Here is a 120,335-nt window from a genome sequence, read left to right as displayed (position 1 = left end):
CAGCTCTTCCTGGAAGTGTCTGGATACAGATCCAGTGCCCCCAAGGGGGTGAGGGACCCCCGGCACCGCCTTCCTGCCTGAGATGCCCTCTGGGCTCATCTCTTGGGCTGCCTTGCCAGATGACCACACACTGGGGGCTCAAATAACAGAAACTCACTCTCACATTCTGGAGGTCACATGTCCAAGATCAAGGTGTCAGCCGGGCTGGTTCCTTCCTGGCGCTCTGGGTTCTGTTCCAGGCTGTCTCCCAGATTCTGGTGGTGCTGGCATTCTTGGGGTTCCTTGGCTTGTGGACACATCATCCCAATCCCAGCTCTGTCCTCCACGACCTTCTCCTCTGGGTGTCTGTGTCCACATTTCCATCTTTTTTTTTTTTCTGGCCACGTCTCTCAGCTTGTGGGAGCTCAGTTCCCTGACCAGGGATTGAACCCAGGCCCCCTGTATTGGGAGCGCGGAATCTTAGCTACTGGACCACCAAAGAAGTCCCCATCAAACTCCCTATTTTTTAAATATTCTTTTTCATATTCTTTTCTATTATGGCTTATCACAGGATATTGAATATAATTCCCTGTGCTGTATGGGAGGACCTTGTTTATCCACCCTATATATAATAGTTTGCATCTGCTAATCCCAAACTCCCAATCCTTCTCTCTCCCACATTCCCTCCCCCTTGGTAACCACACATCTGTTCTCTATGTCTCTGAGTCTATTTCTGTTTCGTAGATAAGTTCATTTGTGTCATATTTTAAATTCCACATATAAGTGATATCATATGGTATTTGTCTTTCTCTTTCTGACTTACTTCACTTAGTATGATAATCTCTAGGTCCATCCATGTTGCTGCAAATGGCATTATTTCGTTCCTTTTCACGACTGAGTAATATTCCATTGTGTATATATACCACATCTTCTTTATCCATTCCTCTGTCGATGGACATTTAAGCTGTTTCCAGGGTTTGGCTGTTGTAAATAGTGCTGATATGAACATTGGGCTGCATGGATCTATTTGAAATTTGGTTTTCTCTGGATGTATGCCCAGGAGTGGGATTACAGGATCATATAGTAACTCTATTTTTAGTTGTTTAAGGAACCTCCACACTGTTCTCCACAGTGGCTGCACCAACTTACATTCCCACCAACAGTGTGGGAGGGTTCCCTTTTCTTCACACCCTCTCCAGCATTTGTTATTTGTAGACTTTTTTTTTTGAAAGGCAGACTGCCACATGCAGTGCTTCATTTGCATGTGTCTGGAGTCTTGGAAACTTGACTACCCTACATTCTCCTACAAATGGACCTTGAGAGCTTGTTTGGAGGTTCCAGCAGGGGAGCGCAGCTACCCTTGACCGAAGAACTGTCCTCCTCTATCAGGGAAGGTCATCCTCTTCCACCGGGCTCACAGCTTCCGGAGGGACACACGTGGAGTGGAAGGGGATACCCGCCTAGCTGGCCACATTGGCCTCACATCCTTTGTAGACTTTTTAATGATGGCCATTCTGACCGGTGTGAGGTGGTACCTCATTGTGGTTTTGATTTGCAGTTCTCTAATAATTAGCAATGTTGAGCATCTTTTCATGTGCCTGTTGGCCACCTGTATGTCTTCTTTAGAGAAATGTCTCTTTAGGTCTTCTGCCCATTTTTCGATTGGGTTGTTAGGTTTTTTGTTATTGAGTTGTATGAGCTGTTTGTACATTTTCGAAATTAAGCCTTTGTCTGTCGCATCATTGGCAAATACTTACTCCCAGTCCACAGGTTGTCTTTTCGTCTTGTTTATGGTTAAACTCGCTGTTTTCAAATTAGATCCCATTCACAGGAGCTGGGAGTTGGGACTTGAACCTGTCAGTCTGGGTGACACAATTCAACCACAACCCTTCTGGTCCTTGGCTGCCGGTGAAATCGGATTCTGAGCCCACTTAGACCTGCAGAGTCAAGTCTCTGGGGGTCCAGATGCTGCATTTTGGATACTGTTTTCATAACATTTAATTTTGATATAATTTCAGACTTACAGAAAATTTCAAGATTAGTGCCAGAAACTCCTATAGGCTCTGCCCAGATTCACCAATTGGTTCCATTTCGCCCCATTTGATTTGTCACATTCTGTGTCTGTAACTATCTGTACCTGTGTCTACATCTATTATCTGTATACATATATAGATATTTATACGCATTTTTCTGAACCACTTACGACTACGTTAGAAGTGTGATGCCCCTTCACCCATAAACACATCACTGTATATTTTCTAAAACCCAGGATTCTCTTTTATAACCCGGTGCAGTTCTCAAGATGGGGAAATTTCACATCGATACAATACTCATATCCAGCCCACTGTCCGTATTCAGATGTCGCCAGCTGCTCCAATGATGCCCCACTGGGGAGGGTCTTGGTACCCGAGCAGGTTGCCATGGCAGCCAGGTCAGCAGGTGACAGCTCAGAGGAGCCTGGGCTGAACCTCCTAGGGAGCCAACCTTGGGGGAGAGGGAAAGGGGAGAGCACCCCCTTCCCCAAGCTTGGAGATGGTACTGGCCCTGGGGTCAGAGTTTATAGAGCCTTGGGGACCACACAGAGCGAGGTTCCTCTTGGTCCTCTCAGATCACTGGGCGGTGTCAGGACTTGAATACGTCTTTTTGGGGAGACACAATTCAGTAGGACAAGGAGAGCCTACATTCCTGGGGGCATGGGCTTTAGAGGTTAGGCATTGCTGGGCAAGGCGGTGGGCATCTCCCTGGCCCTGCAGGTCCCCCGCTATTGCCCCGTGCACACGATGTCTCCCCCTCGTGCCAGCCCCTCATGCTCCCGGGGCAGACACTGCCTGCCAGACTCTTGCTTCCTTGTGGAGGAGCCTGGCTACTGTTTGCTGCCCACTCCCCACCCTGCCTGGGTGCTGGCATGAATCCTCATGGTGCCCCACCCCTTTGCTGGGGATTGGCTTGTGTGTGGACGTGTGACCCCCTTCTGGCCAATGAGATGTGAGGGAGGTGAGGGGGGCAGCTTGTGGAGTCACCACATTCCTCAGTTCGTGACCCCCCAGCGACATGGACTGATCCCTCCTGCTGCCCTCTCTCCGGTTCTCTCTCTTCTGCCTCTTTCTTCCACTTAGAAGGGCCCTTTTGATTACTCTGGGCCCACGAAGACAATCCAGGATAACCTCCCTGCTTCAAAGCCAGCTGTTTAGAAGCTTAATTCCATCTGCAACCTTGATTCCCCCTTGTCGGGCAACATGACATAGTCACAGGCTCTGGGGACGTGGACGTGGACATTTGTGAGGGGTGTTATTCTGCTGACCACAGAAGGTTTCCTTGCTCCTAAGAGGGAGGCCCGGGAAAATGGTCCCTTTCTGCCTGTGGCCACTGCAGCTTCATGATGAGATGTCTGGAGCAGCTGCAGCCCTGGTGCCATCTGATGACGAATACAATGCAAAAGGAGGCAGAGCCAAGGGAACCACAGAGCAGCAGAGCCGGGAGGCTATGAGGAGGGAGTCCTGCTGGGAGGAGTCCAGGAGCCTCTTTTTGGAGGAGAGAACAGGTTGCCACATTGCTCAAGCCCATCTAGGTGTGTGTCTCAAAAAGACTACATTTCCCAGCTGCCCTTGCAGCCAGGTGTGGCCATGTGACTAAGTTCCACCAATGAGATATGAGCGGAGGGTGGGGAGGGGAGTAGGAAAGAGGGAAGAGATGGGGGGCGGTTCTAGGGGGTCCTGGGGGCTGTCACTCGGGTGTGGCCTGTTGTGAAAGTTCGTCAAGCTGCACACTTAGGAGAGATGCTCTTCAACACTAAAAAGTAGAAAAAGTACCAAGAGGGAGGGGCACAGCCTCATCTCGAGCTGGGCATGGACTGCGCAAACCCAGATGTCTGTGGGAAGAAACGATCTACAATTTTAATTAGCCCGCACCTTCTGGGTCGTGCCTGCACCCGTGAAACCAAACTCCAAACGTTGTCTGCTGAGGCCTGGCTTTCTCCCTGCCGATGCCAGCACCCTTTCCAGGTGCTCAGGAAGCATGCCTCTCACCCTGTCACCAGCTGCTGTGCGAGGGATCTGTGGGCCCTGGCTTGAGCTCTCTGCCTAGACCCTCTGCCAGACCTCCTTTCTGGGGTCTTCCACTGTGGGAGAAAAATAGACTGTCCTCATCAGGGCCAGAGAAGCCAAGGCCAAGAGCAGTATCCTTTTCAGGAAGGACGAAGCTTCTTAAATACGAGTGGAGGACGTTTGCTATTTGAGGCAAGAGCAGATGGCAAGCATCCCAACCTCCTGTCCTGCCACATGGACATACCACACCGGGCCTCACCTACACGTCAGCCATTCTCTCCCGGGGGTGGTCCTGCCCCCAGGGGAGGCTGGGCCGTGTCTGGGGACATCTGTGGTCGTCACGACTCGGGGGGTGGGTGCTCCTGGCATCGAGGCGGTGGGGGCCAGGGAGGCTGTTCAACACCCACAGAGCCCAGGATGGTCCCACGGAGGATGATCCAATGTCCACAGCGCTGAGGGGAGACGCTATTATGTGTGAATAGAACACGCAGCGGATGGGGAGGCCCCACGCCCCATTCTTGGGCTCTTCTCAGATGCCGGTCACCGTCTGGGCCACCCTCAGACCCCCCAGCCTCGCCGGGTCCCCCTGTCCTCTTCACTGCCTGAGTGCGGGTAGGTGGGCCGGGCTGCCTTTCCCAGGACCCCCAGGATGGACTGTTGCCTAGCTTAGGGACCTTCCAACTCAGGAGGAACTAATTTAGTCTTAGTGGAGGGGGGCGTGCAGGGAGCTTTGCTGGTCTTATGATTTTCCCTCCCTGCGTCTCCATAGGAACTGGAGCGCGCTTTGAAATCCAGAGACAGAGGGTTTGGGACCCTGAAGCCTCGTTTCTGCTTCCTCTGGCTCATCCTTTGCCCGAGGTGATGGACATTGCACGGGCGAACCACCCAGAGGTGGGAAGGGCAGCGGGTCCCTTGGCTTCTGTCACAAAACTGCACGAGGCAAACAGCCCCCGTCCCTGGGGTGTTGCCTTCAGAACCGGCACCCATGACTCAGCTTCACCTGGGCTGGGCCGGGCTGGGCTGGGCCCGGGCCACATGCCTGGGCCTGGCCGGCTGCCTGTCTCGCCGTGGTCCTCGTCTCATCCTCCAGCAGCCTCAGCAGACACGTTTCCGCGGCGATGGCAAAGGAAACACACCAGGCAGGGCTGTCCCTTCCACCTCATTCTGTTTGTCCGAGCTCGTCCTGGGCTGGAGAATTGTATTCTGCTTTAGAGAAAGACCCCAAAGTCATGTGACAGAGGGCATGGGGACAGGGAAGGGTGAAGAACTGGGGCCTTTGTGCCGCCCATCTCCCGCGGTCATAAAGTTTTGTAAAAGATGCCACGGTGGTAGATTTAATTATTACAGCAAAATGCAATCTTGCCACATGCAAAAGGGTTGAGGGTTTTAATGCAGCTCAGATTTTCCTTCAGCTTCTCCCTCTCCCTTTCTCCTTGCTTTAGACGGCGTCACCGTGCGGCTCCAGCTCCCACCAGGTGGCCCCTGCTCCAGCCCTTTCAGCACCACTCCCGGTGGTCGTGCTTCTGGATGAGGCTAATCTCTGAGCTGTCTGCTCATCCCATTTCACTTCTCAGATCTATGGGAACGGCTTCTCCCTTGCATCCTCCTGAGGGAAGCAACACTGCCCACACCCCGGCTTTAGCCCAGTGAGACCCGAGTCAGACCTGTAAGAGAACGAATGTGTCTGGTTTGAAACCACTACATTCGGGGCGATTTTTTTTACAGCAGCCGCAGGAGGCTTATACAATGCCACCAAGTGCCAGGCTCTGTGGGGACGCCGGGCCCCAGTGGGGACCCATCACTCCCCTCACGCAGCTCAAATCTCCAAACCCAGCAAGGGAACTGCTGCCGGGAGGCCCACGTCTGGGGAGAGATGTCACCACTGATCAGGAGGAATGTCTGGAGAGGGGAACACACAGCCTTTGACTTATGAATCCCTGTCACCATTTTGGCCATATTCACCTGTACTCTTATGGCCTGACGTATTTCTTCAAATCAAAACATCGACCCGGGCTTCTCTGGTGGCGCAGTGATTGGGAGTCCACCTGGCGATGCAGGGGACACGGGTTCGTGCCCCGGTCCGGGAAGATTCCACATGCAGTGGAGCAGCTGGGCCCATGATCCATGGCCGCTGAGCCTGCGCGTCCGGAGCCTGTGCTCTGCAACGGGAGAGACCACAACAGTGAGAGGCCCGCGTACCGCAAAAAAACAACAAAAAAAACCATCGACCCATTTCTTTTAACTGAATACATGTGAGCAAAAAGAGGTGTATTGTCTCTGTAAATGGAAAACCAATACAGCTTGCCATAAAGAAAGGAAAACATTAAAAAAAGAAAGAAAGAAAAAGAAAAGAAAGAAGGTGTAAAAACTAGTGGATGAAATTTGATGAGGGAAAACAGAGGGTTTGCCTGGTATCAAAGTAGCTCCCTCAAGATGACTTATTAATTTCAAGGGGAACACCTTTACTTGACTGTGGAGGAGCCCGGAGTGATGCCCTGAGTCAGAGGATGGAGGTCACGTCACCAGCAACGGGACACCTGTGCTCTGGACACCACCCTCCCAGGAGGGCACAGCACCACAGCTGCAGGATTCCTGCCAACACATACAGCCTCTCACTGCTCACGAGACAATAGGAAAGAAGCCCAGGATGAAGGATGTCCTATAAAATAACTGACCAGAACTCCTCAAAATCATTCAGGTCATGAAAGACAGAGTGAAGCGTTGTTAGATTAGAGGAGACAAAGGAGACAAACACCCTGCTGCACTGGGACTGGCTCCCGGGCCAGGAAAAAAGAAGCTGTAAAGGACATTACTGGGACAACCTGTGAAATCTGAACAAGAATTCTTGATTAGATAAGGTATTGTATCAGTGCTACTTTTTTCTGATTTTGACAATCATGCTGAGGTGACAGAAGGGAATATCCTGTTCTTAGAAACACACTGGGGTATTTAGGGGTAAAGGGGTGTGCCGCCCCCAGCTTGTCCTCAAACGTGCAGGAGAGAGTGCAGACGGAAGATGAAGCTACCTGCAAAATGTCACAGCTGGCAGGTCTGGGTGAAGGTCCCTGGGAATTCTCAGGAAACTCTTGCAAATTTCTAGGAAGTTTGCAATTATTTCAAGACAACTACAGAACAACCAGAAAGGAGGTGTGCAAACAAACACCAACGAGAACAAAATGAGGTTATTAAATTCTAGCTTTCGCGACCTGTCCCGGGCTTGGGCCTGCTCTCCCTTGGTTAAAAGGGATGAACAAAACTGGGGGAGGTTAAACTTTTGCTGAGACTTTCTTCTTGAGGTTCCCAGAAGGACTGTAGAAGGGAGAGGGGAGTAACGTCTCATCCCCGTATTTGATGTTATTTATCGTGGGACTGTATCCAACTTAATGGCACTGTGAAGACACCAATCTGTGTGTCCTTGCTTTGGGAAACATTCTTGTAGAAGGTGGGAGCCACGGAAGGCTGCTGAGTGAGGGAAGAGTTGTGGCTGATCTCCAGGGAGAACAATTTAGGCTCAGGAAGGCCGCGTGCATCCTTGATCTTTGGTCAAGGGCATTTCCCATCACCACTGAAGTTTGCAAATGCAGCCCCACCTGGAGGCACCACCGCAGGCAGCTTAGCACTGTATGCTGTGGGTACGAGTCCTGTGCAATCTTGGGCAACGACTGCCTCTTTGAGCCTGTTTCCTCCTGGGTGAAAGCGAAACGGGGATGATGATGAAAAAGTCCACCTCGCAGAAGGGACTGTGTGTGTTTTCGGGGGGCGCGGGGGCGGGGGTGCTGGCGGGGCTTTAAGGAGATGCTGCGCGAAGACCTTGGTCCAATATTAACGCCCCGGCGGAGGGACCAACATGCCCTTGAGAGCAGCGGCATCTTGTGTCCGCCACTGGTACTGCAGCCTCTTCCCTGTGCCCGCGGAGCTCTGTTCCAGGTGCCGGGAGTCCAGGCAGCTTCCCGCTGCAGCAGAGCCCGTATTCTAATGGGCTAACAAGACAACAGATATGTTAAAAATGCAATACGTGAGGTCGTGATAAAAGCTATGCAACAGGGCTTCCCTGGTGGCGCAGTGGTTGAGAGTCCGCCTGCCGATGCAGGGGACACGGGTCCGTGCCCCGGTCCGGGAGGATCCCACGTGCCGCGGAGCGGCTGGGCCCGTGAGCCATGGCCGCTGAGCCTGCGCGTCCGGAGCCTGTGCTCCGCAACGGGAGAGGCCACAAGTGTGAGATGCCCGTGTACCGCAAAAACAAAATAAAACAAAAAGCTATGCAACAGCAACAAAATTCCCGTAGATCTAGGTAGGAAAACAAGGAAGCTCTACTTCCGATGGGTGGGTGGTCAGGGAAGGCTTCTTGGAGGAGGTGAAATTTAAGGTGCCTCTTGGAGAACTCATTCACATGAAAGTCAAGGGAAGGGTAAGTGCACAGGTTGGCGTAATAGGGAAGAAACCTTGTATTCTATCACAAGCTAGTCCCTACGGGGATGTTGCCTATCAGCTTAAATTAAACACAATGGCCCATCTCTGGGAACCCTGCCTCCCAGGTAATAAGCATGAAACTAAAACACCTCTGTTCAGCTCCCAGGAAACCTCCCGACCCGGCCCACCTGAGAACGGTGCAGGAGGAAGACATTAACACCTGTCCTCTGGAGGCTGACGGGAACCAGGAAGTGCTTGGCTTTAGTCCCGCCCCTTTCAGTATGGAAGAAGCGTGCACGCTCTCTCAGGGAAGATGGTTCTTTGGGACGCAAGTCCACCGTCTTCTCCAGATCAAGTCGCTATTCCTTGTCCCAACGACTCGATTTATTAGCTTGTCGTGCGGGGAGCAGTAGAAGCTTGGACTCGGCAACGGGGCAGCAAGGAGGCAGCTCCCCTGAAGGGTGATGGAGTAGGGCCAGGGCAGTGGACGGCGGGGACCCTGCAGACCCACCTGGGCCACTTGGACAAACTCACTCAGGACTCAGGAAGGGATGGAGAAGGTGGGTTTCAGTGACGCGTTGTCGCGTAGCAGACAGCCCCAAGTTAGCGACCTAAAACCGCAGTTTGTTACTTGCCGGGAGTCTGCATCCTGGGCTGGTCCCAGTGGGACAGCTGTCTGGTCCACGCAGTGTCTGTTGGGGCTGGAGTCCCCTCACTGTCGGGGTCTAGCTGGGCACCGACCCAGACTTTGGTGTGGCTGCTTGGGCTTCCTTCCAGCGTGGGGGACGCAGAGTGGTCAGCCTACCTCCCTGGTGACCCCTGCAGTGGGCAGAAGCAGAAGCTGCAGGCCCGGGACCTCACGCCTGCCCCATTCTGCTGGCCAGAGCGTCCCCACCCAGATTCAAGGGGGGTTTGACTCCACGGGGGAGCTGCCAGATGGCACTGCCGGCTCTGGAGACAAGCCGCCCACCGCACTGAGAGAGAGCCTGAGTGTCGGGCAGCATCCCTGGGTTCCGGCCCATATTCTGCCTCTGGACGCCCAGTTTCCTTAGTTTGAAATGAATGGATGTATTTCGTGCTTCGCAAAATCAGGGGTGACTTTCTCTGTGGGGCCTGCTGAATTTGGAGTTGTTTAAAAAGAAATTGAGTGGAGGTAAATTGTGAGACAGGTGACTGGTGACCCAGCTGTTCATGTCTCTCCTCCTTCCCCTTTTCTCATGTGACCCTCTCTTTCTCTTTATTGAGGGAGATTTAAAGCAACTGCTGCTTTTCAAAATTTTATTTTATTGAAGTATAGTTGATTTACAATGTTGTGTTAGTTTCTGCTGTGCAGCAAAGTGACTCAGTTATACACAGATATTCTTTTTTATAGTCTTCTCCATTATGGTTTATCAAAAGATATTGAACATGGTTCCCTGTGCTATACTGTAGGACCTTGTTGTTTATCCAGCCTATATATAATAGTTTACATCTGCTAATCCCAAACTACCAATTCATCCCTCCCCCACCCCCTCCCCCTTGGCAACCGCAAGTCTGTTCTCTATGCCTGTGAGTCTGTTTCTGTTTCGTAGACAAGTTCCTTTGTGGATATGTGACCGTCTCTTATTCCATCCACTCATTCATACTGTAAAGAACACCCACGAATGAGAACATCATCAGTAACTTCCCCATCTACAATCCCCACAGGCAACACTGTCCTGACTCCTTTACACGGTCGCTGTTCTCTCCCTCTTAAGAGCCCGTCACGTGCACATGCGCGTACGTGGACGTGCTCTTTCCCCTCAGCTTTGCTCCTGAGCTGTGTCTGTGCTGCTCTGTGGCCATGGCTCATTCATGGTCCCTGCTGTACAGGATCCCGCTTCTCAGGCCACCAGTCTCCCATCCGCTCGCCTGTGAGCGGGGTCCTGGGCTGTTTTCCACTCTTTCCCACTACGAACGGGGCTGGTCTGAGCAGCCTTGCTCGGGTCTCCCGATGGATGTGCTGGGATCAATCCAGGAGTGAAATTGCTGGGCGTTAGGGCAAACCAGTGTTCAACCTGATGAGATGATGCCAAAGTGGTTTCCAAAGCTGGACCAAATCACTCATTGATCCACATCCTCTCCAACATTTGAATGGTTGGCCTTTAACATTTCTGCCAGTTGAATGGATGTGAAATGTGACCTTACTAGTCTCTGTCTTCACTTCCCTGACACCAGGCACCTGCTCCTTTTTAAAAAATAAATAAATAAATAAATAAATAAATAAATAATTTTTGGCTGTGTTGGGTCTTCGTTGCTGCGCACGGGCTTTCTCTAGCTGTGGCGAGTAGGGGCTACTCTTCGTTGCAGTGTGCGGGCTTCTCATTGCGGTGGTTTCTCTTGTTGCGGAGCACGGGCTCTAGGCGCGCGGGCTTCAGTGGTTGTGGCTCGTGGGCTCTAGAGCGCAGGCTCAGTAGTTGTGGCTCACGGGCTTAGTTGCTCCGCAGCATGTGGGATCTTCCCGGGCCAGGGCTCGAACCCCTGTCCCCTGCATTGGCAGGTGGACCCCCAACCATTGCGCCACCAGGGAAGTCCCTGTTGTAGTTTTTCGATTCCACCTACAAGTGTTATATGGTATTTGTCTTTCTTTGTCTGACTTACTTCACTTAGCATAATACCCTCCACGTCCATCCACGTTGTTGAAAATGGCAAGATTTCATTCTTTTTAAATGACTGGGTAGTATTTCGTAGTACATATGTACCACATCTTCTTTATCCATTCGTATGTTGATGGACGCTTAGGTTGCTTCCATGTCTTGGCTATTGTAAATAGTGCTGCTGTGAACATTGGGGTGCATGTATCTTGTTTTTTTCTCTTTTCCAACATTATATTGTGCACAATTTCAAACACATACAAAAGTAAAAGGAAACCATATTGCGTTGTAAACATCAATCTTGTTTCCTCTGTACTTGTAGCCTTCTCTTACCCATGTATCCTCCACTGCTTTTGAAGCACATTCTAGGCTTTCTCTTGACGAGATCTTTCATTGGATCCAGTGATAACTTAAAGAAACTGTTATTCATTGAGCACGTACTGTGTGCCAGGTGCTTTGCACCTGTGGCCTCATGCACACCTGAAGACTCTGGGGGAGGGGCTGGGGCTCAGAGCAGCAGTGGGAGAAAGGGGGTTGGTTGTGATCCAAAAGGCCGGGCCCTGGGAGGGCCAACCCTCCCCGCTTCATGAGGGGCTGGTCTTCTCGCCTGTTCTTCCTGGGCTGAGCTCTGAGAAGCCTGTGTCCATCCCCCTGTCCCATGCCAAGCGGTCAGTGGGGCTGAGGCCAGCAAGCTGGGGCGGGAGTGCTGATGGGTCGGCAGAGTCGGGGTCGCGGCTCACTTGTGTTGCCCCCTCGTCACGGCAGGCGGAAGCCCCAGCTGCAGGAGCCGCTGAAGCTGCCCGCCTTCACGCGGGTAACCTCCACGGGCACCGTGCTGAGCCACGTGGGCTGCACCATCCTGGGCATGAACACGGCGCAGCTGTACATGAAGGTCCCAGGCAGCCAAACCTATCTTTGTGAATTAGTGATTTTTTCTGGATATATACCCAGGAGTGGGATTGCTGGATCATATGGTAACTCTATATTTAGTTTTTTAAGGAACCTCCATACTGTTCTCCACAGTGGCTGCACCAATTTAAATTCTCACCAACAGTGTAGGAGGCTTCCCTTTTCTCCACACCCTCTCCAGAATTTGTTATTTGTAGACTTTTTGATGATGGGAATTCTGACAGGTGTGAGGTGATACCTCATTGTAGTTTTCATTTGCATTTCCCTGATGATTAATGATGTTGAGTGTCTTTTCATGTGTCTGTTGGCCATCGGTATGTCTTCTTTGGAAAAAATGTCTATTCAGGTCTTCTGCCCATTTTTTAATCAAAAAATTTTTTTTTTTTTTTTTTTTTTTTTTGCGGTACGCAGGCCTCTCACCGTTGTGGCCTCTCCCATTGCGGAGCACAGGCTCCGGACGCACAGGCTCAGCGGCCATGGCTCACGGGCCCAGCCGCTCCGCGGCATGTGGAATCTTCCCGGACCGGGGCACGAATCCGCGTCCCCTGCATCGGCAGGCGGACTCTCAACCACTGCGCCACCAGGGAAGCCCCCCACCCAATTATTTTCTTGACGTTGAGGTTTTTGTTAGTTTGCTTTGTCTTAGTTCCTTGATTTCCTTTTTTTTAATTGAATTATACTTGATTTACAATGTTGTGTTAGTTTCAGGTGTGTAGTAAAGTGATTCAGTTCTATATGTATTTTTATATATATATATATATATATATATATATATATATATATATACCCTTTTTCAGATTCTTTTTCATTGTAGGTTATTAGAGGATAATGAATATAGTTCCCTGTGCTATACACTAGGCACTTGTTGTTCATCTGTTTTATATATAGTAGTTTGTATCTGCTAATCCCAAGTTCCTAATTTATCCCTCCTCCACCCCATTTCTCCTTTGGCCATAAGTTTGTTTTCTATGTCTGGGAGTCTATTTCGGTTTTGTAAATAAGTTCATTTGTGTCACATTTAGATTCCACATATCAGTGATATCATATGGTATTTGTATTTCTCTGACTTACTTAGTATGATAATCTCTAGGTCCATCCATGTTGCTGCAAATGGCATTATTTCATTCTTTTTTATGGCTGAGTAATACTCCATTGTATATATGTGCCACATCTTCTTTATCCATTCATCTGTTGATGGACACTAAGGTTGCTTCCACGTATTGGCTACTGTAAACAGTGCTGCTAGATGTTGACTTGTATGAGCTGTTTATATATGTTGGATATTAACCCCTTATCGGTCATATCATTTGCAAATATTTTCTCTCATTCGGTAGTCTGCGTTTTAATTTTGTGGATGGTTTCCTTTGCTATGCAAAAGATTTTAAGTTGAATTAGGTTCCACTTGTTTGTTTTTGCTTTTGTTTCCTTTGCTTTAGGAGACAAATCCAAACAAATATTGTTGAGGTTATGTCAAAGAGTGTCCTGCCTGTGTTTTCTGGTTTCTCCTCTTACATTTAGGTCTTAAAGGTCTTAAACTCCCTTTTGAGTTTGTTTTAGTGTATGGTGTTAGAGAATCTTCCAATTTCCTTCTTTGACATGTACCACTCCGTGAAGAGACCGTCTTTTCTCCTTTGTATGTTCTTGCCTCCTTTGTTGTAGATTAATTGACCGGTTAATTAATTGCGTGGGTTTATTTCTGGGCTTTCTGTGCTGTTCCCTTGATCTGTGTGTCTGTTTTTGTGCCACGTGTCTAGATTTTTCGTTTTATTGTCTTTTGATGATCAGAAGAAGTAAAATTTAGCACGGTCATTTATGATTAGCATTTTTTTTTTTTTTTTTTTGCGGTGCGCGGGCCCGTTGCGGAGCACAGGCTCCGGACGCGCAGGCTCAGCGGCCATGGCTCACGGGCCCAGCCCCTCCGCGGCATGTGTGATCCTCCCGGACCGGGGCACGAACCCGCGTTCCCTGCGTCAGCAAGAGGACTCTCAACCAGTGCGCCACCAGGGAAGCCCTGATTAGCATTTTTGTGTCTTGTTCAATAAAAACCCTTTCCTACCCCAAGGGCAGAAAGATGGCTACCTTAATTTCTTTTCATAAGTTTTAAAGTTTCGTTTTGGCCTTTAAATCCTGAATTGATTTAGAGTTGCTTTGGAGTGTGGTGTGAGGTAAGTGTGGTGGAAAGAATAGCGGTCCCCAAAGAAGCACCCATCTTAATATCTAGCCCCTGGGAACCTGTCACCTTCTATGGCCGAAGGGATGCAGACGGTGAGGCGGGCAGACTAGCCTGGTGGGCAGAACTTAATCCTGTGGGTCCTTAAAAGCTGAGACCCTCTCCCGGCTGTGGTCAGAGAAGTGAGAAGAGAGTCTAAACATGAAGAGACAGGCCTTGTCTTGAATATGGAGGAAGGGGTCTGGGCTGAGACATGAGGGGGAGTCTAGATGCCGTGAGCAGCCCTCCGTTGACAGCCAGGAGGAAACAGGGACCCAGTCCCGGTACTGCGAGGAACCGAACTCTGCCGACCCCCAAAGGGGCAGGGGACTGGTCCTCTGGAGCCTCAGGAAGGAGCCAGCCCCATCCAGTGAGACCCATCTTGGACATCTGACCTCCAGAACTGTCAGATGTTACATCCCTCCCGTTTGAGCCTCTAAGTTTGTGGTGATTCGTAGGCAGCAGTAGAAGAGGAATTCAGAGGGATCCCGTCTTATTTTCTGCTGTCTGCGTGCCCCGGGCCCAGCACCTGCAGTGAGATGTCTCCCAGCTGCTGCCCCTGTTCTCTTTCCATCCAAGTTCCAAATGCCCGTCAGCCTGTGCTAGTGCCCCTTCATTTTCTGCCCGGTGACTCTCAGCTCCTGGACTGTGATCTTCCTTGCTTCTTTACTTGTCTGAGCAGCAGAGATGGACCCTGGCTCTCCTTCAAGGGCTGGCAGAGCTCTGGCCCCTGGAACGCCCTCTCCTGACCCCATATGAGGGCCTGGCTGGAAAGAGGGATGTGGGGCTACGGTGAAGCCACACCCTGCCCCTCCTATGTGACTGTGGGTGGGGGAGGCCACGTCTCAGCCTCCCTGGAGCCCGGTGCCCAGTCTGCACCCCGGGCTGTGACCAGTCCCCTCTCCTGGGGTTGTCATGGGGACAAATGCACTGCCTGATGGGCTCCCTCGTGCAGGATGGCAGACGTGGTCGCAGCTCGTCGGACGTGGGTCTAGTGAGCCATCTCGTAGCTAAGTGGCCTTGATTGTTTTAGTGTCTTCTTAAAAAGATTTTTATCGGAGTCTAGTTGATTTACAGTGTTGTGTTAGTTTCTGCTGTACAGCAAAGTGACTCAGTTATACATATACACATATCCACTCTTTTTTTAGATTCTTTTCCCGTATAGCTTATTACAGAGTGTTGAGTGCAGTTCCCCCTGTGCTATATATTAGGTCCTTCCTAGTTATCTATTTTATATATAGGACCTTGTTTTTTATAAGCAGGCCTCACTTTTGAACAAAGATTTTGTATGGGACTTTGCAGTGATGACGGATCTCTCTGGTGGCAACAACGTGGAACTTATCTTTTTGTGAGTCACTGCGTGCCAGGTGAGGGTTTAGGACACTTCACAACGATGGGATTTCTCGAGGATCTCCCAGATTGGACCAGACGCTCTGTAAGGCCTTCCTGTCTGGGACCCGCACAGAGGTGATGGCAAGGCCACACCCAGGGGCAAAGCATCAGGGGCACGGGGGGCCTTAAATGATGCATAGGGCACACCCACACAGAGGGTTTGGGGGATGTGGTCCTGTGATGCCCTGAGGGGGTTTCCCAAAGGCTAGATCCCGGGATGGGGGGGCGGGAGTTGGGGCGGTGAGGACCAAGCAACTATCCTAACAATCACTTTCTCACTTTTTTTTTCTTCTTTTTTTTGGCCGCATGGCTTGCAGGACCTTAGCTCCCTGACTAAGGATCGAACCCAGGCCCTGACAGTGAAAGCGCTGAGTCCTAACCACTGGACCACCAGGGAATTCCCATGATCACCTTCTTCTGACCATGCGAGACAGCCTGTTTTGGACACCAGCTATGGCTGAAGTTACCTCTCACGAGATGCTGGGGCTGGAAGGGTATGTATCAGGGCGCTTGTGGCTGCGGGGAACAGAAAGCCCAGCTACAGCTACTCAGCCTTCAGAGAACGATTTGTGTCAAGGAACAGGAAGCCCAGACACAGAAGGCTCCGGGGTCGCCAAGTCGATGCTCTTTCAGCTCACGTCCTTAGACTAGCAGGTCTCATGGTCCCGATGGAACAGGGAAGAACAAATCTGACTCCACGTTAGAGCTGTTTCTTTTGCTTTAACCTTTGTGCCCTGTTGCCTGTGCTTAGTCATGCTGGCTCTGCACCTTTTGTACAAGAATGTTGCCTGTAGCCTGAAATATACAGGACAGCCCTTGTCTCAGGGCTCTGACCTTTAAGAGCCCATTCATAGGGAGATAAAAAGTGCAGGACAGAGAATAACATTTGTCTTGCTGGAGGTTTACAGGAACATCATGACCAGCTTCAAGAACAAAGGATTCCAGCACCACAAAGCCTGCAACAACCTACCACGCCCCTCCCACACCTTGCCTTCAAAAAGGCTTTGCTGAAACCCTTCGGGAAGTTCAGCGTTTTGGAGGCACTAGCACCCGTCTCCTTGCTCGGCCCTCTGTGAAACCTTTCTCTGCTCCAAACTCTGATGTGACGGTTTGCTTGGCCTCCCTGTGCGTCGGCCACACGGACTTGTGTCTGGTAGCAAGATGACTGCCTGTGCTCTAGACATCACACACAGTCCCAGCAATAACCAAGAAGAAGACACAGGGTCTCTTCTTCCTGTCTCGAGAGAGGACACCATCCCTCAAAGCCCCTGCAGACCTCCTCTCAGGTCCCATTCCTGAGCCAGTCCCGGGGCAGAGGTGGGACCCCTGGTGAACTGTCACACCCAGCACTGACTCCCCCATGTGAACACAAACAAGTCCTTTACTAAGAAGAAACGTAGGGTGGAGCTGGGTGTGTGCCCCAGCACCGAGCCCTGTTCTCAGGGTAACTGCTCACTCAGCAGCCCTTCCCCGAGAGCCCTCCCAGGCCCCGGGACACCAGTGAATGGGGCACTCACGGCCCCTGGCCTGGGAAGGCGACTTGCTCCAAGGCTGTGCCAAACACCATGGAGAAGTCAAATCAGTGCCGAGATGCAGGGAGACCCAGGAATGGGGCTGCCTTCCCGAGGAGGAGCCCCCAGGATGTGTGCGGGCAGAGGCACGGACAAGTGCAAAGGCCCTGAGGTAGGTTCATGTTTAGGGAGCAGGAAAGCAGAGCGGCAGGAGGGGAGCGGGCAGGCTGAGGTTGGAGGGGTGGGCGGGCCCACGAGGGGTGCCCACCGCCTCAGATGCGTGGGCATGGAATGTAGGCTGAGAATGTGGGCGGGCCGTGCTCCTGTTGCCAGGTGACCACAGACAACAAGAGCAAAGCTGCAGGGCTGGGAAGGGCCCAGCACATGGGGGACCACCAGTAAAGCTCGCTCTACAGCCACTGCATGTCAGAGGCCAAGGACCAGCCAGAAAGGGGGCAGGATGACGGCACCCTGGGCCTCCAGGGCCCCACGTATGAGAACCGAGGGTCCAGGGACCCCAAATACCGGGGTCTGGACGATGGGGACCTGGGATTGGAAGACCAAGAGGAGGAAACTCCCCCTGAGGAGGTGACTGGGGAAGAATTCGTGGACGCCCAGAACCCGGAGGAGGCCCTCGCGGAGCTGGAGAGGGTTCTGGAGAAAGACGCGGAGGAGGGCGTGCCTGAGATGAGGTGGGCAGGAGAAGCGGGCGCCCAGGCTGGGGTGGGCGGGGGTGGCCCTGGGCGTGGCTGCACTGGCCTGGGTGCTCACTCTAGGGGTGAAGTTGTCAGCACCTTGCTGCTCTGAGGAGGAAGGCGGCAAACGGCCCCTGTCCAGGTGGCAGGGGAGTCGTCGTGGAAAACCCTACGCAAACGCCAGCTTTGGAGGTGGCAGAGTTGAGAGGTCGTGAGCCCTCCATCCGACAGAAAGAAAAAGAAATGGGGGAGCGTCTCCCAACCCCCAAAGCTGAAACCATTGCAAGTACCATACATTGCCAGAAACGCTTTCGGTGGCCGGGAGGACACCCGGAAAACCGCGGGTGCTCCCTCTAGGGAGGGACCCCGTGCCCTAGTGTGTGCATGGGTTCCTCGGCTGGAACCCCTCGCCTCCTGGTCCTGGGTAAGCACGCGTCCCCTCAGGCACTGCAGAGGGGCCTTTGCCCTCCCGGCACAGTGACGGAGCTCGTGTGATGAGCGCACAGGGTGCTGTGTGATGTGGCCGGTGGGGCAGGGGATGTGTGCCGCGTAGAGGGCGGCGCTGCGCATAGGCGGGGCTCGGGGAGGGGTCCAAGCCGGGACAGGAGACTGGATGTCTTGGTGCTCTGGGGGCTTCCTGGGGGCACTGTCCATGGCTCAGCATCCCCTCTGTGGCCCTGCAGGCGGGAGCAGGTCTCTGTTACATTTCACAAAGGAGGGAACCGAGGGCACTGGCTGGTGGCAAAGCTAGGATTTCAGATCAGGTCTTCATGGTGCCAGGGCTCTCCTCCAGAGGGCGGGGCGAGAGCACAAGGATGGTTCTACCCCGCCGGGGGAGCAAGGGCTCTGGCCTCAGCGTCCACCTTCCCTCAGCCGGCTGTCCACCTCCCAGAGGACCCCTGGCACCTCCGTGGGCTGGGAGAGGAGGAAGAAGAGGCGGCTGTTGGAGTTGGTGAAACCCAAGACCAACTGGCAAGTCTTGAAAGACAGGTGAGGTGTTGGGCGGCCTGGATGGGGGGGTCTGAGAGGGGCACGGTGCCCTCGGCAGCCTCTGGGTACCGGCCGAACCAGCGGGTCCCTGCGCAGAGGCGGGCGGGGCCCTGTCTCTCGCAGGATGGGGTGCTGCTGCAGGGGCTACGCCTAGATCTCCCCCCACATGAGGAACCTGCAGTTCTGTGTCTACTGGTGAGTCCCGCCCCCCCGCTGCCCACATCGTTGGGAAGGGGGGCCTTCACCGGAACCACCCTTCCTCTCCTGGGATAGGGCTGGGGGAAGGACTCTGCACTGGGGGCCCCGCCCCAGGATTCCCAGCTCTACCTGGAGCTCTGGACCCAGCCCCCGGCTTGAGATGGGTCTGCTCCTAGACACCTGGCCGCTTCTCAGTTGCGCCTGTTTTTTTCCAGCTCCCTCCTTCTCTGAGCACCAGCGTTGCTCAGAATAACCTACACTCTCTGTGCTTCTAAGACTTTTCTCCCGCGTCCGTGTGTCCCTCTCTGACCTGCCTCTGCTGCCCATCTACTTACTCTCTCCTTTCTTCCCCCTGGAAGCTCTCCCTCCCTCGCCCTCCAGCTGCCCCTCTCCCCGCTGTCTGTGTTATGGGGTGCCCTGAGTTCTGCTGCTGAATGGGGCGCAGACCGCTGGGACCCTGGCTTCCCTCACGCTGAGCCCCACTGGGTGTGTTCCAGGCCATCTGTGTACTGGACAGAGAGGTTTCTTGAGGATACCACCCTCACCATCACGGTGCCCAGTAGGTTGACCTCCCTAACCCTAACTCTAACCCTAACTCCTTCTCTGCGGCGGGGGGGCATCAGGGGGAGGGGGGCTGGCCAGGCGCCTGCGGCCGGGTCACCCCCATCTCACCGTGACCTGCACCTGGCTCTGTTTGGGGAGACCGAGGGGCCTCCCAGCCCAACCCTCCCAGGGGTCCCTGCGGGACTGCCCCTCCCCCATCTCCCAGGAGCGCCTCCACCCCCAGTCTTCCAGGGGTCTCCTCTCTGGAGTCTGTCCCCAAGCTGGAGGCTGGTCCTGGTGGGGGAGGGGTGGGGGGCAAGCTCTCCAGGGGAAATCACAGTTTGCATTTCAGTCAAAGTGGGGTCAGTACTAGAAAACTCATTTCTGGAGAGCCGCTCAGGGCGAGTTCTCTCTTGGGTTTAGAATCCCCTGCAGTGAGCACGGAGGCCCCTGGAGCCCAGGCCCGTCCTGCAGAGGAGCCTGAGCCCCCGTTCCCCCCGACCCCTGTGTGCCCCGCGGTCCCCTGGTGAGGGTGTCTGCTGTGAGCTGTCCCTTGTGTGAAGCTGGATTCAGGAGGAGGGAAGCCCTCGGGGAGGGGCAGGTTTCCAGGGAGCTGTTTCCCCTTTTGTGCAGAGGTGTCCCGCCGGTTGGCGGAGCTGGCCCGACCTAAGAGGTTCTACTCAGAGTATTACAACAACAACAGGTAGGGGGCGGCCGGGCAGGGACCCCTTTTCCTCGGGGCTTGCAGGGGAGGGTCCAGGTCCTGGGACCAGGAGACCCATTCACGCCGGCCAGGCAGTGAGCCTTTGAAGCTCAGCTACCCAGACAGGACGCAGGAGGCTCTCAGGGCTGCAGGGCAGGTGCTGGTGTCGCTCTGGGCAGCTGGCGGTTGTGAGACTGATGGTTTTAGGCGCCTGCCTCCTGGCACGATTCTGTCTCAGTTCTTGCGCCTTCCGCCCTGCTGATGTGGGATCTGGTGCTATTAGACACAGACTGGTTTCCTATCTCACGCATGTGTGGAAAGGAAAACATGCCCGAGAGCCCCACTCACCCATGTTGACAGGCTCCAGCCACCGTTTCTGTGGCCGTCATTGTGACCACAGCTTCTCACCTTAATGCTGGTTGGAGCGTAATCTGGAGGCACTTCTGTGTGACCTGTAATCTGGGGTGGCCTCTGTGATCTGTAATCTGGAATGACCTCTGTGTGATCTGTAATCTGGAATGACCTCTGTGTGACCTGTAATCTGGGGTGGCCTCTGTGATCTGTAATCTGGAATGACCTCTGTGTGACCTGTAATCTGGGGTGACCTCTGTGTGACCTGTAATCTGGGGTGGCCTCTGTGATCTGTAATCTGGAATGACCTCTGTGTGACCTGTAATCTGGGGTGGCCTCTGTGATCTGTAATCTGGAATGACCTCTGTGTGACCTGTAATCTGGGGTGGCCTCTGTGATCTGTAATCTGGAATGACCTCTGTGTGACCTGTAATCTGGGGTGACCTCTGTGATCTGTAATCTGGGGTGGCCTCTGTGATCTGTAATCTGCAGGGTGACCTCTGTGTGATCTGTAATCTGGGGTGACCTCTGTGTGATCTGTAATCTGGGGTGACCTCTGTGCGGCCTGTAATCTGGGGGGTGACTTCTGTGATCTGTAATCTGGGGTGACCTCTGTGTGATCTGTAATCTGGGGTGACCTCTGTGTGATCTGTAATCTGGGGTGGCCTCTGTGCGGCCTGTAATCTGGGGTGACCTCTGTGTAAACCGCCTCATGGAGCACAGCCAGTCATGGATGGCCCCGGGCCTTCTGGTCGGGCTGACAGCATTTATCCACTGCATTCCAGCCTCAGAGATGTGAAAATAAGAGTCTGCCTTGGCTCAGTGAAATACGGCTGTTTCTGGGGCGGAGGCGGAGCCGAGACCCGATTTTAGGAGGTGGGGTGGTGGCAGGGCTGACTTTCATCCCTTCGATCCACCTCCTGACCCCAGCCTGATGGTGGGAGTAGGGGAGACGGCTGGGAGGGGACTACCAGGGAGAGGGTCGCTCCATCCTTGAGAATAGGGGGCTCTGTTAGGGATTCTTTTAGGAACCCCTCTTGGAGGTATTTTGAAAACCCTGCACTGCACCAGGCTCTCCCTGAGCCCCAGAGTCAGAGAGGAATCGTATATACACAAGCACACAGACATGGCCCCGGGCGGTGGGTTAGGGTCTCAGGCCTGACTCTCCCTTAGGACCAGCCCCATCTGGCCCATTCCCCGGTCCACCTTGGAGTACCAAGCGTCCGACCGCCTGCGGGAACTTGCCACCCCGAAGGTCCGGAGTAACATCTGGAGTATACACATGTCTGAGGTGGGTGCCCTTCTCCCCCTGGAGCTCCCCAGCTCCCCGCCGGGGGCTCAGCGGCTCCGGAAGGACAAGAGGCAACAGACGTGTGACTGCTTCCCTGAACCATCGGGAGTCACCGGGCTTTGTTCAAGAAAAGGCGTTACTTTCCTGCCCCGGGCCTTGAAGGCAGTGCAGGGACCACCCTCCGCTGCCTGTCAGCTCGGAGGGGAGCCGGAGCAGGGCGGCCGGACAACGGCGGTTCAGAGGTGACAGCAGAGTTCAGTCCATTCTCAATCTGGTCCTTTGCGCTCCTCCAGTTGAGGCTCCCGCCCCGGCTCAGGCCCGACTCCGCCCCGGCGGCCCGCAGCTACCCTCCGGCACCTGCGCGCCGCCCCGCCCTGGGCCAGCAGCACAGAGTCCCGCTCCCCTGGGAGGGGCCGCCGTGGGGGCGTCTCGCACCCACCGAAGGACACGTGCTTGTTTCTGGGTTTTGGTTCCCGCACACACGGCTGCCGTGAGAATCTGGGTTTCTGTGGGATACGTTGCCGTATCTCCAGGGTCAACACCCAGAAGTGGGGTCCTGGCCAGGAGGCCTGTCCGACTTTATCAGAGACTGACCACCTGCTCCCACAGTGGCCGCCCCGTCTGGCACCGTGTGTCCATTTGCTGGTTTGTCCGTTTATTCCTTTACGGCCGGCCGCCCCGTCAGGTGTGCGGTGGGACGGCCTTGTGGTTTAATGTGCGTTGGATCCGTGTCTTTTCATGTGGTTGTTTGACAGAACCCCAACTTGGACACTTTTACAACTAAATGCAGACAACACACTGCTTCTCCCAGAAACTCTTCGTGTGGATTTCTAACAGGCGAGGGTAGTTTAAAACCCCTAACAACAAAGATCCCACTGAAAGAATTTAACAATAATACCTTAGTGTCCAAATACCCAGTCCATGTTCCGTTTCCCCAGTTGTCTCAAAAAAAGGCTTCAGGGCTTCCCTGGTGGCGCAGTGGTTGGGAGTCCGCCTGCCGTTGCAGGGGACACGGGTTCGTGCCCCGGTCTGGGAAGATCCCACATGCCGCGGAGCGGCTGGGCCCGTGAGCCATGGCCGCTGAGCCTGTGCGTCCGGAGCCTGTGCTCCACAACGGGAGAGGCCACAACAGTGAGAGGCCCGCGTACCGCAAAAAAAAAAAAAAAAAGCTTCAGCAGTCAGTTTGGTTGGATCGGCATCCAGGGGAGGGTCTGGCCCCACCTCTTACCTGGAGACGTACCTGCTGTTTTCCCGGACCATGCCTTGCCTTTGCCAGTTTAGCCTTCGAGTCCTTCTGTGCTCCAACACCCTCTGTGGCTCCCCAGTGCCCCGTGAAAACCAGCAGGATGGGGCCTTCTCCATCCCTACTACCCCATGTGCCCCCTGTTGGACTAAATGCAGGTCCCTCAACAAGCCCCTGGGCTTTGGCATGTGCAGCTGGGCATGTTCCTGCCCAGGCTGGTGGGGCCCCCATCCGACACCCCTTCTTCCTCCTTCCCAGCCCCTTTCATATGTGCTCTGGATGGGCTGTCATCCTTCCCTTAAACGTGAGCTCCCTGAGGACATGTGTCCGTGTCTGCTGTGGCCTTACTGCAGAGCTGGCCTTGCCCCGAGCAGGGCACGAAGCAGTCGTCGATATTCTTCGAATGCATGGATAAGTGACTGTTTCCCTGCCTGTCACCCCTGCAGACGGGGGGCCCCTTGAGGACAGGACCGCAGGCTGACTCAACCGCCTCATCTGGTGACCTGAGCTGTGGGGGCCGTCCGGGTGGGCAGAGGAGGAGGGGAAGAAAGGAGAGGGGACAGAGGGGGTGGTTGAGAGGGGCGTGAAATTGTAAGCGCCAGGACGTCTTTGACAAGAGTAGTGTCTGTGATTTCTCAGCAGGACACTTTCAGGAGGAAAGGGACTCATCTTTCAGTCTCCCTAGAGAACATTACAGCCAATCCTCTGCCTCTGGGCAGTCTCCTACCCAAAGTGCACCCAGCAGAGAGCTTTTGTAAAACATTAAATGTTACACACACACCAAGTGCTTGTACAATTCACCCTCCTACCAACCACGTATCGGGATCTCTCTCCTCCCACCTTCCTGCCAGGGCTTGATAACGCCAGACTTTTTCACTTTTGCCAAATTTGTTGGCATGGAGTGATAGTTGGCTGTTTTAATTTACATTTCCCTGGCACACAGAGAGGATTATTGATCCTTTGGGTTTACTTTCCTGCACGATTAACTCAGTTTCCTATTGATTTTTCATGTTATTGATTTAGAGAAGCTCTTTATTTATGATGGCTACTACTAATCCTTTGCTGAACACACTGCAAACTAACTTCTTCCCAGTCAGTCTTTTGTCTTTCAGTGTTGCCTTCAGGGTCTTTCTGAACCAGGGGCCATGAGGAATCATGAGCTGCTTTACTCCTTCCCCTCTAATTCTGTTTCTAGGTGTCCCAAGTGTCCAGGGCAGCCCGGATGGCCACCCCCAGTCTGAGGATCATCCAGCTGGCAAAGCCCAGGGCTCCAGCCGCCCTGCGGGAAGAGTGGGACCCCATGCCAAAACCCAAGCCACACGTGTCAGACTATAACCGTCTCCTTCACCTGGCCAGTAAGCAGGTCCCCGGGGATTCGGCATCTTATGAAGCAGCCTTCCCCACTGGACGCGGGCGGGGGCAGCCAGTCAACTTGGACCTGCTTCTGCCAGATTTGTGCTTCCCTAGCTCCACCTGCACTGCAGACCAGCTGTCCAGATCCCTGTGGGCAGTTCATCTGTGGCCTGCATGGCCTCCCTGGGGGCTGGCAGAGGGAATCGCTCCCTCTGGGTGGGGGGGGGCGGTTTGTGGGTCTCCCAGCACAGCAAGTGGGTGCAGAAGGGAAACTTGGGGTGCAGGGCCAGGGCCAAAAGAACCAAGCTGGGGCACAAGGGCTCTTTACATGGTGTTGGCCTGACTCTCTTCCTGTCCTTTATTTAATTTATTTTTTTATACAGCAGGTTCTTATTAGTCATCCATTTTAGACACATCAGTGTATACATGTCAATCCTGATCGTCCAATTCAGCACACACACACCCCCCGCGGCTTTCCCCTTTGGTGTCCGTACGTTTGTTCTCTACATCTGTGTCTCAACTCCTGCCCTGCAAAACGGTTCATCTGTACCATTTTTCTAGGTTCCACATACCTGCATTAATATACGATATTTGTTTTTCTCTTTCTGACCTACTTCACTCTGTATGACAGTCTCTAGATCCATCCACGTCTCTACAAATGACCCAATTTCATTCCTTTTTATGGCTGAGTAATATTCCATTGTATATATGTACCACAACTTCTTTATCCATTAGTCTGTCGATGGGCATTTAGGTTGCTTCCATGACCTGGCTATTGTAAATAGTGCTGCAGTGAACATCGGGTTGCAGGCATCTTTTTTTTTTTTTTTTTTTTTTGTGGTACGCGGGCCTCTCACTGTTGTGGCCTCTCCCGTTGTGGAGCACAGGCTCCGGACGCGCAAGCTTAGCGGCCCCATGGCTCACGGGCCTAGCCGCTCCGCGGCATGTGGTATCTTCCCGGACCGGGGCACGAACCCGCGTCCCCTGCATCAGCAGGTGGACTCTCCACTGCGACACCAGGGAAGCCCGCGTGCGTCTTTTTTGTGTGTGTGTGTGGTACGCGGGCCTCTCACTGTTGTGGCCTCTCCCGTTGTGGAGCACAGGCTCCAGACACACAGGCTCAGCGGCCATGGCTCACGGGCCCAGCCGCTCCGTGGCATGTGGGATCTTCCCAGACCAGGGCTCGAACCCGTGTCCCCTGCATTGGCAGGCAGATTCTCAACCACTGTGCCACCAGGGAAGTGCCCTGTTGGTATCATCTTTAATTTCTTTCATCAGTGTCTTATAGTTTTCTGCATACAGGTCTTTTGTCTCCCTAGGTAGGTTTATTCCTAGGTATTTTATTCTTTTTGTTGCAATGGTAAATGGGAGTGTTTCCTTAATTTCTCTTTCAGAGTTTTCATCATTAGTGTATAGGAATGCAAGAGATTTCTGTGCATTAATTTTGTATCCTGTAACTTTACCAAATTCATTGATTAGCTCTAGTAGTTTTCTGGTAGCATCTTTAGGATTCTCTAGGTATAGTGTCATGTCATCTGCAAACAGGGAGTTTTACTTCTTTTCCAATTTGTATTCCTTTTATTTCTTTTTCTTCTCTGACTGCCTTGGCTAGGACTTCCAAAACTATGTTGAATAATAGTGGTGAGAGTGGACATCCTTGTCTTGTTCCTGATCTTAGAGGAAATGCTTTTCACCATTGAGAACGATGTTGGCTGTGGGTTTGTCATATATGGCCTTTATTGTGTTGAGGTAGGTTCCCTCTATGCCCACTTTCTGGAGAGTTTTTATCATAAATGGGTGTTGAATTTTGTCAACAGCTTTTTCTCTATCTATTGAGATGATCATATGGTTTTTCTTCTTCAATTTGTTAATGTGGTGTATCACAGTGATTGATTTGCATATATTGAAGAATCCTTGCACCCCTGGGATAAATCCCACTTGATCATGGTGTATGGTCCTTTTAAAGTGTTGTCGGATTCTGTTTGCTTGTATTTTGTTGAGGATTTTTGCATCTATATTCATCAGTGATATTGGTCTGTAATTTTCTTTTTTTGTAGTATCTTTGGTTTTGATATCATGGTGATGGTGGCCTCATAGAATGAGTTTGGGAGTGTTCCTTCCTCTGCAATTTTTTGGAAGAGTTTGAGAAGGATGGGTGTTAGCTCTTCTCTAAATGTTTGATACTCTTCACCTGTGAAGCCATCTGGTCCTGGGCTTTTGTTTGTTGGCAGATTTTTAATCACAGTTTCAATTTCATTCCTTGTGATTGGTCAGTTCATATTTTCTATTTTTTCCTGGTTCAGTCTTGGAAGGTTATACCTTTCTAAGAATTTGTCCATTTCTTCCAGGTTGTCCATTTTATAGGCATAGCGTTGCTTGTAGTAGTCTCTTAGGATGCTTTGTATTTCTGTGGTGTCCGTTGTAACTTCTTTTTCATTTCTAATTTTATTGATTTGAGTCTTCTCCCTCTTTTTCTTGTTGAGTCTGGCTAGTGGTTTATCAATTTTGTTTATCTTCTCAAAGAACCAGCTTTTAGTTTTATTGATCTTTGCTATTGTTTTCTTTGTTTCTATTTCATTTATTTCTGCTCTGATCTTTATGACTTCTTTCCTTCTGCTAACTTTGGGTTTTGTTTGTTCTTCTTTCTCTAGTTCCTTTAGGTTTAAGGTTAGATTGTTTATTTGAGATTTTTCTTGTTTCTTGAGGTAGGCTTCTATAACTATAAACTTCCCTCTTAGAACTGCTTTTGCTGCATTCCATAGGTTTTGGATCATCGTGTTTTCATTGTCATTTGTCTCTAGGTATTTTTTGATTTCCTCTTTGATTTCTTCAGTGATGTCTTGGTTATTTAGTAACGTACTGTTTAGCTTCCATGTGTTTGTGTTTTTTACGTTTTTTTCCCCTGTAATTGATTTCTAATGTCATAGCGTTGTGATCAGAAAAGATGCTTGATATGATTTCAATTTTCTTAAATTTACTGAGGCTTGGTTTGTGACCCAAGATGTGATCTATCCTGGAGAATGTTCCATGTGCACTTGAGAAGAAAGTGTAATCTGCTGTTTTTGGATGGAATGTCCTATAAATATCAATTAAATCTATCTGGTCTATTGTATCATTTAAAGCTTCTGTTTCCTTATTTATTTTCATTTTGGATGATCTGTCCATTGGTGTAAGTGAGGTGTTAAAGTCCCCCACTATTAGTGTGTTACTGTCGATTTCCTCTTTTAGAGCTGTTAGCAGTTGCCTTATGTATTGAGGTGCTCCTATGTTGGGTGCATATATATTTATAATTGTTATATCTTCTTGGATTGATCCCTTGATCATTATGTAGTGTCCTTCCTTGTCTCTTGTAACATTCTTTATTTTAAAGTCTATTTTATCTGATGTGAGTATTGCTACTCCAACTTTCTTTTGATTTCCATTTGCATGGAATATCTTTTTCCATCCCCTTGCTTTCAGTCTGTATGTGTCCCTAGGTCTGAAGTGGGTCTGTTGTAGACGGCATATGTATGGGTTATGTTTTTGTATCTATTCAGCGAGCCTGTGTCTTTTGGTTGGAGCATTTAATCCATTCACGTTTAAGGTAATTATCGATATGTATGTTCCTATGACCATTTTCTTAATTGTTTTGGGTTTGTTTGTGGAGGTCCTTTGCTTCTCTTGTGTTTCCCACTTAGAGAAGTTCCTTTAGCATTTGTTGTAAAGCTGGTTTGGTGGTGCTGGATTCTCTTAGCTTTTGCTTGTCTGTAAAGCTTTTGATTTCTCCATCGAATCTGAATGAGATCCTTGCCAGGTAGAGTAATCTTGGTTGTAGGTTCTTCCCTTTCATCACTTTAAGTATATCATGCCACTCCCTCTGTCTTGTAGAGTTTCTGCTGAGAAATGAGCTGTTAACCTTATGGGAGTTCCCTTGTATGTTATTTGTCATTTTTCCCTTGCTGCCTTCAATAATTTTTCTGTGTCTTTAATTTTTGCCAATTTGATTACTATGTGTCTCGGTGTGTTTCTCCTTGGCTTTCTCCTGTATCGGACTCGCTGCACTTCCTGGACTTGGGTGGCTATTTCCTTTCCCATGTTAGGGAAGTTTTCGACTATAATCTCTTCAAATATTTTCTTGGGTCCTTTCTCTCTCTATTCTCCTTCTGGGACCCCTATAATGAGAATGTTGTTGCGTTTCATGTTGTCCCAGAGGTCTCTTAGGCTGTCTTCATTTCTTTTCATTCTTTTTTCTTTATTCTGTTCCGCGGCAGTGAATTCCACCAATCTGTCTTCCAGGTCACTTATCCGTTCTTCTGCCTCAGTTATTCTGCTATTGATTCCTTCTAGTGTAGTTTTCATTTCAGTTATTGTATTGTTCATCTCTGTTTGTTTGTTCTTTAATTCTTCCAGGTCTTTGTTAAACATTTCTTGCGTCTTCTCAATCTTTGCCTCCATTCTTTTTCTGAGGTCCTGGATCATCTTCACTATCATTATTCTGAATTCTTTTTCTGGAAGGTTGTCTATCTCTACTCCATTTAGTTGTTGTTCTGGGGTTTTATCTTGTTCCTTCATCTGGTACATAGCCCTCTGCCTTTTCATCTTGTCTATCTTTCTGTGAATGTGGTTTTTGTTCCACAGGCTGCAGGATTGTAGTTCTTCTTGCTTCTGCTGTCTGCCCTCTGGTCCGGCCCACAGTCCCCAGGACTGTCGCGGCTTCGGCTACTGGGGGCCCTCCAGAGCCAGCAACCTCAGTGAGGCTGCTCTCCCCTCGGCTCTGGGGCAGTTCAGTGACGGTGGAGGGAACAGACCCCGAGCCAGGAGTTCCAGCTCTGTGGAAATGCGGGCTGCATTCTGGGCCTCTTCCTGTCCTTTAAAACAAAGGACATACCTGGTTCCCCCACAACAAAAGTAAAATGCACTAATTGTAGAGAGTTTGAAAAATGCAGAAGAGCATGAAGAAAGGAATCTTGCCACCCAAAGGTAGTCAGAGGCTTAGGAAAATTCGCTGTGTATCCCCGGCTCCTGGCACGTGGTCACCAGAGAGCTTGATTGGCTGTTTTGGTATAATCTGCTGTGTCCTATTTTCTCCGTTTCCTGTTTCCTTTTTTTTTTGTGGGGGAGGTGGTTATTGATTTGCAGCAGCTCTTTATATAAGATGATCACTCACCCTATGTCGAGCACATTGCAAAATAACTTCTTCCCAGTCTTTTTTCTTTCGAGCTTGCTTGTGGGATCTTTTGTTTGTTTGTTTATTCATTCATTCATCTGTTCCCTTAATATTTGTTAAAGTATTTGTTGAATTTGTTATGACTGGTTAAATGAACAGAAACACAAATACACACGCACTTCTCTCTCAAACCATCTTGTCTCACACACATATGCATGAACACACATGTCTGGAATATAATAAGCCCGTGTACATTTGTACCTACACCCGCGTGTATATTCATCCAGGCTTCAGGAGCACATATCAATGCACATCCGTGTGTGTATGGATAAAACTGGTGTAGGGCTGTGTTTTTCAAACCGCAGACTTCCACCCACTGATGGTTGTGACCAGCATTTAAGAAGTGAAGTGAGGATACATGCAGTGCAGGGGCCACGTGGGGTGGGCACTGGTCCGTGCCATTTTGCATTTGTGGGTACTGTGTGGCCGTGGACCAGTCACACTCTCAGGCTGTGACCAGAAGATTTTCGGAGCCCAGATGTTACAACAAAGGGAAAGCCCCTGAGTCTCCCTGAGGACTCCCAGAAAGGTGGACTCTGGGCAGGTCCTCCCGAGGTCCCCCAGCCCCTCCCTTTTGGGGGCCCCCGCACATGTCACCTGCCCAGGAGTTGTAGTCCAGCCTGAGGCTGGTGGAAGGGCCACCCTTCTTTGCACCGAGGGCCTCTCCCCCGAGCTGTGGGTTGTCTGCTGACTAGGGGGAGGGCCCTTTTGCGATTGCAGGGTGTTGGAGCAAAGAGGAGTTTGGAAAGGCAGCCCTCAAAACCGAGGGGCCCAAAGTTAAGGCAGTGGTCACCGGTGGCCACCAGCGGTCACCTCTCTCCTGGTCCTCATGCAGGCCATGCCCCGTGGCTCCCACCATGGAGGAAGGGGTGGCGGAGAGGTGGCGAAGGGGGCTGAGCAGGAGAAGGGCCGGGGGTCCTGGCAGGTGAACGGAGGGGGCTGGCTGAGCCACAGGTCTGCTCTGAGAGCTGTCTGTCCACGACTAAAGTGGAATGAAAGCCAATCCGTCCATTGATTTAAGTCAATGAACAGATTTTATTAAAATTAAACAACGATAAAAGTCCAGCCCATATCGGTTACTGATCCCATGTGGCTGGTGGGGCCCTGTGGAGAGGGCCCAGCTGGGGCTGCCTGAGCCCCTTCCGCACCCCCAGCCCCCAGGGTACCTTTTTCTGCTCCCTCTGAGTCCCCCATCTGGGACCCATGGCCATTTGAAATATTTTTTCTTTACAGTTCACCCTTTCACAGTGCACAATTCAATATTTTCCAGTATGTTCACAGGGCTGTGCACCCACCACCACAATCAATTTTATTTTATATTATTTATGTCATTTAAAAAATCGTATATATTTTTTTAAATTTATTTTTTATTCAAGTATAGCTGATTTACAGTGTTGTTAATTTCTGCTGTACACCAAATGACTCAGTTATACACATATATATATTCGTTTTCATATTCTTTTCCATTATGGTTTATCACAGGATATTGAATATAGTTCCCTGTGCTCTATAGTAAGACCTTGTTGTTTATCCATCCTATATATAATAGTTTGCATCTGCTAATCCCAAACTTCCAATCCATCCCTCCCCCTCTCCACCTCCCCCTTGGCAACGACAAGTCTGTTCTCTTATGTCCCACACAGTCGATTTTAGAACACTCCATCCCCCCAAAAGTGAAGCCCCGTCCCCATGAGCAGTCACCCCCATCCCCTCCCCAAGCCCCTGACAACCAGGAACCCACTCTCTGTCTGTGGACTGGCCTGTTCTGGACGTTTCCCATCAATGGAATCACACACCGTGTGTCCTTCTGTGTCTGGTTTCTCCCACTGCATCGTGTCCTCAAGGTCCATCCATGTGGTAGCGAGTGTCGGGGCTTCACCCCTTTTCATGGCTGAGTGATGCCCCCATGTGTGGAGGGACATGTTTGTTTATCCATCATCTGTTGACAGACAGGCCATTAAACTTGGGAGCTCTGACCCAGAAGGCTGATCTCTGCGGGGCGAGGCGGGGGTGGTGGTGGCTGCATGCCCCAGGCTCCGGCTTCTGACACCACCCCCTTCTCCCGCCCTCTCCAGTGCCCAAGCCCCAGTCGGACAAGTGTGTTTCTGACCGAGACCCACGCTGGGAGGTGCTGGAGGCCACCAAGAAGGCGGTGGCCAGTCCCCGCATCGTCTCCCTGGCCAAACCCAAAGTGCGGAGGGACCTGAGCGAGGACTGCGACCCCTACCGCGTCTCTCCAGCCTCCCTGGTGGCTCGTGCGTCCCCTCGCCTGCACGAGCTTGCCACCCCCAAGAGCATCACCAAAAAAGCATGAGCAGCCCAGGTCTGGCCCCTCAGCCCGTTCCCAGTAAACAGTCAAGTGCAGCCTGACCCTGTGTGTGGCTCTGATCACTTTGGCCTGGAGCCGGGAGGGCAGCGGGGGCCCGGAGGAGACAGTAATAATAATGTTTATGTTTGCATCTAACCTGCAATCCTGCAGCCCTTTTTCCCCAGTCACGTTCCCCTGGCGTCGCCAGCCCCTCGAGTGGCAGACTCCACGCTCTCCCACGTCAGAATTTTCCCTCTGAACCACTTCTGTCCCAACTTGCTTATCCAGCCACATCCTGGGCGTCCACAGCCCCTCAAACTCAGTGACCTCTGTAAGAAACCAGCTGATGCCTGCTGCGTGATGATGATCTTTGCAGTGACCCGACGGGGGGACTGTCAGTGTCACCCCTGTGCTGAGGTGGAGGCTGAGGGTCACAGAGTTTGTGAAAGACCCACCAGAGTTTCCCACGGCAGCTGGGACAACTCACCATGAACCGGGGGCTGAAAACCACACAGATGGGTTCTCTGACAGTCCTGGAGGTCAGGAGTCCGGCTCGGGTCTCACGGGGCTAAATGCAGGCGTGGGCAGGGCTGGTCCTTCCGGAGGCTCCAGGGCAGCATCGGTTCCTGCCTTTTCCAGCTTCTAGAGGCGCCGCATCCCTGGTTCGCGGCCCCTCCTGCATCCTCACAGCCAGCAGCGCAGCGTCTCCCGTCTCTCTCTGCCTCTGACCCTCCTGCCTCCCTCTTATAAGGACTCTGGGATGACGCTGGACGTCTCGGGGAATCCAGGGTCATCCCCGTCTCAGGAGCCTTAACTTAATCCCAGCTGCAAAGTCCCCTCTACCCTGTGAGGCGACACGTCCGCAGGGCCCAGGAAGGACGTGGGTGTCTTTGGGGGCTCTTATTCTGCTGAGCACAGTGGGAGAGAGAGCTTTTCTGTCTCTGCAACCCTAGAGAAAGTCTCGTTTATCTCTGGCTCTGGCTGGGCCACTTGGGGACTGATTGCTGGGTCCTGAGGGTGTGATGATGTACTGACAGCCCCTCACATCTCTCAGAGCCCAGCAAGCATCAGGTCCCGAGCCACGATCTGAGACCCAGTTATTCCCAGACTCTTTGAGGACGTGGGTCCAATATCACTACGCATCCTTCTAAGAGGGAGGCCAAGGAAATTGTGTGACACCAAAGCCACCCGCCGTGCTCCAGCCTGAAGAGAGAGGAATGCAACCCTGAAAGGACCCACGGTCTCCTCTTGGGGCCTCGGGAGAGAGCGAGGCCCTGCTGACACCGTGATTTCTGCCCCCCAGATAATGAAGGTGTGTTGTATTTATTAGCTACTGGATTTGTGGTGATTTGCCTCAGCGGAAGGAGGAAACCAGTGCAGATTAGAAATCTTAGAGGTTCCGTCTTTAGACGCTTGGTGACTGCAGTGCTGGCAAACACTGCATGTCCACCAGTGGGGGATGGTCAACCTTAGGGACCTTGCAAGACAAGAGAAAACAAAACAAAACTTTAAACCAGCTGAATGTCCAAAACGACGTGCTCGTTCTCTTGTCAAAGACCTCCTCGCATTTTAGCGTTCCTCTTCAAGCTCAGAAAAAACAAACTTCGTACCGCATCTCCTGAAGAAATAAAATGTAACTCTACCTACACTTAAATCATTATCTCACGATTTAATGGGTCGATAAACAAGCGTGTATACTGCCTGTCACCAATGCGATCCATGGTCCGCTTTGTTGAGACGGAACAGACGGGAAAATCGATCCTTTTCCGGGTTTTACCAGCACTGACGCAGGTAAACTAGCCACCGCTGCAATCAACATACACAAGTTTCATCTCCGCCCAAAACCCTGGGGCTGCTCTGTATTCAGGCTGTTCTCCCACCTGGGCCCTGGCAGCCGCTCACTTGCTCTGTGTCCCTACAGGCTGGAGTTTCTAGGGCGCAGGTAAACGGGGCAGGTGTGCGGGCGGAGGAGACTGCGTGTGACCTTCTCACTCTCGGATTTGATGCTGGTTCACAGCTCAGGGTCGGGATTTGCCCTGTGACCCACTCCGGGATCACGCTGAGTTTGGCCCGTTTACATCTCCTGATAGGACCAGTATCGGGGCTTAGTTCTTCCTATTTATGTTACACTTTCAACTGGTGTTACTTCTTTTGTTTGTTTCTTAAATCTTTCAAAATACAACTCATGCTTTGTGTCAGAGGCTAGGTCCCCAGGAAACAGACTGCGAGACAGAGGCTGAGATAGGAAAATGAGTGGGGAGGGTCCTTGTGGTCACCCCCGGCCAGGCGGTGAAGGATGCAAAGTCTGCGTACATCTCATGGGGAGCTCTGGAGCTTCACCCCTGTCCCCTGTTGACCACAGGTGCTGGGCCTGGACGCGGCAGCCTCCGCGACGGATAGGTGACATCTCTCTTCAGCCACCGATGTTCCCAGCAGCTGGGAAACTGCTTGTGTGTGTGTTTGGGGGGGCGCATGGTGCCCACAGTACCCACTAGCCACCCCTGAACTGCTCAGCTCAGGGTGATGTGCCTGGACATGGTCCCTCCAGGATTTCTTTTTCTAGGGGGAAAACTTGGAATAGAAAGATTAGTGGGTGAACCACAGCCCCACCGCTGCCCCGAGCTGCACGCCCCCACCACCGCTCACCTCCCCCAGCTCCCCCTCCGCTAGGCTAAGACGCTTAGCTGCTGGGGTGGCCCAGACCTCACCCCACGCGCCGTCGAAATGGCAGAGAAGCGCCAGGAGCAAGGGACGCAGGGACACTCTGCCCGGCCGCCCTCCTGGGTGGCGTGTCCTCCGTGCCTTCACCGTGGCTGTTCGTGCTGCCAGGAACGCCCCCTGCAGCCTCCCCTCTTCCTCTCTGACCTCTCCGCTGAACACACTGCTTTTTACTTTCTTAGTTTCATTTCTTGTACTCTTTATTTGCAAATCGTTCAGGTGTACAGAAAAATTGCAAGAATGAGTATAGTAAAAGAAAAAGAAACCCCAAACTGCATACCTTTCCCCAGATTCAGCTATTAAGAGTTTGCCCCCCGTGCTTGCTTGTTTGCTGTCTCTCTCCGTCCGTGTTTTATAGACAGAAAATATACTTTTCCGAAGTACTTGAGAGTGAGCTGCATACAGAGTGGCACTTTACCCCTGTCATCGTCCACTGGGGCGGCTCTAACAAAAAGGCCACGGGCTGGGGTCTTATAAATAACAGAAATCTATTTCTCACAGTTCTGGAGACTGGAGTCCGAGATCGAGGTGCCAGCAGATTTGGGGTCTGGTGACGTTTGCTTCCTGGTTCTCGCTGTGTCCTCACAGGTCAGAAGGGGCGACGGAGGTCTCTGGGGTCTCTTCAACCAGGGCACTAATCCTATTCATGGGGGCTCCGCCCTCATGATCTAATCACCTCCTAAGGGCCCCACCTCCTAATACCATCACATTGGGGATTATGTTTCCACATACGAAGTTTTAGGGTACACAGATATTTAGTCTATAGTAGCCCCTAAATACTTCAGTGTGAATTTTCCAAGAAGAACATTCTTTTACATAACCAGAGAACAGCTACTGATTCCCATAAACTTAGTATTGATGCAATGCATTTATTCCGTCTACGTCTGAATTTCAGTTTTGTCAGTTGACCTAATAATTTCCCTCTGCCCAGGGACTTCCCTGCTGGTCCAGTGGGTAAGACTCCATGCTCCCAATGCAGGGGGGCCGGGTTTGATCCCTGGTCGGGGAACTAAGATCCTGCATGCATGCCGCAACTAAGAGTCCGCATGCTGCGACCAAGACCCGGTGCAGGCTAAATAAATAAATAAAATAAATATTAAAAAAAATTTCCCTCCGCCCTACTGGAGCCAGCCTAACATCAGGCATTGTGTCTAGTTGTCACGTCTGGCGGATTTCCACAGATCAGCTTTTTATGGCACTAATATTTCTGAAGAATACTGTCCTTTGCTCCCCCTGTCAATAGAATGTTCCTTATTTCGGGTTTGTGTGAAGCTCCTCAGGTATAGACACAGGTTGTGCATTCCTGGCCATAAGTGATCCTTTCTCTGGGCACCCATCTGCCCCTCATTGTGGTGTTCATTTTTCCCACCTGGCTGAAATGTTGCCTCATTTATCCACTCTAATAATAGTCTGTGGGAAGAGACTTTCACTTTTTTATTTTTTAAATTTATTTTATTGAAGTATAGTTGATTTACAATGTTGTGTTTAATTTCTGCTGTACTGCAAAGTGATTTAGTTATACATACGTATACACTCTTTTCATATTGTTTCATTATGGTTTATCACAGGATATTGAATATAGTTTCCTGTGCTATACAGTAGGACCTTGTTGTTTTCCGTTCTATATATAATAGTTTGCATCTGCTAATCCCAGACTCCCAAACCGTCCCTCCCCACCCTCCTCCCCCTTGGCAACCACAAGTCTGTTCTCTATGTCTGTGAGTCTGTTTCTGTTTCGTAGAACATTTCGTATTCATTTTTTCGTATTGCATCATATTTTAGATTCCACATATAAGTGATATCATACGGTATTTGTCTTCCTCTGTCTGGCTTACTTCACTTAGTGTGAAAATCTCCAGGTCCATCCTTGTTGCTGCAAATGGCATTATTTCATTCCTTTTTATGGCCAAGTAATATTCCATTATATATACACCACATCTTCTTTATCCATTCATCTGTCAGTGGACATTTAGGTTGTTTCCATGTCTTAGCTATTGTGAATAGTGCTGCTACGAACATTTGGGTGCATGTATCTTTTTGAATTATAGTTTTGTTCAGATACACGCCTAGGAGTGGGATTGCTGGATCATATGGCAACCCTATTTTTAGTTTTTTGAGGAACCTCCATACTGTTTTCCATAGTGGCTGTACCAATTTGCATTCCCACCGACAGTGTAAGAGGGTTCCCTTTTCTCCACACCCTCTCCAGCATTTGTAATTTGTACACGTTTTGATGATGGCCATTCTTACCGGTGTGAGGTGATACCTCATTGTAGTTTTGATTTGTATTTCTCTAATAATTAGTGATCGAGCATCTTTTCATGTGCCTGTTCACCGTCTGTATGTCTTCTTTGGAGAAATGTCTATTTAGGTCTTCTGCCCCTTTTTTGACTGGGTTGTCTGTTTTTTTTTTGTTGACTTGTATGAGCTATTTGTATATTTTGGATATTAAGCCCTCGTTGGCTGCATCATTTGCAAATATTTTCTCCCAGTCTGTAGGTTGCCTTTTCGTCTTGTTTATGGTTTCCTTTGCTGTACAAAAGCTTGTAAGTTTGCTTAGGTCTCATTTATTTTTGCTTTTATTTCTGTTGCCTTGGGAGACTGACCTAAGAAAACATCGGTATGATTTATGTCAGAGAATGTATTGCCTCTGTTCTCTTTTAGGAGTTTTATGGTTTCATGTCTTATATTTAAGTCTTTGAGCCATGTTGAGTTTATTTTTGTGTATGGTGTGAGGGAGTGTTCTAACTTCATTGATTTACATGCGGCTGCCCAACTTTCCCAACACCACTTACTGAAGAGACTTTTTTCCACTGTATATTCTTGCCTCTTTTGTCGAAGATTAATTGACAGTAGGTGTATGGGTGTATCTCTAGGCTCTGTATTCCGTTCCATTGATTCATGTCTGTTTTTGTGCCACTACCATGCTGTTTTGATGAGTGCAGCTTTGTCGTATGGGGAAGAGACTTACAGAGAGGGATGAACGCATCCCTCTCTTCATCCGAATCGCCCTGCTCCCCCGCATTTTGCGGCTATTTGATGATTCTTGTAAAAGCTCCCTCCAAAGAGTCTCCTCTGGTTGCCCCAGGATGACTCAAGCCCTTTCCCTCGGTTTCTGCCACGTGTGATGATGACACAGAGCCCTACTGTCACTGCATCTGTTGGTGCATCTCCCTTCCTCACTGGAACTCTGGCTGTCCAGCGCCCAGTCGAGGGCGGCAGGGCGCACTGATTGACTGACTGACTGAGCAAGGACCCTGCGTCACAAGGGCCTGAACTCTCAGTCTGGGTGATGTATGCCAAGGTGAGTGGGGGCCCACGACTCATGTAACGTGTGACTTGTGCAGAGAGCAGGGCAGGCCTTCTAACAGGTGTTCTCTCTCCTGGCTGGTAGGTTCTCGGAGCGCTGGCATAATGCTTTTACATCAAGCATCGAGCACGGTGCGTCTCACCTCCTCAGCACCCCGGATGACACTGATATCAACAACAGCTTGGAAAGGACTGGGGCTCCTGAATTCCCCCTCCCGCATTGCACTCTTCCCGGTTTGTGCAAGCCAGAAACCTGGGGGCCTGCTCTCTGCTTCTGCTCCAGCCACACCCTAGTCCCTGCTCAGACCTCCTCACTGGCCCCCATGTCCCCTCTGTCTACACCTTCTGCCTGGATGCCCCCAGCTCGTCTCCGTCTAAGATGCGAGACGTGGGGGAATCCTTGTCAGGACCACTTTGTTCACTCTCCCCCTCAGTGCCCAGCGCAGGCCCATCACATTTCATCCATTAGTTACAACCCATGACAACCACAGTTCCAGAGCCAGCGGCCGGGCAGGCCTTCACCTCCCCTGCCCACCTGGGGCACTCGGGTTCCAAGCCTCCAATGAGATCCGTCATCACTGGTGCAAACGTGCGGAAGGTTCTAGAACCTCGCTGCCCAGGCTTCAGTCCGGGCTCCGCCGCCGCTCGCTCGTGCCCGGGTGGCCCGTCACTCCTGGGCTCCGTGTCTTTACCTGTAACACGGGGGCACTACAGATTGGAAGGAGGAACTGGGACCAGTGCCTAAGGTGTGCTTATCAGGAACTGGCACTTCCACCACGGCACCCCCCACCTCCCAGACAAGGCCAAGGTCCGCGAGACCCCGCAACCCGCGCCCGCCCGCGCGTCCCCGTCCGCGCACCTACTACGCGCCCGCCCGCCCGCGCCCCGCCCCCGGCTCCGCCCCGGCGCCCCCGCCCGCCCAGGGGCTGCAGCCAATGAGCGCGCGGCCCCGCATCCGGGGATCCCGGCGCGGCCACCGCCTCCCGCGCACACACGGCCATGGCGGAGGTGAGTGAGCGGGCCGGGGGAGCCGGCCCCCGCCCAGGCTTGCGCCCCCGCCGCCCGGCCCGGCCGCGTGGGGGCTCCGGGCGCCGGGACCCCTGCCCAGGGCTCGGGGCCGGGCCGCGGCGCTGCTTCCGTCGGGGCCCGAGGGGCGCTGGGCTCCGTCGGCGGCCGCCCCCGGCCCCCCCTCCCGGCTGCCACATCGCGGGCGGCAGAGCGCATGTGTGGCGCGGGGGGCGGGGGCGTGGGGAGGGGGCTGCGGGGGCGGGGAAGGGGTGCGCGCCCGAGGTTTCCCGCTCCCCCGCCCACCGCCCTCGGCATCCGCCCCGCGTCTGCCAACTTAGTGGAGCACGCGCTCCTTCCGGACCCCGACTCACCAGACCCTCGGCCGCTGGACCCCCGCCCGCTGGCCACGCCCCCTCCCCCCGCCAGCGGGGCTCGCCCTACAGAGTCGCGCTCCCTCCGGACCCCAGCCTGCTGACCCCAAGGAGCCGCGCTCCCGCCGGACTCCGGGCGGGACTGGAGCTCTGACCTGGGGCCCTAACGGCGCGGATCCGGCCCGCGGGGGGCGTAGGGCTGCCTTTACCAGCGGCTTAAAGTTACTTCTCCGAGCCTCCTCTCTCTGTCCGGAAAGCGGGCCCAAGACCCCTTACCCCAAGTCCTTGGGGCCAGATGGATGTTGGAGTTCAGTGTTTCGGATTTGAGGGTTTGGGGTGTGATGTTGGAGCAAACTCACCTGGTATCGTTGGGATCAAGACACTGAATAGCTTCGTGGCGGGTCAAACCAGGGATGAAAAACTTTCACTTTGAGGGCTTTTTTGAATGTCGGATAAAACAGTGCGAACCTGCTCTCACTTTATAGGGCCCTAGTGAGGATGAAATGAATAATGCACCTATTAGGGACTCAGCAAACGTGACTCTTAGCGCAAACGTTCGGCTTGGGGATGCCAAGAAGGTCCCTGGACTCAGCAAGTGATCCTCACCCAATGGGTGGGGCCGCCCGGGCCCAGAGAGGAGCAGGCACCCACGCGGTGAGGTGCAGCCGGGTCCTGGGATGCTCGGCCTGGTTATGGGGCCACACTGGGTGTTTGTATCTTGGCACACTGTGGGTGGATGTTGTGGAGGGCAGGACTGGTCATACTCTCCCACCAGTGACCTTCTCAGAGGCAGCGACAGGCCCTGCGTTTGCGCCAAAAAGGGTGTGGGCATCTCAGTCCAAGGCCAGACCTCCCCAGCTAGTTCCTGCCTTAACGCTGGGTGGCTGGACCAAAAGGGCCCTTCCAGAGTAGTTCTCCTACCTTTCCTACCTTAGAGGGTGTTTGGGGAAACAGGCCTCCTGGGTGGTGGCTGGACTTGTGGGACGGAGGCAGAAGCCGGGTCTCCCGATGTCCCTGCAGGGGCATGGCGTTCTGTGTGTGCGTCTGCCCCAGGGGCCAGCTGTCTTGGCCTGGCAGGTAGCTGCGTGTTACAGGTGGATGGGGCAGACTCCCAGCCAGCCCCGCCCCGAGCGCTGCGAGGTTTGGCTGTTGACTTTGCCCTGCCCAGTGTCACAGCAGCCGGGTGTCCAGAGTGCTCCTGTTGTCCTGTGTCCAGTTTGGGGTGGTGCCTGTTGAGTGAATTGGAGTTGTTTTCCTAAAAGAAAGTCCGAATGCCTGGCTCCATGGGAGGCCCTTAGGGCCTGGCAGTGAAGGACAACAGGTGTGCAAATTCCAGTCGTGGTGGGCATGGCCAGCCTCTGCCCAGGAGACCCGTTGTATTTCTGGAGCCTCTTACTCTGTGTGACCTTAGGTCGGTCACTCTCTCTGAGATGGGGAGGTCTCATGAGATCATGGCTCCGTGCTTGCACAGAGAAGCTGAACCTTGTGCAGTCACTGTCTTGAACTGATAAAAATGTCGGTTCGGAACCGAGCGGTAAGTGCTTGATCGGGATTAGCTGCCTGATCTCTGTTGCCGCCAAAGTAGCCACAGCACCGTGAGAGAAGGTGGGGCGCTTCATGCTGCTTTCCTCGCGGATCCCAGCTTGCTCTTCGACAAACCTGAGTCCACCACCTCTGTCCTGTGCTTAAAAGACACGGCTTTTTGTTGTCCTCAGGGGAAAGTGCATCTCCTCCCCGTGACCCTTGGCCCGGTGGCATGATCTCTGAGGATCTCCCCCTGCGCCCTTCTCCACCCCCTGGGCTCCTTCTGTTTCCCTGTGCTGTCTGCAGCCTTGGGGGGACTCGCTGTGTGGTGCCATCCCGCTGCCCTGGAGGCCTCGGCCTGGAGACGGCCACACAGGCGCTCCCTAGTTGTGCAGGCCCCCTACCCCATTTTCTCCCCTCAGTACTGTGCACATCTGCTTGTTTGTTATCTGTATGCCCAACGAGACGGCTGACTCGTCAAGACTGGACAGGCAGAACCTGTTTGTCGATTGACTGCTGTGCACCCAGTGCCTCTTGCCTCCCGGCCCAGAGCGGGTGCTCTACAGGCTGTCAGACAGGGATGAAGTGCTGGGTGGCCCAGCGGGACCAGGCACCTTTGCTGGGTGTGGGCGGGGGGTGGGGGGGTCTGGTTAACGCTGCTGCCTGATGAGTCACCTCGACACTCAGTTCCTCAAAGCAGCCATCGGTTTTTTTTTTGGCGATACACGGGCCTCTCACTGTTGTGGCCTCTCCCGTTGCGGAGCACAGTCTCCGGACGCACAGGCTCAGCGGCCATGGCTCACGGGCCCAGCCGCTCCGCGGCATGTGGGATCTTCCCAGACCGGGGCACGAACCCGTGTCCCCTGCATCGGCAGGCGGACTCTCAACCACTGCGCCACCAGGGAAGCCCCAGCCATCAGTTTTTAATTACCTGTCACGGTTCTGAGGGCTGACTGGTCCCTCATGTGGTTGCGGTTGGTTGGTGGCTGGGCTGAGCCAGCCCCAGTGGAGGGAAGCTTCCTCGCCCACGTGTGGCTGTCATGCCACCTGCTGGCGTGGCCTCTCCTTGTGGCTTGTGCTTCCTCACAGCATGGGCGGCTGTGGGAACTGCACCGCATTTCACAGCTTAGTCTTGGGGGTCACGTGGAAGCCCTCCCACCAGAGTCCCAGGCCCAGCCCTCGCACGGGGTGGGGAGGCATGTCGGTGTCCCATGCCTGGAGGAACGCCTGTGGGTGGCGTGCCTGGGCCTTCCCGCCCTGGGCTTGCTCCCTCTTCCACCCCACTCACCTTTGGGACCAAGTCCGTAGAATGCTGTCTTCCTTCCTTCTTTCCTCCCCCACCCCCACACTTTTTTTTCCCTTCTTTTTCTTTTTAACCCAGAACGTGCTTAGTCAGCTCCTCGTCCGTTTCCTTCTCCCACCTTGGCAAAACAGGGGCCTTAGGCTTGGGCGGGACCATCCAGGGTGCTGGAAATGGCGGGTGACTGACTTGACCTCTCTGAGCTGCAAGTCCCTTATTTCTCTTATGAAGAAAATGATTACACAACCTCTTGAGGACCCAGTGAGGAAATCAGTGTGGAAATTCCTACTAAACTTCTTCTTCTAAAATTTGAAAATTTAGTTTATTAACTATTGTATTCTATATATATATTTTTTGTAAACAGCCTTACTGAGGTATAATTCATTTACTATACAATTCATTCATTTTAATGTGTGCGATTCAGTGGTTCTTCGTATATTCATAGAGTTGTGTAGCCATCACCAGTCAATTTTGGAACATTTTCACCAGCCCAAAAGAAGCCGTGCACTCATTAGTCATCTCTCCCCCATCCGTCTCCCCAGCCCCTGACAACCAGGAACCGACTCTCTGTGTCTGCGCATCTGCCTGTTCTGGACGTTTCCCGTCAGTGGAATCGCACCCTGTGTGTCCTTCTGTGTCTGGCTTCTCACTGAGCATCGTGTTCTCAAGGTTGTCCACGTGGTAGCGAGTGTCAGGGCTTCTCCTCTTTTCCTGGCTGAGTAATACTCCATCCGATGGCCATTTGGGTTCTTTCCTCCTTTGGCTGTTGTGAGTCATGCTGCTGAGAACACTCGTGAATAGGTCTCAGCGTGGATGAATGTTTTTGTCTCTCTTGGGTGTTTCAGGGAGGAGAGGCTTAACTTTTCCCTCTGCCCCCCCTGGGTCCCTGGCTGGGGCTCCATGGTTCAGGCTGACAAGGGCAGCTTTGGGAGAGAGAAATAGGCAGCTTGTTAACCAGGTGGTGTGCGTCATGCGGAAGAACCCGGCGAGGAGTCCCCAAAGGGGTGGTCAGGGCTCAGGAGTGTGTGAACATCAGGGCGGTCAGTGCAGAGGGAAGGCCTTGACCTCTGGGGGCCGTGCCTTATGGGTGGAGGGGAGTGGGGCTGGTCAGTAGACTGTGCTCTGCCTCGGGGCCGGGTCTGCTTTCTCACCTGCCTTCACTGATGGTCACCCTGTGCCAGGGTGGCGTGTTGAGGGGCATCCGGTGACACCCAGGTGTGTTCCCTGTGCTGTCCCATTGCACGTCCCCTCCCTCAAGTGCCTGCATTCCCTCCACACTTGATAGCATGTGTCCTCCTGGTCACAGAAGTGGTGTCTGACATGTGCTTATTTGCTGTCCCTAATGCTGAGCTTTGCTTCCACCTGCCAATTGGCCATTTGTGTATCTCTTTGAAGGAATGTCTATTCAGAGACTTTGCCTGTTCGTCCCTTTAGAAAGGGACTGTATGATTTGCATATATCTTTTACCGGTCTGTGAGTTGTCTTTAAATTTTTAATTTTGATGAAGTCCAGTTTATCTATTTTTCTTTTGTTGATTATGCTTTTTGTGTCTTATCTAAGAAACCATTGCCTGGTAAGAAAGATTTATCACTATGATTTCTTCTAAGAGTTTTATAGTGTTAGCTCTTATATTTGAGGTCTTTGATCCAGTTTGAGTGAGTTTTTGTGTGCGGTGTAGGATAGGAGTTGAATGTTATTATTTTGCGTTTGGATATCCAATTGCCCTAGCACTGTTTGTTGAAAAGACTGTTCATTCTGCACTGAATTTTTCTGTCACCCCTTTAAAAATTCGCTTGGCTGTAAATATATGGGTTTGTGTTTGAATTCTCAGTTCTATTAATTTGATCTAAATATCTAGCTTTATGTCAGCACCACACTGTTTTGATTACTGCAGCTTTGGAGTACTTTTGAGATTGGGAAGTGTTCTTCCTTTTCAAGATTGTTCTAGCTGTTTGGGGTCCCCTGAGTTTTCATATGCTTTTTGGAGTCTGTCAGTTTCTACATAGAAGCCCAGTGGGATTCTGATAGGCATTTTGTTGAATCTGTAGATGAATTGGGGAGTATTGACTCTTAGCAATAGTCTTTTGAGCTATGAATATAGTATGTCTTTCCATTTATGTAGATCTTTAGTTTCTTTCAATGTGTTTTGCACTTTTCAGAGTATTAGTTTTGAATTTCTTTTGCTACATTTATTCCTAAGTATTTTATTCTTTTTGGTGCTATTGGAAATGGAATTGTTTTCCTTATTTTCTTTTTGGATTGTTCATTGCTAGTATACAGGAGTAAAGTTGATTTTTGTAGGTTATCTTGTGTCTTGCAGCCTTGCTGAACTCATTTATTAGTTCTGGTTTCTTTAGTGGATTCTTTAGTATCCTCTGTGTCCCAGGTCATTACTTGCCTTTCCAATTTGGATTCCTTTTATTTTACTTTCCTGTCCCGACTGCTGCCTCCTCCAGGACGACGTTGTGAAGAGACCGTGCCCTGGTTTTGGGGGAGGTGCTAGCCATCTGCCTCAGGGGTGGCAGTAGCTGGGGTTTGGATAGATGCCCTTTTCAGGAAGTTCCCTTGCAGCCTTCATATGTCGAGTGTTTTCATCATGAAAGGGTGTTGGACTCTGCTGTGTGCTGTCTCTGCATCTGCTGAGATGATTTTGGTGTGGGTTTTGTGTTTAGCCTGTCGCTGTGCTGGTTGTGTTGGGTATCACACCTGTGCTGCGTCCCTGCTCTGAGCCTCTCCTCATTGGTGTGCGGTGTTCTCTGTATGCCGTTGAACTCAGTTTGCTTGGGTTTTGTTGAGTTTTGTGTTTCTGTTTGTAAGAGATATTGGTCTAGTTTTCTTGTTCTTAATAAATTTCTGAACATTGTGATAATGGTAGCTTTTTTTAAAGACAATTAGAAAAGAGTTTATTTACTTATTTATTTGGCTGCCCTGGGTCTTTGGTTGCAGCATGCGGGATCTTTAGTTGTGGCATGTGAACTCTTAGTTGTGGCATTTGGGATCTAGTTCCCTGACCAGGGATTGAACCCAGGACCCCTGCGTTGGGAGCGTGGACTCTCAGCTACTGGACCACCAGGGAAGTCCCAGTGGTAGCTGTTATGATGCTTTCATTTGTACTTTTAAAAAATTTCAGGTATAACTTATGTGCTTCAAAATATACCCATCTAAAATGTTTAATTCAGTGATTATTAGTATGTTCACAAAGTTTTGAGCCCTTCACTTTTGTCTGGAACATTCCATCACCCCAGAAAAACACCTGACCCCATCAGCAGCCACCCCAGCCCCTGACAACCAGGAACCCACTGTCTGTCTGCGGATTTGCCTGTTCTGGATGTTTCCCATCAGTGGAATCACACCCTGTGTGTCCTTCTGTGTCTGGCTTCTCTCACTGAGCATCGTGTTCTCAGGGTCTGTCCACCTGGTAGCGAGTGTCAGTGCTTCACCCCTTTTCATGGCCAAGTAATATTTTATCATAAGGATGGACCACGTCTTGTTTATTCATTCACCTGGTGATGGGCATTTGGGTGTTTACACATTTTGGCTGTGGTAAGTCATGCTTCTGTGAACATGTGTGTACACCTTTTATGGACACATGTTTTTGGTTCTTTGGGGTGTGTACCTAGGAGTAGAATTAATTGCTGGGTCATTTGGTAACTGTTTACTTTTGGAGGAATTCCCAGATTTCTCCATAGTGGCTGTTCGCTTTTTTAAGACAAAGTTTCGGAGGCTGGTCCCTTGTGCAGTGGCTGTGGTGTCAGCACCTGGCTGCGGGGTGTGGCACCAGGGCTGTGTGTGGGCCTGGGTCACCTGGGCCCCGTGTCCTGGGCTGTGATCAGCACTGCTGGTGGCCGGCCGTCCCTGGCTCCTCACGGTGCCTGTGGGTGCCGTTCCCGCCGCCGGCCCTAGGCCCTCCCTGCCTGTCTCCGCAGGGACGCTTGGACTCCAGCGCAGCTACACACCTGGCCCGCCTTGACCCCCGCCCCAGCCCGCGGAGGCCTTCTGTTACCTGGTGCCCCATGCCCCCGGGGCTGGCTCTGACCCTCCACCGCCCTGTCTGGCCGCGGGGCCCTAATCCTGCTCGTCTCCTCTGCAGGCCTCCTCGCTAGAGAGGCGGAGCCCTGGCCTGGCCTCTTGCCTCTCTCACAGCCTGTGCCCTGGGGAGCCCGGCTTGCAGACCACAGCAGGTACCTTCCTCCCTGGGGCCTGGGCCTTGGCAGGTGCGAGAGACGGCTCGCTGGCCCCTGGAGCCTCGGGATGGGGCGTGCGGGCGGGGTGGCCAGGGCTGTCTCCTGTTGTCCAGACCGAGTGCCTCCGTTCTCCAGAGCTTCCTGGCCAACCCCGGGCCCAGGCTGTGGGTGGGGGCTGCAGGAGGGGGCGGTGCTGGGCAGGCACTCTCCCTCCCCGGGGCCCTGCGCCTCCCCTGAGCTGGCCGCCTGCCCCTCCCGTCTGCTCCCTGTGGCTCTGCCCCGCTCTGCTGCACTCGGGACCCACATGCAGGTCCAGCCTGGGCCCTCACTGCTCCCTGGCTGGGGTTGAGTGAGACCTAGCTATTTCCTTTTTTGTTTTGTTTCTTCTGAAAATCAACTCATTGAAGACCAGTCATGGAGAGAGAGCAGTGAACACATCCTGGTTCTTTGGGGAAAACCCCAGATCTGGTCACGTCCCCCAGCTGCTGGGCCGAGGCCAGAGGAGGGCCAAGCATCGGTTGGGCTGCTGCGTGCCGACCCCGGCCCACATGGACACACGCGCGTGCATACACCCCTGTGGTGGCAGCTGGGCCCCCGAGGCTTCCTTCGCCCTGTGGTCATCTGCAGAAGCTCAGTGGTTGGGATGGTGGCAAGGAGCTCACGCGGGCCTATGTCTCTCCACAGTGGTGTCCATGGGGTCCGCAGACCATCAGTTCCACCTGGCAGAGATCCTGTCTCGGAACTACGGTGTCCAGGAGGAGCATGAAGGGGCTGCGCGGGGCCCAGAGAAGCCGGAGGAGGAGCTAGAGAAGGACTTCGTCTCCCAGGTACCCGGTGGGCGGGGCGTCCAGGGGGCATCGCCGCTGCTCCGTCCGCCTAGTCTCTGAGCTCCTCGGACTCCACGGCGACCTGTGCCGCCGACCCTCTGTCTGCACAGGCCAGACCATGCTGGGCACTGAGGTCAAGGGATGGACCAGGCCAGTCCCGCCTTCATGGGGCGCTGGGCTCCAGACGAGCGGGTGGCTGGACATTGAACTCACTGTTCTCAAACTTTTTGCCCGCAGAACTCGCTTTTGTGCTCTTAAAAATTATTGAGGGTCTCAAGGAGCTTTGTTTATGTTGGTGATACGACAAACCCATTGTTAGTAGAAAGAACACATTTTTAGGAAAATGAAAAATAACTATTTTCCAGACAAAACAATTAGGGAGAAGAGTAGACTAGTTTGACATTTTTGTAAATCTCTGTGAACGCTGTCTTTTAAGGCAGACGTTAGTCTGCTGTGATTTGTTCTTTTGGTTAAAGTGTAAATCTAGCCTCATATAGATCTGTTCTGGTTATTTTTTTTTTAAATTTATTTATTTATTTATTTATTTATTTATTTATTTATTTTGGGCTGTGTTGGGTCTTCGCTTCTGTGCGAGGGCTTTCTCTAGTTGCGGCCAGCGGGGACCGCTCACTGTCGTGGCCTCTCTTGTTGCCGAGCACAGGCTCAGCAGTTGTGGCTCATGGGCCCAGTTGCTCCGTGGCATGTGGGAATCTTCCCAGACCAGGGCTCGAACCCGTGTCCCCTGCATTGGCAGGCGGACTCTCAACCACTGCACCACCAGGGAAGCCCTGAGGGCGGAGTATTTAACAATCTTTTCAGATAACTGTGGATATTCTTTGATGCTGCTCCAAGATGCAGCAAGTGGTAGTTTTGTGAAGTGAATTCTATAAGCAGATCCAGGAAAGTTTCTGTCCTTGGTGTTAAGATCCATTGGTCTTGAACCGTGTGTGATTTTGTCACCTTCTGCGTGGATGAGATGTTTGGTGAATATTGGTTCTGTGACGTATGAATCTTCCACATGTCCACAGAGTTCACTGTATGAAATCTAGAAAGCGCACTTTGTTAATACCACAGACTGTGCTGCTTAAACTATAGACATTTATTTTCGTGCAGTTTTGGAGGCCAGAAGTCCCAGACCAGGGCCTGGCAAGGCTGTGTCTGGTGGGGGCCTGCTTCACGGCTGCAGACGCTGCTTCTCGCCGTGTCCTCTCGGGGAGAGCTAGCTCTCTGGTGTCTCTTCTTATGAGGACACTGATCCTGTTGCATCAGGGCTCCATCCTTGTGGCCTCATTTAACTTCATTTATTTCCGTAAAGGCCCCATCTCCAAACGCAGTCACATTGGAGCTTCATCATATCAATTTGGGGCGGGGGGACACACAGACATTCAGGCCATTAAATGTCAACACTGATCTCACCAGATGTCTTTTAAGTCCTGGGACTTGAGTGGTTTTTTGTTTGTTTTTTTGCGGTACGCGGGCCTCTCACTGTTGTGGCCTCTCCCGTTGCGGAGCACAGGCTCCGGACGCGCAGGCTCAGCGGCCATGGCTCACGGGCCCAGCCGCTCTGCGACACGTGGGATCCTCCCGGACCGGGGCACGAACCCGTGTCCCCTGCATCGGCAGGCGGACTCTCAACCAGTGCGCCACCAGGGAAGCCCTGAGTGTTTTTTTAAGGAGTAATCATAGGGCATTTATTTAGCTTGGTGCTGTGTATCACTTGGTGCCCATTTGGTCTTATAACCAAAACATGTCTTCTGTTCAAAAAAGAAAAATCAGTTTTAAGGAGTTCAGCTTGAATTCAGAACTTCTCAAAAGTAACCAAAAAGAAAAAAAATCAGCTATTCATTAGCTAAATTACCTCAGCTATGCTTTCTTCAGGGAAGTTCCCTGGAGGTCCAGTGGTTAGGACTCTGCGCTTTCACTGATGTGACCCGAGTTCAATCCCTGATCAGGTAATTGAGATCCCCCAAGGCATGCGGCACGGCCAAAAAAAAAAAAAAAAATTTCTTCAGATATAATTTTTGTGAACTGATTAAAAGAAAGAACTTAATATCCAAAGCAAAATGAGAAACACCTGCCTTTTATATTCCCTCACCAGCGGGCATTGTGGTTTATGAAGTTCACGCTGTCACATCCAAGTTTTCCACAATTGGAATTTTGTGCTTGAAAGCTTTTACGCTGAGTTTTACTCCGTCAAGAAGCGCAGTCGGTGGTCTCCCTCGTCTGGCCAGTGCCTGGCAGGAGGCGGGAGTTGTCCGCCAGCCCTGAGCTCCAGGGTGCCGTCTCAATTACTCCCTTTTCCTCCCACAGAAGATCAAAACGACACCCGCTCAGGGTGAGCTTTCATAAAATCCATAGCGTCACACAGGCATTGCAGGGTGTTCTTTAGTGAGACGGGCATCTCTTGAAGCCCTTAGTGAGCACGGTGATGCTCGCGCACTTTGGTGCTCCTGCCCTGACCTCAAAGGCTGCCCCAGCCGCCCCCGTGCTGCTCCTCAGGTTGCTTCCCGGGGAGCCACCATGTCAGCTCCCACCCCACCCACAGGTGCACAGTTAGAAACTGGGAGAGGCACGGGGCGTGTGCAGGAGGCTGGAAGCCGACTGAGACCCTCAGCGGTCAGGACGCAGCATGGCCAGTGGCACTGGCCTCGAGCAGGCGAGGTTTGCAGAAACAGGACTGGAAAGCAGTACCGGAGTGGAAGGTAGTGGTAGTTTTTGCCTCTTCCTTCCCGGTAATTAAGGGTCTTATTTCTGTCTCTTGTCATATCGCGGTGGCTCCAAGTGTCAGCAGTGTTAGGCAGCCGTGGGGCCCTCGAGCGTCCTCTTGTTTGTTGTTGGTGCGGCGAGGGTCAGCCGCATCTCTGTTACATTGATGAGGCGTCCATCTCTTTACTTAGCATACTGAGGGTTTTAAAAAATCAGGAGTGATGTTGGTTTGACCAGATGCCCTTTTTACGTTCATTAAAGGACCATGTTTTTCCCCTTCTTGTTTATTGGTGTCCCGTGTGGTGACAGTTGATTTCCAGACACTGGGTGTCCTCGCAGTGCTTGAGTGGAGCTTGCACAGGCCTGGGCGGGGAGGTGGAGGTGGACGGGAGCCTGCCCAGCTCTGCCCTTCGCGGCCAGGGGTGTTGGGCAGACAGTGGATGCCTCTGGGCTCAGGTGTCTCATCGGTTCCCTCCTGGGGCTGTGAGGGGCCCTTAGATGAGGGGCTGGGCCTGTGGTTTGGCTGGGGTGAGTCCCTGTGACTGGTCGTGGGGCTGACGGGCTCAGGGGTGGGGGAGCAGAGCCCCAGAGCAGCCCTGCCGACAGAGCCCTGCCCCCCAGAGCGGCGACATGCCCCTTGACGAGCTGCTGGCCCTCTACGGCTACGAGCCCTCGGACCCCATCTCGGAGCGCCAGAGTGAGGGCAGCGACGCCACAACCAACCTCCCGGACATGACCCTGGACAAGGTGAGGGGTCGGTTCTGGGGGTGGGCAGGAAGGCCCTAGACAGACAGAAGCGCGGCTTATAGCCTGGCAGTGTGGGTATAGCTAGTGCTGCTGGCTCTGGCCACACACCCAGGGTCAGGGTGGTCGCAGGGACGGCTCTGGGAGGGAGAGACGCTCCGGGTCCCGAGCAGGTCGTGGCCTGGCCAGAAGGGAGGGGCTCTGACTGTCCTCAGCCTCGGGCGGAGGCCATGTCCCTCCCCGACTCAGTGCCCCTGGCTGGCCCGCCCTTGTGCAAGTGCTTCGTCCGCGGAGCAGGGAGAGCAGCCCCGTGGGAGCCCTGCACGCCTAGAGGGAGGCTCGTCCGCCTTGGCACCACCACTGCTGTTCGGGTTAGGGTTATTTGAGATTGTTAAAACAAACTGCAAAAACGTTCTCTACTTTCTTGTTAAAAGGAACAAATAGCGAAGGATTTGCTTTCAGGGGAAGAAGAGGAAGAAACACAGTCCTCAGCCGATGACCTCACCCCATCTGTGACCTCCCATGAGGCCTCTGACCTTTTCCCTAATCAGAGTGGACGTAGGTGTCCCACCCACTCCTACCCCTGGGCCGCTGGGGACACAGACATCGGGACCCCTGGGGGTGCCCTGCTCCTGTTCGAGCCCCTGTAGGGACCCCTCTCCCCTGCCCCGCCCTGCCCTGCCAGTGAGCTGAGGCTGGTGACCTTGGTTTATGTGAGGAGGGAACGTGTTGGTTCCTGTGCCTGAAAGTCCCTTAGATCCAGGGCAGCGTCCTCGGGCCATGCGTCCCTCACTCCCTGTGCGTCTCTGTGGCCTGAGCAGGGGCAGCGTGAGGTGCTGGGGGTCTAGGCCCCTGGTTTACGACTGCAGCAGAGGGCGGCCTCCTGAGTCCCCGCTTCTGTGCCCGTCACAGCCCGTCACCCGGCCAGGGCCTGGACCCAGCTGCTTCTCAGGAGGGGCACACGTGGGGGTCAGGTGGATGGAGAATGGGGTGGAGGCCCTGGGGTCTGCTGGCTGGGGGGCCGCGCGGGGCCGAGGAGGTGCCTCACCTGCTCCTGTTTCCCCAAAGCCCGCTTCCTGCCTGATGCAGACAAGGAGCCTGGCTCCTCCAGCTCGTCGGACACCGAGGAGGACCCGCTTCCCGCCAACAAGTGTAAGAAGGTACGCGGCCCTGACCCTGCGGCGCCCTCAGCGCGGCCTCTGCTGGGCTGGGGCTCGACTGCGAGTGAGTGCCGTAGCCCCGAGGCCCCCCCGCCCCTGCCTCAGGACTGGCTGCACTGGACACAGTCACACACACAGCTGGCCTCTGCCTCCCACCTCACACCTCGGGCCAGGCGGCCTGGCTCTGGGTGGCAGCCTGCAGCCCCCATCAGCACCGCGCGCCTGGGCCTCCGTCTGCCCTGACTCTCCTGGGCCTTTGCCTTTGCAGGAGATCATGGTTGGGCCTCAGTTCCAAGCCGACCTCAGCAAGCTGCACTCGAACCGTCAGGGTGAGAAGCGTAAGTGGCCTGGGAGGTGGGGGACAGGGAGCAGGAGAAGTGCCAACCCCACTCCTCTAGGAGAGACTCCCGGGTCCAGCCAGAGCCAGTTCCCAGGTCCTCGGAGCGAGCCTGAGGGTCCTGGCCCAGGTCCGGTGGCCACCTCCCCGGGGCAGCTGAGCCTGCAGGACACTCTGGGAAGTGGCTGTCCCTCCCCGCTGGCTGGTCCTGGGCCCTGTGGGCCACCCACCCCCAGGGCTGCTGCGCTTGTTCCCCTGGGTGTGTGGGCTCTTCCCACGTCACCCACGCGTCAGTCCCTCACCTTGTCCAGGACTCGTCCCACATGCCCTCCAGAGACGTGTGTGTTTCTGCGTTCTGCCTGGCCCTGTTCTTCAGGGCGCTCACCATCCTGGACTTGTAGTCTGTCTGTCTCTCGATCCCGCTGGCATGAATGTGCGTTGCGTACGCTACGGTGTTGGGTTCCCTCGTGTGCACGTGCCACGCCACGTTGCCTCATCCTCCTGCTGGTCAGTGTTCACGGTGGTTTGCCCTGTGGTTGTCTTCGTGGACACACACACTTGTTCCTGGGGCGTCATCAGTAGGCACCGAGTGGGGCCCCCGCTCGCCAGCAGCGTGGGAGTTCCAGTTGCTCTATGTCTTCATCAGCGCTTGGTGTGGTCTGCCTTGTTGACGGGTGTGGAGTTGTGCCCCGTTGTGGCTTTAATTTGCAATTACTGGCCACTTGGTGTCTCTTGGGAGGAGCCTGCTGAGGCCTTTCCCCTTTTCAATTGGGTTGCCTTTCTCTGGTGACTTTCTGTGTGGATGCACATCCTTGGTTGGCTGTGTGCACGGCAGACGTTTTCTCCCAGTCTGTGGTGTCTGATTTCAGTGAAATCCAGCTTATCTTTATTTTAGCCACAATGTGTTTGTATGCTGTCTAGGGAGTCTGCAGGTCTTGAAGATATGTTCTTTTATTTCCCCTTTTATGTTGGCATCTATGATCTAATTTAATTTTAATGTATGGTTGGAGGTATGGGTCAGGGTTGACCCCACCACCACCACCCCCAGCCCTGCATATGGAAAAGTCCATTCTTTCCCCCACTGAATTGCAGTGGTGCCTTTATCAGGAATCGTGTCCGTAATGTATATCTGCCTTTTGGGGCTTCTCTTCTGTTCTCTTGTCTAACCCTGGGGTCCTTACCACTCTCTTAATTATTGCAGCTTTGAAGTTAGTCTGAGATGGTGCAAACCCTCCAACTTTGTAACTTTTATTTGTATGTCCACATAAGTTTTCAAATTAGCTTGTCATTTGTCTCAAAAATGCCTGCTAGGATTTTGATTATGGTTGCATTGGCTCTTTATTAATTTGGGGGAGATTGATACATTAACGATACTGACACTTCCAGTTCACAAACATAGCTTACTTCTCTGCTTAGGTCTTGTTATTTTCGGCAGTTTTTAGAGTTTTCAGTATAGCAGTCTTGTGAAATGCAGAAATGCAGTTTATTATTTTAAGTAATCTTGTACACAGTGACTTGGCTAAATTCACTTACTAATTTTATTATCTTGTAGATTCTTTTGCACTTTTAGACATATACAATCATATCATTTGTGTATGATAACTTTACGTCTTTCTTTGTGATCTTTTTATGTTTTATTTTTCTTGCATTACTGCACTGACTCCTTTTTGTGTGTGTGTGCGTGTGTGTTTTTAATACATTTATTTATTTCTTTATTTTTGGCTGTGTTGGGTCTTCATTGCTGTGTGCGGGCTCTCTCTAGTCACGGTGAGCGGGGGCTACTCTTCGTTGCGGTGCGTGGGCTTCTCATTGTGGTGGCTTCTCTTGTTGTGGAGCATGGGCTCTAGGTGCGTGGCTTCAGTAGTTGTGGCATGTGGGCTCAGTAGTTGTGGCTCGTGGGCTCTAGAGTGCAGGCTCAGTAGTTGTGGCGCACAGGTTTAGTTGCTCCGCGGCATGTGGGATCTTCCCGGACCAGGGCTCGAACCAGTGTCCCCTGCATTGGCAGGTGCTTAACCACTGCACCACTGCTTGGCCATTATCTCTTCAAAATTGGTCCTGTGCTTTGTCCTCTTCCTCCATGACTCAGTTATACATGTCTTAGGTTGCTTGACCATCTTACACATGTCCCACACTATGTTCTCTTTAAGCTTCAGTTTGATTTTTTTGAATGGAATTCTTTCCATTCCATCACGTCTTCTGCTGCTGTTGAAGCTGCCCAGTGGGTTCATAATTCACACACTGCATTTTCCAGCCCTGGAATGTCCATGTGATTCTTTTGAATTGATTTCAGTTCCAGCTTTCCATTGATTTTGTCCTTTTCCCTAAAGCGTTGATCATAGTTATACTGAAGTCCTGTCTGCTAACTCTGATGTCCAGCTGTTTGTGGAGTTATGTGTTGTCACGTGGTTTACCTCTCACCTTCACGCCATAGGTAGACACACGGCGATGGTGGCAGGTGTCGCTTTTTCTCTAGAGAGGGGCTGGGACTCGGGCTTGACTTTGCAGATGGAGAGAGGTGGTCGCAGGTCTACAGGGGCGCCAGCCCCAGAGTCGCTGGTTTCCTCACAAGAGCGAGTCCAGTATGGAGCCGGTTCCACTCTTCAGCCACTGCGCTGGTGTTTGGCTTGTTTAGTTTTTGGCCCCTGTGGTTCTTCCCGGAGTAATCAAGAGATGCTGACACTGGGGTCTCCCCAGGCTTGGCCCTGAACTCTCCCTTCTGCCTCTTGCTGCCACGTCCTTCCCCCCCGCTGGAGGCTGTCCCCCCCCGCCCCGCCCCAAAGCAGACTGCAGCCGGAGTCCCTTTCTTATCCTTCCTTAATGCACCTGCCCCCCTCCCCCGCCATGGCAGGACCTCTACTGCCCTCTCCTCCCCTCCCTCCTCTCCCCGGGAGGTCTGCTCTCACGTGGCTCGTGTGATGCTGATGCTGCGGTTATAGGGACTGAGGCAGCCGTGGGAGCTCTTGCCTGAGCGAGGCCGCTGGCACCCAGGTCTCCCCACTGTGCTTGATCGAGTCTGGGCTCTTCTCGCTGCTCCCTTGGGCCTCTGCCTTTCGCCTCCCTGAGCTCGTCCTGCAGCCCCTCCTCATGGGCCACGCTCAGAAGTCCCCCTTCCAGCCTGGGCTAGTTGCTGCCCCCTCTGGGACGCTGGCCTTGATAACTGGCTGCTCAGGGCCCACTGACCTCCCACCCCTTCCTGCCTTCCTGCCACCTCAAGCACCAGGTGCCCGGAGCTGGCCCTGTGAGACGCAGAGGTGGAGGCCCAGGCCCCGATGGGCCCTTGTCCTCCAGAGGGGCTGAGTTGGCCTGCTGGTGATGCTTTCGGGGAGGAGGTCAGAGGAGGTGCAGACTGCGTGCTGGCACGTGAACTTGCCCCCTCCTGCACAGTCTATGAGAATGAAGACCAGCTGCTCTGGGACCCCAGCATCCTTCCTGAGGGGGCGGTGGAGGAGTTCCTGTACCGGGCGGCGAAGCGGCGGTGGCGCGAGGTGGCTGAGTCTCAGCTCCCGGAGGGAGAGGCGGTGAAAGACAGCGAGCAGGTGGGCGGCCCTGGGGGCGGAGGAGCCATGGGGCGGGGGCCAGTGTGGTTGTGTGATTGTGACGAATTCAAGGGAAACCACTTGTCCTGGGCAATGGTGGCTCCCCTCCCCCAGGCACTGTATGAGCTGGTGAAATGCAACTTCAACGCCGAGGAGGCCCTGCGGAGGCTGCGGTTCAACGTGAAGGTGATCCGAGGTGAGCGCAGCCCCAGCCCCGGCCCCCCCACCCCCCACCCCCGCCACGGACCGCGCTGACCAACCCGCCCCCCTCCCCCCACCGCTCCAACCTTCGCAGACGGGCTGTGCGCCTGGAGCGAGGAGGAGCGCCGCAACTTCGAGCACGGCTTCCGTGTGCATGGCAAGAACTTCCACCTGATCCAGGCCAACAAGGTGAGGCCCTGCCCGCCCGCCTCCCGGCCCGCTGGGGGCTGCTCTGGGGCTGGAGGGCTTGGCCGCCGGCACAGTTGTTGTCTACCTGCAGCGGGAGTCAGAACGAACCGCAGGCTCGTGGTGGGCTCCCCGGCTCATCTAACTCTAGTTCCCCCATCCTCCGGAAAGGTTCCAATCTGGGGAAGGGTCTCGTGCCCACTGCCAGTCCCCCAGCGCTGACCCCCGCCTGGATCTCCCCCATCACCCCCTTGCCGTGGGGACTGAGGGTCTCCATGTTCACTCCATCCAGGGACACACGCTCTCCCACCATTGCACCAAATAGGCATGACCGAAGTGGCTGCTAATGCCAGGTCCCCATGCCCGTCTCCACATCCATGTCCCCCCCACCCCCGTCCTCCCCAGGCCCGTGTCCCTAACACCAGGCCTGGGTCACTGGTCTCCCCACACCCCACTTGGGTGCTCCCTGCCTGTGGCTCCCTTGTAATGACTCCCACGCTGACCTCTGTCACTGCCCCGGCCCTCTGCCCCCAGCCCTGGACGTCTGCCTGGCCAGGCACCCGTGGCTCGTCTGGGAACCTGGCTGTCCCTCTGCGCCGTTACAGTGGCTCCCACTCCGGCCCCTCGTCCCTGTCTTGTCTTGCTCCCCTGGGGCCGGCAGCCCTGCCACTCCCACTCCCCACAGGTGGAGGAGCAGGGCCTGGCTGGCACCGGGCTCACGCTTGCCGTCTGGGCGTCTTCCCTGGGAGGTTGCCGCGGGTGAGGGGCCCTCGCGGGGCTCTGTAGGACAGGGATGGTGCCCCTCTGACCGAACCCGGCACTGCCAGGCAGCACTTGGTCCTCTGGGACTGGCGCCCGCGCCTCCCGCCTCGCCTGTCCCATGGCGGAGGCCGCTTCTGCCCCAGAACCTGCTGGGCTGCTGCCTTTGTGTCCTGACCTGCTGGCTGCCGCACGCCCCCCACCCAGCTTAGGGCTGGTGACCTCTCTCCCACTGGAGTCTCAGGTCTGCCGTGAAGCTGGCCTCGGGGAGGCTCGTTGCACGAGGGGGTTTCGGTGAGAAGATCAGGCAGTCCCTGGATGCCCCTGCGCCTGCTTGTCTCAGCCCTCCCCAGGCACGGGCACTGGGTCCCGCGGGGGTGGGGTTGTCAGCTGCGGGCGCAGCCCTGGCCTTGCTGCGGGTGATCCTACGAGATGGGAAGACGCCCCGATCGCTCACCCTGGACACGAGCCCGTGGGGCGAGCTTGGCCTTCCAGGATGCAGGCCTGGCTTTTTGTGCTGCGTTGTAAATATGCCCTCAAGTTGGCTCACGCACCCGGCGTGCCCTTGTGCAGACGGCTCTCCCTGGAGCGCCAGTGACGCCCACGCTCAGTGAGAAGCGGGCTCGCTCCACGTGCTCTCTGGGCCGGGGTTGTCTGCCCCCCTCCGCCGGGCCCGTGAGGAACAGAGCACACGTGGGTGCAGCCGTCCTCGGGGTGTCTGGGGCGAGGGAGGCGGACGGTGGGTCTGGAGCCGAGGCCGGGCACAGAGCGGGGGCAGCTAGATGGGATGCCGAGCTAAGGGCACGGGGCGGTGGGGAGCAGGCTGGGAAGGGGCTGGGGGCCAAGCTGACCGGCACCGCCCGCAGGTGCGCACACGGTCCGTGGGCGAGTGCGTGGAGTATTACTACCTGTGGAAGAAGTCTGAGCGCTACGACTACTTCTCCCAGCAGACGCGGCTGGGCCGCCGGAAGTACGGCCCGTCGGGAACCACGTACGTGCCAGGTGCCCGCGGGGTGGTGGGGGAGGCGCCCTGGCCTGAGGCAGCCCCTGCCCTCACCTTTCCTCTCCCTGCAGGGATGCGGACCAGGACCTGGATGGCGGTGACCCCGATGGCCCTGGCCGCCCCCGCTCCTCGCCGCCCCTGCCTCTGCCCGCCACTGCCGACGGCCCGGGCCCTGAGCGGGACCCCCTGGCCCGGATGCGCACCGGTGAGTAGGGGGTGGCCCCTTTTCTCGGGGCGCTTCTCCCCGGCAGCCCAGCCTGGGCTGGTGGACACGGAGGAGTGAGTGGCATCCGGGGGCCAATGTCCCTTCAGCCCCACATGGTCTCACAGGGTGTCACACATGAGTCATCCTCGGGACTTGGCTCTCCACATGGGGGTACCCTGTGCGGCCTGGGGCCCAAGCGGGGCTGCTCTGCAGTCTCAGGTGGGAGCCCAGGGGGTGTTGTGCCCCCTTTGGTGTCTGGGCCCAGGGCCGTGCAGGAGCAGGACAGAGCCCAGCTGGTGACTGCAGTTTCTGAAGGGGACCTCAGGGGACAAGGATGCTGCTTTGTGGGTCTGCTGGACGCTGGGGCTTCCCCTGTTCTGGCTCCAGGGTCCAGTTGGGTCTGTGGTGTGCCCGGGGGGTTGTCCGCGTGCCTGGCCCCACGGCCGTGTGCGGGAGCTCCCCGAGTCCACACCCCTCTCACTCTGTGAACTGCTGCGTCCTGTCCTGCCCTACAAGATGGGGGTCACGACCTTCCCAGGCGGGGCCCTTAGCCTCAGTGTGCCCTTCCGGTGTGACAGGGCTTTTCTGCATCCCTGTGTGTCTTACGTGTTTGTGTGAGAGCGTTTTGTGAGGAGGGGTCCTTGGCTTTGCTGGACCCGGCAGGTTGGAGCCCCGCACCAGGCACAGCCTGAGGTGACTGTGGCTTTTGGGTGAGCAGGCCGTACCGGGTTGCCCTTGACCCGGTGGAACTGGGCGTGGGCGTTGTCAGGGCCTGGCCACAGCCATGTTCTCCCCCCACAGAGCCCCTGAGCATGGGCGGCAGCAGCACGTCTGGGAGTCTCGGCGCGCCCGGGGAGGCCTCCGACGGCCCCCCGTCCTCGGAGCCAGGGCCCTGTTCGTTCCAGCCACCGGACGTAGACACGCCCCCGGCTGTGCCCCTGCCTCGGCGGCCGCCAGCCCTGGCTGAGCCGGCCTTCTACTCCCCCACCACGGCCGCTTCAGAGCCTGGTGCCAGCCCGAGGCTGGCTGTGGACTTGGCCCTGCCCGGGGCCCTCCCCGAGGAGCTGCCCCTCATCTCCAGCCACGTGGATATGGACGGAGAGCCCGAGGAGGCCGTGGCCCCCGCACAGGTGGCTTTGTCGGTTGCCGAGTTTGGACTCATCGGTATCGGGGATGTGAATCCCTTCCTGGCCGCCCACCCCGCGTGCCCGGCCCCTGCGCTGCACTCGGAGCCCCTGTCACAGTGAGTGCGGCCCCTCCCCGCCCCACCCCCAGCTGCCATACCCCAGCCTCAGGCCAAGCTGGGGCCAGCGGGAGGGGTTGCCCCGGGGCCGAGGATGGCGTGGCCCGCGGAGCAGGCTAGTGGTTTCTTCAGCTTTATTCTGTCTTTATTTGGCTCATGTATCTTCCTGGCTAGTAATACATTCATGTGGCTCAGAATCCAAGAAGGTACAAACGGGGCCAGCGCCAGGTTCCTCCCGGCCCTGCCCAGGCGGCCGCCCAGGACAGTGCTGCCTCGAGAGGGGGAGGCCAGGCGGCTGTGCGGGCTGTGGGGGCAGACGGGCGGCGTCTGCCGTGAGGCAGGGGCGGGGCCGTGGTCCAGCCCGCGTCCCGCCCACACCCTGGTGCCGGGCCTCTTGCTCTGGGGTTGCACTGACCTCCTGTCTCTCCCTCTCTCCCCCTGCAGCTGTAACGTGATGACCTGTTGATCCCTGGCCACAGGCGGGCGTTTGTGGCCCAGATTGGACTTGGGGCCGCCGTGAGGCCTGCCTGTCAGTCTTCCTGACCCTCCCCTCCTCGCGGGCCTCCGGTAGCTCCTCTGCTCAGAGCACGTCAAGGACCGGGCTGAGCGGTGGCCCCTCCCCACGCCACACACGCACCAGCACTGCTGCCTGGCTCCAGCCTCTGCGCCCACCACGGGACCCATTGGGCGGCGGGGCGCGGAGGGCTGGCCCATCCAGCCAGCAGAGGCGAGGAAGGCGTCCGGGCCCCGCCAGGGACGTGGGGAGGTGGGGCCGGACGCCGCCCCTACCAGCAGCAGCCTCCGCCGGCACCCTCGGCACTCTGCTCGCCCGTCTCCCTGCGCCTGGCCGGACTTCGGGCTGCCCCCGCCCAGGGCTCAGGGGGCAGCTGCTACTCGGTGCCAAACCCTGTGGGGCACAGAGCCATATACCTCGATGTCGGCCCGCCCCGCCCTGACGTCCACCCGCTCTCTCCACTTCAGGAAAAGCCGCACTTTATGCCCCCACCCCACCCCCACCTCCACCCCGGGGCCCCCGGCAGCCTCGGGCGTGGGTCTGAGGACGCAGAACTCACAGCCCCTTGGTACCGAGGCCTGTCGCCTGCCGCACTGAGGGGCCCGGCTCCAGCCCGTTTCCCTGACCCCCTAGGTCGTGTTTCTGTTGAGGCTTCCTAGCAAGGTGGCTTGGGGGCCTGGGCCTTCTCCTCTCCAGCCTCCTCGTTTTATTTATGTTTCTGTTTACAAATCGGAGTGGGGTCCTCCAGGGGCAGGGCAGCGCTCCCGGCCCCGGTGTCACCAAGGGGGGGCTTTGGCTCGAGCCCGTCCGCAGGGCTGGACTCGACCTTCCCTCGGCCCACCAAGGACCACACTGTGAAGTGACAACTGCCTTGATCCCCTTGCTGTTTTATTTATTAAACTTGATTTGAAGCCCCGTGGGTGCCTCGTGGTGGGTCAGGTGGGTGGGACGCAAGGAGGTGCGGGTCCCCCGGTGGACCCCGTGCTGGGCCCCATCCAGGGACCTGGGGGCACGGGGGTCGTGGGGGAGCATGCTCTGTGTCTCAGTGACAGTGCGAGGGAGGTGGCCGTGCAAGTGGAGGTGACTTCCAAGCTGGACCCTGACGGGGACAGGCCTGCCTGTGAGCGCGTGTGAGGGCGAGGCTGGGGCCCCTGTGGAGACTGGACGGGGAGGGAGGCCGAGTGGAGGAGGCTCGGGGGCCAGTCGTGCTGGGTGTGTGGAGTCGGGGGTCAGTCCTGGCAGAGCTGGCTGTGCCAGCATGGGAGCCTGGGGCGTTTGGGTGGGACGGGAGGGATTGGAATGGTTGTGACGGAGCTTTCGGTCTGTTCGCGCTTTCAGTGCTTCAGAGGTGGTGGTTGCTGTCCTCTGGTTTCCTCCTTTCTCAGTAAGTGGCGTCTCCAGGCTGGCTTCTTGCCCCGCTCTGTGCGTTTAAGGTTCCTCCGTGGCTGTTCGTGGCTTCGTTGTTCACTGCTTCGTGCTGAGTGTGTGTTTTCTGGAACGGACTGTGGCGTTGCTCCGCTCACCTGCCCGAGGGCACCTCAGTGTCCTCGATGTGGTGGCGGTGGACGCAGCGCCCATAAGCCCCCATGTGCAGGTGTGTGTTTGGTGAACACCCGGGAGCTGGACCGCGTGGCGGTTCCCCTGTGCTTTTGTGAGAACCTCCAGGGTGGCTGCCCCTCCGTGCGCCCCTGCCTGAGGCTGCCCAGCCCCGCAGCGCTTGGGGCTGTCGGGACCGTCCCAACAGGCGCTTCCCACGGCCCCCAAAGGCAGGCTCACCCTCCTGAGGCAGGAAGTGAGTCTGCACAGTGTGCTCTTCGCGCTCGTTGGCTGAAAATGTCCGTACCCCTCCTTGGTTTTTCAAGGACTGTTTTTCTTTTTAACTTGGTATAAGATTCTAGGTTTCCTTTTTTTCTTTAGGCATTTTTAAGATGTTCCATTTATTCCTGGGTTCTCTTGTTTCTGACGAGAAATTTGGCATTTTCACTTGTGTTCCCTAAATACGATGTCTTCTTTTTCCTACTGTGATTTTCTCTGTATGTTTGGATGTGTTGCGCCTGGTGTTTCCTACATGGAGCTCCTTGGACCTGAGGGTTGATGCCTTTCATCGCTGGGGGGCTTCCTGGCTGTCATGTGTCAGGTATTTCTGCTGCCCCTTCTGGGCTCTGCTCCTGGGTCCCTGGTTACTCAGCAGTCCCCTGTCGTCGTCTGCGGACTCTGCATGTGTCGTCCTGTCCTCCCTGTGCATCTGGACCCGTCCTTGCTCCCTATCCCTCCTTCCACTGCTCCAGGCTGCCACCTGGCCCGTCCCACTGCATCTGGGACGCCTACGCTGTATATTTTGATTCTAGTATTTGCAGTTGTTTTTTTCTATATTTTTGCTGAAATTCTCCAGTTTTTTTCTTGTACATTCTTTATCCTTTTTATAACAGTTACTTTAAACTTTTGGATAGTTCACCGTCTGGGCTATTCCTGGACACACATCTCTTAACTGTTTTTCCATGCTTATGGGTCCCAGCGTGTCCCATTCTTGTGGTTGTTTTAAAGGAGTCTCTTGCTCAGTGTCGGCTCATATCTTGCCAGTGCCCTGCCCGGCCTCCCTGTGGCCGTGGCTGCTGCTTTGCGGGCCTTCCTGGCCATAACCGCGTTGGTGCCTGTCTGCCTTGGTTTTCAGAATGTTACTGCCTGGCGCGAGGCTACGGGAGTCCCGCTCGTGGCGCCGTCCAGGGCTGCCTGTGGACGGGAGCGTGTTCAGGAGTCGAGCATTGGTGTCACTGCGGTGTTTACTGCTTCTCTTCTTTCTGCTTCCTCTTAACTGTTGTGCCCGGGCACATGGCCCCTTGTGGTGACCAAGGCGGCCACCCTCAGTCTGTGGTCCCTGCAGAAGGTTGGGTGAGCCTTGTTTCTAGGTCTTGTACCCATAACCGCAGTAGTAGCTCTGGCTGGGCAGGAGGGGTCTTCAGATTGGCTGGGCGGGGGCCACCTCCTCCCCTCACGTGGTCGGACAGGCCTCCCAGGGAGGGGCAGGCGTTCCGGGTGGGGCGGAGTGACAGGAGCACCGAGCACATGGGCAGGAAGGGTGGCAGCTGGGCCCACAGGAGTGGCGTCAGCAGTGGGGCCATGGGGCAGTGGAGGGCCAGGCGAAGGAGGCTGTCCCTCTAGGCCCGGGGACTGGAAATCTGCTTGCAAGGTAGCAGGGGCCTCCGAGGCTCCTGAGCTGGTGCAGAGTGACCGTTGCTCCCCTCAGGGGCATTGTCTGCTGACCAGGAACCTTCCGTACTGTTCGTTATCGCTGGACGTCGTGTACAAAGAGGCCCTGAAAGTGGAGCGGGAGGCGATGTGCCGTCCACCTCTGGTTCAGGGGTCTTGGTGGTGAGCCAGGCCCTGCCTGCCTGCAGGTCCACTCGTTGCCATCCCAGACCCGAGGGCAGAGTTGTCAGCTGCACCGCGCCACACCCAGGTCCCCTGTTCTGTCCCCAGTGGTAGGGGACACCTGCACAGCCTCTGGGATGGGCTTCTTACAAAGAGAAGTGTCGTTGTACTTTTACTATTACTGTTTCCCAGGTTGTCCACGGTTTTCTCCACTCTACATAGGGGGGAGTAGAGCTCTTTTGTGACCTACGTTCTAACCATACCGGGTGCTTGGTTTGAGGGGCCTTCCCAGGGGACATGCCAGGATTCCATGGCATGGAATCAGGTGACCCTGATTCCAGCCCCTCTGCTGAAGGAGGCTGGCATGAGCCAGGGCCACACTGGAGGCTGGACCCACAGGCAGCTCCCGGGGTTGGGAGGGGGACGGAGGAGGTGGCCCCAAGCTGACAGTCCTGGGCTGGGGCCTCGGCCTCCCTGGCCCAGGACCCTGGGCTCTGGAGTGGGACTGGGCTGTCCAGACCCGACACCACTGTTTAGCCAATGCTTCTGTCCCCACAGTTCTTGTTTTCTTGGCTTGTGGTTCTGGGATGGGGCTGCCAGATGAAATACTGGGCACCCAGTTAGATTTGAATCCCAGGTAGACAGATATTTCAGTGTAAGTATATCCCATATAACATTTGGGACATACTTACGGTAACAAGTGATGTGTCGCTTCTCTGGGATTCAAGTTTAATGGAGTCCTGTGCGTGTCCTCGTTGAATCTGGCAGCCCTGTTGCTGGGCTGCTGTAAGGATATGGGGCCTGGGCGCCTGGCACAAGGGACGCCCGGTGAATGTCCAGAGGTCGGGGCTGGGCTGTGGCTTTGTCCAGCAGAGGCCGCTCCCGTCCCACCAGTCTGGGGGCTGACTGGAGCCTGTAGTGCCTCCCTATCTCGAGCGTCCAGTGGGTGGGGCTTGGCCCTCCCCCCCGAAGCAGAATTGGAGGGTGGGCAGTGGTGGCTGCAGAGCTGGAGCGTGGAGGCGTCTGCGGGGGTCCGATGCCTGCTCACACAGCCCCCGCCCCCCCGTAGTTGGAGCCGCAGCCCTTGCTCAGAGACTTGGGATCGAGCTCCATGGTGAGCACTTGGGAAGTGAACTCAGCCCCTGCTCCGGTGGGCTGTCCCTACTGGGCGACACACAGGACAGCGGTGGGGTCACGGAAAGGGGGTTCTTGGCCTCTGAGGTTTGGAGGACTCCCTGGCCCTCCTGTGCCGCCCGTGTCGCTTTTCCTCGTCAGTCATGACCAGCCTGAAGGATCCGGGCCCGTGGCTTTGCGGGCAGGGGCGGAGGGTGCGGTGGGAGCTTGACGGCATGCTCGATGGTGTGACCTGCCCTGTCTTCCCTCGTTTCTTGAGAAGCAGGTGGAGACCAGTCTCGTGAAGACGGCTCTGTGACTGTCTCGCACGGCTGTGATCCTGCGAGAGTTCGGGCTCTGGCCCCTGGGCTGCTGGTTGCTCATGGGCTCACCCTCATTCAGAAGCAGTGACTGAGCACCGGGTCTCTGCTGTCCTGCCTCCTGGGGCTCAAGCCTGGGGGTCGGCAGATACAGTCTGAGAGCACAGGAGGGGTGGGGAGGGCACCGTGAGGTCGGGGTGGCCTGCACGAGGGGCAACGTCACTGGGACGGGCTCCCGAATGGGGACTCAGTGCTAAACCGGGAAGGTCACCCTGTCCCCGACTGGAAGGTAGTGCGCCCTTGAGGGGTGGCGCGGTTCTGGGATTCTGGGTGAATTGGCACTGGGTTCTGACGGAAGCCCACCTTAGGTGCCCGCCTCCACCATTTTGTCTAGTGCTTCCTAGCGGGGCAGGCCACTGGTCAAGCACTTCACTATGACCCCAGGGCGGGTGCTGGCCTGTGCCCATCGTGCAGATGGAGAGAGTGAGGCGCCGACTGCCCACTTAGCCTTCCTTGCCTGGACGCGCCCGGCACAGCCACCTGGGGTACAGCCTGGGCTCCAGGACCCTCGGCAGGGAGGGAGGCCCGTGTCAAGGAGCTGACTCCAGGGTGGCCTGAGCCCCACGAGAAGTGCAGAGAGAGGCGAGGCTGCAGGCTGCACTCAGGGGGCACCTACTGTGTGCCAGCACCTTTCTGCCCACGCCCAGCACCTCTTCCTTGAGACAAGCCTGGGCCCCTCAGGTGGGGGGCGGCAGCAGGGCAGCGGTGACCGCCAGGCACAAGGGGAGGCCCGGTCTCCAGGACAGGTGAGGCTCTCGGGCCCCAACTAGGGGCTCGGTTACATCATGCCGCCAAGCCCGGCTCCCCGTGGGGCGGGCGTTGCTGGTCCCGGGGGATTCCCCAGCTAGCCCTAGTTTTAACCCCTCATCCTAATCCTTGCTGCCCTCACCACATTTTGACCTTGATGCCGCCCAGGTATTTTAAGGGCAGGGTGAAACAGGTCAGCGGGGCCGGGGTGGGGGGTGGGGGGGTGGAGGGGGGAGGGTGGCCACATCTGCTCCAGCCGCATGCTCTCCCTTCAGCCACTTGGTCTCCTGGCTCGTCAGGAACAGGCCATGCTCCTTCCCACCCAGTCTCTGCCCGCGGGAGCCTCCCCTGGAGCCTCCCGGGTTCAACCCCCACGGTCTCCACCCAGGCCGGGTCCCACCACACTCCTTTTTGGCTGGCCCCGCCTGGCACGCAGTAGGTACTTAATAAAGAAGCCCACATTTCATTGATGCCAGTATCATGTTGCACCTTCCCTACCTAAACTGAAAGTGTCAAGACTACACAGAGAGGAGTAGTCACCCGACTGCCGCAAGGCTAAAGTGAAGAAAGTGCCATGATAATGACGCCGGCTAACAGTCACGTAACACGTATGCCAGGTACCTTCACACGTATAATTCCGTTGCATGAATGAATGAAGGGATGAATGAATGACAGGGCCCACCCCTCCCTGTGATTGCAGCAGGAGGACCCAGTGGACGGAGCCGGAGCCTTCCCGGGGCGGGGCCACGCTGGCAGGAAGGAGTCCAGGGCTGCTGGATCCCCCTGAGCCTGAAACTGGTCCCTGGCGACAGCCCCACCCCTGCTCAGACAGAGAAAAATCTTCCGGGCAAGTAATCTGATTCTTCTGGACGCCTTGGGAGAAGTCTGGGGGTGAGGGAGGAAGCTGCAGTTTTAGGATGTGCCTTCCCAACTCCTCAGGGTGTGCGGCTGGAAAGGGGGGGTTGCTGGGATGTGCTTCCCGCACTGTCTCCGCCATGCCGCAGGCGGGAGATCCAGGTCCATCAGCTTCCATGCAGAACCTTGTTATGTCCTGGGGGTGGGCTGAGTTATTTTGAGTGTGTGTGTGGGGGCGGGGGGCGGTGTCTGATGGCCTGCTTAGGGAAAGTTGTTCTGGGGTTCAGGGGCCTCGGCCCAGAGACACCCCCCTCAACCCCACAGTCTGGCCAATGGTGGAGGAGCCACAGATCAGCTGTGCCTTGTCGCCCCCCCCCCCCCCACAATACCTTGGCTATCTCCCAACCCTCACTCCCCACGGTGCAGGCGTCTGTTCATCCTCCCAGGAAGCAGGGTCAGGGACTCTGAGTTCACGTCTCAGCTGCTTGACCTTGGGCCATGGGAAGCGGCTTCCTGCATCTCTAAAATAAAGCCGGGAAACATCTTTCTGTTTTAAGATTGTTGGAGGGGGTGGGCCGGTGAACGTGGTTTGGGGGTGGGGCTGGGGCCAGGCTGCTTGGGCTCAAACCCCAGCCAGCCCTGCCTCTTGCCACTGTGTGACCTTGAGGGAGTGGCAGAACCTCCCTTGTGTCTCACCAGGTCCAGGCAGGGCTCTCCAGGAGGTGGTGACACGCCCCGAGGCCTCTCATTTGGTTCCAGCCCCAAGGATCCCGTGTGTGTGTGTGGACCTCCCGCGCCTCCCAGCTCAGGGCTGCCTCGGGACCGGGTGGGCGTGCAGGGCACAGACCCTAACCCTACCCTTCCAGCGTGCGGGCAAGTCCCTACCGCCCGCACGATTTGCTCCCTGTGAAAGGGGGTAGGAAGTGTGCCACCCAGGAGAAGGGCCTGGCACAAGCAGGGTGGGCGTTGAGGAACTTTCTTAATGCCAGGGATGGAAGGGCTGCAAGGGTTTCAAGCATCAGGAGGAAAGAAAAAAACCCCTGCAGTTATGCCGCGACACCCCCATCTATTTGTAGGCACTTCCTGATTCAGACGTATTCAGACAGGCACACAGGAGCTCAGTGCCCCAAAGACGAAACCGAGGCGCAGCCTGCGGGTGCCCGAGCTCCGTCCTCCTCCACACCCCTTCCTGCTGGCCTCTCCGTTCACCCCTCACTCATTCCTTCGTTTGTTCGTTCCTTCTCCGGACCCCCGACTCAGCCGACCCACTCCGTGGGTGATCGGGGCGTGCGGCCGGACGCGGACGCTCTGGGGTGACACCGGACTAGCCGTCCCTGAGCCTCAGCCTCCCGGCGGGGGGCGGGGGAAATGCTGGGCACCGACGACCCCCCTCCCCCAGCTCGGAGACCCGCGGCCCCTCCTGCCGCGGGTCTCGTACCGACACTGTTCCCCTGCCATCCCCGCGCGCTCCCCACGCCCCTCCTCCCCGCGCGCCTCGGGCGGGGCGGAGGCAGAGTCCGCCCCCTCCCCTCGGAGGCTCCGCCCCTCCCTCCGCTCCCCTGCCCTGCCCGCCCCTCCCGGGTTGGGCCAGGCTCCCCGGCCATGTGACCCCGCGGCCCGTCTGGGACGCGACGGGACGCGCTGGGACGGGCGCCGGGGGTCGTGGGCAGCATGGAGCGGAGGTGGGTCTTCGTGCTGCTCGACGTGCTGTGCGTGCTGGTCGGTAAGAGCCGCGGGGACCCGGGTGTGTGTGTGAGGACCCTTTCCCAGGCGGGCCCATCCCCGGTCCCCGCAAAGTTTTGTAGGACGGGCTGGGGGCTGCAGCGGCCCTATCTCTCGGAGGCCCCCTGGAGGTGGGGGGAGCCGGGGGAGGACCCTCGGGCAGTGGATCGAGCAACGCGCCCCCGCCCCGCGTGCCCCGGCGCCCGCGCGCGCCCTCTCAGGCCTCAGTTTCCCCCGCGCATCCTCGGTCGGAGGGGGTCGGTGTCCCCCGCCCGCGGCAGCAGGAAGTCGCTGCCGGGGGCCCCCCATGCCTCCCCTCCCGCCCTGCCCGGCCCGGCCCGGGCGGTGATTCACGCGGGCGTCGGCTGGGCTCGGGCGAGCCGGGAGGGGGGCGCGGCCGCGGGTCGCCCCGGGAGGCCCTCCACCCCGCACCTTGGGTCGGCTGGTCCAGTGGGGTCTGGGAGGGCGGAGCCCTGGCCGGGGGCGCACGGGCAGTGGTGGGATTCGAACCCGCGCCCCGTCGCCCTCCTCGCTCGGGCCCAGGAGAGCCGGGAGAAGGACTGGGCCGCAGGCTGTTGTGGAACTGGAGGCCTCGGGGTGGCGCGGGCCAAACCTGTCGGGCGGGTTTGCGGGCCAAGCTGGGGGCAGAGGCCCCCTCGCCGCCCCTCCTCCAGGGTCCCGGAAACAAAGGCTGTGTGTTTGCTCCGGGGCTGTGCGGACAATGGCCCCGGAATTCTAACCCCCGCGCAGGGAGGGGCCCCTCCAGCCTAAACTGCCCTACCCCCAGTCAGGCTGCTGCTCCTCCGCTGGGGACCGAGGGGTCTGCCCTGACTGCAGGCAGAGGCCAGGCTCTCCTCCCATGTCCTAGAAGAGACCCTTTTGGGATGCGCCAGGTGGCAACTGGAGGTCCCCGGGGGCCGTCTGCCAACCCTGGGCATCGTTTCCTGAGCACTTATTTATTTAAACATTTGTGTGGCACTGACTATGTCAGGCACTAAGCAGCCTGCAATTAATTAAACCTTTTTCTCCAATCAGCCTATAAGGGAGTGCTGTTGTGCTCCCCAGTTTCCACCCAGAGATGTTCAGGTGCCCGCTGGAGGTCACACAGCAGCGGGGGAGGGGGGTTGGGTGCAGCTGCCATGTGCCAGGTGCTGGGGGCCCGGGCAGAGCCAGCTCCCAGCCTAGAAGCTTCAGGACACAAAACAGTTCAGTCTTAGATGGTGACAAGGGCCCTGGGGAAAACACCAGGGGTTGACACCAGGGCAGGGAGGCTCTGGTGGTGTCTGTTGTGGGGACATCTGAGCTGGTGCGGCCCAGGCAGAGGGAGGCTCCATTCCTGTGCTCTGAGCTCTGTGACCTGAATCCCGGGAGAGCCCAGCTCCAGTTCTGATCGGGGGTGCCCGAATCTCCAGCGGGGAGGGCTGGGGCTTGGGGACAGGAGTTGGGGGGCTGACTCGATGCCCGGGCCCCCATGGGAGCCCCTGCTCTGCCCAGGCCGTGGGGTTTCTCGGCCTCTCCTCCTAGGCCTCTACCCTGGCCAGAGAGGTCTTTTGGAAACATTCTCCCTCCCTCTGCTGCAGCCCTCCTGAGACCCCCGCCCCGGCCGCAGAGCCCCTCTCCCCAGCGCTCTGCTCTCCAGGCTCAGGCCCATCTCCGGCCTTGGCACTGGCCACCCCTCTGGGGGGTGTTCTTCCCCAGGTCTCCCCTGTACTTCTTCCTTTAAGGCACCTTCCCTGTGTGGCCTCTGCGACACCCTACTGAAGGCCGCAGCCACCTCCCCGATTCCGGTCATCGTGTGCGTATTATTTTTATTCCCAGTTGCTCTCAGCTCCATGAGGCAGATCTCTGTGTTCTTCACCGAGTCTTTCCCTGTATCAGCACCATCACACGGTGGTCCCGGAGGCCCTTGAATTTGGCCTTTGCAAGGAGGAGTTGGCCCTGCCCTCCCCCTGCTCTGGTCGTCAGGCCCCAGCAGAGCCACACCCTTTTCCACGTGTCACCTGCCCTGCCAAGGCCAAAGGGCACCCTGCCTGGGTTTGTCTCGGTGCACCCACCCTGGGGAGCAGGGAGCCCTGTGCCCCAGCCGCCCTTGGTCACCCCTGGCTGGCGGGGCCTCTGGACTCCGGGGCTGCGACCGTGCCAGGCAGGGCCCGGTCATGACTTGTGACTCCTGAAAGCACCTTTGGATTGAGCTCCCGGGGCCTGGGCCGGGCCTGTCGGGTCACCGTGTGGCCGGCTCAGGGACAACACGTGGATGAGGTGTGTTCCTGATCTCTCTGGCCGGCCCTAGAACAAGGAGCAGAGTGTCCTCCTTTTAACAGATGCCTGTTAAACACTGGCCTCGGCCAGGCCCCAGTAGGCTCCAGGGACTCAGCCTTGACCACGACAGGCACGGCCCCCACCCGAGGTGCTCACAGAGCGCTGTGCGTAGCCGGGGGAATCATTCGAGTATCACACGGTGATTGCACAGTTGCACACAGGCAAGAACCATGAAGAACGGAAGCTTCCTGCCGTGAGAGGGCTCCCAGGAGCACGGAAGGGAGTTCGAGATGTTCTGGGCCACGAGAAGGATGTGAGCAGAGGCCCTGGTGGCTGCCTGCTGGCTTCGTGCAAAGGGCAGAGAGGAGGCTGGAGGGAAGCGAGGCGGGGAGAGGGTGGGCGACGTTGTGGGGGTGGACACTGGGCCTGGGCAGGACGTTGGTGTTTATCTGATGATGACGGGGAACCACAAGGGGGTTTAATGGGGGCAGTGACCTCCCATTTGCTGTGAGAAAAGCTCCTCCTAGCTCTCGGGTGGGCTCGGAGGTGAGGAGACCCGGAGGGAGGCTGAGGCAGGCGTCCAAGCGCTCGGTGCCGGCGCAGGCTCGTCCGTGCGGCCCTGGGGCTCAGAGAACCTCGTGGCTACCGGCCTCCTCTCCCCAACCCCAGCCTCTCTGCCTTCCGCCATCCTGACGCTCGTGAACGCCCCGTACAAGCGAGGCTTCTACTGCGGAGATGACTCCATCCGGTACCCCTACCGTCCAGACACCATCACCCACGGGCTCATGGCCGGGGTCATCATCACCACCACCGTCATACTTGTAAGGCAGGAGGGGTGTGGAGGGCGGAGGGCTGGGGCGTTAGCAGGTCGAGTCCTGCCCGGGGTGGTGTCTGCGGGGAAGAGGGCCCCCTTGGAGTTCCCAGTCCCCCAGTGACCGTAGGGAGGCTGCGCACCCTGACCCCTTTCTTCAGCGGCCCTGAAGTCCCCAGCTGTTCCCCGCAGGTGTCGGCCGGGGAGGCCTACCTGGTGTACACAGACCGCCTCTACTCCCGCTCCGACTTCAACAACTACCTGGCCGCCCTCTACAAGGTGTTGGGGGCGTTCCTGTTCGGGGCTGCAGTGAGCCAGTCGCTGACAGACCTGGCCAAGTACATGACCGGCCGGCTGCGGCCCAACTTCCTGGCCGTGTGTGACCCTGACTGGAGCCGTGTCAACTGCTCCGTGTATGTGCAGGTGGAGGTGTGCAGGGGAAGGCCTGCTGACGTCACCGAGTCCAGGTAGGTGCTGCGGGGGGCCCGGGCCGCAGACACCCTACCCGGGGAGGAGAGTGGGGGCCGGAGAAGGGCCCTTGGGAGCTGGATATTGAGGGATGAGTTGTCAGGTATAGAAGGTACAGGGGCTCCACGCTGGGCAGAGAACAGGCAGGAGCAAGGCCTGCAGGTGCCCGTGGGCCTGTGTCCTGCAGGCAGGGAGGTGAGGTGGCGCCAGGCGTGTCGGGCCCTGGAGCAGAGCAGGAGGTTTCAGGAGGAGTGACCCACCTCCCCTAAACTTCAGGCCCCATCCTCACGCTGCTGCTCTGTGCTCTCACCGTCTCTACTGGTAAACTTTTCATTTAATTGATGTCCTTACTTTCCTTCTTTAAAAATTAGATAAAAATTCACAAAGTATAAAATGCACCCATTTAACCATCTTAAGCTTCTGTCAGTTTTTGCCTCCTGTATTTTGGGCTCTGTTGTTAGGTGCTTATATCTTTGTAATTGTTATTTTTATACCTTCTTCATGGATGGATCCTTTTCCCGCTCTATAATGCTCTTTGTCTTGTTGTTTGTTTTGTGTATATTGTATCTTTTTTGTTTGTATTTCAGTTTCTCCATTACTGCCTTTTCTGTTAATAGGTATTTACTCTGCAAAAAATTTGCAACTATATAGTTCCACACCCCCCCGCCCCCTTACGAGGTTATTGTCACAAATTATATCTTTATACATTGTGTGCTCATCAACATAGATTTATAATTACTGTTTTTAAAAAATTGAGCTATATTTGCCATATAACGTTATGTTAGTTTCAGGTGTACAGCATAATGATGAGATGTTTGTATTTATTGTGGAATGATCCAGTAAGTTTAGTTATGTGCAGTTGTTTTTTCTTTTTTTAATCACGTAGGGAAAAGCAGGGCTATAAACCAAAATACATTAACACTGCTGTTTATGTTTTGTATTTACTTTTACTGGTGACTTTTACGGGCTTTTTTGTGGATTTGAGTTACTGTCTAGTATCCTTCATTCCTCCATGAAAGACTCCCTTTAGTATTTCTTGTAGCGCTTGTAGGTGTATGAGCTATGAAGTTTCTTGGTTCTTGTTGATCTGGGAATGTCTAAATTTCTCCTTTATTTTTACAGGATCATTTTGCCAGATGTAGAATTCGTGATTCACAGGCGTTTTTTTTCCTTTCAGTACTTTTGAGTATGTCATCCTTCTGGCCTCCATGGTTTCTGATAAGAAATGAGCTACTAATCTTACTGAGGATTCCTCGTACACAATGAATGCCTTCTCTTGGCTGCTTTCAAGATTTTCTCCTTGACTGTCTTTTGGTGGCCTGATTATACTGTGTCTCTTTGTGGCTCTCTTTGAGTTCATCCTCTTTGAAGTTCATTGGGCTTTTTGGATGTGTAGAGTGATGTTTTTCATTTGATGAAAATGTTCTTCAAGTATTCTTCCTGCCGCTTTCTCTCTTCTCCTTTGGAGACGCTTATATGTATATATGTTGGTACATTTGATGGTGTCCCGCAAGGCTCTGCGGTTCATTCATTCTTCTTTTTTGTTCCTTAGACCGAAAGTCTCGATTGGCCTGTCCCCACACACGTTTCTGCCTGCTCAGATCTGCTTTCGAGCCCGTCGGGTGATTTATTTCAGATACTATAGTTTTGAACTCCACAATTTCTATTTGTTTCCTTTTTATAACTTCTGTTTCTTTTTGGTGTTCTCTATTAGGTGAGACATCATTCTCACAGTCCCTTTAGCTCTCTGAACATATTTTAAATGGCAGATTAAAAGTCTTTATCTAGTGAGTCTAACATCTGGGCTTCCTCAGGGACAGCTTCTAGTAATAGATTTTTTTCCCCCTAGGTACTTCCCGCATTTTTTCATGCATGCCTTATAATTTTGTTGTTGTTGTTGAAAACCGGGCATTTTCAATGTTATAATGTAGCAACTCTGGAAATCAGATTCTACTCTCCCCAGGGCTTGTTTTCGCTGTTTGTTGTAGTTGTTGGTTGTTTGCTTAGTGAGTGTTGTGAACTAACTTTGTAGAGTCGGAGTGGCCGTGAAGTTCTGCTGTTAGCTGAGTGATCAGCTAACGATTGGACAGATATGTCCTTAAATACCTGGAACCGGGGGAAAAAAAAATTCCATTTTACAGACGGGCTTTGTGTGCTATGTTGGGGCATGTCAGCTGACAACTCTGCCTTAACCTTTACTTACTTCTTGCTTGGTCAACCCGAGGTGAGAGCTTAGGGCCTTCTCAGGTCTTTCCTGAGCCCTGAGGCCCAGCCCTGGCCTCTGGAATCCCAGCCCTTATTCTCCAGAGCTTCTCATTCCCTGGCCTTTCCTCCCAAGCTTTTTGGTGAGTCTGTCTGCTGCAACTGCTATCCGTTGCCCCAGGCAGTGGTGACCATTACATTTGCTGTAAATATTTACGACCAGTGATCCAGGGAGCCATCAGACAGGACCGAACTATCTCAGTTCTTTGTAAGTGAGCTCTGTTCTCCCTCCACGGCCACCACCAATCTGATTCTTACCTACCGTTGTTGTCAGTTTTTTAGTTGCTTTTACGGGGTGGGGGGATGGACCTTTGGAGTGTCTTAATCTGCCATCTTTTCTCTTGTCGGTTGATGTCCTTTGTTAAAACTTGAAATTATATAAAAAGAAAATGTGGGGCTTCCGTGGTGGCGCAGTGGTTGAGAGTCTGCCTGCCGCTGCAGGGGACACGGGTTCGTGCCCCGGTCCGCGAAGATCCCACGTGCTGCGGAGCGGCTGGGCCTGTGAGCCATGGCCGCTGAGCCTGCGCGTCCGGAGCCTGTGCTGCGCAACGGGAGGGACCACAACAGTGAGAGGCCCGCGTGCTGCAAAAAAAAAAAAAAAAAAAAAAGGAAATGTGAGCCTCGTATCAGTGACCACAGGTTGAAAATGGTCTTGAAAAGAAACACAGTGAAAGTGAAGCTGCTGGCTAGACACAGTTGTCTGACCTCAGTTCCGTGTTCAGGGCCTGCAGCATCTTTGTGGTGAGGCCTTAAAGACCGCGAGACCCTATCGCATTGTCAGAGAAATGGAAAGGGAAGAACTGATGGTGTCCAACAGTGGCCGTGTTTCTACCTGAAATCTTCCCAGACTCTGGGAGGCATGGCAGGATGGGACCGGGGCCGGGGGTGTTTGAAGGCAGAGGTGCTGAGTGTGGGCCCTCCTGAAACCTGCCGCACTCTCTTTTCTCAGATTATCCTTCTACTCTGGACACTCCTCCTTCGGAATGTACTGCATGATGTTCTTGGCGGTGAGTTTGTTTCTCTGTGACTCGCTTGTTGTGGAGCGGTGGCCTAGGCCCTTCCCTGGGCCTCAGTAAAGCGGGGTGGGTGGAGGTGGTGATGGATGGGCTCTGGCTTGTTGATAAAAACTGGAGGCCCTGGGCCTACAGGTTCCAGGCTCCTGGCCTCAGTGTCACCGTCTGTGCGTCCGGCGGGGGTGGGCGGGCAGGCTCCCATGCTGACGGCTGCTCTTGGCCCCCAGCTCTACGTGCAGGCCCGGCTGTGCTGGAAGTGGGCACGGCTGCTGCGGCCCACCGTGCAGTTTTTCCTGGTGGCCTTTGCCCTTTACGTGGGCTACACCCGTGTGTCTGACTACAAACACCACTGGAGTGATGTTCTCGTTGGCCTCCTGCAGGGGGCGCTGGTGGCCGGCCTCACTGTGAGCTCCCGGGCCCCGACCCCCTGCCCTGACCAGAGACCCCCCTCTGGGGCCCTGCTGCCCTCTCTCTGCCTCTCCAGGACCCTAGCCCTCTCCTCCCATCTTTCCCCTAAGATCCCCCCCTCTGCTGTCCTCATTGACCCCGCCACGGTGCCCCTCAGCTCCTGGGCTCTACTGCCCCTCCCTGCCCTGTGCTGCCCCATCCCGTCCTGCCCCCGCCCAGTCAGCTCCTGCCTTCCTCTCCTCTGCTAGGTCCGCTACGTCTCCGACTTCTTCAAAGCCCGGCCCCCGCGGCACTGCCTGGAGGATGAAGAGGTAGAGCGGACACCCAGCCATCACTGACACTGGCCCTGGGCGAGGCTGGCTGCAGCCTCTGCGGGTCCCCTCCTGCTGGGGCTCGGGCTGTGGGCAGCGAGCGTGTCCATGGTCCTGGCAGGTCCCTAAGCCAGGATGGCTGGATCCTGGCGTGGGTTCCGCTAACCCCACCTCCATGCACTGGGCTAGGGGTACCTGGGGCAGCCCTAGCGTGTGGAGGGGGACTCGTCCTCAGAATCCCTGTCTTTTGTTGGCTTAGGGAAGGGACTGAGAGATCCCAGTTGGTGCCGGTTTTGTAAAATGTGACCTCTATTTGGATTTTTAGTAAAATAGGGCGTTTGCTTGACAGATGTTATCAGCACCTCTTCCTTATGGCCGTTCTGAGGACTCTGTTCCTACAGCAGAGGGGGAGACCCTCTCTGGTTGGGGGCTCAGCGGAGCGAACCAGCCATGCCTGCGTTGCTGCTCTGGTCACGTGGGCAGGTGGGGTGCGGGAGAAAGGCCGAGTGCCCGTTCCACTCTCCTGGGGCGCTAAGGTTGGGGGTCAGGTGGACCTGCACAAGCAGTCGGGGTGTCACCCTGCAGAGAGAGCCCTGAACAAGAGACACCTGCCGTTGTTTGTTCCCCGGGGCCGGGGAGGCTAGCAGAGACCCGAGTCCACGTCGCGTGGAGAGGTGTATTTACAGCTCTTCCCTCCTCCCAGTAAGGAGGCCTCTGCCGGGGGCCCCTGTGCAGGCCCCCAAATGTAAGGGCTTGGGAAGAAGTTCAGATGTGGTTAAGACCATGGCCACGGGAGCCTGGGTCCTCCTCAGCACCCCCAGAGACTGACTGTGTGCAGGGCTGTGCTCAGGTCCGCTGAGAGGGCAGCTCCCGTGGGCTCTGCCGGGTGGAGCCTTGCAGTGGTTGGTGTTGAGTTTGAAAGATCACACATGGGGTTTGGGCCTGGAGCGGGCTCCCTATGCCCTTTTGCTGGGGGATATACCACCCCCGCCCCGGCCCGGGCCTCAGAGTCCCTCCCCTTCGAATGACCGGGACCTCTGCCCTCGGATCGTCCCGTCTCAGTAGTGCCCACCTGCGTCTGTCCACTCCCTGTGTCCCTGGAGGACTCACCGAAGCTGAAACTCCCCCAGTCCTGACCCCTTCCCTCTGGTCACATGGACCCCTGTGCACATGGGGCTTCAGAAACGGGCCCCCATGACTTCTGCCCTGGAATGGGAACCGCTTACTCACCATCCACAGAAGTGAATGTCAGGCAAGCGGCATAGATCAGGCCATAAACAAACCTCAAAGAGGGAAAATAGGTTCAAAACCTTAGCGTGGGGAAGACTTTTGTAACTGGGAAAAATAGAGAACGGGAAGTAGAGGGAAGCTGGGGCCCAGGCCGGGGCGGGGGGTGGTCAAGAGGTGGAACAGACGATGGGGGATAGACTCCATGTGCCAGGAAGGTGTCCAAGGTGACTGAAGCTTCTGGACCTGATCACTGATGGGCCGGGGTCCCTGAAGCTTGCAGAACACACAGAGCTTACCTGCTCAACCAGAGCGTAAGTAGGAAGTTTAATCTTTCGTCAAATATCTGGGCAAAATGGGTGATTTAGTTTTAAGAGTCTGTTTTTGTTTTACCTGCACCCAGAACCTGTCTTATTCTGTATCCATTTCAGGGTGTTCCCGTCTGGTCTTAGCAGTGCCTGGGGGCCGAGATGCAGCCTTAGCAGCCTGCACTGGAGGCCAAGATGGAGAAGATGAAGATCTTCACGGCCACCATGGCCTTGCCCTCAGCCTGTGGTAGATGGGGAGGGAGGTGGCCCACACACTGCACGTCAGCAGGACGCTGAAGGTCAGGAACTTGGCTTCCTTGAAGGTACTGGGCAGGTTCCGGGCCAGGAAAGCCCTGGTGAAGCTCCCAGGGCTAGGAGCCCAGGTATCCCAGGGCACAGTAGAAGACAGGGACCAAGCCCCGGTTGCAGGCGAGGAGGACACATCTAGGCTTGGAGTGCGTGTCTGTGTCAGTGAAGAGAGGAGAGGTTCCCAGGCAGATTCCACAGAGAGTCGGGTGGATTGGGGAGTGGATGAAGGTGAAGTCGGGTGCCCCTGACACCAAGCAACTTTCCTCCCAGGAGCAGTGATCCTGAAAGTCAAGACCACACAGAGGGTTTGGGCCCAAACAGTGGAAACAGCGCAGTAAACGCCGTGCCAGATGTGGTTGCTGGAGGGCGCAGGTGGCTGTGCTGGGACGGCCCATGAGAGGTGAGCAGCACAGAAAGCCCGGGCACAGGGAGATTAGGAGGACGCAGCTGAGAGTCTCGCTCTTGGCCTCGACTGTGGGCGAGTCTCGGGCTTAACGAAGACCCCAAGGACCACAGCTGTGAGAGCGGTGGAGGAGAGAGCCGCCCCCAAAGGGTCCTCAGAAGCCGGGCAGGTCACAGCCGTTGGGGGGTGGGGGGGCAGCGTGCTCTCTTACTGTTTGAGTATAGGATGCTGCACACACTGGTTTGCATCTGACAAGAAGAGCAGAGATGCAGTGTTTCAGGTGCAGTAATGCTTACGCATCCAAGCATCAGTGTATGGTCACATTGGAAGTTAGGACATATTGATACACCCAGGCAGCGCCGTAAGGAAACTCTCATGCGTAATTTGAGGTTTATGGTCCTTATGGTTCTATGGCAAGAATAGTCTTTTCTCTTTTCCTCTTTACATGGAGGGGGGTGGGGGTGGTGTTTCTTTAGTTGATTCTCATGGGAAGCTCCTAGGTTCTTAGCCAGGGAAATACCATTTCTCATGGCATGTTCTCGACGCTCAACATTCCGTCTGCCTTCTGATGTCGGGTTTTGAGAACCCCTCCTAACTGAGTATCGAACCATATGCAGGAATTTCTGTGCAGCATGGTGCTGTGGTTTGGTAGGAAGTCATGCTTGCTTTTTCACGGGTGAGATTTTGTAAGGGCTGTGACTGACAATATTTCACAGTACAAAAAGGGGATGAAAATGTGGCAAAACTGAGTAATTATGAAGTCTGCCTGTTTGTGTGTAGGAATCCATGATGTCACTCTCTTTACTGTATTTTGAAAACTTGTACAGTCATTCAAAACAGGAAAGCTCTGCCTAAGTAAATCTTCCTAAGTTGAAAAATAATGTATTCATTCCTCATTCACCAAATAAATCCCTGTTTAAGTTGTAACAACATAAAATCCTAATGGAAAAACTTTGTGATGTTGGTTACTGTAGCGGTTTCTGCTCATGGGTTCCCAGCAGCAGCGGAGGTCATGACGTTCATGTCTGCCTGACCGACCACAAACGGGCCATTGGTAGGGACTTCGTGGAGGGTCACCCCCTGAGGCTGTGTGGTTTGGGGATTCTTCCTGGAGGCTTAGCGGCCTCAAGCCTGCTAGACTAGCCCCTCCGGTACCGTCAGCCATCGAGCACCTCTTATGGGGGGTGGGGGGGTGCTGTTCTACTGCAATTTTTAAAACCTTCAGCCTCTTAGAGCATAGTTTCAGCAGCTGGACAGCTCCTAGGTCTCCTGTCGGCCTGCTGACTTCCTGTATCTGATGTAAACATGCCCCAGAATTTTTCTGTTGGCCTCATTTTTATCAGTGTAATTTTTTGGGATCCAAGTAGCCCAGTTTATACAATTGAGAGCTGCATTTCTGGGTGAATCTAGGGCACTAAGGAACAATTTCCAATTGGAAAAAGGCTGGAATCACTTGACAACAGGCATCCACCCTGCAAGGGTGCCCAGATCTCCCCCGTGCATGTCTTTCCTTGGGCTCCAGAGAGAATGCTCACCTCTCACATCATCACAGACCAACAGCCCCGCCCAGGTCCAGCCATGGGGCAGCAGCAGCCACACCACGCCTGAGGCCAGAGGAGCACTCCTGGAGGCCACCTGACTCAGACCTGGTGACTGACCCTTGACACTCAGCAGAAGGTCACAGGGACCTTCAGTGACCTGAACGGGAAGGAGAAGAGCATGGTCATTTTCTTCTCCAAAGAAACGATCAAGAGAGAATACCTCTGTGATACTCATTTGAATCATATTCCTTTTCACCTGCCGTGGAAAGTGACCTGGAGATTAAACGTTACTTTCAGTAAGTGCAGCTGCAAGGGTTTCTTCGTACCATGTTTTCTTTTCTTTATTTTTCTGGCCACACCGCACGGCTTGCAGGGTTTTAGTTCCCTGAGCGACGACTGAACCCGGGTCCTGGCAGTGAAAGCGCCAGGTCCTAACCACGGGACCACCAGGAGATTCCCCATATTTTCTTTTCAACATCCCTGGAAGGGCTACCTGGAAAAATTGCTCAGAACCTATTTCTAGGACCTCCTGTGATTGACTTTAGCCTGTGAAGTCTTCATTCTCTCCCTTGTCGTTGCCGAGTCAAGTAAAGAACACGCCACCCCAGTTCTGTGCATTCCGGTTTTCCACCTTGAACGACGTACAAGGACATTCTCTCTTCATTTGCTTTACCGCCATATTGTGTTGCTGGACAGGACGTGTATTCAGCTCTGCCCCCGCCGCGCCTTCATCTCCACTTGTGGGAATTTGTAGAGGTCCAGCAGTGTCTCCCTGAGCAGGAAAAAGCTGATGTGGTTCCCGCAGTGACAGCGGTGGCTGTGTTCTCTTTCTCACAGGTGAAATACAGGTTGGTCTGGCCCGCTGCTGACAGCCATGCCAGGGAGCTTCGCCAAGGTCCTTTGGTCTCTTTCGGAGGAAATGGACACGTGATAGCCTAAGGGTGTGTTAGGTGGGTGATTGGTGTTCCTGTTGATCTCTTCAGGGTCAAGTCCGAAGATCAGAATGTATAGTTTCTGAATATCCACCTGCATCAAAGGAAGAGCATTAGGGATTCGAAGTCATCCACACATGTGGTGATTATCTGTTAGGCTAATCACAGGGCACCCTGTGGTGCTTTGTCCAAATATGGAAGCCACCAATGACACGTGGCTTTTAAAATTCAAATTAATTTAAATGAACAAGATAAAAATCCAGTTTACCAGTCACAGTAGGCTGAGGAGAAGAAAAAGGATATTTCTGTCATTGGAGGAATTCTTTTGAGATATTCTTGTTTAGAGAATTAAAACTAAGAAAATTCAGTTAGGGTTAAGGTTCCAAGTTAGAGTTAAGGTCAGGGTCAGAGGTTAGGTTCAGGATGAGATTAAGGTCAAGGTCATCATTAAGGAGTGAGGAGGTAGCTCCGTATCCTTGCTGGCTGAGTGACCATATCAGTTAATTGGAATTCTCTGCATAAACGAAACTGAGGGGAAAAATAGACGGCCATACAATTAATAGTGGAGACTTTGCTATCCACTTTTGGTAGTGGGTAGATCTAACAGACAGAACCAACAACAAGCAAAAATAAATAAATCAATAAAAATAAAAATCAGTGGACTTGAATAACACCACAGACCGAATGGACCTAACAGACATATGTGGAACTTTCAGCCCAACAACAGCAGGATGTACATTCTTCTCAAGCACATATGGCACATTCTCAAGGATAGATCACATGTCAGGTCAACAACTCTTTAAGAAGATTGATATATACCACATATCTTTTCTAACCACAGTGGAATAAAACTAGAAATCAATGGTAGAAGGAAAACTGGAAACTTCACAAATAGGTGAAAATTAAATAACACACTTTGAACAATCAGTGGGTCAAAGAAGAAATAAAAAGTGAAATTTAAAAATATCTTGAGACAAACAAAAATGGAAACACAGCACACCAAAACTTGTGAGGTGCAAAGAAATAGAAAACTGTCCCTGTTTGCAGATGACATGATCTTTATCTATAGAAAACCCTAAAGACCAGAAACAAAAAACCTGCTAGAAATAAATGCGTTCAGCAAAGTTGCAGAATACAACTCAAAAATCAGTTGTTGTATCTATACACTAATTAATAGTGATTAATGTTGAATCTTTTCAGGTGACTTGTCATCTGTAAACCTTCTTTGGACAATTGTCTATTCAGGTGCTTTGTTCATTTAAAAATTGGGTTGTCTGTGTTTGGTTCAGTTGTAAAAGTTTTTTGTACGTTAGGGCTAGAGTTAGGATATCAATGTTAGGGTTTAGGGTTGGGATTGGAGTCAGGGGTTAAGGGTCAGGGTCAGAGTTAGAGGTCAAAGTTTAGAGACCAAGGTCTAGGGGTCCAGGGTTAGGGTTGTTAGGGTTTAGGGCTTGAAGTTGAAGGTTGGGGTTAGGTTTAAGCCTCACTGGCCCACTTCCCCCTCTTCTTTCCCATCTCTCTGAGGCCTCCAAGGATGGATAGGACTCACCTGGTCACGAGGCCCTAGCCTGACAAGGGTCTGCATGGTACCAGGGGCCTCAAGGAGACCCTCAAGTCTGACACATGAGTCAGGAGTTGAGCTGGACAATTGGTTGTCTGCCCTGCCTAGTCCTGGGCTCTGACAGTGGAAGAATGAAATGCCCACACTGGTCACTGACTGTTTCAATCCAACCTAACCTCAGTCAAGGATTGTGAAGGGCCTCAGAAGGCAGGCGGGGAAGGTGATGCCGGCCCCACTCTATCCGGGCAGTCCCCAGGTCCAGCACAGCCCTGACACAGGAGGGTACTTAGTAGACGTGTATAGATTTATGCAGGACTGGGTGCAGCGACCTGCCAGCCCCCAAGTGCTGCCTTCTTGATGACTGGTGTGGCCCTCCTGGGACTTGATGAATCCTTTGTCCCATCTGAGTGGGCAGCGGAAACAGGTCTCAGAACAGCCCTTGGTTTCCGACCATCCAGGCAGGCATCTGTGGCTCTCCAGCTCAGGTCAGTCTGGGCCCCCTCAAGCCCCCGTGGCCAATTACTGAGCTGACCCTGCTGCTGGGCGATTGACCAGCTACCTGGGCAGCCTAGAGAGCCCCTTGGGGTTTTCTAATCCCCAATATCTCTACGGTTGGGAAAAGGGCCTCCTTCCTCACAGCCAGTTAGGTAATGGCCCTCTAAACGTTGAGTGTGGCCCTGGCCACCACAACCAGACGGTGGCCCTGCAGTCCTTTGGCCTTCTGGTTGTAACAAAGTTTGACATTCATGTTCATTGAGAATCAAAGATGTGGGAGCAACTGGGCCTCCCGGTGGGCAGTTTCACACTAAGGCCTTGTGTTCTTGGAGAGCCGTGTGCGTCCATGGTCCAGCCCCTGTGGTCTCCAGAAAGCCAGCCAACTGTGGATTCCATGGTATGGAATAATCCTGGAGCCTCCCTCTGCTTCACTGAGCCAGTTTCCTTGCCATCCTAGCATTCGGTCGAAGGCACATGGCCTGTTCTGGGCCAGTCTCTGAGATGCAGGGATCCAGTGCCCAAGGCAGGAGCCCTGAGTTTACCACCAGTACCTACCTTGCTTTTTCAGCAAGTGGAAGAGCTTGCCATCCTGGGAGAACAGCAAGGGCACTGGGTGGGCGGCTGCAGCCCCTGACCCTAAGTCAACCCCTTCTTTCCCTGGGATTCCGATCCCACAGCTGTACAGCGGGCTGTCAGTGATGTGGAATCTGCTGCTTTCACTGAGCCGGCATCTGTCCTCGTGTCCAAGTCCAGCACCTCAGCTTTCCTTTGGGAACTACCTCTCCCCTGCTTCCAGTCTAAACAGTTCCAGAGGGCTGACCCTCCATCTCACCTGCCGTGAAGACAGGTGTATGATCCAGGTCTAGCCAATCCCATGTTCCATCCTGTGGGTGCTCTGATGGGCTCAAGGATGAGAACGTGACCCAAGCCAGGCCAGAGGCATTTAAAGCTGCGATTTTCATGGAGCCCTAGGGACGGAGAAACCCTTCGCAGTAGACCGGCGGAAGCAGTGAGAGAGACTGTGCCTGTGAATGGGCCACCCCGGGGCACTTAGTAGGGTAGGGCTGGAGAGGGACCAGGTCACGCTGCGAAAGGGTGAGCCCCTGGGTCTGCCAGGTGCAAAGCCGTTCTTCAACTTGCCTCTTGCAATTATTAGTTTACGTCTATCATTGAAAGATACTAATTTATTTTACTTCAGTAAGTGTGTCCGGTCACTTGCCATCCAAAAAGTCCCGACACTTGAGAATCCGTAATCCCTGAGATCGCTTCAGTTGTCCTCACTGGGCGTGGCGTGGCTGGAAGAGTTGAAGACACTGGTTGGGGTCTGGTCTTAGGGGAGCTGCCGAACGTCTCTGTCCCTGTTCCTTCCTTTTCCCAGGGGAGGAAAACCCCTGAACAACGAGCAAAGAACCAGCAGAGGGAAGAGGTCCCCGGGTGGTTGACCGGTCTGTTTGTATTTTCTTTATTTTAGGGTCAATTTTGTTACTGTGTATTTTTACTAGGAAATCACCCATTTCCGCTAGTTTTCCAGTTTGATGCAATAGGTTTCTCATACTTGACTTTCGATTTCTCCTCTTCTAGTTTTCTACAGAACTGTTACAATTAGGGAACCGATATTCATACGTTATTTTAAACTAAAATGTCCATATTTTATCTGGGTTCCCTTCTACCTTTTCTGTGCTAGGATCCCATCCCGGGTATCACATGACATTTATCTGTTATGCCTCTTTGGGCTCCTCTTGGCTTTGACAGTTTCTAGACGCCTTGTGTCAATGACCTTGACGGAGGTAGGTCACCGTGCAGACCCCACACTTCAGGAAAGGGGAGTTAGCTTCACTTCCCTGACGCATGGTTGAGTGTCTCATCAATTGTTTGGAATCCCCCTGCATACGAGATTTCTATTCAACCTCATTTATTTAAAAAAAAAAAAATCTGTGCGATCATTTATTTCTTACCAGTGTGGACACCTGGATAGATATTTTAGGCTATTTGGTTATAATCCAGCACTGCAGTATTGGGTTGCTTCATTCATTCCTGCTCTGGCTACTGAGAGCTCTTTCCATTGGTCCCGTTTCCCTTGACATAATTCCATCGGTGGGTTTTTTTTTTCTTGGTACTTTCTTATTTATACTTCAGGGTTATCCTGGCTGATATGTTTACCGTCTCAGTCCTAGTATCAGCCATTTCTTCAAAGAGCCCTGGTTCCTTTTACCAGAGAATGATATTAAAACATGTGGGAGCTAAATGTGCTCAGCTGACAACGCAGGGAAATGTATGCATGCATTCTAACCTGTGTGAGTTGTTGGCGCTCAGGGCGGGCGGGGCGGCTCCAACATATGTCACGACGACAGAGTGATCATTTTAAATTCAAGTTACTTAAGAAACAGGCTGAAGCAAGAGGAACACTTTGACCCTTCTCTCTGTCTTCCTGAAAGCAGGAAATAAATCTCCTGTGTGAAAGGCGCATCTGGAGGTAAAAGGACACCGCTCTTGCTAGAGACAAGGAATTCAGGGCCAGGAACATAGATGAACAAACCTCGTTACTTCTTTTCTTTTAAACGATCATACACCACCACCAAGTGGGTTTTATTTTATTATTATTTTTTGGCTGCGTTGGGTCTTCGTTGCGGTGCGCGGGCTTCTCGTTTCAGTGGCTTCTCTTGTTGCACGGGGTCTATGCATGCGGGCTCAGTAGTTGCGGCACGCGAGCCCTAGGGCGTGTGGGCTTTAGTAGTTGCAGCCCGTAGGCTCGGGAGTTGTGGCGCATGGGCTCAGTTGCCCCGCGGCATGTGGGATCTTCCTGGACCAGGGCTCGAACCCGTGTCCCCTGCATTGGCAGGCGGATTCTTAACCACTGCGCCACCAGGGAAGGCCCTACTGCTTTAATTTACTCCCGAAGGAAGCCCAGACTCTGTTTAGATTCTTCACTAATTGAACACGTCAAACCTCAGTTTCTTTGTCCTGTCAATTCCTCACAAATTTATTGTTTCTTTGCCTAAAAAGTATAAAAGCTGCCTGCTCTGGCTACTACTTAGGTCCCATTTCTGTGAGACCTCTGTGTGCAGGGATAGAGATTTGTTTTTTCCTCCTGTTAATCTGTCTTGTGTCAATTTTATTATCAGTTCAGCCGCAAGAACTCAAAAAGAAAATTCCCCCTCGCTGACAGTATATTCACCTAATTATAAAGATTTCTGTGTGGAACTGTCTTTATCCATATTAAACTAAAGATGAGTTTATACTGATGTCTCCGACATGATCTTTTATCACATGGATGTTGTAACCTTCTCCCCTTAATTATCTGTAACTTTCCACTCAGACGGTGAGAAAACTGCCTCCCACTGTCTGTCATTTATTTAATTCATTGCTTGTTCTCTTCCAGGTTACAGATATACTGGTTTCAGTATTGGTAGCTACTACCCCATGGGAAAGACTTTTATAAAATAGAGTCTGCTGTTTATGTGTGGTTCATTTTGCCTTTAGTCTACAGAGTCTGTTCATTTCCAAAGTTACTGAGGTCAGCACCTTTTGCCCCACCACGAACAGTGAGTTTTTTTCATACATTTATAAATTGGTTAGATTCTTTGTTACATTCTGCATTCCATCGTGTGACACTCCTATATCCTAAATAACTGAATTTTAATAGATTAGGATTTACTTACTGGACTGTACAAATCCATGAGTTTAGACAAATGCGTAGTGTCTGTTATCCATCACTTAAGTATCAAATGGAACCCTTCACCCCACCCCACCCCAGAATCTGTTTACCGTCTCTGTTTTGCCTTTTCCACATTTTCATATGAATGGGGGTCATACAATGTGTAGCCTCTTCTGGCTGTATTATTTCACTTAGTATAATTCATGTAAGATTCATCCTTTTTTTTTTTTGCATGGGCTGATGGTTCATTCCTTTATATTTCTGAATAGTATTCCACTGCATGTGTATGAGAGGAAAAAGAATTTTTCCCTCTATCATTGTAGGTTCTTTGTTGAGACACCCCCCCCACCACCACCACCATAATAAAAGATTACCAGGAAAAAAAACAGAAGTTTAATAACGTGTGTACCTTTTGTATGCATGAGAGATACCCAGGAAAACTGAGTAACTCCCCGAAATGGCCCAAATCACTTTAAATACCATCTTCTTCTAAATGGAAAGAAAACAGGGGTGTGGTTGCTGTGTGGATTTAATTCAGACCTTTTCCACTGAGAAGAATTTCTTGAGGTTTTGTCACTCTTCCATTCTTAGTTTGGGGAGGGAGATAACCTTTCAAATGAAGAGTCCCCTTATAAATGTAAATTTCCTTCACAAAAGGGCCATCTTGACTTGTGTTTCAGAGATTCTTTTTTTTTTTTTTTTCCAGAGATTCTTATGTGTCTTTTTTTTTTTTGAGTTTTTTTTTAAAGATTTTTTTGATATGGACCATTTTTAAAGTCTTTATTGAATTTGTTACAATATTGCTTCTGTTTTATGTTTTGGTTTTTTGACCACAAGGCATGTGGGATCTTAGCTCCCTGACCAGGGATCGAATCCGCACCTCCTGCATTGGAAGAGGGAGTCTTAACTGCTGGACCACCAGGGAAGTCCCTATGTGTCCCTTTTTAAAAAAACAAAAAAACACCATCAGCCCCCAGTAATCCTTATGCCAAAGAGACATATTTTGGGGTGGCATGTTCAGTTCCCGTGACGTGGATGCACCCCAATTTGCTTATGCTTTCGTCCACTGAAGGACGTACTGATTTCTTTATGTTTTTAGCCATTATGAGTGGAGGTGCTGCGGACATAGTTGATCAAAACAGTTGTCTAAATGGTGGAAGAGCAATTGTTGGATCCTGAGGTGAGACTTGTTTAGTTTTGGGAAAAAACTGCCAAGCTGTCTTTTGAAGGAGTTGTACATGCGTTTCATCAGCAAAGAGGGAGAGTTCCTATTTTTCCTCACCCTCCAGCAATCGGTTCTGTGACTTTTTTGGAGTTTACCAGTTCTCATAAGTGTGCAATGCTATCTTGTTTTCATTTGTAATTCTCCAATGGTATATGATACTAAACATATTGTATGCTTATCTATTTTCTGTATGTTATTTGACCAGGTGTCTGTTCAGATCTTTACCCACTTTAAATGGTATTGTTTTGGAGTTCTTGGTATAATTTGAGTACTTTTATCAGATATGTGTTTTGAGAATATTTTTTTCTCTCTGTGGCTTGTCTTTTGGTTTTCTGAATAAGGTCTTTCACAGAGTAACGATTTTTAATTTTCTAAAGTCCACATTATAATTTTTTTTTTCTTTTGTGGGTAGACTTTTGGGATTTTTGTGTTAAAATTCATTACCAAAGCTGATAGGGATAGAGTAGGATAGTTACACAGGTAGTTGTAGAAGTCCCAGTAGGGCATTATAGATAGAGAGGGAAACCTAGGGAAATTTGGGAGAACACTGAGAGTTAATGACCGCTCAAGAAATCTATCTGAATGTCGGGGAAGAAGCAGGCTTGTTTAACTATAAATAAATAAAACCACGAGATATACCCTAGGTCATTAAGTGAAAGGAACAAATGAGGCCTGCATTCTGCTGGTTCAGCAAGGTGATGGCCCTTAGGACCAAGGACAGGTATCCTGCCTGATACTAAACAGGTGCGGTGATGTAAGCCTGACCTCAACTCGAAGAATGACGAAGAAAGCGGTCTCTTCCCCCTCCCCACTTCCCTTTGGTTATAAAAATGTAGCCCACTTAATCCTTGGGGCAGAGCCCCCTCTCTTGCCCGCTTGCATCCCTCACAAGTGTCCTGTAAATCTACTTCTTGCCTATCATTCTGCCTCTCGCTGAATTGGAGACACAAAGAACCTGAGCCTCAGTGAGTCCAGACACCAGGTGAGTGATTCTAATTAAAAGACTGTGGGTTCTAGCCCCCAGTCTGGGTTTTGGCTGGGTCCGAGTCCCGGCACATGGCTTCCAGTCCCAATCAGAGGTGCGTGGTTTCAAAACCAAGGTTATGTAGATTTTCTTCTAGAATTTTTATAGTTTTGCATTATAAATTTGTCTATGGACAATGTTGAGTAAATTTTGGTGTGAGTTGTAAAGTTTGTGTCTATATTCATTTCATTCCATGCAGTTTCCAATTAATTGTTCCATAACTAATTGTGGAGAAGTCATGGGCTATTTGGCTATTTTCATATTTTTATCTCCAAATCTTAGTGGATTCACCAGGACTGCCAGCAGGGAGCACAGTCCCCACTGAACTGTGGGATGGTGTGGCCTGCATGTCCCCAGCGGCTCCCTGGGGGTGCGGAGCCCGCCTCTGTGACCCCGCAGTGTGTGCACGTTCTATCTGTGGTCTTGGCTCCCTGCACAGAGAACGGGAGCTGTGTGTCCTCAGGACCTGCTGGGGAGGAGGCGCCATGGCGGGAGAAGTGGGGAGAAGCTTCCTGTGCATGGCTGACTGCTGGGGGCCAGTGCTGAGGACCCAGCAGAAGAAGGGCTTGATTGGAGCATTGTGGGTTTTTCATTGGTTTTGTGTGTGGCGCAGATGGCGTCCAGTTTTCCCAGCGCCCTCTATTGGGGGGCCTTTCCCTGCTGTGTGTCTTGACTCCTTCGTCATGAATTAACCGACCACATGTGTGTGGGTTTATATCTGGGCTCTATGCCTCTAGTCCACGTGTCTGCTCTTCTGCCAATTCCATGCTGTTTTAGTTGCTGTAGCTCCCTGATATAGTTTGAAGTCAGGGAGCATGATTCTTCCAGCCTGCTCTCCTTTCTCAGGGTTGCTTTTGCTGTTCGGGGTCCTTTGTGGTTCCACACAAATGTTAGGATTGTTTGTTCTATTTCTGTGAAAAATACCTTTCATATTTTGACAGGGACTGCACTGTATCTGTAGATTGCTATGGGTATGATGGACATTTTAACGAGATGTTAATTCTCCCATTCCATGAGCACAGAATATTTTTCTATTCATTTGTGTCTTCTTCAATTTCTTAATCAATGTCTTATAGTTTTCCTAGTACAGGTCTTTCATGTCCTTGGTTAAATTTATTCCTGGGTAATTTGTTCTTTTTGATGCAATTATAAATGGGTTTGTTTTCTTAATGTCTCTTTCTGACGGTGTGTTATTAGTGTATAGAAATGCAGCTGAGTTTTGTACCTTGATTTTGTATTCTGCAGCTGTATTCTGACAATTTTTTTGCTGGAGTGATGTGGAAAATTGTAATTCTAAAATCCCACAGTTTCCACTGTATTCCAGGTCATCCACAACACCCAAGACATTGTGGCCACTAATATAATCTTCCTGTAGTGCCTCTTAATAACATATGGACTCCTACAAGGGCGATTGGCATCATCATTTTGGGTGAACTTGGTCTGGGTAAGTCTTGGCCTCTATAAAAAAGTTTGATGTCTCTCAGCTTTTCTGGCATCGTATTAACATGATTGCTTTGAAAAGTAATTTACTTTCCAGCAATCTCAAATGTATAGAAAACTTTCAATAACAGTAAAAATACTCACACTTACCACTGTACACAAAATACTGCAGTGTGTTTGACCCAAATCAGGAACGCTCGCCCCGCGTACCAGCACATAACCCCCAGATGCGGAAATCACATGGTTTCCACACTATGATCCATTCCGCAGGCCCACTTCAACTTTCACCAGCTGCCCCAACTGTATGAAAATGTCTTTTTCCATTCTGATCCAGTTTGCTTTTTAGGAACTCTTCCTAAGACTTTCCCTCATTTTCAAAACCTTGATGGATTTAAAGTGCACACGATGAGTCCAGTCTGGGTGGCCTTCCCAGTATGGCTTCTTTCACTTAGGGTGTTTTCAGTGTTCTTCCATGTTGTAACATGTGTGAATACGTCGTTCCCTTTTTAGTTGTTATTACAAATATATAACTAACCCCAACCCTAACCCTAACCATTTAAACCATTTTAAGTATACAATTCTGTGGCATTAACTACATTCACATTGTTGTACAGATATCCTCACTGCCAAGAGTGTTTCATTTTCCCCAAGTGAAACTGCGTATCCATGAACCACTGACTTCCTGCAGCCCCTGGCAACCACGTTCACTCCCTTTCTGACTCTCTCTCATCAAGGTATCTTATAGAAGTGGAATCATATACTTGTCCATCAAGACTGGCTTATTTCACTCAGCATAGTGACTTTCGGTTTCATCCACATTGTAGCACATGTCAGAATTTCCTTAGTTTTTAAGGCTGAATAATATTTCCTTGCGCATATACCACGTTTTGTTTTTCCGTTCATCCATTGGTGGACACTTGGGTTGCTTCCACCTTTTGGCTACTGTGAATAATGTTGTTATGAATATGGGTGTACAGATATCTGTTCCTGCTTTCAAATATTTTGAGTATATGCTCTGAAGTGGAATTTGTGGGTCATACGTTACTCTATGTTTAAGTTTTTGAGGAACTGCCGTATCGTTTTCCACAGTGGCTGCACCCTTTTACTTTATCCCTTTATATGGCAGAATAATATGGTAGTTTATGGGTATACTCCATTTTATTTATCCATTCACGCTCTGGTGGACATTTTCATTCTCTCTAACTTTTGGTGGTTGTGAACAAAGCTGCTATGAATAATCGTGTACAAGTTTTTGTTTTCAATTCTTTGGGGGCTATATCTAGGAGTGGAGTTTTGAACTATATGGTAATTGTATTTTTATCGTTTCAAAGAAATGCCAAAGTATTGTACACATAAAGCTGCAACATTTTTCATTTCCGCAAGCTATGTTTAAGGGTTCCAATTTCTCTACGTCGTTGCCAACATATTATTTTTAGTTTTCTCGTTTGTAACCATTCTAGTGTATGCGAAGCGGTATTGTATTACGGCGTTAATTTGCATTTCCATTGTGACTACCGATGTTTGAAATCTTTCCAGCTTCTTGTTGGACATTTGTATGTCTTTTCTGCAGAACGGTCCACGCAAATCCTTTGTCCATTTAAAAAACTGGCTTATTTGTTTTTTTGTTGATGATTTGTAAAAGTTCTTGATACATTCGGAAGAACAGACTCTTCTCAGATATGTCTCATGTGCAAACACAGACCATTTTGTGGTCTGTGTTTTCACTTTCTGGGTAGTACTGTGTGATGCACAGAAGTTTTTAAAACCGAGGAAATAGAATCTATCAATTATTACATGGGGAATGTAACCTTCCGCCTTTGTTCATCTGTAACTTCCCACTCCAAGGGTTCCACCATTTGTCATTCATTGAATTCATTGCCTGCTCCATTCCAGATTACAGATATAGTACCCTCAGTATTGTTAGCTCCTAACACCACGGGAAAGAACTTACGGAGTCCAGTATTTACGTATGACACAATTTGCCTTTGTAGTACAGATTCCGTTCTTTTCTATAGTTAACTAGGTCAAGTACCTTTTGCCCCACCACCAACAGTGAATTTTTTCCATACATTTATAAATCATATTCTTTGTCACGTTCTCTATTCCACCCTATGACACTCCCATGTCATATTTGAACATATTACGATTTATTTGTTGGGTTGTAAGAATCCATGGGTTTAGACTAATGCATAGTGGCAGGTATCCATCACTAAAGTGTCATATGCAATATTTTGACACCCCCCACCCTCTAACATGTTTACCATCTCCGATTTACCTGTTCCAGAATGTGATATAAATGGAGTCATTCACTGTGTAGCTTTCTCGGACTGAGTTCTATCACTTAGCAATATACATATAAGATTCATCCATGTTTCTTGCATGGGTTGATGGTTTCTTCCTTTTTATCTCCAAGTATTATTTTATTGCATATGTATGATAGAAAAAATAATTTTCCCTTTCACCCTCCTAGGTTCTTGATTGAGACCCCCCCGTAATAAAAGCCATACACAATTATGCAGTCAAATGCGAATAGTTATATCTTTCTTTCCAAAATTTTAGCCGTGAGTCAGTAAAACTGAGTAATAAAAAATTATCTGTTTATTTAAAATACTTGACTTAAAAATAACACTATCATACGACCCAGCAATCCCACTACTGGACATATACCCTGAGAAAACCATAATTCAAAAAGAGTCATGTACCACAATGTTCACTGCAGCTCAATTTACAATAGCCAGGTCATGGAAGCAACAGATGAATGGATAAAGAAGATGTGGCACATATATACAATGGAATATTACTCAGCCATAAAAAGAAACAAAACTGAGTTATTTGTAGTGAGGTGGATGGACCTAGAGTCTGTCATACAGAGTGAAGTCAGAAAGAGAAAAACAAATACTGTATGCTAAAACATATATATGGAATCTAAAAAAAAAAAAGGTTATGAAGAACCTAGGGGTAGGACAGGAATAAAGACACAGACCTACTAGAGAATGGACTTGAGGACACGGGGAGGGGGAAGGGTAAGCTGTGACAAAGCGAGAGAGAGGCATGGACTTATATACACTACCAAACATAAGGTAGATAGCTAGTGGGAAGCAGCCGCATAGCACAGGGAGATCAGCTCGGTGCTTTGTGACCGCCTAGAGGGGGGGGATAGGGAGGGTGGGAGGGAGGGAGACGCAAGAGGGAAGAGATATGGGAACATATGTATATGTATAACTGATTCACTTTGTTATAAAGCAGAAACTAACACACCATTGTAAAGCAATTATACTCCAATAAAGATGTAAAATAGCGGCCAGAGGGCAGTTAGCCTTTCTACGTTCCCCACGCTGGTACTAGGGGAACAGACCTTCCGGCCCGTGGTGTTCCTCGGTTATAAATTAGAGTGGAATGTGCCCGGATAAACCCACAAATGCTGATGTCTCCTTACTTTTGTTTGTTTTTAAAATTTAATTTATATTTTTTATTGGAGTGATATTCCACTGTGTACATGGACCACTTCTTGGTGCACTCCTCTGTTGATGGACATTTTCGTTGCTTCCAAGTGTTCGCCATGGTAAATATTGCTGGAGTGCAGGATTGCCAGCCTGTGACTTTTTGATTCTTTTTCTCAGATGATAGGCCCAGCAGTGGGTATGATTGATTGACTAGTAGCGCAATGTCTCCCTTTTGAAAGCACCTCCATTGTGTTTTCATTAGTGGCTCTTATCATGTCCCCCTTAGAACCCAGGGTACGCATTTCTCCACAATCCCTTCAGCATTTATTGTTTGCAGCATTTTTGCTAATGGCCATTCTGACTGCTGTGAGCGGATAGGTTTTTGTAATTTGGGTTTGCCTGTCTTTAAAAATTCCTAAAATTCATCATTTTTCCATGCCTTTTTCTTTTCTGTTTAAAAAAAGAAAGAAAAAAGTGTGACTACAATGTACCTCTTGAAACTGTCTTCTTGGAAGGTTGCCCTCTTTTGAATTTTTTGTTCGATTTTCAACCCCAGGATTTTTTTGGAGGGGAGGTGTCATGTACAGGCCTGCAATGAGTGTGAATATTTAGTGACCATTAGCACTGGGTTGAAAGCTGCTGTTGTGGGAAACGGCCACAAGGCGGCAGCATTTCTCCATTCCCAAATCTGGTTGCTAGGGCAGCAGAGCGTTTCCGGAAGTCGTGTTCCTAGGTTGTAAATTAGAATGGAATGTGTCAGGAAAAAGCCCCTTAAGTTTATGTCTCATTACTTCTTGTTCGTTTTTTAAATTTCATTTTTATTTTTTAACAGAGCAAATTTGATGACACTGTTCTGTTTTTTCTAGGAGTGCGAGATGTGGTTCTTTTACACACACACATATATATCTATTCATCTTTGCATCCGTTTCCCATGTAGGTTATGACACAATGTTGAGTAGTCTTCTCTTGGTATGCCATAGGTTTTTGGTGATTACGTATTTCACATGTGTTTGTATATCTCTGCTAAGCCCAATGTCGTAATGTATCCAAGCCTCACACCTTTCCATTGGTGAACCCACAGTTTGTTTAATGAATCTGTGATTGCCATTCTCTGTGGAAATATCTTCATTGGTATCAATTTTTAGGTAACCCCTATAAGTGATATCATAGGATATGTGTCTTTCGCTTTCTGACTGACTACAGGTTGCGTGATTACTTCTAGACTCATCTACGGTGCTGCAAATGGCACTGTGTCATTTGTCTCCTTGGCTAATATTCCATCTGTACCTGTAGCAGTTCTTCTTTGTCCACTCATCTGTGGATGGAATTTTCGGTTGCTTTCATGTCTTGGCTATTGTAATACTGCTGCAATGCACATTTGCCTGCCTGTGTCTTTGTTTCTGTCTCTGTAGATTATAGGTCCAGGAATGGGCCTACTGGATCATATGGTAGCTCAATGTTTACCTTTTTAAGACACCTCCATTGTGTTTTCATTAGTGGCTCTTACCACGTCCCACTTAGCACCAAGGGTACGCATTTCTCCACAACCCCTTCATCATTCATTGTTTGCACAATTTTTGCCGATGGCCATTCTGACTGGTGTGAGCTGATAGGGTGTCGTAACTTGGATTTGCATGTATTACATATTTGTTTGATGGAATGGTATCTGTGCTAATTTGAAAGTCTTGTTTTATGCATCAGCCCACCTCCCCTTTCCCCTTAAGCAGCCATAAGTGTGTTTTCTAAATGTGTGTGACTCTGTTCTGTTTTGTAATTCAGTTCATGTGTAGCGATTTTTCAAAACCCCCTATAAGTGATATCTTATGATAAGTTTCTTTTTCTGTGTGACTTATTTCACTTAGAAACATCGTACCTAAATCCACTCATTATGCTGCTACTGGCCTCATGACATTGATTTCATGGCTGAGTGATATTCCATTGTACATAAGTACTACAACATGTTTATCCATTTTTCTTTTTCCTGGGATATTTAAGGTGTACCCGAGTCGAGGTTCTTGTAAACAGATCAGTCCGAAATTATGGGGTGCCTGTGTCCTGTCGATTTTTGGTTTTCCGAATATATACGCCCGTAAGTGGAAGTGCCCTAGGCTCTGTAGCTCTGTTTTTTAGATGTTTCAGGAAACACCATACACTTCTCCAGAGTCGCCGTTGGCAATTTACATCCTGCCCATCAGCATAACAAGGCTCCCTGTTCTCCATGGCCTGTCTGCATTTCTGGTTTTTACACTTTTTCAGGATGGCCCTTTTGACTGACGCATAATGAGACTCCTTTGTAGTGCAGATTTCCATTGCATGCTTGTTTGGTTGGCCAAAAAGGGCGTATGCATTTTTTCCTGAATATATTCAGAAAAAAACGCATACGCCCTTTTTGGCCAAGTGCATCATTGTCGAAGTTCTGCCGCTTTTCATGTGCTTTATAGGCGAGTCCAATCTGCCTCTTGAAATCGGTTTCCTGCAATTCTGCCCCGCTTTTAAGTCCTCTTCGTAGCCTTACCTCAATATATTTTTGGACGATAGTTGTCCTTTATAACCCTGCAGGTTTGTGAATTGCAGTGCCCCTGAGCTCCATTTTTCAACTCGCTTTCTTGTGAGCTGGCCGCAACACCGCAGGATTGCTTCAGGGCCTAATCTGGTTCGGGGTGGGTGGCGGGTGGCTGAGCTTTTGGTTCTTTTTCCTGATTGGAAATTAGAGTGACATGTGCCCGTCTAAACACCAAGAGGTAGTCTCTCATGGGTTCCCCCTCTTCCCCTTCATCCTCCGGACAAATTTCAAACTGTAAGAAACAGGAGGTTAAAGATGCTGATTCTCCAGGTGGGGAGATTATTAGTGAAGCAGCTGGAATGGCCAACCCGATCACCTGGAGATGAAAAATGAGGTGCGTTTTAGAAACCTTTCCCGATCACACGGTGGACCATCGTCTGGGTTTCCCATGCATGTTTTAGCTGTAGGAAGATTCCCTTGAACCTGGAGAGTTGGGACCCATGGAATGGGGACCAGGAAGTATTACTCTAAAGGGTCTGCATTTGCACACCCCACCTCACCAATCCTCTCAGCCCCAAGTGTCCAGCCTTATGTCTCCTCCAGCTGTGGGTCTAGATGTGGTCAATCCAGGTTGCATCACAGCCCCTGAACGAATTTTGTAACATTTTCTTTCTGTGTCTTTTTTTTTGTTTTTTTTTTAAATTTATCTTTAGAATGGGGTAAAGGTGATTCTCCACGCTGTCTTTCCGGCTGCTGCACATCCACTTGTTTCACTTACAGAGAGACATCCATATATTCTTTTATGATTCTTACCAGTCGTGTATATTCTTTTCTGGTGACTAGAGTGTGCCGAGTCCAGTTCTTGAGCTATAGAGGAGGTCTTGTCGATTACCTGCTTGGTCTTTGGAAGCGTATCTGTGTTCATTTCAACCCTCTGGTTTATGCCTCACCCCACCCCACCTTTCTCCTTTAGCGGCCATAAGTTTGTTTTCTAAATATGTGCCTCTGTTTCTGTTTTGTAATTTAGTTCATGTGCAGCCATTTTTAGATTCCACCTATAAGTGATATCGTATGCTAAGTGTCTTTTTGTGTCTGACTTTTGTCACTTAGAATGATCGTATCTCAGTCCGCCCGAGTTGCTGCAACTGGCCTTATTTCATTGATTTCATGGCTGAGTACTATTCCATTGTACATAAGTACCACATTTTCTTTATCCATTTTGTCCTTCCAAGGACATTTATATTGTTTCCAAGTCAAGGATCCTGCAAGAGTGCTGCATTCATAGTTGAAGTTCCTGTGTCCTATAGATTTATGGTTATCCCGAGATATACACCCAGGAGTGCTAGTGCCGTATGCTCTGTAACTCTATTGTTTTCTAATTAATTAATTAATTAATTTTGCCTGGGCTGGGTCTTTGTTATTGCGTGCGGGGTTTCTCTAGTTGCAGGAAGTTGGGGCTACTCTTCGTTGCAGTGCACGGGCTTCTCATTGCGGTGGCTTCTCTTCTTGTGGAGCACGGGCTCTAGGCGTCAGGCTTCAGTAGTTGTGACACACGGGCTCTGTAGTTGTGGCTCATGGGCTCTAGAGCAAGGCTCAGTAGTTGTGGTGCACGGGCTTAGGTGCTCCGCGGCATGTGTTATCTCTCCGGACTAGGGCTTGACCCCGTGTCCTCTGCCTTGGCAGTTGGATTCTTTTTTTTTTTTTGCTGTACGTGGGCCTCTCACTGTTGTGGCCTCTCTTGTTGCGGATCACAGGCTCTGGACGCACAGGCTCAGCGGCCATGGCTCACGGGCCCAGCCACTCCGGGGCATGTGGGATCTTCCCGGACCGGGGCACAAACCCGTGTCCCCTGCATCAGCAGGCGGACTCTCAACCACTGCGCCACCAGGGAAGCCCGGCAGTTGGATTCTTAACGTCTGCACCACGAGGAAGTCCCTGTGACTCTATTTTTTAGAATTTATAGGAAACATCGTACCCTTCTCCAGCGTGGCTGTTAGCAATTGACATTCCCACCATCAGCGTAGCAGGGTTCCGTTTTCTCCACATCCTCTCCTCCATTTCTTGTTTTCACACTTTGTGAGGTTGGCCATTCTGACTGGGGCAAAGTGCTACATCTTTGTAGTGTTGATTTGTATTTCCCGCGTGTTTGGTTGGCCACAAAGGTCGTATGGGTTTCAACCTGTACACCCTTTTTGGCCAACTGAATCATAGGCAATATGGAGCGGCTCTCACGTGCTTTAACGGTGAGTCCAATCTACCTCTTGCAATCCGGTTCCTGCAATTCTGCCTTGTTTTCAAGTTCTTTTCAGTTACTTACCCCAAGACATTTTTCTAGATAGTTGTCATTTACAACCTTGCAGGCGTTGTGGATTGCAGTGCCCCTGAGCACCTGTCTTCAACTTGTTTCTGAAACTGGCCACAAGGTGGCAGGATTGCTCCAAGCCCCATTCTGGTTACAGGGGCAGCCTAAGCCTTTGGGAAATTCCTCTTCCTGACTGGAAATTAGAGTGTCATGTGCTGTCCGAACACGTAGAGCTTGTCTGTCATTCCTTCCCCCCATTCCCTTTCATCCTCCCGAGAAATTCCAAGCCTCCCGCTGACCGGCTGTTGAGTGTGCTGACTTCCCCGGGTGGGGAGACTCTAAGGAAAGAGCAGGGAACCCTCCCCCAGGACATGTGGAGATCAGGTGACTTTTCCAAACTCTTCCCGCCCATATGGCCCCCCATCCTCTGGGGTTCTGTCCGGACACCCCGTGGTTTCCAGCGGTGCGGGTCTCTGGCGCTGCCCTGCAGGGAGCAGCCCTGCTACCCGCGCCTACAGCGCCGCCTGCTGGTCTCTCCGTCCTCCCGCCGGGCACAGTCTTCCACCTTCCCCGCTGACTCGGATACTCTGTCTCCACACTGTCCTGTGATCAGCCCCTCGTCCCCACCGCCGTCACCCCCAGCTCCACACCCCTCCTCCAGCCTCAGGGATGACCCAGGACTGGGCTCCCCCACCTGCCCACCCTTGGACTGTGTCCTCAGTCCACGTGTGCAGACAGGTGAGGATGCCCTCCAGAGGTTCCCAAACGCTTCACCCCTACATCCTCCCCGGGTCCTGTCGGGATGTTCCAACGTCAGCAAGCCCCCAAGTACATGGCAAGGGCAGGCATCAGGCCTGCTGCGTGCACTGCTGTATACACAGGCATGACCCTGCCCCAGGGTGCAGGAAAGGCAGCCTTACCTCGGGACGTGGGGAGAGGGGCTGCCCACAGGACGGACGTCAGCTCTCGGCTCACCAGGCAAGGGCAGCCGGGTTCTCGCTCCTTGGACCCTTTCCCACCCAGCCGGACCATGACCCGGCTTTGTTCCCACCCCCGTTGTCCCTCCATCGGCCTCGCTCTTGTGAGCAGAGCAGGACAGTGTGGTCTGTGGTCACAGGCCGAGACACACAGACACTGGCTGACCCGCGTGCACCCAGCTGACCACGTGGAACGGGCACTGCACCAGGGCCCGTGCGGTGTGGGTTCACCTGCCCACAGAGAGGCCGGGCCTCTGTCCTGGCTCCAGAGGTCACCTTGAGTCTGACGGGAGTGTCCGTGTTCCGTGGGCCTCGCTCCAGGCTGGTCTGTGCTGACGGTGTGATACACGGTGGGGTTTCCTGAGTCCCCCGGGGGCTGGAGGCCAAGGCCAGGCACACGGCGGTCCCCACATTGACATGACAGACCCCAATAAACCCTGTACTTCAGGACTCAGGTGGGCTTCCCTGGGCTGCCACAGCTGAGGAAGCTGGACCCTGCTCGTCCCCTCTGTCCTCGCTGATTTAACTTGCATCCTTCACCATAATAACCACCTGGGTATAACAGCTTCAGGGAATTCTGGGAGCCTCCAAGAAAAAAGAAGCCGGGGATGGGGCCTCTGGGTCCCCAACTCTGTAGTTGGCTCAGAAGTCGGTGGGGAGGATCTTGGGGCCATGACTGGACATGAAGGACCAGAAACGGGTAAAAGGAGGGGGTACCCCACCCCCTTGGAAAAAGCCCCGCCCCTTCCCCAGAAGGCCTCTTCATCCCACCACTAGCCTCCCTCCTCCTCCCTTTGTCTTTACTCTTTAAAATTAAACCGCTCTCTCCAGGAGGGCGAGAAGGTGACCTGTGAACTCAGTTCCCGCTTCTCCACTCTTTGGCCACTGAGTAGAGCCTGTGCTCTGTTGGTCTCGGCTTTGGTTCTGTTCTTTGCCTACTGGAACCCACGTGGAAAAAGGAAACCTTCCCCGCTGGGGCAGAGTGCCTCGCAGGCTGGGGCCCGAGCAGGGTCCACACGACTTCACCTGGTAACAGTCTGTAAGGGGACGGTGGTCTCTGCCCGCGGGCTGGGGAACACCTACAGCCACAGCACCGGCCCCGTGGACGGCACGGCCCCTCGTGGGCCTGGACCGTGTGCTCTCGTCCCCCCACGCCTGACACCCCCTGACAGTCGTGACGCGGTGACACTGGCTGCTGGGCGTCCAGTCAGGGGGGACCAGAGGCAGCACCTGGTGCCAGGTGAGACGTGCCTTTTCACGGGCAGGGGACATAGAAGATATTAGGACTTTGTGTCTAGAAAACAAACCAAGCGGCTAGAAGGTGATCTGAGCTGTGGACTTGAAACCCACGTGCGAGGTGAGGGCTCCCACTGGACACCGGCCCGGGAGCTTCCGCACAGGCGAGACCACACCCGTGCTTCCTGCCCGACCCCTCCAGGCCTCCCTGTGGACACAGCTGGGCCTGCGCCCCTCAGGCTCCCCGACCCAGAGCCTGGAGGGCTGATGCTGCCAGGGCCTGGGGACGTGAGGGGTCCCTCCACCAACGCTGCTCGGCCCCTCCTGCCCAGTGACCAGGGGAGGGAAGCCCCGTGGAGTGTGAGGCCCGGCACAGGCGAAACTTGCACGCCCCCCCCCCCAGCAACCCCGGCCCCGCCCTGCTTCCTCAGGCCCCCGCCTGCCCCTCCTGGTGCCCGCGTCCCACCGACCCCCATTCCCGGTGTGGACGTCCACATGCACAAACTGCTCCGTGTCCCGTTCCCACGTGGGACACCCCCATCCCTGCTTCTCCCTAATGACGGCCCGGACCCCGAATGTTCTGGGCAGGAAGAGGGCCGAGGAGGACGCCGGCCTGTCCCGTCTGCTCTCCGGGGGCCCAGACACAGGGCTCGGGGCTGCTGGGCCTTGAGGTCTGGATGCTCCCAGGTGTGGGATGAAGCCGCCACTGCCTGCTGGAGCTGCTCCTTCCGAGATTCGGGAACCAGGGGGACCCACCAAACGGAGCCCGTCCCCAGGCTCTGCTGCAAGTCTGCTCGGCTTTGCTCTCCCGATCCTGAAGACAGACCTGCGGGAAACAGGGCCTGCGATTCCCATACTGACGGTGTCCTGTGGAATTTCCACTAGACCCCTTCCTACCCTGTTCTGAGCAAATTACTAGTCAATCTATGCTACCATCACCCCACGAGCAGACCGAGAAGCTGAGGCTCCGAGAAGCCAAGTAATCCAGCCGGAAGCACAGCTCTGGGACACGGAGTGGGGTCTGCACCCGCCGCCCGCCCAGGGGGACTGCCCACTCCCCGCAGCTTCCACGCCTGTTCCCTTCACCCCCTCCCGGGACCAACTCACAGAGCCTCCTCTTGGGGGGACTCACTTACCTTCTTCTAACAGGATCCGTCTCACTGTCCTGTTCTGGGATCACCCGGAAGGCTTGTCACTGAAGCAGGATCAGCCTCACGTCACCAGGGCAGCTTTCCTGGATCACACGCACCACCTGCACGTCCACTCTCAGCTCAGACCCAGAAAGGCCCCCTCGGCCCCGAGCCCCATGGCTCTGCCTGGGCTCCCACCCCCTCCTGCCTGGTCCATCCCTCTCATGTCCCCTGCAGCGTCACCAGGAGCTCCCACCTGCCCGAGGCAGGCTGTCTGCTCTGTCCTGGGGAGGCCTCTGTGGTGTCAGGTGGACGAACAAGAGGTACCCGTGGGGCCTCCCTCACGCAGCACAGTGGCCAGCACCTGCCTACTGACCTCATCATTCTAGATGGACAGGGGTTCAGGGGCCCCGTGGCATCTCCTGGTTCTCATTTCATCCCAGCACTGCCCACAGGGAAGTTGCTAAGCAACTCCGTGCCGGCTGCACAGAGAGGATGCGCATACACACACCCCCCTCCCAGCCCACGGGGCTCTCGTGGTCCAGCCCCTCCCAGGATACGGAGCTACCCTGGGCAGGCACCCAGCAAGGCTGGGCACACAGGAACCATGCACATAGCCCTCATTGCAGAGCACCCCCAGCTCACCTGTCGCTCAGAGCTGACACAGAGCACCTCAGAGCAGGACCTGAACTAACAAACAGCAGCTCCGGGACACGTCTGTGACCCTGGGCTTCACTCTTTGCAGCCTTCTTCCACCGTGTCTTCCAGAGGCTTCCACTGCAGCTGGGGCACCAGGCCTCTGTCTCCACCCACCACCCCTCCTCTCCCTGACCCCTGGGTTCCTCTCATTAGGAGAGGGTCTTCTTGAAGTTGTCTCCCACTCATGGGCCAGATAAAATGATTAGAAAACAAGCCAAAGCTGCAGCCCCTTGTCTATCCTGACTCTCAGGAGCCCACACCTGTTCCTTGGACCTGGCCGGTTCAGCAAGTTCCATTTTCTGCTGCTGTGAGCCCCAGAGGGGTGATGATTGGCTGACCTGGGCAGCCTTAATGTGCCGGCCAGCCCTCCCCAGGTGTGCCTGGGTTGAGATCAATATAAATACCACTCCAGGCAGCAAGAGCCCCTGCAGCCATGCCTGACGCCATTTTCTCTGCCCTGTCAGCAGTCTCGGGGCTGGGCTGGTGGGAGGGAGTGAGAGGCCACGGCTTTGTGGGTGGCCCGGTGTGAGTGGGGCTCTGCTGGACTTTCTGCAGCAGTTGCCAGGCTGCCACCTGTTAAAGAAGAGGATGTGTCACCCATACCTGCCGCTGGAATTTCTCCCTGGGCACAGGTGAGGAAGGAAAAAAGCAGTGGGGGCAGGGACAGGACGGGTATCTCAGGCAGGGAAATGGAAATCTTCCAGAAGAGCACCCAGGGCCAGGACCATCCTGGCTGGCCTGCAGGCACCAAGTCGGCCGGCATGCTGTCACTCATGTGGCTCTATGGCCCTTCCTCTAGGCTTTCAAGTCCTTGTATATATTCAGGTGTTTTACCTGGGACGGGTGGGAATAGTTCAGCAGCAACTGGCCTGGGGCTCAGCTCACGTTTACTCACAGATGCCTCGGCACGGTGCCCCAGCTTTGCAATGAGGACGTTTGTTGCGTGGGGGCTGCTGGCTGAATGGGAGACGATTCCCCACCACTGACCAACTTCAGAATTGTTTACAACTGGAGCAAGTGCCCTGATACGGTTTTCCTCTGTGTAACTGGTGGGTTCTTAATTAGCAACGTGAATGGCGACATCAGAGGTCCTGAATCAGGATGGAAATACTTGTCCCCGACAGGTACAGGCGTAAAGACCTGGGGAGGCCGTGTGCAGCCGGCAGCCTCAGGGATGGGCTTCCGACTGACCCCTCAACATTCTGGTGTCCAGCCTCTGCTTTAGGTTTTCTGGGCCCCAGTGCTGACTCTAAGGGTTTCTGCAATCCAGCCTCTGTCGGCCTCAGTGAGACCTGAACTTCCAGGATCCTACAGAGCAGGGTCTGTGTGACTGTTCTGTGGCTTCTGTAACAAATGACAACAAGCTGGGTCGTTTAAAACAACAGGAATTCATCCCCCGCAAGTCCTGGAGACCAGACATCTGAGATCAAGGTGTTTCAGGATGGAAGTCCCTCCAGAGGCTCCAGGATAGGGTTCTTTCTGCGTTTTCCCACTTTTGGGGGCTCCAGGCGTCCCCAGGCTTGTGGCTGCATCCCTCCCGTCTCTGCCTCTGTCTTCACGTGACTTCTACTCTGTGTCTGTGTCTCTCCTCTTTTGTCTCTCATAAGGACGCTCTCAATTGGATTGAGGGCCACCCTAACCCAAGATGACCTCACCTCGAGATCCTTAACTACATATACAAAGACCCTTTTCCCAGATATGATCCTGTTCACGTGTTCTGGGGGGGACACATCTTTTGGGGCCAGCATTCAACCCATTATCTGTGTATAAAATACCCCTCATTTTAGGAGGTTACCAAGGTCCCGTATAGACTGGCACAGACAGCAGCCATGTGGGTGGGGTCTGGGCAGAGTGAGGACCCTGGAATCACCTGGAGAGGATGAAGTCCTGGCTGCATTAGGTGAGCTCTTCCACCACGGGGCCCGTGGAAACAGCCACTCCACTCTGTCCGTGGAAAGGGACCCAGTGCCAAGTCCAGAAATGGTTATATTGCAAAGCTGGCTCTTCTGGGATCTCATCATCAATAGCATCATGTAACCAATAACTACAGGCTTGGGGGAATCGGTTTCTGTCACGTGATGACAGCACTGTCTCTTTAGGCGCATCCAGCCTAGAATAGGAATGTTTGAAGAAGACTTCGGGAGATTCCCAAGCTGGGTTGTTAAGGAAACTGAGCAGGTTTGTCAAGGTTGTCGAGGAAACGTCTCCCTTAAACTGAAGGCGGGGCTGGGAGAGCTGAACTCCAGGGGTCTTTTAAAGGGGCTGCTCTGAAGCACCATCACCTGAGCGGTGGTTTCACCGTGAGTTGGGGTTTGAGAAAAGTGTGATGAGATTGAGCCTGACTTTCTGTGATAGCTGGGGAGGGGTTTGTAAAGCACCTTAAAAGTGCCTTAAAAGCACTTTGCTTTGTTGCTAAAACAGAGTGTCTCCCAAATATAGGCCGACGCTCAAGATATCTTTGTCCCTTTCTTGTGAGAGTCCAGGGCAGGTGGGTGTCAGGTCCCAGGCTCTGTCCCCCTTGCCTCTCCTCCCTGTTTCCAGGTGAGGGCTCCAACCAGCAGGGTGGGGTAACCAGGTGGGCATCATGTTCTCCGTCCTAGGATGCAGGCTGGTCAAGGCCCTCACCACCTCCTCCCCTACCCCTTGGTAACACGAAGACACTGTGCACCAGCTGCAAGGGGTGGGAAGCCTGGGAGGTGCGGGTTAGCCGTGAACAGGTAAAAGGGAAATAGGTTCTGTTGGGCAGCTGCGCGGCTCTGCCGTGAGGGTCGCCTGGATGCTAGCGCACACACTCTGGGTCCTGTGACGCTTCGATGCTTCGTGGTTCTGGAAATCCTGTAGTGAAGCTAATGCTCTCAGTGGAGGTGGGGAAGCCAGAGATCCGCAGTTCACACTGAAGTTGCTGATGTACGTGCAGGACGAAACCATCTCGTGTGAATGTAGATAAGGCACGTTTAACGTGAATGCAGTCGTGTTATGCCTAAAATCCGTCTTGTGCCTCCCGTCAGGGACCCCCTCCTCAATTCCTGGGGTTTCTGTAACTCACATACAGGGGGATGGAGAGTGGGTTCCGTCCAGTCTGAGCCCTGAGTTACCCTGCGTGTGAGTCTGCTCAGGACCGCCGTAACAAATAGCACAGACAGGTCAGCTTGAATAACAGACCTATCTCCCAGCCCTGGATGCTGTCGGAGATCAAGGCGTGTGCACGCTGGCTTCTGAGGCCTCTCTCCTGGGTGCTTAGACAGCCGTCTTCTCCCCAGGTCCTCACATGGTCTCCCCCTGTGCCTATCTGTGTCCTAATCTCTTCTCGTAGGACATCAGTCCTATTGGATTAGGATCCACACTGTGACCTCATTTTTACCTTGATCACCTCTTTAAAAATCCCATCTCCAAATACAGCCACATCCTGGGGTCCTGGGGGTTAGGACCCCAGCATGTGAATTCACAGCATGTGAATTTGGAGGGACGTGACTGAGCCTATACCATCCTCCTTAGGAACCAGGTGTGCTTCAGTCCTTCCTTCCCTCAAGTCACACGAGGTGATGTAATGGCTCAAGGAGAGGCCACTCGTGCAGAGTGTGTGTCCCAGCTGGGGACCCCTTCTCTGCTCTCTCTGATCAGGCCATGGCAGTGCCGGCCCAGTCCTGAGGTGAGCAGTTCTGGGGTTTCCTGCCGTGTCGCCCGGCCTGCTGAGGTGCTCATTGTCAGGGAGCTCAGGAGCCAGCAGCCTAGTGGGGATGCCGGGGACTCTCAGGGCCTTGGCAGATGTCTCTCCCGGCAGATACCCTAGCGAAAGTGGGGAAACATTTGGGGGATTACAGGCGGGAGAGAGTCAGTCTCGTTTATGCTTCAGAAAGACCAGGTTGGGGTGGGATGTGAGACGCACCGTGGGGCAGGGAGATTTGTCAGGCCTGATGGAGGAACCAGGCACCAGATCGGGCTTGGGCCAGGGCTGTGGGCGTAGAGGGGAATTAGTGTGGGAACTGGCCACAGACTCTGGAGGAGGAGCTGACAGTCACTGGGGCACAAGGAGAGCGGGAGCCTGGGAGGACCCAGTATTACCGAACCGCTTGGGTCTGCCTGCCCGAGTGCAATAAAGCCAATCTACTGACACCAGTTGTGCTGAAGGCAAGTGCAGCTTTAATTGTAAAGGCGCCAACACAAGGAGGACAGTTGGCTTGTGCTCTAAAAGCCCAGACTCCCTGAGGGGTTTCAGCAAAGCATTTTAAAGGCCAGTTTAAGGAGGCCGGCGGCCGCAGGGTATGTGATCAGCTGGTGCACAACTCTCTGGCTGATGGTGAGGTAACAGGTGGTTAACATTATAAATTCTTAGGCGCCAGAAGCTCTGGGGCTAGCTGTTCATGATCATCAAGTAGTTAATTCCTTCCACTTGGCGGTGGAGGAAGCGTGCATCAGACACTGTTATCCAGGTACTTCAGAGAGGAGCGACAGCAGAGGGTATGGGGGAGGGGTCTGTCCTGGGAAGGCCCCGGAGGGTCCTACTCGGTTACACCCGGTGCCTGGGCTCAGCGACCTGGGAAGGTGGGGCTGCTCCTGGGTGTGGGGAGCTGCAGGATCCCAGTCCTCTGAGGGCCCTGTTAGCCCCCAAGGTGAGATGGGGGTGCAGTGGCTGGACAGAGGCGTCTGGCCTGGGAGAGGGGTCCAGGCTGGAGATGTCACTGGAATCATCACAGGGAGGGAGAGGAAAGGCCAGTGGGGACAGGTAGGTCACAGCAGACTATGTGCAGGTGACTGGGGTCCTGTTGGAAGCAACTCAGAGCCAGAAAGGAGTGGCTGTCAGGGGCTCAGCTCCGTTCTCCTGTTCCTTTTTAAAACCGCTGTGTCAGAGTTTGAGACACCGCACTGAGATGTCTGGGCCCAGTGCTGCCATGGCTTCATCAAAGGGGCCAGGGGGAACAGAGAACCACTGCAGGCCCCACCCATGTCCTCACTGGGAATGAACCCCATCGGGGCTCCTGGGCTCACAGACTTGAGGGAACCTCTGTCCTCAGGACCGGTCTTCCTCCCTCCTCTCACCTGCTGGTCAGAGGCCCAGGAACCCCCAACCTGGCTCCACCCCCAACGCCTGGATTCAGAGGCCCAGGAACCCCCATCCTGGCTCCACCCCCAGGGCCTGGATTCTGGGACAGCTTAGAGGTAAGCAAGACCCTCATGTTCCTTTATCTGCCTGGGGGTGAGAATGTCTTAAATGCTGCAATTGACTGATTACGGAGGGCTGAATGTTTCCAGCAGGTATGGGTGGAAAGATGGGGTGTGAAGTTCCCGTGTCTTCAGGGTCTTCCCAGCATGAAGATGTGTGTGTTTCCCCCGCCAGTCAGTATCCTCCCAGGAAGCCCAGATCCACGATTACGAGGGCAGAGGCTCTCTCCTTGCTTATCTGTAACTTCCCACTCCCACAGCAAGGAGCCTGGCTCCCACCACTTGCCATTTATTTACGCATTGCTCCTTTCCAGATTACATGTGCAGAGGTTTCAGAATTGTTAGCTACGACACCCTGGAAAGAACTTCATAAAATAAAGCCCTCTGTTTATGTACATGCCATTTTGCCTTTAGTCTATAGATTCCATTCATTTCCAAAGGTGACTTAGGTCAGCAGCTCTTACCCCATCCCCATACAGTGAGTTTTTTCCATATATTTCTTTTTAAAAAAAATTAATTTATTTTTGGCTGCCTTGGGTCTTTGTTGCACGTGGGCTTTTCTCTAGTTGCGGCGAGCAGGGGCTACTCTTTGTTGCGGTGCGTGGGCTTCTCATTGCGGTGGCTTTTGTGGCAGAGCACGGGCTCTAGGCATGTGGGCTTCAGTAGTTGTGGCTCACGGGCTCTAGAGCGCAGGCTCAGTAGTTGTGGCGCACGGGCTTAGTTGCTCCACGACATGTGGGATCTTCCTGGACCAGGGCTCGAACCCGTGTCCCCTGCTTTGGCAGGTGGATTCCTAACTACTGAGCCACCAGGGAAGTCCCTGGATAGCCTCTTTTGATGCACAAAGGTTTGTAATTTTGAGGAACTCCAGTTTATTTTTTCTGTTATTGCGTGTGTTTTAGTGTCAGATCTAAGAAACTGTTGCTAAATGCAAGGTCATGAATCCCTTGGTTTATTCCAGAATACTGTCATCCCTCGGTATCCACTGGGCTAGGGTTTAGGTCTGGGGTTTGAGTCAGTGTCAGGGTTTAGGGATCGGGGTCAGGGGTCAGGGTTGGAGAGTCAGGGTAGAGGGTCTCGGGGTCTGGGTTAGGGTGTTAGGGTTCTTTAGGGTTAGGGTTAGGTTTAAGCATAACTGGCCTCCATTGCCTTTCCCTTCTCCTCTCTGAGGCCTCCAAGATGGATAGGATTTGCCCAGTGTCAAACAGGAGTCAGGGAGCTGAGGTCAATAACTGTTTTCTGGCCTCCCCTCCCCCAGTCCTGAGCTCTGAGAGAAGAATGAAATGTCTGTTTTTGTCTTGGACTGTTTCGTATCCAACTCGACCTCTGTCAAGGATTGGGGAGGGTGTCAGAAGCCATGCATGGTTTCCTTCTGCCCTCCTACCTGGGAAGGGTGATGCTGGCCTTACTCTGCCTGGGCAGCCCCAGGTTCCAGCACAGCCCAGACAGGAGGGCACTCAGTGGACATGTGTGGATTTATACAGGACTGGGTGCAGTGACCTGCCAGCCCCCAGATGCTGCCTTCTTGAGGGCTGCTGGGGTCCTCCTGGCACTGGAGGCACACTTTGTCCCATCTGAGTGGGCATGAATAGATGATCAAGTCTCAGGCAGGACAGCCGTCGACCTCTGACTATCCAGGCAGGCATCTGTGGTCCTCTAGCTCAGTCCAGCCCGGGCATTGTCAGGCCCTCATGTACAGTTACGGAGCTGACCATGATGCCGGGCAATTCAAGAGCTACCTGGGCAGTGTAGACATTCCTTTGAGAAGTTTCAACCACCAACATGCATGTGGCTGAGAAAAAGGCCTCCCCCTCACAGCCTCGTAGCTTGCCAAGAGAGGTAATAATCCTCTAGACATTGGAGTGTGGCCCTGACACAACACCCATGCAGCAGACCATGGCCCTGCAATCCTTTGGCCTTCCAGTTGTAGGAAACTTTTGACATTCATACTCGTTAAGAATCGAAGATATGGGAGCAACTGGACCTCCCAATGGGAGGTTCACACTGCCACTGCCATTGTCCTGGAGAGCCATATGCATCCATGTGGCCTCTGGAAAGCCTGCCAATTATGGGTTCCATGGCATGGAATAATTCTTGAGCCTCCCGTTACTTCATTGCACAAGAGTTTCCTTACCACCCTAGCATTTGGTTTCTTCCCTTAGTGAAGGAGAGAGAAGAAAGTGGAAAAGGAGCAGTATTGTTTTTCAGGGATGGGCAATTGATATGGCCAGGGAGATGGCATAGCTCAAGGGCTCCCACCTCTCAGGGGCAGGAATGAGGTGTGTGTGTCTTCTGACGGCACATGGGCTGTTCTGGGCCAGGCTCTGAGATGTGCGGACCTGATGCCCAATGCAGGAGACTTGAGTTTACCACCACCAATTCCTGCCTTTTCAGCAAGTGAAAGAACTTCTTGCAGTCTTGGGAGGACAGTAAGAGCCCTGGATGAGCCGCTGCAGCCCCCGACCCTAAGTGAACCCCTTTCTTCCTTTTGTGTCAGATTCTGTGCTGTGCAGTGAGCTGTGATTGACGTAGAATCTGTTGCTTTCTCCCAGCTAGCATCTGTTCTCATGCCCAAGTCTAGTGCCTGAGTTTTCCTTTGGGAATTACATCTCCCCTGCTTCCAGTCCAGACAGTTCCAGAAGGATGACCCCAAGTTGCACCCAGCTCGAAGATGCGTTTATAGCCCACATCTAGCCAGTCCCATTTTCCATTTTCTGGTGATGGGTCAAGGATAAGAATGCAACCCAAGCCAGACCAAAGGCATTTAAAACCATGATTTTTCTTGGAACCCAAGAAAAGGAGAAACTTTCTCGGAAAATGGATGGTGAGTGGTTGTCAGCCTAGAACTGCTGTTGGCCCAAGGGCAGTGAGAGAGCCTGCCTGTGAATGGGGTCCCCCAAAGGCACTGAGAGGGACAGAGGTTTGCAGAGAAGCAAGGTCACACTGAGACAGTGTGAGCCACTGGACCTGCCAGGTCCAAACCCATTCTTCAACTTGCCACTTGCAAGTATTTCTTTATTTCTAGCCTTACAATAAATACTAATTTATTTTACTTCCGTAAGTGTGTCCAGTCGCTGGGAAAAGAAAAATTCCTAGTTGACACATCTGAGTCAATAATCCCTGACCCTTCCTCAGGTGTCCTCACTGGGTAGGCGTGGCTGGGGGAGGTGAAGACACTGGGTGGGGTCAGATATTAGGGGAGCTGCCAGACAGCTCTGTCCCTGTTCCTTCCCTGTCCCGAGAGAGGGAAAGCCTGGAACAGTGATAGGATAACCAGTAGGGGAAGAGTCTTTTTGTGTTTTCCTTAATTTAGGGTCCATTTTGGTAATGTGTTTTTACAAAGAAATCACCCATTTCCTCTCGATTTCCAGTTTGTTACAATAGGTTTTTCTTATTTGACTTTTAATTTTTCCCATCTTTATCTACAGAATCATCACAAATAATGAACAAATATTGATAATTTATTATTAACTCAAGTCCGTATTCATGTTCCCTTTGTTATACCTTTCCTTGTCCCAGGATCACAAATGACATGTGGTCATCATGATTTCGGGTGGCCTCGGCCTGCAGCGGCTTGAAGCAGGGTTTTGGTTCGCGGCCAGTGATTGAGGTCGGGTCGCGGCGGTGAGAGGACCGTATCCTAGCCACTAGACCAGTGGTCAGTGACAAGGTCCTGGCCCTACGGCTTTGCAGAAAAGAATTCCCACAAAGATGGAAAGTATTGAGACAAGTAAAGTATTTATTAGAAAAAAAAAGAGTAGAGTACGTGTGGCTAGACACACGGGCGGTCTCAGAGAGAGAGTTGTGCCCTAGGGGCAGTTTGAATCACTTTTATGGGACATTTCTTCCATGTTTCCTTTGGCCAATCATTTTGATTTGCCTGGTTCAGAGTCCTTATTTGGTGTATCTTGGGATCTTCCCATGCATGCATGTGCATCTCTTAGCCAAGATGGATTCTACCGAAGAGGCCTATGGGTAGACTTAGCCCCTTAGCATCACTTCTCTTTTGACCTCCTGGGAGCCTTTCTGCACATGTAGTTGGGGAGGTCTCCTGACTTTAAGAATGAGGAATATGTGATCTCTTATCTTCTATCTGGGCAGGGCCCAGCCTCGTCTCTCAATTGTCTGTTATTCCCGTCTCGGAGTATTGGTTCACAGGGAATTAACTCAAACCGTTTGCCCAGGGGGCCCGTCTGTCTCCTGCCTCAGTCATGTCTGTTTAGTCTCTTCCAGGCTCTGACAGTTGCTCAGACTCTCCTTGTTTCCATGAACTTAACAGTGTGGAGGAGGGCTGCTCAGGTATTTTATAGACTGCTCTGCACTGCGATTTGCTTGGTGTTTTGGTCGTGATTAGACTAGCCTTTGAAAAAGCAAATCACAGAGGTGAAGTGCTTCTTCTTCACTGTATATCGAGAGAACAGGCTCTCAAGGGAACTTCTCACTTATATTCTCAACTTTGATCACCTAGCTGAGGTAGTGTTTGTCAAGTTTTCCCACAGTGAGGTTCATTTTTTAAAATTTATTTTACCTTTTAATTTATTTTATTTATTTGGTTGTGCCAGGTCTTAGTTGCGACAGGCGGGCTCCTTATTTGAGGCTCGCCGGCTCCTTAGTTGTAGCATACAAACTCTTAGTTGCGGCATGCTTGTGGAATCTAGTTCCCTGAGCAGGAATCGAACCCGGGCCCCCTGCATTGGGAGCATGGAGTATTAACCACTGAGACACCAGGGAAGTCCCATGAAGTTAATTTTTCCCCATGTCCATCCTGTGTGTCTTATTTAGGAAGAAGTCATAATGCAGAACCCACACTTGAGGAGAGAGGGGTTAGCTTCACATCCCTGATGGACAGCTGAGTGTCTGTATGAATTGTTTAGAAGCTTTCTGCATAGGAGATTTCTGTTTAACACCATTCATCAAAAACTATGTAATTTATTTTTACCAGCGTGGATACATGAATAATTATTGTAAACTTTTGCTTATAATCCAGCACTACGTTATTAGACTGCTTAGTTCATTCTTGCTTTGGCTGTTGAGAGCTTTTTCCATTTGCTCCTGTTTTCATTTTACATAATTTTTCTTTTTCTTTTTCTTTTTTAAAAATTATTTTTGTCCGCGTTGGGTCTTTGTTGCTACGCGCAGGCATTCTCTAGTAGCAGTGAGCGGGGGCTGCTTTTTGTTGTGGTGCGCGGGCTTCTCACTGTGGCTTCTCTTGTTGCAGAGCACGGGCTCTAGGCACGTGGGTTTCAGTAGTTGCAGCACGCAGGCTCACTAGTTGTGGCTCCCGGGCTCTAGAGCACAGGCTCAGTAGTTGTGGCGCATGAGCTTAGTTGCTCCGCGGCATGTGGAATCTTCCTAGATCAGGGCTCGAACCCATGTCCCCTGCATTGGCAGGTAGATTCTTAACCACTGCACCACCAGGGAAGTCCCTTACATAATTTTTCTCTTGTGTTTTTTTTTCTTTCGGTATTTCTTTACTTTCTGATATTTTAAGATTATCTTGCTTCACATATTTACTGACTCAGCCCTTTCTTCACAGAGCCCTTGTTCCTTTTATTAGAGAATGATATTAAAAGTGTACTTGCGGTAGCTAAATTTGCTCAGCTGACAATGCTTGGAAGTATATGCACGTATCCCAGCCTATGCATTATACACATAATTATAAACATTTCCATGGGGAGCTATGTGTACCTCTGTCAGGCTAAAGAGAGTTTATACTGATGTCTCCAGCCTGATCTGTTATGACATGGATATTGTAACCTTCTCCCTTTGTCTGTGACTTCCCACTCCAGTGGTAAGAAACCTGGCTGCCACCATTTGTCATTTATTAAATTCAGTGCTTGTTCTGTTCAATGACGGATACAGTAGTTTCAGTTCTGTTAGCTGCTACCCACCATGGGCAAGAACTCTGAGTCCACTGTGTATGTATGGCACATTTTGCCTTTGGTCTACAGATTCTGTTCATTTCCACAGTTCATTTATGTCAGCCTATTTTGTCCCACCACCAACAGTGAGTTTTTTCATACATTTCTAAATCAGTTAGATTCTTTGTTACATTGTGTAGTCCAGCCTTTGACACTTCCATATCCTAAGTAACTAAATTTGAATAGATTATAATTTACTCATTGGGTTGTAAAAATCTGTGGGTGTAGACAAATGGATCGTGGCAGGTATTCATAGCTCTAAAGTATCATGTGAACTGTTTCAACCACATGTTCCATAAACTGTTTCCAAAACATGTCTGTTTTGCCTTTTCTGGAATATCATATAAATGAGGTCATACAGTGAGTAGCACTTCAGACTGGATTCTTTCACTTAGCAATGTAAGTGTTAGATTCATCTTTATTTTTATTTATTTATTTATTTTTACACGGGTTGATGGTCCATTCCTTTATATCTCTGAATACTATTGCATGGCATATATATGAGAGGAAAAATAATTTTCCCTCTACTCTGTTCTTTATTGAGATCCCCCTTGTAATGAAAGGGAGGGGCCCAGCCGCTCTGCAGCATGTGGGATCCTCCCGGACCGGGGCACGAACCTGTGTCCCCTGCATCGGCAGGTGGACTCTCAACGACTGCACCACCAGGGAAGCCCCAGAGCTCTTAATGTAAGGCTGTGCATGGCAGATGACCCTCATATCAAGTGTCTTGAGTGGGGCATGACCTGTGACAACAAGTTCTTGACAATTTTTTTTTTTTTTGCCGTACGCGGCCCTCTCACTGTTGTGGCCTCTCCTGTTGCGGAGCACAGGCTCCGGATGCACACGCTCAGCGGCCATGGCTCACGGGCCCAGCCGCTCCGCGTCATGTGGGATCTTCCCAGACCGGGGCACGAACCCGTGTCCCCTGCATCAGCAGGCGGACTCTCAACCACTGCACCACCAGGGAAGCCCTCTCCTTCAATTCTGGATCATAATCTTCCTGGTAGAGTATTCTTGTTGTAGGCTTTTTCCTTTTAGCCCATTGAATATATCCTGTCATTCCTTCCTAGTCTGCAAAGTCTGCTGAAAAGTCAGCTGACAGTCTTATGGGAATACCTTGAACATAACTAGATGCTTTTATTTCACTGCTTCTATGACCCCTCTTTACCTTAAATTTATAGCACTTTAAAATATGTCTTGGTGTGGACCTGTCTGTCTTCATCTTCTTTGGGACTCTGTGTTTCCTGGACTTGGATGTATGTTTCCTTCCCCAGGTTAAGAAAGTTATCAGTTACTATATCCTCTAATATGTTCTCTGCCGCTTTCTCTCCTCCTCTTTTTGGGACCCCTGTGATGCTCATGTGAATATTCTTGATGTTGTCTCAGAGGTCCCTTTACCTATAGTCTTAATTCTTTTCACTTTGTGCTATTCAGCTCGGGTGGTTTTCACTACTCTGTTCTCCATTTCACTGATCTGTTCTTCTGTATCATATAATATAATGTTGCTTCCCTCGTGTATGTGTGTGTGTGTGTGTTTTAATCTCATTTACTGTATTTTTCAGCTGTTTGGTTCTTTTTGACATTTTGTTGCTGTTTGTTGAAGTTCTCACTATGTCCGTCTATTCTTCTCCTGACTTGGGTGAGCGTCTTTATAATCATTACTGTGAACACTTTTTTTTATCGGGTAGAATGCTTATCCCTGTTTTATTCAGTTCTTTTTCTGATGTCGTGTCTTGTTACTTCATTTGTAACATATTCCTCTATTTCCTTATGTATCCTAATTCTCTGTGCATTTCTACTCATTAGGTTCAGGTTGTTACATTCCCGGGTCTCAGAGAACTGGCCTTATGTAGGAGATGACTGATAGGGCCCAGCAGCACATTGTCCTCTGGCCAGCAGAGCCACATGCTCCAGGGGTGTCCCCTGTGTGGGCTGCACACACCTTTCTCTTACGGCAGAGCCACCTTCTGTGGACAAGCTGGTAGGCGGTATTGGACCCTGGCCTAAATGGCGGTAAGGCCCTGCAGTATGTGATTGCCGTAGCCAAGGCAGCCCTCCGTTATGGGTGGCTGTGTGCATAGGTGGACAGGGTAGGCCCCCAGTGTGTCTGGTTGTGAGGCCTTGTGGTGCAGGAGTGCTATGGACATGGTGGTAAACGGGGCAGGCCCCTGATTCTAATCAGTTCCAGGGAAGACTCTAAAATGTTGCTTGCCAATGTCTCAGTTCCTAGCGGGAGTCCCAGCTGCCTCTTGCCTTTCCAAGAAGCTCTCCGAGATTAGCAAGTGGGTCTGACCCAGGTGTCTTTCACACTACTGGCTCTGCACAGGGACTGAGAACGTGTGAGATTTGTGTGTGACGTATGAGAGCAAAGTCTCAGTTTTCTTTAGCCTCCAGCTTTCCTGAAAGTAAGCCTGCAGGTTTTCAAAGCCAGACCTGCTGTGTTCTTTTCTTCCCAGTGCAGGAACCCTGGGCTGAGCAGCCTGATGCAGGGTTCAGACCCGTCCCTCCGTGGGGAGGACCGATGCGATTGTGATATCTTCCAGCTGTGGGTCACTGTGCTCGAGGCGTGGGTTCCAACTAGACTGTGTTTCCGGTCCTCCTACCTGCCTTGTGGTTTCTCCTTCCTTATATCTTTAGTTGTGGAAAAACTTCCTTGCTCGTCTTTAGGTCATTCTCAGAGATAATTTCCATGTAAGTTGTAGTAATTTGGGTGTGTCCGTGGCAGGAATGGAGCTCAGTATCTTCCTACTCTTTCATCTTAATCCCCTCTCAAGAATTCTTTTAAAATATATGCATTTATTACTGTAAACATAACTCTTTGTATTGCATTGTTTTTCCTGTAGTCCATAAATTTAGGTTCTTTGTGTTTGTAAATGTGTTTGCTTTAAGATACTTTTTAAAATTTCCCCTTTTTTTTTTTTTTTTATTTGGCCAAGCCGCGCGGCATGTGGGATCTTAGTTCCCTGACCCAGGGATCGAACCTGTGCCCCCTGCAGTGGAAGCACAGCGTCTTAACCACTGGACTGCCAGGGAAGTCCCAAAATTTCCCTTTTGATTTATTCCTGTATGCATTGGCTATTCAGGAGCTTATTTTGTTCAATTTCTAAGTGTTCTTGAATTTTCAATTATTCTTTTTAATATTGAATTTCAGTTTCATACAACTGTGGTTGGAAATGATCCTTGGTAAGATTTCAGTATTCTTGGATTTTTGAAGGCTTGTTTTGTGGCTTAACATAGGATCTACCCTAGGAAATGTTCTATGTGTACTGAAGAAGAATGGCAATTTTGCTGCTGTTGAGTGGAATGTACTGTATATGTCTGTTAGGTTCATTTGATATCAAGTGTGTGTTCAAGTTCAGTGTTTCCTGATTGATATTCTGTCCGGATGATCTATACAGTGTTGAAAGTTGGGTATTGATGTTTCTTACCATTATTTTATTTCTGCACATTTTCCCTTTCATGTGGGTTAATATTTTCTTTATATGTTGAGAGACTCCAATGCTGGATACATACATATTTATAATTGTCGTAATTTCTTGATGAATTAATCCCTTTATCATTATATGATAACCATCTTTCCTTTGAGAGGTTTGACTTCAAGTCTTTTTTGCCTGATAATATACTAGTCAGGCAAGTATGATTTTTATGGAGTATTTTTTTTCTCATTCAATTTTATGCTGTATATGGATTTAACGTTAACATGAATCTCTTGTACACAGTATATAATTGAACTTTCTTTAATCCATTCAGCCACCCTATGGATTATTTAAATTGAAGTATCATTGATTTACAGTATTACGTTAGTCTCAGTGGTACAACATATGGATTTAATATTTTTATAGATAATGCTCCACTAAAGTGATTACAAAATAATGGCTATATTTCCCCATGCTGTACTATATATCCTTGTTTGTTTAGTTCAGACATAGGGGTATTGGATTTAGAGAAACAAACTACTGTCTTTCCTCCCCCACTTCACTCATCCCACCAGTAACCACTAATTTGTTCTCTGTGAGTCTGTTTCTATTTTGTTATATACATTCCTTTCTTGAATTTTTTAGATTCCACAGAGAAGTGAGAACATAGAGTATTTGTCTTTTTCTAACTTATTTAAGGAGGTATACATATTCTAGGCCTATCCACGTTGTTGCAAGTGGCAGAATTTGATCCTTTCTAATGGCTGAGTAATAGTCTATTGTGTATAGATACCACATCTTCTTTATCCACTCATGTGTTGATGGATATTTAGTTTGCTTCCATATGTTGGCAATTGTAAATGATGCTGCTATGAACACTGGGATGCATGTATCTTCTCAAATTGGTGTCTTCATTTTCTTGGCACATATACCAAGCGGTGGAATTGTTGCCTAATACGATAGTTCTACTTTTAGTTTTTTTCAGCACCTCGACATTGTTTTCATAGTGGGTGTACCAATTTTACAATCCCACCAACAGTGTACTAGGATTCCCTTCTCTCCACGTCATGAACAACATTTCATATTTGTAGACTTTGGAATAATAGCCATGTTGAGAGGTGTGACGTGACGTCTCATTGTGGGTTTTTTTGTGGGTCATTCATGAAATTTAATTTACAAAAGAAGGTGATAGGCTGGATGTGATCTCCAGGTTGAGTTTGCTAATGCCTGGTGTAGGCTAATTTGAGGAGAATTAATACCTTTACAATGTTATTTATTGCTTAATTTTTTCAGGTTGACATTTAATGATTGGTAACTGATTAAAAAATTTTTCTCCCTAAAGGATATCTGAAGTCTGTCGGTTTGTTTCTGTTTTATAAATTAGTTCATTTCTATCATTTTTTAGACTCCACTGAAGTGATATCATAGGATATTTGTCTTTTTCTATCTGACTTACTTCACTTAGAATGAAATAATGGCATTTGCAGCAACGGGGATGGACCTAGAGATGATCATGCTTTTTCATTTCTGTGTAATAATCGATCGTGTACATGTACCACTTCTTTATCCCTTCATCTGTTGGTGGACATTTCGGTTGCCTCCATGTCTTGGCTGTTGTAAATAGTGCTACAGTGCATGTTTGGGTTTGGGTGCGTTTGTCTTTTTTTGACTTGTTTTTTTTTTTTGTTGTTGTTTTTTTTTTTGCGGTACGCGGGCCTCTCACTGCTGCGGCCTCCCCCGTTGCGGAGCACAGGCTCTGGACGCGCAGGCTCAGCAGCCATGGCTCACGGGCCCAGCCACTCCGTGGCACGCGGGATCCTCCCAGACTGGGGCATGAACCCGCGTCCCCTGCATCGGCAGGCGGACTCTCAACCACTGCGCCACCAGGGAAGCCCGCATTTGTCTTTTTGAAGTCTGGTTTTCTGCAGATGTATGCCCAGAAGTAGGACTGCTGGATGATAAGGTAGCTCTATTTTTACTTTTTAAAGGCTTCTCCATACTGTGCTTTATAATGGCTGTTACCAGCTTACATCTCACCAACAGCATAGGAGGGTTCCCTTTTCTCCATGTCCTCTCCAGCATTTATGGTTTGTAAACTTTTTGATGATGGCCGTTCTGACTGTGCGAGGTGATACCTTCTTGTAGTTTTGATTTGCATGTGCTAATAATTCGGGATGTTGAGCATCTTTGCATGTGGTTTTTTTAAGCACTGTGAGAAAAAGTTACATTTGACATTGGCTTTTTGAAAGTCTGACTGTTTTGAAGTTTTGTTCGATAACTACCACAGGACATTTATTAAGGGCAGGTGTCATTTACACCCTGGCAGTCCTTGTGAATATTAAGTGCCCATAAGCACATGTTTTAAAGTTGCTGTTGCAGAAATGGGTACAAGCGGTAGGATTTCCTTCATGCCCCTCTCTGGTTATTTGGGTAACCGCAGCCACTGTGAAAGACAGGCTCCTGGATTGTAAATTAGTGTGGACTGTGCCACAACGAACACCCAAAATCTTGTGCTTTGTTACTTCTTGTTTTTTTTAAATTTAATTTTTCTTTTTTTATTGGAGTAAAGTTGATTTAGAATATTGTTTGTGGTAGGCGTACAGAATCTTGTTCAGTTATGTATATTCATATGTCTATTCATCTTCAGGTACTTTTCCCATATAGGTTATTAGAGAGTGTTGAATAGACTTCCCTTTGTTTTATAGTAGGTCCTTGTTGATGATCTATTTTACATGTATTAGTGTGTAAATGTTTTTCCCAACCTCTTGATTTATTCCTTCCCCTCACCTTTCTCATTGGGTAACCATAAGTTTGTTTTCTAAGTCTGTCTGTTTCTCTCTCTTTTATTTTATTTTTTTGGCTGCACTGCAAGGCATGCGGGATATTAGTTCTCCCAACACCAGGGATCGAACCCACGCCCCCTGCAGTGGAAGCATGGATTCTTAACCATTGGACCACCGGGAAAGTTCCTGTTTCTCTCTTGTAAATTAGTTCATTGGTATCAATTTTTAAATTTCATCTATAAGTGGTATCATATGATATTTTACATTCTCTTTCTGACTTACTTCACTTAGTATGATTATCTCTAGTTCCATCCATGATGCTGCAAACAGCATTCTTTCATTCTTTTTCATTTCTGAGTAATATTTCACTGTGAACATGTACCACTTCTTTATCCATCCATGTGCTGATGGATATTTGGGTTGCTTCCATGTCTTAGACATTGTAAATTGTGCTGCAGTGCACATTGGGCGCATGTGTGTTTTCCGGTTCTGGTTTTCTCTTGTTATACGCCTGGGGGTGGGATTGCTGGATCATATGGTAGCTATAATTTTACCTTGTAAAGCACCTCCATACTGTTATTTATAGTGGCTGTTACCATCTTAGATCCCAACAACAGTATAGGAGGGTTCTCTTGTTTCTACAGTCTCTCAAGCATTTATTGTTTGTAGAGTTTTTGATGATGGCTATTCTGACTCACGTGAAGTGATCCCCCATTGTAGTTTTGATATCTATGCTGCTAATAATACACGAATTAGAGCATATTTTTAAGTGTTTTTCTTTTAAACAGTGTAAAATTTACCTATTGATATAGGACCTTGAAAGTCTGTTTCTTTTGAATTTTTTTTTGCTTACCTACCCCTGGACATTCCCTGATGGCAGGTGTCATTTACAGCCCTACGGTCCTTGTGAATATTAAGTACCCATAAGTGTTGGTTTTAAAGTTGTCGTTGCAGGAAAGGGCAACCAGGCAGCGGAAGTTATTCATACTCATCTTGATTGCTAGGGAAAACAGAGCCTTAGCAGAACTCCTGTTCCTAGGTTGTAAATTAGAGTGGAAAGTGCCAGGACAAATACCCAAAAGCTTCTGTCACGTTGCTTCTTGTTTAATTTTTATTTCCTATCAGAATAAATTTGATTACAATGTT

General features: G+C 52.2%; 3 protein-coding genes across 4 annotated transcripts; all 3 read left to right on the top strand.

The window, feature by feature from the left end:
* Positions 1–2,399: 2,399 nt before the first annotated feature.
* Positions 2,400–31,989, top strand: SPMAP2 (sperm microtubule associated protein 2; the record flags this gene model as incomplete). The annotated part of the gene is given in 12 exon segments (XM_082836484.1): positions 2,400–2,410; positions 11,810–11,936; positions 17,549–17,757; positions 18,634–18,750; positions 18,874–18,901; positions 18,905–18,945; positions 19,446–19,507; positions 20,125–20,194; positions 21,719–21,836; positions 24,275–24,434; positions 31,714–31,895; positions 31,897–31,989. Coding segments are annotated over 12 exon segments (1,218 nt in total).
* A 14,280-nt stretch (positions 31,990–46,269) lies between these two features.
* Positions 46,270–59,765, top strand: MIER2 (MIER family member 2). 2 transcript variants are annotated; one of them, XM_082835148.1, is made up of 13 exons: positions 46,270–46,357; positions 47,045–47,187; positions 50,515–50,640; positions 51,072–51,195; positions 51,706–51,797; positions 52,066–52,135; positions 55,519–55,670; positions 55,785–55,866; positions 55,966–56,060; positions 57,683–57,807; positions 57,891–58,024; positions 58,826–59,267; positions 59,712–59,765. In XM_082835148.1, the coding sequence occupies exons 2-13, from the start codon at positions 47,053–47,055 to the stop codon at positions 59,731–59,733; spliced, it is 1,599 nt and encodes a 532-aa protein (XP_082691274.1). In that variant the 5' UTR covers positions 46,270–46,357; positions 47,045–47,052; the 3' UTR covers positions 59,734–59,765. The 2 variants fall into 2 exon arrangements, with proteins under 2 accessions (XP_082691274.1, XP_082691273.1); XM_082835147.1 differs by having other exon boundaries at positions 46,273–46,357; positions 55,519–55,866.
* Positions 59,766–67,872: 8,107 nt separating this feature from the next.
* PLPP2 (phospholipid phosphatase 2) lies at positions 67,873–75,646 on the top strand. Its single transcript, XM_082836224.1, has 6 exons — positions 67,873–67,968; positions 70,896–71,047; positions 71,230–71,504; positions 74,717–74,774; positions 75,008–75,184; positions 75,437–75,646. Exons 1-6 carry the CDS (start codon positions 67,917–67,919, stop codon positions 75,524–75,526), a joined length of 804 nt encoding a protein of 267 aa, XP_082692350.1. The 5' UTR covers positions 67,873–67,916; the 3' UTR covers positions 75,527–75,646.
* The last annotated feature ends 44,689 nt before the right edge of the window (positions 75,647–120,335 follow it).

Source organism: Leucopleurus acutus (genome assembly GCF_964270905.1).
Source record: "Leucopleurus acutus genome assembly, chromosome: 3".
Classification (NCBI taxonomy): Eukaryota; Metazoa; Chordata; class Mammalia; order Artiodactyla; family Delphinidae; genus Leucopleurus; species Leucopleurus acutus.
This window is presented reverse-complemented; position numbering and strand designations above follow the sequence as displayed.

Excerpts from the sequence above, each read along its gene's own strand:
- MIER2 (XM_082835147.1), top strand. The coding sequence starts at position 47,053 with ATGGGGTCCGCAGACCATCAGTTCCACCTGGCAGAGATCCTGTCTCGG. Across the intron at positions 52,136-55,518 it reads GAACCGTCAGGGTGAGAAGC|TCTATGAGAATGAAGACCAG; the intron begins GTAAGTGGCCTG and ends CCTCCTGCACAG. Across the intron at positions 57,808-57,890 it reads TACGGCCCGTCGGGAACCAC|GGATGCGGACCAGGACCTGG; the intron begins GTACGTGCCAGG and ends CTCTCCCTGCAG.
- PLPP2 (XM_082836224.1), top strand. The coding sequence starts at position 67,917 with ATGGAGCGGAGGTGGGTCTTCGTGCTGCTCGACGTGCTGTGCGTGCTG. Across the intron at positions 67,969-70,895 it reads CGTGCTGTGCGTGCTGGTCG|CCTCTCTGCCTTCCGCCATC; the intron begins GTAAGAGCCGCG and ends CCCCAACCCCAG. Across the intron at positions 75,185-75,436 it reads CGCTGGTGGCCGGCCTCACT|GTCCGCTACGTCTCCGACTT; the intron begins GTGAGCTCCCGG and ends CTCCTCTGCTAG.